Raw genomic sequence first — 144,179 nt, forward strand, 5'->3', positions numbered from 1 at the left:
GCTCTGTCATGAACGCTATGCTGATTATATGAACTTTATGTTGCTGCTGTGGGTTTATGATGCCTGAATAAACTGCATGGATTGTTATTGTTTTATGGAAAACCCGTGCCGGATGTGATTTATTGGCTGCCAAGGGAGTATCCCCTACCCGAATGACAGTGCTACCTTACACCCTTAAGAACCGGCCCGGTAACAAGTATGCCCACGGCCCTAGCGGGCGCTCCATTTTGTTGTCACGACCAGGGTTTCGGATCCAGGTACTGTGCACCAGAAATTTTGTTGAATTGTGAAATCGCGGGAAGAGAGGGGCGTGTTGTTGTGGGCGGATCCTGGAAGAAGGATGCGAAGTGAAGGACGGGCCGCACTCTGTGGTGAGCGGAAGCAAGAGGCCCCAACTGGGAAAATCTGGAGGAGCTCCATTGATCTTGTCTGCGGAGCAGCCGCTTGCAACGGTAACAACACGCAGGGCCTGGCTGAGGTTCACTGGGGGGAAAATGTCCAATCCGGGTGGGAACCCAGCGGCGGCCGCAGCCACAAGTCCCATGATGCAGCCAGATCCAGCGGTGGCCGCAGCCTCCATGATGCAGCTAGATCCAGCGGCGGCCGCAAATCCCATGATGCAGCCAGGATTAGCCAGATCCAGCGGCTGCTGCAGCTACAGCCTCCATAATGCCGCTATCGATGCCGTATATACAGGGAGAGGCCTGTTTACTGCAGTAATCAGGGGAGTCACACACCCTGAGTGATTTCAAGGAGACGTCTCTTTGACACTTTTCATTCTCTACTCAACTCAAGAGTACAGTCCCCAACCACTGAGCTCCGAGCTGACGATCTGGCCAATTACTTCAAAGAAAAAATTGACCAGATCTGACAGGAAATTATCTCCAAATCCCCTCATACCATGCACTGTCCTCCCTCCCCCACTGCATCTAGCTCATTCTCTGATTTTGAACCAGTCACAGAAGAAGAAGTAAGCAGGCTCCTTGCATCTTCTCGCCCAACCACTTGCACCAGTGACCCATTTCCGTCACATCTGCTCCAGTCCCTTTCCCCTGCTGTCACCCCTCACTTAACTAAAATATTTAACCTCTCTGTCTCTTCTGGTATTTTTCCCTCCTCATTTAAGCATGCCATCATACATCCACTACTTAAAAAACCATCCCTCGACCAAAACTGTGCCGCTAACTATAGACCTGTCTCTAATCTTCCCTTCATCTCTAAACTCCTGGAACGCCTGGTCCACTCCCGTCTGATCCGCTATCTCTCTGATAACTCTCTTCTCGACCCTCTCCAATCTGGTTTCCGCTCTTTACACTCTACTGAAACTGCCCTCACTAAAGTCTCTAATGATCTACTAACAGTTAAATCAAATGGTCATTACTCCATGCTAATTCTCTTGGATCTCTCTGCAGCTTTCGACACTGTGGATCACCAGCTCCTCCTCACTATGCTCCGTTCCATTGGCCTCAAGGACACCGTTCTCTCATGGTTCTCCTCCTATCTCTCCGACCTCTCCTTTACTGTATCTTTTGCAGGTTCCTCCTCCTCTCACCTTCCCCTTACTGTTGGGGTTCCTCAAGGATCGGTTCTAGGCCCCCTCCTCTTCTCCTTGTACACTGCCCCTATTGGTCAAACAACCAGTAGATTTGGTTTCCAGTACCATCTCTATGCTGATGACACCCAATTATACGCTTCTTCTCCTGACATCACGCCAGCCTTTCTAGAAAACACCGGCGATTGTCTAAACGCTGTGTCTAATATCATGTCCTCACTATATCTGAAACTGAACCTGTCAAAGACTGAACTCCTGGTGTTTCCTCCCTCTTCTAATGTACCTATACCCGACATTGCCATTTCTGTGTGTGGTTCCACTATTACTCCCCAGCAACAGGCCCGCTGTCTTGGGGTCATACTTGATTCCGAGCTTTCCTTTGCCCCCCACATTCGATCACTGGCTCGCTCCCGTCATCTGCACCTCAAAAACATTTCTAGAATCCGACCTTTTCTTACTTTTGACACTGCAAAAACTCTTACTGTTTCTCTTATTCACTCTCGTCTCGACTATTGTAACAATCTTCTAATCGGTCTCCCTCTTACCAAACTCTCCCCTCTCCAATCTGTCTTGAATGCTGCAGCCAGGATCATATTCCTCACCAATCGTTACACCGATGCCTCTACCTTGTGCCAGTCATTACACTGGCTACCCATCCACTCCAGAATCCAGTACAAACTTATTGCCCTCACCCACAAAGCCCTCCATAGCTCAGCACCACCTTACATCTCCTCCCTTTTTTCAGTATACCACCCTACCCGCACCCTCCGTTCTGCTGATGACCTGAGGTTAGCATCCTCAATAGTCAGAACCTCCCACTCCCGTCTCCAAGACTTTACACGTGCTGTGCCAATTCTTTGGAATGCACTTCCCAGGTCAATACAATTAGTCCCCAATCCCCACAATTTTAAGCGTGCCCTGAAAACTCATTTATTCAGACTGGCCTATCGCCTCAATACATTAACCTAATCTATCCCTGCGTGGCACAGCCAAAAGTTTTACCATAACCAGGTTCCTTGCATCATGTTCCCACATGCTTTATGCATCCATCAGCCCTCTGTGTCTGTACTGTTACACACTTAACATTATGGCTGATCCAAACAATCAGGGCAACTGTTACCACCCACCTTTCGTGTCTCCCTTTTTCCCTCATAAACTGTAAGCTTGCGAGCAGGGCCCTCATTCCTCTTGGTATTTTGTTATAATCTACTGTATGTGATTATTGTTATGCTGTAATGTCTATTGTCTGTACAAATCCCCTCTGAAATGTAAAGTGCTGCGGAATATGTCGGCGCTAGAGAAATAAAATTTATTATTATTATTATTATTAAGGAGAGACTATGTAGTTTGTTTAAAGTGTACCCCCTGTCTGAGAGTCAAAAAGTCAGTATCCTCATTGGCCAGTTAACCGGTGCAACCCAGAGTGAAGTAAACTCATGGCCAGACACTGATAAAAGAACTGTCAAACAAATCTTGGCAAGGCTGAAGGACACCTTTGACACCTGCGCTGCAGCAAAGATAAAAATGAGATTCTTTGGGTGCAAACAAAGTGTACAGGACAGTATACGGGACTATGCTCTTAACCATCAGGAAGCGCTACGGCCTGTAAAGCAGGTTGACCCTGACAGCGTGCAAGATGAAGATAGGTTGCTAACGGAGCAGTTTATAGAAAGACTCCTGTCTAGCAATCAAAGGACACAACTGCGCATAATGGCCCTACAAAATCCTGAACTGTACTTGCACACTTTAAGGATAGGGCCATCCGGGTGCAGTATGAACCAAACCTTAGCGGCACAGTGTCTCCTAGGCGATCAGCCATTATATATCAACAGGGGGCAGCATCCTTTCCCTGGACCCCCATTGAGGCCGACACGCCAACCCAAGATAATGACTCTTCTGCAGACCTACGTTTCCAGGTCCAGGAGCTGACCAAAAGTGTGGCTGCACTAACTAAAACCGTGCAGTCCATGCAAGAGGCCCCAAAGAAGAAGATTCAGCTGGTCTCCAGTCTGGATGACATCCTGTGGCGACGGCAGAGGAGAATCAACACCGACCAGAGGGAGAGACAGCGATCGTTACGACGAGGACGGACAGCCCATCTGTCACTGCAACAAGGCGGGGCACATCGCAAGATTCTGTAATTTAAACGAGTAACCCCTGGGGCAGAGGGCCAACCCCCAGGAGTAAGACGTCCAGGCCCACAAAACTGACGAGTCAAGTACGTGGGAGGACAGCCGGTCCTGCTCGTCGTGATTGATGGCTTCCTGATGAATGCTTTACTGGACACCGGCTCCCAGGTGACAGTGATGCCATATGTCCTCTTTAAGCGGTACTGGGCTGATTCAGACATTACTCGCAGCCCAGATGAACACCTTGCCATCTTTGCCAGCAATGGTTAGCCCTTGCCTCAGGTGGGGTATAAAGAGGTGACCATTAAGATTGGCCGGGTAGAATTGCAGTTCCAAGGTTTGATTATAGTTGATATTGACAAACGAGAACGCCATCCTATGATTACTTTAGGCACCAATGTAATAGAAAATTGTCTTGTAGAAATTATTGTTTTGTTGCAACAGATAGCCAAGACCGCCAGTTCCAGTCAGCACCGAGTCCTGCAAAAGGAGATTAGAGAACTGATACAGAGATAACAGATACAGCTGTCTGGTGGAGAAGTCGGCAGTGTCAGAGTGAGTGATCCATTCCCCATTGCAGTACCCCCAAGGAGTGAAATGTAAATTTGGTGTCAGGCAGCAGTTTTGGACGCGCCGCTCAATGTGTGAGAGGAAGTGAGAGGAAGGAAGGAAGCTGCCGTCGCGCGGAGAGGTGAGTGTGGCTGCTGTGGTGTGTGTGTGTGTGTGTGTGTGGCTGCTGGTGTGTGTGTGGCCGCTGTGGTATGTGTGTGGCCGCTGTGGTGTGTGTGTAGCCGCTGGTGTGTGTGGCTGCTGTGTTTGTGGCCGCTGGTGTGTGTGTGTGGCCGCTGGTGTGCGTGTATGTGTGTGTGGCCGCTGGTGTGTGTGATCGCTGGTGTGTGTGTGGCCGCTGGTGTGTGTGGGTGCTGGTGTATGTGTGTGTGTGTAGCCGCTGGTGTGTGTGTGTGTTGAGTGTGGCCGCTTGTGTGTGTTTGTGGCCGCTGGTGTGTGTGGCAGCTGACGTGTGTGTGGCCACTGGTGTGTGTGGCTGCTGGTGTGTGTGTGTGGCCGCTGGTGTGTGTGGCCGCTGGTGTGTGTGTGGCCGCTGGTGTGTATGTGGCCGCTGGTGTGTATGTGGCCGCTGGTGTGTATGTGGCCGCTGGTGTGTATGTGGCCGCTGGTGTGTGTGGCCGCTGGTGTGTGTGGCCGCTGGTGTGTGTGTGTGGCCGCTGGTGTGTGTGTGTGGCCGCTGGTGTGTGTGTGTGGCCGCTGGTGTGTATGTGGCCGCTGGTGTGTATGTGGCCGCTGGTGTGTGTGTGGCCGCTGGTGTGTGTGTGGCCGCTGGTGTGTGTGTGGCCGCTGGTGTGTTTTGTGTGTGGCCGCTGGTGGGGGTATGTGTGGCCGCTGGTGGGGGTATGTGTGGCCGCTGGTGTGTGTGTGTGGCCGCTGGTGTGTGTGTTGAGTGTGGCCGCTGGTGTGTGTGTGTTGAGTGTGGCCGCTGGTGTGTGTGATGGGGAGAGGGCCAATGATGGGAATTATGGGGAGAGGGGAATGATGGGAGTGATGGGGAGAGGAGAATGATGGGAGTGATGGGGAGAGGGCTAATGATGGGAGTGATGGGGAGAGGGACAATGATGGGAGTGATGGGGAGAGGGCAATGATGGGGGTGATGGGGAGAGGGGAATGATGGGAGTGATGGGGAGTGATGGGGAGAGGGGAATGATGGGGAGAGGGGAATGATGGGAGTGATGGGGAGAGGGCTATTGATGGGAGCGATGAGGAGAGGGGAATGATGGGAGTGATGGGGAGAGGGCAATGATGGGAGTGATGGGGAGAGGGCAAATGATGGGAGTGTGTCACGTGCCCCGTTCTGAGTGACATGGCCAGCAGGCCGGTAACTGATACAACAGAACGCGGCACGTGTAATTGTCCTATGTGACGCGGCCTGCAGGACGGTAACTAATACAATAAGACAAAGGGAATAGGGCAAACCTGGGTAACAGTAACAATGGTGGCCCTGCGATAGGGAAACGGGGAAGTGAAGACCTCCTGCACTCCCCTGAGTCAGTGTCTCTACACTCCTAACGTTCCCTAGGCCGGTTCCGCACCGGGCGACGATCAGGAACCTCAAAACCCTGACTCGCCCTACACCTAAACCCTCACTAGGGAATTGGTCGGTGCGGAAACTAATCCCACCACTGCACTAAACACACATAAGAAAAAGTGACAAAACAGGGGAACACCACTTAGCTTTGCTCTGTTGCTTACGCTCCCAGCAACAGAGCCCACCACCTGCGTGTATCTTTTCCTCCACCGTGTCCGACTGTGTGCGCTGTCCAGAAACTGACCTTCTCAGCATCATTCTGCAGCCTTGGAGCAAACAGAGTCCACACCTGCGTGCAGCTGTCCAGAAACAGAGTCCCGCAAATGAGTCCAGCTTTTCTGCCAAAAAGTCCAGCATGCTTGAGTCCCGCTCTCAGCAACCAAGTCCAGCATTTTGAGTGCAGCTCTACACCGCAACTGCCACTGCACCAATCCATGCACGAACTCCTTGCTGACACCATAGCTGCGACTCCACCACGCCATGCCAGCACTCCTTGCAGACACCATAGCTGACACTCCAGGAATCTCACTGAGCTGCCCGTGACTCTCCTTTAGCTCCCTCCTTCACCCAGGCTTGCTTGCAAATGAATACTTTATCATTAACACACCTGATACTCTCTTATAGAGCTATCACACCTGTTACCTAATTACGTGCACAAACTAAGGTAACCAAAGTGCAATGACCCTAATGGCCACCGGGGGGAAAGCTACAACTGAAATCACCACAGTGCAATGACCTTAATGGCCACCGGGGGTAAAATCACCCTTGGCACACAGCCAAAGGGAAAAAAAGGTTACTTTGTGCATTTACTCTGTCAGATCCTACCTGGATCATGACAGAGTGATGGGGAGTGGGCTAATGATGGGAGTGATGGGGAGGGGGCTAATGATGGGAGAGATGAGGGGAATGATGGGAGTGATGGGGAGAGGGGAATGATGGGAGTGATGGGGTGATGGAGAAGGCAATGATGGGAGTGATGGGGAGAGGGGAATGATGGGGGTGATGGAGAAGGCAGTGATGGGGAGAGGGCCAATGATGGGGTGATAGGGAGGAGGAAATGATGGAGGTGGTGGAACGGGCAATTTCTACATGAAGGGGATCATGATGGGGCATATTTCTACATGAACGGGATCATGATGGGGTATATTTCTGCATGAAGGATATCATGATGGTGCATATTTCTTCATGAAGGGGATCATGATGGGGCATATTTCTACATGAAGGGGATCATGATGGGGCATATTTCTACATGAAGGGGATCATGATGGGGCATATTTCTACATGAAGGGGATCATGATGGGGCATATTTCTACATGAAGGGGATCATGATGGGGCATATTTCTACATGAAGGGGATCATGATGGGGCATATTTCTACATGAAGGGGATCATGATGGGGCATATTTCTACATGAAGGGGATCATGATGGGGCATATTTCTGCATGAATAGGGTCATGATGGGGCATTTCTACATGAAGGGGATCATGATGGGGCATATTTCTGCATGAAGGGGATCATGATGGGGCATATTTCTGCATGAAGGGGATCATGATGGGGCATTTGGGACGTGTTGGCACTTCGTCATAAATAATTGGGTTTTAGGTTGCAGTTTGGGCACTCTGTCTCAGAAAGGTTCGCCATCACTGGCCTAGGACATAAAAACTTTGAAACCGTTCTTCTGTACCTGAATGACATCATCGTTGAAGACCACGTGAAGCACCTGGCCGAGGTGTTCGAAGCCCTGTCCAACTTTGGCTTGAAAGTAAAGCCGTCCAAATGCCACCTTTTGAGACCCAAGGTGCAGTACCTAGGCCATATGGTAAGTGTGGAAGGCGTGGCACCAGACCCTGACAAAGTCACCATTTTCCGGGACTGGCAAAGACCCAGCAACATTCATGAAGTACCGCAGTTTCTTGGACTTTCTTGGGTTGGTGGGCAACTACCGTAGACTCATCAAGGGATTCACCAAGATGGCCGCTTCTCTGCAAGACCTGCTAGTAGGCCAGTCCAAGAAGGCCAAGAACAAGAGTCCTCCATTCGAGTGGAACCACAGGTTAGAAGAATCCTTCACTCGGTTTAAATTGGCTCTCACAGGAGATGAAGTACTGGCCTATCCTGACTATGACCAACCATTTATACTTTACAAGGTCGCCAGCAACGTGGGATTAGGAGCCCTGGTGTCACAAATGCAGATTGGCAGAGAGAGAGTGATTTCCTATGCCAGCAAGAAGCTTCGTCCCACCAAAAGGAACCCCGACAACTACAGTTCCTTTAAGCAGGAGTTCCTCGCCATAGTCTGGGCGGTAAAGGAATGCTTCAAGCACTACCTGGCTTCAGCAAAGTTTACCATCTACATGGACAATAATCAGCTCACCCATCTTGAAACGGCTAAGCTGGGTGCGTTGGAGCAGCAATGGATGGCCCGGCTGTCTAATTACAAGTTTACCATCAAGTACCGAGCGGGGCATAAGAACGTTAATGCTGATGCGCTGTGCAGGATGCCCAATTCACCAGACGGGGGAGAAGATCGAGAAGAACTCGAAGAAATCGATTTACCAGCCTTCCACCGTCCAGTTGCGACCCAACGCTCCCAAGGGGTGAGGAACAAGCGCTACATCATGCAAGAGGCCACGTTAAACCCATTGCCCCACCATGAGTGGGCAGAGACGCAGGATGGCGACCTGGCAGTACTCGGAGAGTTCCCTCTAGATTGGACAAGAGTGAACCAGGTCATAGTTGTGCCCGTCTTGATCTTTCCCCAGCCAGTAGTGCCAGAAGGAGGTACCACTCAAGGCCAGTCTGAAGACCAACGGCCTCAAGCAGCAGATGCCACAGCAGTGGAGGAGCAAGAAAATTTAACTCCTGCCAGCGGCGAACCTGTCATGCCCACGGTTAGCATCAGTAGTCCTAGAAAATCAGGTATACTTGTGCTACGTAGAGTCTCTCGTAGCGAAGCTGAAAAAGAGCGCACTACACCAGTGGTAGCAAGCACAGGTCACCAGCAATACCAGTGCTACGAAAGTCTACCCGTAGTGCCCAAGGTCAAACGCCCATAAGGTACCGCATGTAAGTAAAGTGCGTAAGGAAGATATCTAAATATGTAATGTAATACGTATCCGTTAAGCATATGAGCCTACAAAGACTTACTGTATGAACTTTTAAAAATTTTCGTAATAACCTGTTGAAGGACAAATGAGCCACAGGACTATGTGTGACCAGGAACTTACTTGTATATAGTTAACAACATGGCTCAGGAATGAACAATGGACAATGACGCTTGGACTAATCATCACCAGGACTATTTTTGAGCTTTGGGTTTTTGTAATTTTTATTTTTGAAATTTTGTAAACGATTACTATTGTGCACTTGTTATAATGTTTTGTTTCCTCAGTCCGAGAGTACTGAATTTCACTACGGGGAACGTGGCACCCCAGAAGTTTGGTTGCCACAGTGGCATTGCCTCCCTCACAGGGGGTGATGACATGCCTAGAAGCAAGGAGGGGTTCCCTGACCAGATAACACTCACATCCAACACTTTTCCTGACGCCAGACCAGAAGGGGGAGCTCTAAACCCGGTTTCAGGGGAGCTTCTCTATTAGTTCAGGCCTGGAGGCGGGGTCAGTCAGTCAGTGTCTGGGTCAGAGAGAGATAGAGTCTGAGTGAAGAGAGGATAGAGGAGAAGTGAAAGAGAACCTGGGGAGTGGAGCTGTGACCATGCTCAACCCAGAGTACAGTGCTAGAAGTCGGACGCCGGAGTCCGTGGCTGATGGGTACAACAGTCCCAGCAGCTAAATTCGGAGGGCATGGGATTACAAGTCTCCTGGCCCAGCTAACAGCCGAAGGCACAGCAGCAGACCAGAGCCCGGAGCCACCACAAAGGAGTGACACCTGCAATAGGCTCAAGCTGAATGCCATACGGGCAAGTACTTCAGAACAATAAGGAACAGAGGACTGAGCGTAGCTTTAGGCAGCAAGGACCTCAGAGGACAGCGCAGTAAGAAGGCCTTAAAATCCATGTGGTTTAGTGGATCCTAAGTTGCTTCCAGGCTCCCCGGACCTCCATTACCTTCTGTAACTAGTGCCCCGGCCTGCACTTCAAACCGTGAGTAAAAGTGTGGAAACTGCACCCTGCTGTGTCCTCTGAGTTATTTTTTGCGCCATCCACCCTGCACTACATCCATCATCACGATCTTTAACAATGTAATTGCCCTGGGACTAAGCTATTCCTGTGGAGAGCTGTATCAACTCTGCTGCATCACCATCAGCCCCTGCGGTCTCTTTAAGCAGCGTCGGCCATCCTTGGCCAAGTACCACAGATGGCGTCACAAATCACCTATATATTTAATCGTCCTATCATGTCTGTAACCGAAATCGCGGGTCGCGGGTCCGGCCTCGCGGTTCCAGTAATGCCTTGCACCTTAGACCGGAGATGATGTCACTCATCAGCGGTGTTTTGCGCAATGTATTACTGGGACCGCGAGGCCGGGCGCGTGGAAAGAAGATCGGAGGCTGTCGGAAGGTGAGTATATAACTATTTTTTTTTTAACAGAAACCAGGCATACCAGGAAAGGGGGGTGAGGGGGACCAACCATGCATACTAAGAAAGGGGGGTGAGGGTGACCATACATACCAGCAAAGGGGGGGGTAAGGGGGACCATGCATAAAAGCAATGGGGGGGGAGGGAGGGGGACCATGCATACCAGGAAAGGGGAGTGAGGGTGACCATACATACCAGCAAAGGGGGGTGAGGGGGACCATGCATACCAGCAATGGGGGGGTGAAGGGGACCATGCATACCAGCAATGGGGGGGAGGGGGGCCATGCATACCAGGAAAGGGGGGTGAGGGTGACCATACACACAAGAAAAGGGGTGAGGGGGACCATGCATACCACCAATGGGGGGTGAGGGGGACCATGCATACCAGCAATTGGGGGGAGGGGGACCATGCATACCAGCAATTGGGGGGAGGGGGACCATGCATACCAGCAATGGGGGGAGGGGACCATGCATACCAGTAATGGGGGGAGGGGGACCATGCATACAAGCAATGGGGTGGAGTTGGACCATGCATACCAGGAAAGGGGGGTCAGGGTGACCATACATACCAGCAAAGGGGGGTGAGGGGGACCATGCATACCAGCAATGGTGGGAGGGGGATTATGCATACAAGGAAAGGGGGGTGAGGGTGACCATACATACCAGCAATGGGGGGGAGGAGGACCATGCATACTAGCAATGGGGGGAGGGGGACCATGCATACCAGCAATGGGGGGGAACCATGCATACCAGGAAAGGGGTGAGGGTGACCATACATACCAGCAAAGGGGGGTGAGGGGGACCATGCATACCAGCAATGGGGGTGAGGGGGACCATGCATACCAGCAATAGGGGGGAGGGGGACTATGCATACCAGGAAAGGGGGGTGAGGGTGACCATACATACCAGCAAAGGGGGGTGAGGGGGACCATGCATACCAGCAATGGGGGGAGGGGGACCATGCATACCAGCAATGGGGGGGAGGGGGACCATGCATACCAGAAAAGGGGGGTGAGGGTGACCATGCATATCAGGATAAGGGGGTGAGAGTGACCATGCTTACCAGGAAAGGGAGGTGAGGGGACCATGCATACCAGGAAAGGGAAGTGATGGGACCATGCATACCAGGAAAGGGAAGTGAGGGGGCCATGCATACCAGGAAAGAGGGGTGACGGGACCATGCATACCAGGAAAGGGGGGTGAGAGGACCATGCATTCCAGGATTGGAGAGTGAGGGAACCATGTTTACCAGGATTGGGGGGTGAGGGGTACCATGCATATCTGGATTGGGGGGTGAGAGGACCATGCATATCAGGATTGGGGGTGAGGGGACCATGCATATCAGGATTGGGGCATGAGGGGACCATGCATACCACGAAAGGGGGGTAACGGGACCATGCATACCAGGAAAGGGGGTGAGGGGGACTATGCATACCAGGAAAGAGGGGTGAGAGGACCATGCATACCAGGATTGGAGGGTGAGAGGACCATGCATTCCAGGATTGGGGGGTGAGGGGACCATGCACAGCAGGATTGAGGGGTGAGGGGACCATGCATATCAGGATTGGGGGTGCATTATTGCATTATTAATAAAACTTCATAAATAAGCTACATACATATTCTAGAATACCCGATGCATTAGAATCAGGCCACCATCTAGTCTATTATAAATGTTATTTCCCCTTTAATCATCATTATTCATTGGACGCCCAGGGCCACAGACCAGGTCACTGCTGCTGTGACACGTCCCCTTAAGAACCAGCCGGTGCTGAGTATCCCCACGGCCCTCGAGGGCGCTCCATTAGGTAATCTGTGGTTTGATGAGAAGAGTTATGACTTAATGGAAGAGATGACGTACAGTCTGGTGTGATGGTTTTGGTCACTGAGAAATTATCTGAAAATTGCTCATGTGGAGAAATGCAAATAATCAGAAATAAAGCAATTTTTTTTTTCTATCACAGAGGTCAATTGTAAGAACAGAAACCTGCAACTGCATCTGCCAGACACTCCCTCGTCACCTTAGCAGATCCCTCTTCTTTTATCGCCTTCCTTGTTTTTCCGATTGGCTCAGTCCTTCAGCATCTTTTATTCTATGTGCCCTCATTGTTCCACCATATTCATCTCCCTGACAGGTAAATCTTGCAAAGACGTGACAAATCTGCTTTTTGCAGATTATCAACCCACCCTCAAACCCCAGACTCCAATAACCCCTCATGCCTCTATAACCCCATACTTTCCATTTCTTTCACAAACAACCACTGAGAGCACCCTTAACCACTCGAGAGGAGCTTTCCTCCTCACCGGCAGGATTTGCACGGATATACTGAAATGAAATCACATCCAGTTTAAAAATGCCTGATAAGTCCTACAAGATCCAACAATATACTGTATGTACGACTTTCCCAAACATTAAATTTTAGGTCTGACACTTGTTCTCTTGCCATGAAGGCACCAGTCCAGCGACGAAATGCCTTGGTGTAATAAAAACCTAAATTTTATAGCATCTAGGAGTCTTCATTCCCTCAAGTGCAGCTTGGGCACCATAATATCTACACTAAAGTAAATTTTAGGTCTGACACCCTTCATCCCATGCACTTGCTGCAGGGAAGGACAGGCAGCTAGCGATACTACGCTATTCTTTCTGACGAAAGGATGGAATTTACCACAGGCCTGGTGGACCCTATTAGGAGTTGATGGGGTCCAAAAGGCACAGTTAATTTTCACTACCTATGTTGGAAAAGAAAATGAGAAATGACAAGACAAATGTGTACACAGACTTATACTGCATATTATAGGATCTAAGTATAATGTGTTTTAGCTCTGTGGTTTCTAGGCAGCGTATGAATAAATAGGATGTTGGGTGATTGGGTGACTACCCTTGACTATCCGTGTGTCACTGTGTTGTAGTTCTCTGCATAGTAAGTGTCAGCCGCTGTCCAGGGAAAAACATTAATGGGGCTGTGACCTTTTCATTCTTCAGTGGTCTCCCAGAGATCAGACCCTGGCTATGGTTTATTCTAGGCACCACTTTCTATGCCTGGAAAACCCCTTTAGGGAATTTTAGTCTTTAATCTAGTGCAGCTAATTTAGTTTTAGAAGGTCTCAGGGCATTTGTTGTAACAATGGATACCCATTGATTTGAACTGGCACGCTGTAGGACTTTACAGGTGAGGGGGAGAATTTGGGGACTCTCCGGAGCTCTGAAATGGGGTTAACAGCACTCTGCTTTTTTAGAATTGAAATCCAATGTGCTCCTTTTAATAAAATGTATTTATACATTCGCAAGGAAGCCATTTGGTACATAGCACTGAAGAATTGGAACAATGCAATGTTACAAATATGTAGTAACCTGGAAAATATGCCCATTGTATCACCCAGCTAGCACAATTTAAGAGCACTCTCCTGTCACTATATCGTGCCTCGTTCGCCTTCAGTAAGGGAGGGCGATCAGTGTGGAGCTGGGGGAGGATTAATTCTGAGTGCAGAGCTCAGTGCCCCGCAGGCTGAGTGCAGATGTGTGTCAGGGACAAGCTGGTAGATCCCATTGGGATAATGGAAAGAGACAGACCCTTTAACGTCATTTGTAAACAGCACTTAATACATATGTGGTTATCTCATTACATATATACCTGTATATGGATACTGATATACATATATGTATTGAATAATGCACATACATATGTACACACATCAATATTAACAGGTACATTAAAAGAGACAGGACCCTTTAAATTCAATTATCATTTTAAGAAAGGTATTTTACCCCAAAAGTGATGTGTGATGAGAGTGGAAAATGAGCCAGGTACAGATTACTATATGTATAAAGTATTGGGAAAGGTTCAGCTTTGCAAAACAACCCAGAAGAAGTATGGAAGAGAACTAAACCTTTTTAAACTATATGGCTATTTGGGATCAAATATCAGTAAGAACCCACTAGAAAAAAACTCTGATGTTAAGCGGGGACGCCATGTCGACTTTTTAGGGTGTCAACTTCCTCGGTTAGGTAGGGGAACAGTTCGATAGGGCCTATTAGGGACCTCTATCCTTTTGTATATTACTGTTCCTAATATTATAACTAACCCTAATATAGTTCCCCGTTTTAAAGCGTTTTCATATATACAGTGGCAAACTGGTGGAGGGGAGATACATTTCACTGAGGCTAATAGCTTCAGTGATTTGAAACCCAGAAGTTTGCTCCAGCACACTGTTTGTTGAGAGGGGTTAATCAGCCACTTTAAGGGCTGGGTTTTTTTGGACAACCATAGAGTGGGTGGGAGGATGTTCACCTTATCTGCAGGGTGTAGCCTGGGGTTTAAATAGAGATCCTTCTGAGGCATTCAGCGTTCAATGAGTCTGGAGAGGTTAACTCCAGAGAAGTGTTCGGGTTTGTGCTAAACTGAATTGTGTGTATTGCTAACCCTGAGAGGGCGGATCCCCGCTACCACAAGGACTGTGTTTTGTGTTACCACTTTTGTTGTTTTTCCTGTTTTTGCCAAAAGGGCCGTGTTTATTTTTTACGTCACCATGGTTTATGCTGCATATATAATAAACCAGTGAAGATCTTAAAGAGACAGTGTTCCCATGTCTACCTTTGTGTACAGTTGAGTGAGCCAATCTACCACAATACTAACATATACTTTTAAGTGAATTGCATTAAAAGTTATTTTTAGTTTTTTTATAGAAGTATGGAAGGCATGGGGAATCTCAATGCTCTTGCAAATCTGAATTGATGGGTGCACTCACTAACATCGTTATAGTAGTGCACAGCAATTGTTATTATTATGCCTGCTTATATGTCACTAAGATATTCTGCAGCGCTTTACAGACATCATCATCACTGTCCCCATTGGTGCTCACAATCTAAATTCCCCATCAGTATGCTTTTGAAGTGTGGGAGGAAACCGGAGAACCCGGAGGAAACCCACGCAAACACGGGGAGAACATACAAACTCCTTGCAGATGTTGTCCTTGGTGGGATTTGAACTCAGTACAAAGAATCAGTGCTAACCATTATAATTATAATGGGTTATAATTATCAACAATTCAGCTTTGCTAGAGCATTGAGGTTGTCCATGGCTTCCCATCCTCTACATGGGTCTGTTGTAAAGTGTGACTTCTACCAAGAGACAGTATTACAGAAGGGTTAAGACGTTCTGGTGCCCAGATCCACCATATTACTGATCTCTGATTGTTTTTGTGCTGACAGTGACTTTGTTGTGACTACAGAGCCTGGCAGGAACTTCCAATACCCGTTGACCTCCGATCTGAGCCTTTCAGAGAGAGCACAGTCCTGGCATTGTCTCCTCTTCCTGTGCCTTCTTCTGGGCACATTCTACGAGCTCTTCGCTTGGTGAATTCTAATGCCTTAAAGTGAAGCAGAAGGAGGAGATGAGAGCATCGTACCCCTCTCCTCACTGAATTTTTATGCATGGCAAACTTCCCATGCTAACCCTTTATTCTGTATGCCAAGAATATATAATGTCATGTGTACCAATCCTACCATTCCTCTTGTGAATGGCCAGCCCAACCATTTCTACTCTCTTGGAGCCTCATGGGGCATTTATTAATTGTGCCATCTCTGAGCCCGAGATCTTGGCTTTAGGGACCTGTTTGCTGGCAGAGAAGTGGCTGCATATGTATTAAAAATGAACAGGACACACAGGAACAACACCGCAGTTTTTGTAAAATGTGGGTCTCGCTTGCTGGGTGTTAGCAAATAAGCTGATTCAGATGAGCGATGGGGAGAGTGGAGTAAAATGCTGTCCTGACAACTCTTCCATTGGTTTATCTGCTGGGGAAACAAAAATATTGGTTGTTGTATTTCAAGAATTCCATTCTTCTTTCCCTTAAAATAGAGTAGGGGTGCCTTTTGTGACGTCCGCCTGCGGGTCTGGGCTGCAGCCAGGCAACACCCCGAGAAACACTGATACCCTTTACCCCTATACAGGGATCTGGATTTATAGCAGAGCCCAGGAGGCGCTGTCTGAGTAGGAGCAGTGACCAGAGCAGGACGGTCGTCAGAAAGGTGTTCCAATACAGGACACAAACGTGGAGATATGCGGGTCTAAACCAGTCGGGCAGCAATGGTACAAAAACGGTAGACAGAAGCAGAGTCAGATTCAGGCCGAGAGTCATAAACCAGGAGAGTAGCAGAGGTACAGAATCGTTAGGCAGAAGCAGAGTCAGATTCAGGCCGAAAGTCATAAACCAGGAGAGTCGCAGAGGTACAGAATCGTTAGGCAGAAGGAGAGTCAGAAGTCCAGGCCAAAGTCAGTCAGTCAGAAAGTAATTCACACAGCAACACACAGGGGAACCAAGAATATATCCGGCGGCTTGCAAGACCAGTCCCAAGGTATTTCAGGGATCAGGTCACCCCTCATAGGTTCCTGGACTGATGATGTCATCAGTACAGCCCCCAGGACCAGGCCAGATGGAGATGCAGTAACCTCTTGATGACTGACAGAGGGGTGGAGCCTGCGTCCACCAGATGCCTGCGCAGGTGCCCTTACTCTGTCAGCACCATAACTCCCGGGCGAGCCATGGCGCCTCCTAGTGACCGCGACAGGAGCAGCAGACCCAGAATTTAACGGCGACGTGACAGACCGGCGCCTCCTAGAGGCTAAAGCCGGGACAGTAGGCTCTGAGCCTGACGTGACAGAACCACGGCCCCTTCCAGTGGCCGAGGCAGGAACAGCCGTCCCTGAGTCTGACGATAAAGTGGCGGTCCGGCGCCTCCTAGTGGCCGCGACCGGAACAGCAGGCCCTAAGTCTGGCGGAAACGTGACAGTACCCCCCCCTCCAAGAGGGGCCTCTGGACCCTCAAAACCCGGTTTATCAGGGTGAAGGAGGTGAAACCTTCTAATCAACCCCTTGGCATGAATGTCACTAGCGGGGACCCAGGACCTCTCCTCTGGGCCATAGCCTTTCCAATGAACTAAATATTGCACAGACTTTCTCACTAAACGGGAATCAAGGATGCCCTGGACTTCGTACTCCAAGGCACCCTTGACCAAAACTGGAGGAGGAGGGGACTGGACGGGATGAATTGGGGAGCGGTACACCTTGAGAAGGGATTTGTGGAAAACATTAGGAATTTTAAAAGACTGAGGGAGCCTTAAACGAAAGGCTACCGGGTTAATTACTTCTAATATCTCGTAGGGACCAATAAACCTGGGCCCCAGTTTGGCAGATGGCACCTTAAGCTTAATGTTTCTGGTAGACAGCCAAACTTTGTCCCCAACTCCTAGGTGCGGCCCTGTGGACCTCCGTTTATTTGCGGCCGAAGCCTGCCTGACCTGGGACCCTTTCAAGTTTGTGTTCACCTCCGACCAGACTGTCCTTAAGTGACGTATGGAATTCTCTACTCCCGGAAGCTCCGACATCTTGGCCGAAAATGAACCAAAACGTGGGTGCAAACCATGATTGCAGAAGAACGGGGTGGTTTTGATAGATTCCTGATACTGGTTATTTAGAGCGAACTCAGCTAATGGGAGATGTTCCGCCCAATCAGACTGATGTTCCGAGACATAGCAGCGAAGATATTGCTCTAGAGCCTGGTTGGTACGCTCCGTTTGACCATTGGTCTCAGGGTGGTAAGCGGAGGAGAAGGATAATTCAATACCAATACGTTTGCAGAATGCTCTCCAGAATTTGGAAACAAACTGGGTACCTCGGTCGGACACGATATTCTCTGGAGCGCCATGCAGCCTTATTACATGAACAATAAACAACTTACTCAGAGTTTCTGAATTAGGTAATCCAGAGAGGGGAACGAAATGACATTGCTTACTGAACCTGTCCACCACCACCCAGATGCATGTCTTCCCCTCTGAGGGTGGTAGGTCAGTAATGAAGTCCATGGACTCTCTGGAGCGGGCAAGGACTGGAGCCAGCCGGCAGGCCGATTGTGAGGGGACTTGGCGCGAGCACAGATTTCACAAGCTAATACATAATCCTTGCAGTCCTTAACTACCGTTGGCCACCAAAAACTCCTAGTCACAAGTCTGGCGGTATTATTGACCCCAGGATGACCTGCCAGGACGGAGTCGTGCGACTCCTTCAGAACTTGTAGGCGAAACGGTGCTGGAACAAACAATTTCTGGGGGGGCGTCGAGTCAGGGGCTGGTTCTGGGGACCTACGGATCTCCTCCAGAAGGTCCAGAGACACAGCCGACACAACAATACCATTGGCCAGTATTGGAACTGGCTCCGAGTCCTCAGCCTGTGAGGGGCAGAAACTTCGAGAGAGAGCATCAGCCCTCACATTTTTGGTACCAGGACGAAAGGTTATTAAGAAATCAAACCTAGAGAAGAACAAGGCCCACCTCGCTTGTCTAGGATTTAATCTTTTAGCTGACTCCAGGTAAGTCAGATTCTTGTGATCTGTAATCACAGTGATCTTATGTTTGGCGCCTTCGAGGAAGTGGCGCCATTCCTCGAAGGCCCATTTGATCGCCAATAACTCCCGATTACCTATATCGTAATTCTTCTCAGTGGCAGAGAATTTGCGGGAGAAAAAGGCACATGGGCGAAGCTGAGTGAGTGATGCAGTGCCTTGCGACAGCACTGCTCCAACTCCGACCTCAGAGGCGTCCACCTCTACAATAAACGGGCGGTCCAGATCAGGCTGAACCAAAACTGGGTTGGCTACAAAGCACTCTTTTAACGTAGCAAAAGCCTGAATTGCCTCAGGGTTCCAATTGGTCACGTCTGCCCCTTTTCGGGTCAAATCCGTGAGTGGTTTAGCAATTTCGGAGAAACCCCTGATGAATTTTCGGTAATAATTTGCAAACCCTAAAAATCGCTGCAGCGCCTTTAGCGACTTGGGTTGCACCCAAGTTTTAATAGGTTGGATCTTGGCAGGATCCATACGGAAGCCTGTGCTTGAAACCACATATCCTAAAAATTGTACCTCCTCCGCAAAAAAAACACATTTCTCCAGTTTAGCAAACAGGGAGTGTTCTCGCAGTCTCTGCAGTACAGAGCGAACGTGCTGAGCATGTGTCACAGGGTCAGCAGAATAAATCAAAATGTCATCTAAATACACGACGACATACACCCCACAAATGTCCCTGAAAATGTCATTTACAAAGTGCTGGAACACGGCAGGTGCGTTACTGAGTCCGAAGGGCATTACCAGGTACTCAAAGTGGCCAAGAGGGGTATTAAAGGCTGTTTTCCACTCATCCCCGTCTCTTATGCGGACTAGATTGTATGCCCCCCGGAGGTCCAGTTTAGTAAACCAACGGGCTCCCATTAGCTGATTAAAAAGATCAGGGATGAGTGGAAGCGGGTACTGGTTCTTTATAGTGATTGCATTCAATTCCCGGTAATCAATGCAGGGTCTGAGACCACCATCTTTCTTTTCTACAAAGAAGAAACCAGCTCCAACTGGTGAAATAGATGGTCTAATAAACCCCTTTTTTAAGCTATCTGCTATGTACTCGTTCATAGCCTGACGCTCTGGACCTGAGAGATTAAATATTCTCCCTTTAGGGAGACGGGCATCTGGAATCAGATCTATAGGGCAATCATACTTTCTGTGAGGGGGTAGCTTTTCAGATTTTGCAATAGAAAAGACATCCTCAAAATCTCTGAAGGCAAACGGTATGTGGAGGGGTTTAACTTTAACTTGGTTTACTGTTAGCGACATGCAGTTTTCCTGACAGTGTGAACTCCAGCGTATAACATCGCCTAGGTGCCAGTCGATGACTGGATTATGCTGGCGTAGCCATGGCATCCCCAAAATGACTGCAGCAGACAAATTATCCATCACAAAAAATGACATAACCTCGGTATGCAATGCTCCCACCGACATAGTGATTTTGTCAGTAACAAATTTAACCCCCTCCTGGACAATAGATGTGCCATTAATAGCCGTAGTTTTTATAGGGGCATTAAGTCTTAATAGGGGTACACCGAGACTTTTAGCAACCAAAGAATCCATAAAATTCCCTTCAGATCCACAATCCACATATGCGTTCACACACTGAGATTTCTGACCAAAAGAAAGGGCAATAGGCAATAAAACTTTAGCCGCATCTGCGGGCAATACCTGTGCCCCTGGGCAACCATAGCCAGAGTTGCCCAGAGGCCGATGTCTCAGTAGTATGGATCTCTGACGCTCAGCTCTCTCTCTGAAGGCTCCAGACTGCAGCATACTGGTGCAGGAAGATGAAAGTGCTCCTTCAGGCTGTGCACTGAACCAGGTGTTTAGGCCAGAAATCAGCTCAGTCAGAAGAAGGGAGAGAAAAAAAAAGTTCAGGGAGACTGCTTTTGTATATGCTGGATATATACACAAGAAGCAGTTTTTTTTTATATGGCCGGATATAATGTGACGTCCGCCTGCGGGTCTGGGCTGCAGCCAGGCAACACCCCGAGAAACACTGATACCCTTTACCCCTATACAGGGATCTGGATTTATAGCAGAGCCCAGGAGGCGCTGTCTGAGTAGGAGCAGTGACCAGAGCAGGACGGTCGTCAGAAAGGTGTTCCAATACAGGACACAAACGTGGAGATATGCGGGTCTAAACCAGTCGGGCAGCAATGGTACAAAAACGGTAGACAGAAGCAGAGTCAGATTCAGGCCGAGAGTCATAAACCAGGAGAGTAGCAGAGGTACAGAATCGTTAGGCAGAAGCAGAGTCAGATTCAGGCCGAAAGTCATAAACCAGGAGAGTAGCAGAGGTACAGAATCGTTAGGCAGAAGCAGAGTCAGATTCAGGCCGAAAGTCATAAACCAGGAGAGTCGCAGAGGTACAGAATCGTTAGGCAGAAGGAGAGTCAGAAGTCCAGGCCAAAGTCAGTCAGTCAGAAAGTAATTCACACAGCAACACACAGGGGAACCAAGAATATATCCGGCGGCTTGCAAGACCAGTCCCAAGGTATTTCAGGGATCAGGTCACCCCTCATAGGTTCCTGGACTGATGATGTCATCAGTACAGCCCCCAGGACCAGGCCAGATGGAGATGCAGTAACCTCTTGATGACTGACAGAGGGGTGGAGCCTGCGTCCACCAGATGCCTGCGCAGGTGCCCTTACTCTGTCAGCACCATAACTCCCGGGCGAGCCATGGCGCCTCCTAGTGACCGCGACAGGAGCAGCAGACCCAGAATTTAACGGCGACGTGACAGACCGGCGCCTCCTAGAGGCTAAAGCCGGGACAGTAGGCTCTGAGCCTGACGTGACAGAACCACGGCCCCTTCCACTGGCCGAGGCAGGAACAGCCGTCCCTGAGTCTGACGATAAAGTGGCGGTCCGGCGCCTCCTAGTGGCCGCGACCGGAACAGCAGGCCCTAAGTCTGGCGGAAACGTGACACCTTTATTCACCTTGGATGGTTGGCATGATTGTCCAGTATTAAGAAACTGTATATGACCCCCTGAAGAGTCAAGACCTGTGATGAGACAAACCCTTTAATAAATACATGTATATTATTGACCTGCAGTATAGACCACCTCTTGTAATTTGCAAGTATGCGGGGAATACAATATGGAAAAAAAGGAATTCTCCTAAGTGGTATTGGAAATTGTCGGTGTCACGACTCTGTTGTTGGGTGACCTGGGATCAGGGGCTCCTTTCCTGTATCTAACGCTAGGGGGAGCCCAAGCTCGCCCTGTTCCCAGGGTCACTTTTGAAGGTGAAGATGCTGAGGCCACATACCTTGCCTTATCTTCTGAGTACACTGTCTGTCTTCCACCCAGGGAAGAGGGGAGTAGCACTGCATTGTAGTACACCAACAGACGAACAAGGTAACACGAACAGGGAACATGGAAAATACCAGGCATAAAAATAAACACTCACATATAACAGAGGAATGCAGTGGTGAGTAGAGGATGGGGTAAAACCAAAGTAGGAGAAGAAAGAGAATTATCACACTTACTAAACCAAGCAACAGTCACAGATAAATCCACCAAATGCCTACTCTTATAACCACCAACTAAAATCCTCCCAACCATGCAGCATAAGCTAGCTCTGCCGATGTGTGTCAGTCAAGACAAAGATTCTATAGGGGATAGGAGTGGTGACCCTGTGACAGTCGTCTCATGCATGATGACTAATCCAGTAGTGAAAACCTCAGCACCAAAAAATAAAGATGTAGGCGAACTCAGATATTGTTCATAGTTTGGAGCAAACTTGTGGTTTTTATCAAGGACATCTGTATGGGAAGTGACTGGGTATATGGATGTTGTGTAAAGCCATCAATATCTGTTTATTCACTGGTGCCAAATCAAAATAAATCACGTTTGCAGCAAGTTAATCTATATCTTTCTTCTTTGGTGCTGAGGTTTTCGCTATAGTGTCAGAGGCTAATTTTCCTTTCCTCAAGCATGATTACTGCAATAGGCAGTGCTGTCAGCTTTACCCTATTTGCGACCACTAATCCAGTCATGGCTGTAATCAAAACATGTCTGTTCTCATGATTTGTGATGAGTAGAGCGTTCCAGAACCTTGTCCAGATTCATAGCTAGGTTTTCACGTGGGACAAAAAAAAAGAATACTGCTATAGACTTATACCTAAATACCTTGCCCACTAAGACACCTGCCCCATGTATCTCCCCTGACAGTCAGACCATAAGCGCACATCCGACTGACAAGTCAGTTTTGGGATGTCTGCACTTGTGAGCGGGGAGATTGGCAGCTGCCTTAGGATTTAAAGCGCAGAAAGCTCCTCTGCACTGCAGCTCTAGTACAGGACAGATGTCTCTAACAAGGAATTTTACCATAATTGCTACATTATCTATACTTAGTTCCACTTCAGTACAAATTCTTTAGCACTACTGTATTATCAGCCAGTAATAGATGCTTTCTTCACATGCAGCTGCTCCATGGGATAATTAGTCGTAGATGGAAATTATTTGTCCGGTTATATCTACGGACAGTTGGGTCATCTTAGGACACCCACAGGGCATTATTTGTGCCAGGGCGGTTTATGGGGACTGTGGGAATGCTACTTACTTGGCTGCGTGGTATGATAACACAGGAACTGTTTCCATTTAAATGTCCAGGCTGGTTTATTGGTGTTTCATAAACCAGTCACAAGCAAAGGAAAATAAACAGCCTTTCAGTGCAGGCAAAACAAAGTAAACATTTCCAACAAAGTCACTTTAGAGACAGACCAGGACGTACTGGTTGGATAACATCCAGCATACGGGCTCAGTCTGGAGACATCACACAGAAGGTCTTCTTACCTCCACACACAGACTACAGTATGTGTCAAACATACAGCTTCCCTTTTATTTTGTGAAGTACACCCAGGGGTGGAGATATGGTGAGCAGCCTATCAGCCGTAACTCTTCAGCTGCTCACAATTAAAGGGAACCTGTCACCCCCCCAGGGCATTTTTCAGTTAAAGAGCCACCTTTAGGCTGTGTGCCCACGTAGCGATTTTTAAGCGTTTTTGCCGCGATTTTCGGCGCGAAAACGCAGCGAAAACGTTTAAAAATCGTGCACAAAACGCCCCCATGCATTCCTATGGCATTCCGCACATGCTGTGCTAATGCTGCGCTTTTTCCCGCGGCGGAATCGCATCGCGGAAAAAAATCGCAGCATGCTCATTCTTTTGTGCGGAATCGCAAAGAATTGCCGCGATTCCGCACCCATAGGAATGCATGAGAATCGCTTACTTCACGCATGTGGCTATGCCCACCATGCGGGAAGTTAAGCGTCTCATGTGCGGTTGGTACCCACGGTGTGGAGAGGAGACTGTCCTCCAGGCCCTGGGTACCATACCCCTGTAAAAAAAAGAATAAAAAATAAAAAATCGGGGTATATTTACCTTCCGGCGTCTGGCGCTGCATTCCCGGCCTAAGCGTTCCCAGTAATGCCTTGCGGCACGGTCCAGTGATGACGTAGTCTCGCGTGACTCTAGCGGTCTTGCGAGATCGCTATAGCAACGCGAGACTACGTCATCACAGGTCTCGCAAGGCATTACTGGGAATGCTGTGGCCTGGGAATGCAGCGCTGGACGCCGGAAGGTAAATATACCCCGATTACACGAAAATCGCGGTAAAATCGCGGTGAAATCGCGAGGAAAAAACGCGCGATTTCTGGGAAGGAGTCCGGTTTTTAGTGAGCGTTTTAAAACGCTACGTGGGCACATAGCCTTAGCAGCACTAAGGCTGCATTCTGTGAAGGTGGCTCTTTCTTTTCTGTTCCCTAGTAACGCTGAAATATCGACTTTTATAAATAGCTCCTCATACCTGTAATGTGTCCCATAGGTATGGTGTGTCCCCCTGTATTAGCCGCCTACCATCCGTCCATCATGCCTGTCCTGCATCCTGGCGCCGCCCACCATCCGTTCATCATGATGCACATGTGCGCCGCCGCCTCTTCCTGTTTTGAATGCGGGCGTCTGCGCTGTGACAAGAGTTCTCGGGCATGCGCAGCGCGCGCTGCCCGAGAACCGACATTAGGCTATTGCGCCTGCGTTTTGTGGAGGCCCAAGATCCCGCCCCGCAGTGTGTTATGATGTATTCACACTGCGGGAGTGGGGCCTCCGCAACACGCAGGCGCAATAGCCTGATGTTAGTTCTCGGGCAGGGTGCACTGCGCATGCCCGAGAACTCTTGTCACAGCGCAGACGCCAGCATTGAAAACAGAAGGATGCACGTTACTAGGGGTCAGAAAAAGAAGAGCCACCTTCACAGAATGCAGCCTTACTGCTGCTGAAGGTGGCTCTTTAACTGAAAAACGCCCTAAGGGGGTGACAGGTTCCCTTTAAAGCTGGACCTAAGACGGCCAATTGATTCCTCATAGTAAACAGAGGACATGGACATAAGTGATACATATTTCCCACCCACTAAGGTTCCGCCATCCACTTTAGGCCTCTTTCACACTTCAGTTTTTTGCATCAGTTCAAATCCGCCAAAAAGTCAGAGAACCGAATCCGTTCTCAACTGATGTGAACGGATGGCACAGGATCCGTTTTCAGACGGATCCTGAAAATGAGGAAATTTAAAGTAAACGCTGGCCGGGAAAAGGAGAGAGAGAGAGAGAGAGGAGAGAGAGAGAGGAGAGAGGAGAGAGAGGAGAGAGAGGAGAGAGAGGAGAGAGGAGAGAGGAGAGAGAGAGAGTATTTTGTCTGGCACCCAGAAAGAATTTCGGGTTAAATGAGTGTCTGGAGGATCCGCCAGAGAAAAAAAACGTTACAAGCTCCATTTTGAAATCTTTGAGGATGGTGACGGACAGCAACTTTTGGCGGATCCTCAAAAAAAACGGATGCAACGGACAGCAATCCGTCACATTCCGCCATTAAAGCAAGTCAAAAAAATTGAGGATCCGTTTTTTTCAAAACCTGGCGGATTGTGACTGATTGCAAAAAACTGAAGTGTGAAAGAGGCCTAACGCGACTAATACAGATAAAACGTCTTACTGGTTTACGGTCGGTACAGCGTTTTCTCTGGTAATTTGGTCAGTTACGAGTGTGTCTCTTGACCAAATTTCCCAGAATTGCATTTTGCAGTAGAGAATGCAGCAAGTCTAACGTACACAAGATGGTTGGGGGTAAAGGAGACCCAAAAGTAGAGTCGAGCGAAAAGATTCTCAATGCTCAGGTCAAGTAGCAAAATTGGTTGTCTGAGACAACCAGACATGAGCCCTACAAACTTCCTACTACCAGTGGCATCCTCGGTGCAGCTTTTGACTACTAGGCCACCAAAATGTCATGCATGTGTTGCTCCGCAACATAATGATGTATCTGGGCCTATTAATTACAAGAAGTGCTGGGGATGCCACAGGAATTTGGAAATTTGCAGTGGTCTGGTACAGCGACCACGGACTACCAACGTTGCTACTGTACCAGAGTCCTGTGAATCATTTTGCTCAACTCTACCCATGATTATTTGGCATGGGATCCCTATTAGAGGGTCCATCGATTGCCACCTGATGTAGACTGCAGTAAAGTGTTCACATCACACCTTTACTCATTACCTAATACAGTGGGGAAAAAAAGTATTTAGTCAGTCAGCAATAGTGCAAGTTCCACCACTTAAAAAGATGAGAGGCGTCTGTAATTTACATCATAGGTAGACCTCAACTATGGGAGACAAACTGAGAAAAAAAAATCCAGAAAATCACATCGTCTGTTTTTTTTTCATTTTATTTGCATATTATGGTGGAAAATAAGTATTTGGTCAGAAACAAGCAATCAAGATTTCTGGCTCTCACAGACCTGTAGCTTCTTCTTTAAGAGTCTCCTCTTTCCTCAACTCATTACCTGTAGTAATGGCACCTGTTTAAACTTGTTATCAGTATAAAAAGACACCTGTGCACACCCTCAAACAGGCTGACTCCAAACTCCACTATGGTGAAGACCAAAGAGCTGTCAAAGGACACCAGAAACAAAATTGTAGCCCTGCACCAGGCTGGGAAGACTGAATCTGCAATAGCCAACCAGCTTGGAGTGAAGAAATCAACTGTGGGAGCAATAATTAGAAAATGGAAGACATACAAGACCACTGATAATCTCCCTCGATCTGGTGCTCCACGCAAAATCCCACCCCGTGGGGTCAGAATGATCACAAGAACGGTGAGCAAAAATCCCAGAACCACGCGGGGGGACCTAGTGAATGAACTGCAGAGAGCTGGGACCAATGTAACAAGGCCTACCATAAGTAACACACTACGCCACCATGGACTCAGATCCTGCAGTGCCAGACGTGTCCCACTGCTTAAGCCTGTACATGTCCGGGCCCGTCTGAAGTTTGCTAGAGAGCATTTGGATGATCCAGAGGAGTTTTGGGAGAATGTCCTATGGTCTGATGAAACCAAACTGGAACTGTTTGGCAGAAACACAACTTGTCGTGTTTGGAGGAAAAAGAATACTGAGTTGCATCCATCAAACACCATACCTACTGTAAAGCATGGTGGTGGAAACATCATGCTTTGGGGCTGTTTCTCTGCAAAGGGGCCAGGACGACTGATCCGGGTATATGAAAGAATGAATGGGGCCATGTATCGTGAGATTTTGAGTGCAAACCTCCTTCCATCAGCAAGGGCATTGAAGATGAAACGTGGCTGGGTCTTTCAACATGACAATGATCCAAAGCACACCGCCAGGGCAACGAAGGAGTGGCTTCGTAAGAAGCATTTCAAGGTCCTGGAGTGGCCTAGCCAGTCTCCAGATCTCAACCCTATAGAAAACCTTTGGAGGGAGTTGAAAGTCCGTGTTGCCAAGCGAAAAGCCAAAAACATCACTGCTCTAGAGGAGATCTGCATGGAGGAATGGGCCAACATACCAACAACAGTGTGTGGCAACCTTGTGAAGACTTACAGAAAACGTTTGACCTCTGTCATTGCCAACAAAGGATATATCACAAAGTATTGAGATGAAATTTTGTTTCTGACCAAATACTTATTTTCCACCATAATATGCAAATAAAATGAAAAAAAAACAGACAATGTGATTTTCTGGATTTTTTTTTCTCAGTTTGTCTCCCATAGTTGAGGTCTACCTATGATGTAAATTACAGACGCCTCTCATCTTTTTAAGTGGTGGAACTTGCACTATTGCTGACTGACTAAATACTTTTTTTCCCCACTGTATTTGGCCAACACCACTAATTTAATGGGGAAAGACTGACCATCTAATGTGTATGGGGATTCCAGACAGATGATGTTGGGGCAGAGAAAGAACAGGCTAATTTAATTTGTTTGGAAATAAGTCACCACCAGATACGTCTGGTAGCAGTTTACCCCTGGCTCCTATCAAAAACACATGCATACTTCACTGAGGGGGAGTCGGGAGAGATAGAGATGGTCTATATCTAATTAGAATCTAGCTACCGTACCACTTTTTTTTTTTAACAGGCTGGTAAATTAAAGATGAGATCTTACCAGACGCCAAGAAGAACAGTTTTTTTTCCCTGCAGTGATATCTATACTGTAGACATTTCACTTTGGGGAATATTTATGTAAAGTGTCTAAGATTGTACGGTCTCATATTTTATAGATATATTAATGATTCTGGTGCATGCATTCATAAATGTTGTCCAAATGATAGAACTGGTGTAGTTTGGATCAAAATATTTTTTGATAAGATTTGTGCCATTGAATTATTGAAACACACATCTACACTACATACAGTATACTGTATGCATAAATGTATTATAACAGGACCAAGGAAAAGGTGTATAATAGTGTTTAAATTTTCCATAGTTCCCTGTCTTTTACGGGAGAGTCATACAGCAGTATAACTCGTATGAAGATCGCAATGCAATGCTCGGACTGGCCGATGGCTCTCCCCACCAGGGCGTGACAGCTGCATAGAAATACATGCTGTCGTGCTCCTGTCGGGAGAGCTGATGGCCAGTCCGAGCATTGCATTGCAATCCTCATCCGTGTGACTCTACCTGTACAGTGTAGAAGCACAAGCCAGGGAGCTTGGTAGCAGGGAACAGACGCATTTCCCTGCTCCATTTAACCACTATTGGTGGGCACACACTTTTTCTCCCCTGCAGTGGTGAAGCTTGGCTGTCATTACCCCTTTCCCACACACTTTACTAATGATTTTTCACAGCTACAAAAAAATTTGGATTTCCTGAGAAATAATCCGTTCTGTAATCCATGTCAATAAGACTGCAGTTATTTATTGGCAGTTCAAAGAGTCGTAGGGAAAAAGTGTCTCCGTGTGGGAGAGCAAGATAATTTTTGGGTTCCTAGAGGATTGTGGTTCTGGGGTATCAGGGAGGGGAGTACAGACTAAAGTAAATAGGCCAGCCCTGGAATCTGCACAAAATTTCTGCAGAATATCTCCACATTGTAGAAGACCAACTTGGATTGTCATCTTCTTGATCTGAGCACATTTTCAGCTTCTTGGAGTAGGCTTAAGCTGCCCTAGGGGCATTGGACTCCTTAATACAGAGCTTCTTTCTTGAGCTAACACTTAAAGGCTGGCATTGTGTATCGTGTCCTCACAGCCCTGTCGCTGCTTTGTGCCAGTCGAGTGAGGACCTGTAGATAAGTGTAGAATGCTGAATTTGCTCGTGAGCAGGACATCTATTTAACTGAAATACTTTGCTACGGCAGTGGAGTACCCTTATCTACTCTTTTAAAAGCCTATGCAGCTGCTGAATATTTATATATGCAAAAAAAAAATTATCTGCTATTAGCAGATAATGGACACCTGTGTGCTAGAAAAAAAAAGACAAACTTTATCCACAACCTAATCATGGCCGGCTCCAGGTTTTCCTGGGCCCTGGGCAAAAGAGTCTCAGTGGGTCCCTTTAACATGTACCACAATTAATGATGCAAAGATACAGCAGATAATTATAGGTATAGTACAATGCCAAAGATTTCACTTCTTACATTACATGAGTGATATCTATGGTAAATTCTACAATAGCGCAGAAATCGGTGAATCCTCGCAGCACATGTTGCGCCCCCAGGAGTATGGTCGCCACAGTGGCATTACCTTTCTCCTAGGGAGTGTGATGTCATGCTTGGAAGCAATGAAGGGTCTCACTATCAGTTAAATACAACACACAGCACAGTTCCCACTCCAGGCCAGCAGAGGGAGCTCTGAACCAAAACTGGGGAGGAGCTGCTCTCTGGGGGCCAGGAAGGGGAAATTAATTAATTCGTGTGAGGAGGGAAACGTGTGTGGTCGTGAGGAGACGAGCTGGAGGATTGAGCAGAGTTCAGGCTCACTTCTAGATGTAGCGCATGGTCTGGAGTCCGGTCTCCAAGGTTGTACGGATACTGATGTTCCTGCAGCAGAAACCGGAGGAATAGGAAGCTGTAAATGCTCTGTTCCCACATAAGACTCAGAGGCACAACAGCAACGTGTGAGCCAGAAGAAGGAGGCTACAGTTGTCTGCCATACGAGGGAGTTCTAAAAGAAAACAAGCAAGTGGAACTTCAGTGTAACACAGTACTGCAAGTACCTCAGAAAGCGCTAGAAAAGAGACTACACAACCAATCTGCATAGAGAGATTCCTAAGTTGCTTCCAAGCTGCCAGCCTCTGTTCAATCTGTAATCTGGACCCTGGACTGCACTTACAAAGCACAGTAAAGGAAGCGGAAACTGCACCCTGTTGTGTCATTGCATTCTTCCTGCAAGCCCTCCAGCACTGCTACATCTCTGTGCCAGACACTATACCCTCTTCCTCAACACCCATTCTCACTGCCCTGGAACTACAGCTCTACCTGTGAAGAGCTATTACATCTTGCTGCCTTATACCATCTGTCCCAGAGGATCTGCCTGCAGCGTTGGCTTAACCCCTTCATTGCCGAGCACCACAGGTGGCGTCACGTATCATCCACTTATAAACTTTAATCAGCCACGCTTAACCCCTTTTACATGGACGCCCAGGGCCACGGACCGGGTCACCGCTACTGTGACACTTCCCTCTGAGATACCGGCCCGGTACCGAGTACCCCAATGCCCTGGCGGGCGACCCATTTTGGTGTCACGAACAGGATTTACGGAGCCCGGTGTCCCTGGGTCCTGTGTGCCAGAGACTGTGTTGTGTGCCATAGACTATCTGCGCAATTGCCGCCATTACCCCGCCGCTTGGCGGGCGGGAAGCCAAAGGGGCAGGCCGTCGGGGGCGGAGCCAGCCGAAAAGCACGAAAAAGTGAAGTGCTGCGCGGGAGGAGGCCAGCGTGCGGGAAGTGAGAAGCCGAGGCCTGCAGTCCCGGCGTCCCCCCGATCATCCAGCCTGCAAAGCGGCAACCGGTAAGCCAGCGCAACCGAGGGCCTGGCCAACATTAACTAGAGGGGGAGGAGAATGTCTGAGGCAAGAGCAGATGCAGCGGTGGACGCCACCGCACCCCCCACAGCGCCGCAAGATGCAGGGTCCAGCGCAGCTGCGGCTCCAATGGCACCGCAGAATCCAGCAGCCAGCGCTGCCTCTAGAGCACCGCAAGAATCAGCGCCCACCGCAGCAGTCCCCATAATGCTGCTGTCCATGCCCTATATACCGGGAGCGGTCTGGTTACCGCAGTACTCAGGGGAGTCACATACCCTGAGTGAATTCAAAGAGAGACTGTGCAGTTTGTTTGAGGTGTATCCTCTGTCTGAAAACCAAAAAGTGAACATCCTTATTGGGCAGCTAACTGGTGCAGCGTAAAGAGAAGTAAAAGCCTGGCAGGACACTGAAAAAGAGACTGTTAAAAAGATTCTGACTAAGCTAAGAAGCACCTTTGACACCCGCACTGCAGCTGAAATAAAGATGAGATTCTTTGGGTTTAAGCAGAGAGCGCAGGACAGTATACGGGACTATGCTCTTAACCTGCAGGAGGCGCTGCGAGACATAAAGCAGATTGACCCAGACAGTGTGAAAGATGGAGACAGACTGTTAAAGGAGCAATTTACTGAGGGACTCCTATCCAGTACCCATAGAGCACAGCTGCGCATCATAGCCCTACAAAACCCTGACTTAGACTTTGTAGACTTCAAAGACAGGGCTATTCGGGTGCTGCATGAACCAAATGTCAGCCGTCCAGCGCCCCCTAGGCGCCCAGTGATCACATACCACCAAGAAGCAGCATCTTTCCCTCCCAGCCCTGTGGAGGCTGACGCACAGACTCTGGATAATGATCCATCTACAGAATTGCGTCTTCAGGTCCAAGAGCTGACCAAAAATATGGCTGCACTTGCTAAAACTGTGCAGTCCATGCAGGTGTCCTTAAAGGAGAAGATCCAGCTGGCCTCCAGTCCAGAGGATGTCCCATGGCTACGGAAGAGGGAGAGACAACGATTGCTATGACCAGGACGGACGTCCCATCTGTCGTCACTGCCACAAGGCAGGCCACATCACAAGATTCTGTTATTTAAACGAACAACCCCTGGGGCAGAGGGCCAACCCCCAGGAGTAGGACCACAAGGCCCAAAGAACTGGCGAGCCAAGTATGTTGGAGGGCGACCGGTCCTCCCAGTGGTGATTGACGGCATCCCCATGAACGCTTTGCTGGACACTGGCTCTCAGGTGACAACTATGCCATATATCCTTTACAAGCGGTATTGGGCTGACTCTGAACTTACCCGTGGCCCAAGTGATGAACTGACAGTAGTTGCCAGCAATGGTCAGTCTTTGCCGCAAGTAGGATGTAAAGAGATTACCATTTAAGTGGGGCGAGTAGAGTTAAAATCTCAAGGTCTGATAGTTGTAGACATTGATCGACGAGAATGTAACCCAATGATGACCTTGATTGAAAATTGAAAATTGTCTTGCCGAGGTTATTGTTTTGTTGCAACAGGTGGCTGAGACTGCTGGTTCCAGTGAACAACGAGTCCTGCAGAAGGAGATCAAAGCCCTGATGCAAAGACAGCAGGTAGAACTGTCTGGCGGAGAAATTGGCAGCGTCAGAGTGAGTGATTCTTTCCCCATTGCGATACCCCCCAGATGTGAAATGTTAATTTGGTGTCGGGCAGCCATAGACCTCAGAGGAAAAGATTACCAAGCTTTGGTAGAGCCAGTGTACTCTGATAGCCGGCCCACTGTCCTGACAGCCAGAGGGGTAGTTGATGTCCGCAAAGGGAGAGTACCTGTACGCCTCTTGAATTGTGGGGAAGAGGAGGCCACAATACCTCGATATGCCACAGTAACTAAGCTGCTTACTGTCAGTAACAATGCAATACGGGCAGCAGAGCCCTTGGTCTCATCCGACCAGGTGGAGGACAATGGCTCTGTAAAGCAGCTGGAGGAGTGGTGTCAGCAGCTGCAGGTAGGAACTGACTCCACCCCTTCATATCAAAAGAGTGGGGTTTACCGAGTGACTCAGGAGTATGAGCGGGTATTCAGTAAACACCCACTAGACTTTGGGAAGGCAAAAGGGGTTCAACACCATATCCCCACTGGAGATCATTCACCCATTAAAGAAAGGTACCGGCCTATACCCCCAACGCAATATCAATGTGCCAAAAGTATGTTGCGGGAAATGAAGGAGGCTGGGGTGATAAGAGACAGTTGTAGCCCCTGGGCAGCTCCAATAGTCTTTGTGAAAAAGAAAGATGGTACCATGAGAATGTGTGTTGATTACCGAAAAATTAACAGCATTACACATAAAGATGCCTACCCATTACCCAGAATTGAGTCATTAGCTGCACTTAAAACTGCTAACTATTTTTCCACCTTAGATCTCACTAGTGGGTATTGGCAGGTTCCCGTGGCAGAGGCAGACAAGGAGAAAACAGCGTTTACTACACCAATTGGTCTCTGCGAGATCAACTACATGCCGTTCGAGCTCTGCACCGCCTCAGGGACATTTCAACAGCTAATGGAGTGCTGTCTTGGACACAAGAACTTCGAGACAGTTCTGTTGTACCTTGATGATAACATTGTTTTCTCCAAGACTTATGAAGACGATCTGGAGCACCTGGCTGAGGTGTTCGAAGCCCTGTCCAACTTTGGCCTGAAAGTGAAGCCATCCAAATGCCATCTCCTGAAGCCCAACGTACAGTACCTCGGTCATGTAGTGAGTGCAGAAGGTGTGGCACCAGATCCAGACAAAGTCACTGTCATCCGGGACTGGCAGAAGCCCAGCAACCTCCATGAAGTACGTCAATTGCTCGGGTTGGTAGGCTACTACCGAAGGTTCATCAAAGGCTTCACTGAGATAGCCACACCTATGCAAAATCTTCTGGTGGGCCAGCCCAAGAATGCCAGGAAGAAGAGTTCTACATTGGAATGGAATGAGGAACTGGAGAGGTCCTTCACTCGACTGAAGATGGCTCTCACAGGAGATGAAGTTCTGGCCTACCCAGATTATGACCAAACATTTGTTTTGTATACTGATGTCAGCAACGTGGGACTGGGAGCAGTACATCACAGGTACAGAATGGCAAAGAAAGAGTGATCTCCTACGTCAGCAGGAAGCTTCGTCCCACTGAAAGGAACCCTGACAACTACAGTTCCTTCAAACTGGAGTTCCTCGCCACAGTCTGGGCTGTGACTGAACGATTCAAGCATTACCCAGCTTCAGCCAAGTTTACCATCTTCATGGACAACAACCCGCTGACTCACTTGGAAACTGCAAAACTAGGTGCACTGGAGCAGCGATGGATGGCCCGGCTGTCTAACTATGAATTCACCATCAAGTACCGAGCGGGGCACAAGAATGCTATTGCTGATGCGCTGTCCAGAATGCCCAATCTGCCAGATGCAGGAGAAGACCCTGAGGCACTCAAAGAAATAGAGTTACCTGCCTTCCATCGGCCAATTGCGGCTCAACGTGCCCTAGGAGTGAGAAACAGACGGTCTATCGTGAAAGAGGCCACCCTAAATCCATTGCCTCATCATGACTGGGCAGAAACGCAGGATAGCGACCCCGCAGTCCGCCTGATAAAGGAGCTACTGTCACAAGCTGACTCACGCCCAAGTCCAGATGCTCCTGAAGAAACCCAGCAGTTGTGGAAGGAAAGAGGCCGGCTGTTCATCTATGAGGGAAAGCTGTGTCGGAGGAGTATCAATGCCCGCACTCATGAGTTGGTCTGGCAAGTGGTAGTCCCAAAGAGGGAGGCATCAATGGTCTTGGAAGCATACCACAATGGAGCTGGACACTTCGGATGGAATAAGTTGGAGGCCTTGCTCCGGGAGAGATTCTACTGGGCTGGTATGAGGAAGGCCATTGAAAATTGGTCCCAGGAGTGTGGACAATGTAACCTGCGCAGGAAGGACCGTAAGAGCCAGTGAGCCCCTTTGCAGCCAATAATAACCAAACAGCCACTTGAGTTGGTCGCCCTGGACCATGTGAAGCTGGTTCCAAGCTACGTTTATGCTCTTACCATCGTTGACCACTACTCGAGACTCCTGGTAGTCGTGCCTGTCAAGGATCAAACAGCCAGGACAGCAGCCAGAGCATTACAACAGCACTTTTGTCGACAACACGGATATCCCGAGTGCTTACAGATCAAGGTCCAGCCTTTGAGGCAGAAGTGTTCCAGGAATTCTGTAATTTGTACGGTTGCAAGAAGATCAGGACAACACCGTACCATCCACAGACCAATGGCATGTGTGAAAAGATGAATCAGGTGGTGATCGATCTACTGAAGACCTTGCCTTTGGAAGAGAGGAATCTGTGGCCAGAGAAGTTTCCAGATCTGGTCGACCTCTACAATCACATTCCTGTGAATTCCACCAACTGCACTCCAGCCTACCAAATGAGAGCGAGGCCTGGCAAGATGCCTTTTGATTTGGATATGGGAGTCCTTACACCTGAGGTAACATCACCAGATGCTGACTGGGATACAGAGCGGCAGCAGCAATATCGAAGAGTACAAGAGTGCGTAGAAAAGAGTCTAGCTTAGGCGAGACAAAAACAGGAAAATAACTACAATCAACATGCACCTGCTGTTCCCTTGTCACCAGGAGTACAAGTCCTAAAGAGGAAAAGAAGGATGCATAAATTGGATGACCGATGGGAAGCTGAACCCTACACCGCCCTACCATCAAACTTTGACAACACCAAAGTGTGCCTTATCAGTAAGGATGGAGGAGAAACCTCATCAGCAGTATCGAGGGATCATCTGAAACTGTGCCCTGACCAACTAAAGGACAGAATGGAAGAGCAAAACAACCTTCAGCCCATAGAGGAAGAAGAAGAAAAGGTCAACACTGTACTCGGAGAATTCCCTGCAAATTGGACTAGAGCGAATCAAGCCATAGTGGTGCCAGTTTTGACCTTTCCCCAACTGGTAGTGCAAGAAGAAGTTACTCAAGACCACCCTGAAAATCAGCAAGTATAGGCATCGGATGCCACACCAGCAGTGGAACAAGAGAATTCTCACCCTGCCAGTGGTGAATCTGTCATGCCCACAGTGAGTAGAAGTGGTCCTAGGAAATCTAGTGTCCCTGTGCTACGCAGAACCACCAATAGTGTAGCCAGTACAAGACACACTACACCAGTAGTTAACACAAGGCATCCAGTAAGGTACCCAACAACACCAGTGCTACGTAGGTCTGTCTGTAGTACCCAATGTATACCACCTAAGGTTTCGCATATTAATAAGTAATGTGAATGGTAAAATGTAAATATGCAACTTTTCAAGCTTATGTGCCTACAGAGACTCTGTAAGAACTTTTGAACAGTCTGTTTGTGTTTTTGATGGACAATTGGGCCACAGGACTATGTGTGGTCAAAACTCTACTTGTACATAGCTACCAACTGCTCAGGAAATGGACCATGACATTGATGCATGGACTAATCATCATCAGGACTATTTTGAGCTTTGGTTTTTGTAATTTTTCATTTTTTGAAATCTTGTAACAGTTACAATTGTTCAATTGTTTATATGTTTTTGCATGTTTTCTTCAGTCTGGGAGTACTGAATTGCACTAGGGGGAAATGTGGCGCCCCCAGGAGTATGGTCGCCACAGTGGCATTACCTTCCTCCTAGGGAGTGTGATGTCATGCTTGGAAGCAATGAAGGGTCTCGCTATCAGTTAAATACAACACACAGCACAGTTCCCACTCCAGGCCAGCAGAGGGAGCTCTGAACCAAAACTGGGGAGGAGCTGCTCTCTGGGGGCCAGGAAGAGGAAATTAGTTAATTCGTGTGATGAGGGAAATGTGTGTGGATGTAAGGAGACGAGCTGGAGGATTCAGCAGAGTTCAGGCTCACTTCTAGATGTAGCGCATGGTCTGGAGTCCGGTCTCCAAGGTTGTACAGATACTGATGCTCCTGCAGCAGAAATCGGAGGAATAGGAAGTGTTAGGGTCGACGGAACACACCAGATATAAATAATAGGAGGTGCATTCGCCGCCCGGGGTCCACCGTGCGGTAGGTGACAAGACCGCTGCTGAGTAATAGCGGATGCACCAAAAGGTGAAGTACTGCGCTCGGGTTAACGTCACCCGAACGCTAAGAGTGGCTCTGTTCCCACACAGAGTCGCTTAAACAACAGAGACGTATGAGGACGCTGGCCCTGTTCACTTCACAGGATACCCAGCGAGTGGCGTTGCAACCGCAGACGCCAAGGAGGCTGCTACCGCAGCGCGGCAATAACTATGGCCGCTGAACTACGGCGCCGGAATGACCGAGCACCGTCGGACGCTAGTGTGCAGTGCAGGAGGCACAGTGGCGTGTAGCTTGCCACAATCTGGAGCTGACTACCCAACAATCTGTCACCATTCGTATTAACCGAGGGAAGGGGTTTCAAATAAGTCAGTCACCAGTCCATGCATCCATCACCATACACAAACAGCATAATATGCTACACTAGCGCATGGCCGAGCCGCCATGCGGGCTTTTTATAGCCATGCGCTTCCGGGACCTTCCAGTGCCCTGGAAGGAACCAATCAGATCCGACACAGGACCTGAACATGTGACCCCTGCTCTCCAGTGAGAGGTCACCTTGCGGGCATGCCCAGTAGCACGGCATGAGGACTTAGCCTCTAGAGTGGTTCCCTGCAAAGCAGGTTGCACCACCATTGCTGCACCAGAGGTGGCAGCAACATCCAGGCTGTCAGAACGAGACTGAGCAGCAGACCTGGCTCGCCGTGATTGCTGAGCAACACCCGGAGCGGTCGGAGGAAAATGGGAGACCGCTGGATGTCTGGCTCTGGATTCCTGTTGTGCAGAGTCAGGAACCCGACGCCTAACAGGAAGCTGTAAATGCTCTGTTCCCTCATAAGACTCGGAGGCACAACAGCAACGTGTGAGCCAGAAGAAGGAGGCTACAGCTGTCTGCCATACGAGGGAGTTCTAAAAGAGAACAAGCAAGTGGAACTTCAGTGTAACACAGTACTGCAAGTACCTCAGAAAGCGCTAGAAAGGAGACTACACAACCCATAATGGAAACTGCACCCTGTTGTGTCATTGCATTCTTCCTGCAAGCCCTCCAGCACTGCTACATCTCTGTGCCAGACACTATACCCTCTTCCTCAACACCCATTCTCACTGCCCTGGGACTACAGCTCTACCTGTGGGGAGCTATTACATCTTGTTGCCTTATACCATCTGTCCCAGAGGATCTGCCTGCAGCGTCGGCTTAACCCCTTCATTGCCGAGCACCACAGGTGGCGTCACGTATCATCCACTTATAAACTTTAATCAGCCATGCTTAACCCTTTTACATGGACGCCCAGGGCCATGGACCGGGTCACCACTACTGTGACACTTCCCTCTGAGATACCGGCCCGGTACCGAGTGCCTGACTGCCCTGGCGGGCGATCCACACACAGTGCGTGCCCTGGGGGAAATCAAGAGCCTGCAATTAAAGTGACTGCAGACTTTTAATTTTAAACCAGACAATATAGTCATCCATATATTATTATGGGCACCACATAGTCCTCCATATAGTATAATGAGCCCCATGTATTGCTTTATACATAATAATGGACCCCACATAATACTCCTTGCAGAATAATGAGCCCCATATATTGCTCCATACAGAATCATGGACCCCATGTAATACTCCATATCAAATGGGCCCCATATAATACTCTGTATAAAATGGGCCCCTTATAATGCTCTATACAGAATGGGCTCCATAGAGAATTGGCTCCATACATAAAAAATAAATAATCAAGAAAATACTCACCTCTCCTCTTTCCCCTCTGCAGCTACGGTCTCCTCAGCTCTGGTGTCTTCAGCCTATTCTAGTTCTCTGCACCATCGCGTCCTCTGCCCTAAAATGTCAGAGTCAGAAGATGCGGAAGAGACCAGACCTGCGGCCAGCGGGGAACAAGGAGAGTTGAGTATTTCAAACAGTTTAAAGTATGGGCCCCAAAGCGTAACGGTGTCCTCAACGGTGAGTGGGTCCCCCCGCTTGCTCAGGCCCCCGACACTTGCCTGGGTGCGCAGGGTGGTGACGATGGCCTTGTATCCAATCCTTTTCTTCACTTCACACTCTCACAGTACACCATAACATTCTGTCTTCTTGCAGCCGCCACTAGTGGGAGCTCACTGCACAAAGTATATTAAGCATACATTAAATTCAATGGGAAGTCTGTCTGCAGTAAAGGCCCCTATACACAACGTAGTAGAAGTCCAAATTATTGCACAGCTGACAGCTGTCTCTCCTGATTCCTCCATACACAGAAACACTCAGCTTGGGTAAGCACTCCTGTGTTCACTATTGGAGATATGCTGACAGCTTCTTTGGTAGAAGCTTATCCCACAGCCAACGAAAAAGATCGGGCATTGAGATTCCAACATGCTGGATCTTTCCCAACCCTGACATCTGTCATTGGAAAGTAGGGAGTCCACCATACACATAAAACTGTTGGGTTATCCCAATGAAATTGATTGGTTTACCATTATCTAATGCATATGAGGGCCTTAAGTCGCACCTATCTTTTGCGAAAAAATTTTTTTTTAAATGAATAGAGTTAAACACCTTGTAAAAATCCTTGAACGTCCCTGTTTCTGCCAACTCATTTCCAATTTTTTGTTAAGTCACTGCATTGCAAAGATATTCACATTTTTTTTGCTTTTGGAGCACCATATGAGAAATCTCTGATCTGCAGTCCAACTTCTTTACAGTCTTTTATGGTGGAGTTTGCATTATCCTTTCCCTCCCACATGCCTCCAATCACAACCCAGCAGCTTATCTAGCAGTTTATCAATCTCAGATGCTGCTGAGCTGGGACTGGCAGTGTCCTGTAGGGAGGGGTGAAAAAGCATACCCCCAGAGAAGACCCTGAAAAAACGCCCAGTGATACTGGGATCACACATGCAAGAAACTTGCTCGAGTCTCGCATGTTAATACCTGGCACGTATCGGAGCGTGCGGCCGCATAGAAATACATACAGCCGCACGGTCCGCTCCTGAGTACTGGCGGCAGTGCCGTGTATTAGCATGCGAGACTCGCATGTGTGATCCCGGCCTAAAGCATAGTTTCTCATACAGCATTCCAAAAGCAATTAAGTGATGTATCATAAAAAGGAAATAAATGGAACAATCAGGGAAGTGCAGAGATTTTTACAAGATATTTCAATAAAGAAAGGTCCTCTTTAAGTAATCTCCTAAATTCCCCTTGTAGTGGCGGATGCATATACCCAGAATTATACGGCAGTGAGAAATTGGGTTTTGAAACTGTTTCAAAAACCCTTAAAAAGATGTGTGTATCCAAAAATAATAAAACATGAACAGAATAATAAAAATAAACAAAAAAAAAATCTAAAAAATATTAGACAAAACATTATTTCAAGTCATAAAAATAAAAACTGACTAGGAAGCAATGAAAGAGTTAACAGATGTGGTTAGGGCACAGCAGGAGAAAATTATCCAGAAACTTCAAAGCAATATGCTAGAAAAGAAGAAGTCAATCCTCTTAATATAAAAAAAAGCGTCTGGGCCCTTCTCCTCCCAGAGATAAGGAAATTCTGTGGACAATCCAGTGACAGAAGGTACAAGGTCATGTAAGGATGAACAGATCGGCAATCCCTGAAACGCTTCATCACACTACAAGAGACCCCGATACCTCCAGTCCAGTCCTGCTTCATATAAGAGAAAGTGGGGGTTTGCATCAAATTTTAACTAATATTGGTAAAGTGAAATTTAGGACCTTTATCAAATATCATAATGTCAAGAATAACATCCGGGGGGGTCGTGCAGATCACAGCGTTGTCATCAGTTTGTCAAGGAACACAAAGCTGTCTCCAATAGTCAGGAAAATTATGCAATTGACTGACGAGTGATGGAAGAGGCAGCAGCTGCTTTCACTACTAGGTCAGTTATCTGGGAACTCACAGTGAGTTTATAGTGTATACACCTCAGATTCCAGGGCATGGAATATATATACCCTGGTGCGGTCACTGCAGACTGTACAGTAACAAAAGGGAACCACTAGCTGCCACCACCAATTGTTTATACAGGCTGATTGGACACCCATTACAGGTAGTGTATGGCTTCACGGGTGCGGTTTACAGAGCAAAAGGAACAGAGTTATTAAATTTTATATATTTAATACGGAAAGATAGGCACTGTTCATAAATAATATCAAAAGATGTGTCAAAATGCGAACAAAACAATACAGTATATACAATTACATAAGATAAAAAGGAATAATGAAAGAATATTATTAAACCTGATGTTGCAGGAATGGCTCTTATCATTATGGAGAGAAGCGCTCTGATTAGGAAAGTGGAACACTCTCACAGCGAAGTTATGTCTTTCAGAATGACAACTCTCATTTTTATTAGATCAAGGTTACACCCACATACCTCCCCTTGATGAGCTCATGTGGGGATTGGCTGTGGGGTGTGCTGGGTCTTTTACAATTTTATGAGATACCCATTTTATAGGATATCTTTGCCTCTGAGGTCCCAGGCGGTAGATATTGTCACTTATCATGATTTTACCTGTCTATGGAGATGAAGCATGGCATAGATAGCATCATCCTTAGGCTGATATTAAATTAGAGGGGTTCTGCCTCTGAATAAATGAATCCCAGCTGTGGTGTATAGCTGTGGATATCCTGTTGCAATTACCTGGTCACAGGAGGTGGCCCCTACTTCAGTGGAGGATGACATATCAGCTCTATCTTACTTCCCTAGTTATAATTAGTTTCTCTCTTCCCCAGCTATAATTAATCCCATATGTTCAATGAAAGGGTGATATGTCCCTTCCCCGGAAATGTCTTATCTTATAGATTTAATTTTCCTCTATGTCACATAGGATTAGAATCAATTCTTCCTTCCCACACCTCTCTAATGATATTATAGAAATATAGAAATTAGAGTTTCCTGTATTAATCAGATTTATTGACATTATTTGTTGAACAAGCATGGCTGCTTTAGCATTTCCATTTTTTGTGATCTGGGGCTGGGTGAGGGCTTATTTTTTGCGTGCCAAGCTGGCATTTTTATTGATATGGTTTTGGTGTAGATATGATCATTTGATTGCCCGTTATTGCATTTTTATGTAATGTTGCGTTCACAAAAAAAAGTTACGCTATTTACCGATCGGATTAATTCTTTTTATATCTTGATAGATTGGGCGATTCTAAATGTAGCAATAACAAATATGTTTTTTTTTAAATTGTTTATTTTGAATGGGGCGAATGGGGTGATTTAAACATTTATTTTTTAATTTCTTTCTAAAATGTTTTTTTTTTACTAGCTTCAGTAGTCTTCATGGGAGACTAGATGCTGCGATCATCTGATCGCTTGTGCTCCCTAGAGTAGGGCTTCAGCTCTGCAGTGTGTAGCTAAGGTGTAAGTCGGACTCATAGCCCCATTTGCTTCACTCTTGTGCACTCAATCATACTAAACAGAGACACTAGTAATAATCACAAAAAATAATCGGATTTGTTAAAAAGAGCATTTTACACACTTCAAAGTGTTAAAGTAACTGGAAATGGCTAAAACTTTTAAGGGTTTTCTGGGCCTATAATATAGATGACCTAGTCTTAGTGTAGGCCATGACCTGAGAGAGGTATGCTTGAAAGAGTTAGGGTCAAAGCCTGGTCATGGCTGATGGGCACACAGAAATTGGGCTGGTGGGCACACAGAAATTGGCCAATTTGTGCACTAAGTACTTCAAGTATAGTCTAGATGGCAGTCACGCAGTTTACAATTCATATATTCAATATGGCTTCTGCACTCTTTTGCAACTATTCTTAGGATAGCTATACATTGCATCTGTATATATGCTTATCAAAAATAGGCCTATATGGTCATATTAACTCCTTTATGACTGGTCGCCTCCCCGTTTGCTACGGGCTCCAGCGATGAGTCTTATTCTGTCCCCGGGGCCTGTGGCTGCAAATATGGCTCTGTGAGATGCTGGATCTCTTCACCTTACTTACAATTGGCCACAGTCACAGATACCTCAACTCAGTTGCCGACACACATGTTATGAAGAATCCAGAAGAGACTTTGATTTCTTTAAGAATTTGTTAGGAATCTGGGTTCTATAATGCCTATGCGGGAATCCAGATCCACACATTTGTCTCCAGAGGCTAAGTCCTTTGTCCCAGCTTCTGAGCATGGTCACGGGACTAGCTCTCATTGGAGTTCAAGAGTCAGCTGCTCAGGTCCTGCTCCTGATTTGATTGGTTATGCTCAGGGCTCTGGAGATTTCCGACAGGTCCTGTACGCTATAAAAAGTGCGCATGGCCGCTATGCCATGCGCTAGTATTTTCATACTGCTGCTGTATGTATGGTGATGGATGCTTGGACTGGTGACTGACTTAGTATGAAACCCCTTTCCTCTGATATTACGATTGCGTGAGTGATTGGGCAGCCGCCAGTAGCAGCGATAGCATCAGCGCGCTCCAGCTATACTTTTCCAGCAGCTAGCATCCTGCATCGCGCCAGCGAGTTTGCGGTGTCTCCTCTGTGGCTCCGTGCGGTTGCAGTCTGTCAGACGTTCGCAGTTGCGACGTTCCGCATCTTTTGTTACGATAGGTCTAGACGGAGTAGTCCTGCGGTTTAAGGCTACGCCTGTGACCTTAAATACCGAATCTGTGTTGCTGTCAGTCTGTGACATAGAACAGACAGCGTTATTGTATACTCGGTGCGTGCAGCTCTGTGTGTGAACAGAGCTTGCCTCAGTGCATATTGGGTGCAGTTATACCCAGTGCACACTACCGCCGTAGTGCTCTGCCTCTGTTAGCAGCGGTCTTTCCATCTGCCGCACGGTGGACCCCGGGCGGCGAACACGTTTATTTATATTTTTTTTAAGCGTGTTCCACCGCCGTAACAGAATTCTTATTGAATGCATACAAACAGCAGCAGGTAAAAAAGACTTTCTTCAGACAGGCTGAAAACACATGTGCTTCTAATGAAGCCAAGATGGGGAATGAGACACAGGGGGAAGAAGAAGGAAGTGACATCACACCCAGAAGAGAGAGACAGGGAGACAGAAGGGACAAACTTGATGGAAAGGGAGGATTTCAGCTATGCAAAACACAGGAAACATAGCAACAGTAAACAATATGAGAGACTGCAGTACAGCATGTAAAATGCACAGGACAGTCTGTAAAATGTCTCATTCATGGGACATAACACTCCCCGTCTGAAATCTATAGATTTCATAATTTTTATGATGTCCTCTGGATTGTCACTGTAGACCTGAAAAACAAGGGGAAATACAAGCATGCAAGTAATAACAACAACATCAAATACGGATCAGGAAGTACATAGCCATAAAACAGATAGCCTTTATTAAAGTACAAAACTATAAAAAATACATAAAAGGAGATATATGCCCAATATACTACACAAAGTACGTATGCTCATATACATGTATACAAATAAGTGTGAGACATTAAGACGGCACTTACAGAAAAGAAATCAAACAGTGTCCATATTGTACAACAAAGAAATCAAACAGTGTCCATATTGTACAAACACAGTATCGGGTGCAGTAATTACAAATATGTATGTGCCTGGTATACATACTCTGCAAAAACAGCCCTAAGTATATTATCTGCACAGGAATCACAGAAACATCTAATGAAAGAGATGTACGTAACCTCAGCAAAATCACATAAGCAAGTGCCAAGTAATATACATGTGGCATGTAGTGGCCATAAAAAATAACTAACAGATGGGATCCTGCACAGGGCTGCTAAAAAGTATAGCATTCAGTGGTGACCAATATAAGGAGGACAGAGTGCATTCCCTATAATGCTAATGTAGCATATCATATTAAGCACCATAGTGCGGTCACAACCTGAACCATCCCAGTCATTTCCACCGCTTATAACAATGAAAAATAAGACAGCAGAGTATAACAAGAAGAAAGCATACAACCTTGTGAAGTATGGCTCCCCGACGCGCTTTTCGCGTCATAAACATGACTTTCATGTGATGTCCTCCTTTGGTAAAAGTAGCACAAGCTCAGTGACTGGACGGAAGAAAATAGAGATGAACCGCCTTTCGTAACCTTGACTTCTACCTTACGGATCTTCCCGTCATCGCTTGGTGTAACCTTGGTAATAAGACCCATTGGCCAGTCGTTGCGATGAGCTTCTTTATCTTTAAAGAGGATGAGGTCTCCCTCTTGGAGATTAGGTTTTGCAGTCTGCCATTTGTGACGGCTTTGAAGCAATTGCAAGTATTTGGTTTTCCAGCGATGCCAAAAGACATTGGACAGGTGTTGTACCAGTTTCCACTGACGTTTGTAAATGTCCCCGGCTACAAACTTCCCTGGAGGAATTGCGGTAGCTCCAACCTTCTGAGTAAGAAGTGTAGCAGGGGTAAGGATCATTGGTGCATCAGGGTCTGATGTTACTGCTACTGCTTTGCTGTCTGTGTAGAAGGTAAATGAATCAATATCAATGTCCATTTCGTCCTTTATAGCTTCAGCTAACTCCACTGCCAGAATGGCGGCACAAAGTTCGAGTCTTGGAACAGAGGGAGCAGGTTTCGGGGTTAGTTTTGCCTTACCAAGGATGAATCCACAATGCACCTTGTTACCTTCTTCAAGAGTCTTCAGGTAGGCTACGGCAGCTATAGTCTCTGTAGAAGCGTCAGAGAAAATGTGGACTTCTGATAGTGGCTGAAAGGGTGACTAGGGAATAACAACGTGGGACTTGGAAATGCTCTAAGACCTTCAGAGACTTCTTACACGAATCCCACCATTGTTGTTTCTGGGACGGTAGCGGAGTGTCCCAATCAGGGCTGTGGAGTCGGTAAGCCACAGTTGCGACTCCGACTCCTGGATTTTATCAGGCTCCGACTCCGGCTCCGACTCCTTCATAAATGGCCAATTCATAACAACAAATTTACTGTTATAAAATATTAAACATCGTGCTTATTCAGTTTCTCACCATCATATAAGTAATCAGACCACTTAGAGCAAAAACTACATTTATTAGAATACAATTAGAATATAGCAAATAACTTTTATAAACTTTTCTAAACTGTAAGTAAATATGCAATAAACACTTTTATGCAGTTAATAAGAAGAAATCTATAAATTTGTCCTCAGAAAAAGTATTGCCTCTGTCAGATCCTCCTTCATGGATGCCCTCAAATCTGATCTAATTATTTTGAGAGCAGAGAACAACCTCTCTACACTAACTTGTGTTGGTGGCAAAGCAGTAACCACTCGGGCAACATCTCTGACAATGTCAGGATACAGAGGAATCGCTTGTTGCACTGTTATTTTTGATGAACGGTCAAATTTCTCAATTTCTTTTAGTGCACATGAAAAATTCTGCTGAAATGTACTGGCTGTGTTCCTTGATGGGGATGACTCTTCTTCTATGCGGGAACGCTTTGCACGGTCCTTGTGATCCAAATATTTTTCGAAATTAAATTCTTCATCAGTTGATGATGAGGGTGAAGATGTGGCTGGACGACCAAATTCTTCATGTTCCTCCTGACTGTTCTGCAACCCTTTCATCCTTACTGCTATTTCAAACAGAGCTTCTTTTCCTTTACTTAGCTGTTGATCATCTAGAAGAATCCGATGCATTGGGTCTACATAAACAGCTGCCAAAAGAATGTTATTTTGTAATAGTAGCTCCTCTCTCCGTTTCATTGATGTAGCAATGCCACTTGCAATTAACCCTCCTCTTTGGGACAGGCGAAACATCAGTTTCTTCCACTCCTTTAAGAAAATACCTGGAGTTAAGTCCTCTGCTTGTAATTTTTTAGTCACTGTAAATGGGTGCTCTAGCAATTTTTCCAGCTCAGTCACCTGATTTCACTGACTTTCATTTAGCGTCAGTTGAGGGTTAGCCATGTCTACAAGAAAGGTTTTCAGTTCAACCAAGCGCTGAATCATTAAGTAAGTACTGCCCCATCGTGTGGCTTGATCAATAATTGCCCCTTTTCCAGCATGTCTCTTCAAAATTGAGTCAACTTTAGGGGTTCTGGCAACAGTAGCCAATTTTCTCACCTTGCCAATCAGTGCAGCAGCATGTCCTTCTTGCAGACTGTCTCTTATAGCCAGCTGTAGCGTATGCACAACACAGCGCATGTGATGAATGAAACAACATATTGACACAGTTTCAACAAGATCATCTAAACTATCATGTTGCTGTTCATCTGAAGCAACTTCAGTTTGCTCCTCAGTTACAATACTGTGTTCCTCTATTTCAAACATTTCTGTGTCTGTGGACCCAGAATGTTCTTCTAGCTGCTGGTCACCATCATTACTCTCATTCATTAGCTTAATAGTACTTATCATATTTGAAGCATTGTCAGTTATGACAGAAAGAACTTGCTCTTTTTTAAGTTCATAGTCTTGCAGAACCTTTTCCACCAAGACCTGGAGAAACTCACTGGTGTGATGAGCTTTGGTGTCTTTTACTGCCAATGTCTTGGTAACTATTTCATTTTTGTCACAAACAAATCGGACATTGATGGCAAAATAGTTCACTCTGTGACGTGTGCAGGCATCCATTTTAAGAAACAGAAAGCGTCCCTTGAGAGTTTTTTTAAGTTCTTCCTTTTGTTTAAAAGCTTCTTCGATTAATAATTTTCTAATACTCTCTCTCTCCAGAGAAACACCAAGCTTGCGGGCCATTTCCCCATTCAGACACATAAAAGCTGGTTGTGAAAATAATGAAATAGGCACACTATCCTTTACAACAAGCTCTATGATCTGTTTTTTAAATGTATCTACTGTCATTGTCACGGTAACTTTGTCACTGACAAAATATCTTGCAACTGATGGCTGCAAAGTTCTCTGCTCCTTTGTTTGGCTGGAAGAGCTGGGCACTGGTTCATTGGTTTGGATGCAGTCTTTCTCATCCACTGCTTTCAGTACTTCTGGATGAAAGCGCTGTAAATGCCTCTTTAGATTAGAAGCTCTGGTAGGAGCATTTTTATCTTTGCCTGAATATGCACTCATCTTGGCTTCACAGCATTTGTTTTCATCTGGATCATTTGTCATACACTGACAGACATAATGTTTTCTATCTTGAGTGATGGTGAAATGTTCAAATACAGCTGATTTAATGTGATGCTTCTTTGACATTCTCAGGTTTTTAATTCTGCTTTCACAATCCAAATGACAATTGTTTTTCCTAAAAACAATTGTACAAAATTATTGCCAGGTCGTACAACTGATATAGTGGTCAGTAATACTGTTATTATTCCTCATGTACTCACAGTTAACTGATGCAAAGTTTGTTGAAAGGATAATACTTCTTACAGTCTTCCTCTTCTGAGTAGCAGGCAGCTGTGAGATGCTTGGAAGACGCACACCTAGTATGATCTAGTCTAGAGGAGGAGCTTTACTACTAAGAATTTGCAACACATTTTCACTTTCAGTTTCATACATTGTAAGTAGGGGGGTTGGGGCAGCATGAGGTTAACCAAGTATAAGATTAGATAAGGGCAGTGGAGAACAGTGACACACAAGAAGTAAGAAATGTCTCTATCTCCAGCAGAACTGCTTATCACTGTTGTTCATAGTTTGATAGAACATATATATTTGAGTAACATTTATAAAATTCATATGAAAGTTCAATTATGAAATATTAATACATTTTTTTTAAAGCTGGAGTCGGAGTCGGTACATTTCTACCGACTCTGACTCCAACCAAAACTAACTCCGACTCTGACTCCACGACTCCACAGCCCTGGTCCCAATCCGTACTCTCGGTGATCAACTGTCTCAACAGTATCTTGCCTTGAATGGTGATGGGTGCGATAAACCCGAGAGGATCATAGATGCTGTTCACAGCAGATAGGACTCCTCGTTTAGTGAAAGGTTTATCGCAAGCTGACACCTGGAAAGTGAACGTGTCCTGCTTAATATCCCAGAGCAGACCGAGGCTGCGTTGCGTGGGAGGAACGTCAGAACCCAGAACAAGATCCCTTACACCAGCAGCGTGATCCTCAGATGGAAATGCTTTCATTACCTTTTCACTGTTGGAGATGATTTTGTGGAGTCTAAGGTTCACTGTTGACAGCATTTCCTGAGTCCTAGAGAGCAGATTGATAGTCTCTTCACTTGTGGGAAGAGACTTAAGCCCATCATCTACGTAGAAGTTTCTTTCCACAAATAGACGAGCATCAGACCCATACTCTCTCTCATCTTCCCGTGCTGTCCGTCTTAGTCCATAGATGGCCACTGCAGGCGAGGGGCTGTTCCCGAAGACGTGCACCTTCATCCTGTAGTCTATGACCTTGTTGCAGACGTCGTTGTCTTTGTGCCATAGGAATCCGATGTAGTTTCTGCTGTCTTCTCTCACGTTAAAGCAATGAAACATTTGTTGAATATCGGCCATTACTGCGACAGATTCTTGTCTGAAGCGAATCAGCAGTCCTATAAGGCTGTTGTCTAGATTAGGCCCAGTGAGGAGCAGGCTATTTAGGGAGATGCCTTCATACTGAGCACTGGAGTCAAACACCACTCTAATTTGGTCGGGTTTGCGAGAATGGTAGACACCAAAGGATGGAAGATACCAGCATTCTTCACCTTCATTTAGCGGGGGTGCGGGTTCCGCGTAACATATCAAAGATATTCTGCCTGAAGTCGACAAAATGTTTCTCCATCTCCGGCCTTCTCTTTAAGGTGCATTTTAGGGATGAAAACCTTGCCGTTGCTTGCTGCAGATTATCATATACTATGAGGCGCCTGTCTGTATCCTGTTCATTTAGACACTGTTCACATGTTCAGGTTTTAAATACATTAGATAGGGACTGCTTCGTGAAGGGTTACTGTGACGTGGTGAAGCGGCTTGGTATACATTTTTTGCAAAAAACATATCGACTAAATACCCTGTATTTGTTATACAGCACTTGCTGATTACTGTCATGCTTTTTACTGCAGAGTATTTTTGCAAATTTGTCATTTTGTGTTTACTTGTTGTGTTTCAGCCATTGGGTGGTGTGAGCATTGTCTGACCGACTTGTTCACACTTGTGCATGTCACATATGTTTTTAATCCGTTTTTTTCCTTGCTCAGCATGGTTTGGGAGACCCCACCCCTCTCCTGTGTGACATGCACATAAATGAGCTGTCTTACACCACAAGCCCATATACTAGGAGGCGCCTGTCTGTATCCTGTTCATTTAGACACTGTTCACATGTTCAGGTTTTAAATACATTAGATAGGGACTGCTTCGTGAAAGGTTACTGTGACGTGGTGAAGCGGCTTGGTATACATTTTTTGCAAAAAACGTATCGACTAAATACCCTGTATTTGTTATACAGCACTTGCTGATTACTGTCATGTTTTTTACTGCAGAGTTTTTTTGCAAATTTGTCATTTTGTGTTCTCTTGTTGTGTTTCAGATTATCAGGTAGCCTTGTTCTTGGAGAATGAAAAGGTAAAGGTGCTACCCAGCTATTTGAATCGTCTTGGGCGAATTCCTTTTCCATAATCTTTATAAATTCTTTGTCCTCCCTTGCAGGTGCTAGCTGGTTGTCTTCTCTTGTAGAGATGAACACTGTTGACCCGAGGTCATCATTACGGGATAGGAATATATTCGTGTCGTCAGAGGTTTCTTTCTTCCACTTGTTGTCACTTATCATCTCTTTCACCCAGTAATGATGTGGGCATGGTTGAAAGTAAGTGATGGGACCATTCGGTAGGACGTGAGTCTTAAATGAGGAAATCCTTGTGGGTCTCTTCATCTTTTCTATACAGACATTGCCTATGATAACCCAGCCTAGGTCAAGGCATTGAGCAAATGGAGCGTCGTGTGGCCTGTTGATTTGCTGACGTACCTTGTGAAATCGCAGAATGTCTCTGCCAAGCAGGATCAGGATGTTTGTGCTGTTGTCGAGAGCTGGTATCTTGACTGGCAAAGTCTTTATATGAGGATGATGGAGTGCAGCCTCTGAATTTGGAACTTCCTCTCTGTTGGACGGTATCTAGTTGCATTCGACCAGAGTTGGTAACAGTATCTCCACATTATTCTCAAGAGAAGACACCATGAGTCCATTGGCTCTTCTCCCAGAGACCTCCGTAGCACCGCTGCAGGTACCTAGGGTGTAGGGATGAGAGTTTCCCTTTAAGTCAAAGAGTTCTGACCTTTCAAGTGATCGGTTGCTCTGATCGTCCAGGATAACATACACCCTTGCGGTGTTCTTTGGTCAACCCTTGGGATACACATTCACCAGGCATATCTTCGCACACGACTTGTCCCAGAGGCCTTCTCCGCAGACTTCTGTGCATGAAGAAGATTTTGAGATAGAACTCACTGTTTAAACATCATCCTCCCCGCCTGGAGTAAGCTGTGCAATGTTAGATTGGGATGGATGGAGCGCTTGCACATGCTCCTCGCTGTCACACGCCAAACACTTAATAGAGGTTTTGCAGTCCTTAGCAAAGTGTTCAGTAGAAGCGCAGCACCTATAACATATCCCAAAGTTCTTCAGAAGCTCTTTGCGTTCCTGGAGTGGTTTCTATCTGAAGCCAATGCCCTTCTTTAAGGGGTGAGGTTTCTTGTGAATGGGACACATACGATTAGGATTCTCAATCTTCTCGCCTTTGTTACTCTTATCTTGTGATACTGTAGGTGTGGGAAGAACATCTGTCTTCTTGACGGACATTGGAGCTCGGCGGTTCCTGTAGTTAAGACGTGGACTGTCGTGATTAGGAGATGAAACAGGGTCGCTGTGTTCTCCATAGGAAAAATTTGGATCGGTCTTACACTCTGCAATATTTACAATGAACTCGCAGAAGTAGGAAAATGGAGGGAAGGAGACTTGGTTTTCCCTTTTGTATTTTGATCCAAGCATGGCCCACTTATTTTGGATATTGGGCGGCAGCTTGGAAACTATTGGGTTTACCCCGTGAGCAGTGTCCAGGTAGCTGAGGCCAGACAGGTACGGGTCTGCTTTGGCCAGCTGAAGCTCTAACAGGAGGTCACTGAGCTCTTGGAACCTTGTACTGTCCTTATTAGATACCTTTGGAAAATCCTCTAGTCGCTTGAACAGGGCCTTTTCTATGGCCTCAGGACTGCCATAGCTTCTTTCCAGCCTCTTCCATGCAGTGGTGAGACCCGCAATGGGATTACTGGTGTGGACGGATTTAAGTCTCTTGACCCGATCCGTGGATTGTGGGCACTGTGCACTGTTTCGGCTGCCTCTATTTTCATCTCAGTATCCTTTTGAGAGAAGGCAGCTTGTATTTTAGTGGCCTCGGCTTCTGCACGTGCTTTTACGAGCTGTTCGCTGAGGGTTGAAGATTTTGAGGAGCGTGACTTAGATGATCGCTTTGCCTGTCCGGCTGAGCCAGAAATACAAGATGACATCTCGGCTATTAGCGCGAATATTGACTCTGTCTTTGCTTTTATGTCGCGCACCATGCTTTCTCTCTCAGAGTTAAGTTGTTGGAAAGCTTGCAGCTCTTTGCAGGGAACTGACAGATTAAGTCTCTTTAACACTGATATATACTGATCTGCTATTTTTGCATAAAGTTGATAATCTGAACACAGTTGTGCAAGGGTTCCCTCTGGTGGTCATTGGAGAGAAGCAGGCTGAGACAGGCTGTCTATATGACTCAGCAGTTTTTGCCATAGCTCTGCTGCAGCACGGAGAAGATCATGTTTACTGGATTGTAGATTCTCCCTTACTTTCCATGTGGGCTTTGTGGGACGTCAAGCCTTCTCACTAAATGATAGATCAAGTTCTATGCGCTCTTCCTCTGACAATCGGTCTGGCAGAGACCGTGTAGTCATTCCTTCAGCCATCCTGATTCACAGGGAGAAGGGGAGCTGCATAGTCTCTTATATGCTGAGGGCGGGTGCTCTGCAGGAAGTTCTGTAGCTTTATAGAAGCTGTGGGCTTTACAGATGAATCTGGTAAGTCTTTTTTACTATTCTGTCCCCGGGGCCTGTGGCTGGAAATATGTCTCTGTGAGATGCTGGATTTCTTCACCTTACTTACAATTGGCCACGGTCACAGATAGCTCAACTCAGCTGCCGGCACACATGTTATGAAGAATCCAGAAGAGACTTTGATTTCTTTAAGAAATCTTGTTGATTGCATACAAACAGCAGCAGGAAAATAAGACTTTCTTCAGACAGGCTGAAAACACGTGTGTAAGGACTGGGACTGCATATCTGTTTTGTCTACTCTTGCCCTTACTTCTGATGAATTCTGCCCTTAACCAAAATGGAGTTGCTGGCTTTACGGGGGCCATCTTGTTTCCTGTCTGAGACTCCTTGTTTCCTGTTTGCTGTATACATAAGGGAACTCTGCACACTATGCATTGCTTGTGTATCTTGATGCCAAGCTGGAAGGACTAGCAACCTGCTTGCCTCTTCTACTCTTTGGGACACCCCGCTTGTCTCCGGATCTACGTACCACGGAAGGACTCTGCTGCTATACCTGCTCTGCACCCACCTCTGCTACGGTCTGCCCTCCATTAGGAGCCTCCCCGGGCTCTGGGCCCTGGATCCCGCATTGCGGGACTGGTAATCGCACCGTCGGTCTGTACTACTACTTGTGCATACTACTGAGACTGTCTTATTGCCTGCTTTGCATCTGTCAGCTGAAGTGCATATTTCTTCAATAGATATATACAGAGGAATGGAAACATGTGACCCAGAGAAGCAGGAGGATCGGGAGGCAGTCAGCGCCCATACTGCTAAGGAACCAGTACCAGGCTCTTACGCAGGAGAACGATGAAGAAATACATCAGGATAAGACTTTGCCCACAAACAGCAACCTTGTACGTCTTCAGAGTCCTCCTGGATGGAGAAAGAAAAATGTTGTGAAGAAGAAACGGAGAGTGGTGGTCATGGGGGATTCCCTGTTGAGAGGAACAGAGGCCGCTATCTGCAGACCGGATATAACTTCAAGAGAAATGTGCTGTCTTCCAGGTGCAAAAATTAAAGATGTGTCTGACAGGATATCAGGACTCCTCAGACCTACAGATGACTACCCATTCCTGCTAATACATGTGGGGCAAATGATACAGCAAGAAACGACCTGGAAACCATCTGCAGTGACTTTGAAAACTTAGGTAAGAAAGTGAAAGAACTGGGAGTGCAGGTGGTCTTCTCTTCCATCCTCCCAGTGGATGGCCATGGAACAAGGAGGTGGAATAAGATTCTGCAGGTGAACAACTGGCTACATCGATGGTGCCGTCAGCAACTATTTGGATTTATGGATCACGGAGTGAATTACCTTTACAATGGACTACTTGCTAGAGATGGGGTGCACCTTACGAAGACTGGAAAACATGTATTTGGAAGTCACCTTGCTACACTCATCAGGAGAGCTTTAAACTAGAACATCTTGGGAAGGGAAGCAAAAGGCCAGAAAAAGCCATACACCTGACAAATGCTATTGAGGACTCTGCTATTAGAAGTGGGAGGAAAGAACAAAGACAAAAAAATCTAAATAATAAAAATATTAGAGAAAGAGAAACCAGTCACAAACTAAAATGTTTCTATACTAATGCACAAAGCATGGGCAACAAACAAGGAGAATTGGAACTACTAACACAGGAAAAGAAATATGATGTCATTGGAATCACTGAAACTTGGTGGGACAATACACATGATTGGAATACAAGACTAGAAAGATACAACTTATCTGCAAGAAACAGACTTGATAAATGAGGAGGAGGTGTCGCATTGTATGTCAGAAACACGTATATCTGCACAGAGATTGAAGCTTCAGAGACTGGGAGTTCTGTGGAAACTGTTTGGGTAAGAATACAAGGACAGAGCAATGGAAAGGACACCATTGTAGGCATTTACTACAGACCGCCTGTGCAAGCTGAAGATATGGATGAACTCTTTATGCATCAAATGGCCTAGTTCTCCAAAAAATATGACATAGTTGTCATGGGAGATTTCAACTATCCAGACATTTGTTGGGAATCTCTCTCAGGCAAAACTAACAGGTCAAGGAAATTCTTATCCTCTCTTGCTGACAACTTTATCTTCCAAAAGGTAGGGGAGAAAACAAGGGGAACTGCTTCCTTGGATCTAATCCTTATAAACAGGGAGGAAATGGTTGAGGAGGTAAAAGTGGCTGGGACCCTAGGAGGTAGCGACCATGCTATTTTAGAATTTTGGATAACTAGAGGAGGAAGACCTGTGAAAACTCAGACGTCATGGTTAGATTTCAGAAAGGCAGATTTTAAGGGACTCAGAAAGAGAATTGGAGGGATCCAATGGCTGGATATCCTTAAGGACAAAAATGTCCAGAAAGGATGGGAAATCTTGAAAAATGAAATTCTCAAAGCACAATTGTTAACAATTCCGAAAAGAGGGAAGAATAGGAAGCATTTAAGGAAACCAGGATGGATGAACACAAAACTTAAGCACATGCTAAAAAGGAAGAAAGAAATGTTTATGAAATGGAAAGATGAGGCATATCTAAAGAAGAATATAATGCTGTCTGCAGAACCTGCAGGGCACGAATCAGATTATCTAAAGCTGACAATGAATTGAGGCTTGCAAGAGATGTCAAAAGCAATAATAAAGGATTTTGGGGATATGTCAAAAGTAAAAGAAAAGTCAAAGATGCTATAGGATTTTTACAGGATGAAAATGATGAAATGGTAAGACAGGATGTTGAGAAGGCTGAACTTTTAAATTCCTATTTTGCATCTGTTTTCTCTCAGAAAGGAAATGTAACATCAGCTGTTCTTCACTATCCTATTAAGGGAATAGAAGAATCCAGGATATCTATAGACAGATAGTGAGGAAACACTTAGCTAAGGCCTGTTTCACACATCAGCTTTTTTGGTCAGTCAAAATCCGCTAAAATGGCGGAAAACGGATCCGTTCCTGTACTGACCACAACGTCTGGCACCGGACCGTTATTTTAACGGATCCGTCAAAGGAAGAATTTAAAAGGAACCGCTGCCTGGGGAAGGAGAGACAAAGAGAGAGAATTTTTCAGCCGCCAGAACAGAGTTTAGGGTTAAATTTCCAGCTGAGTGAAGTCTTTCGGGCATGCGCAGTGAAAAATGTGTATCCGGCCGCCCGAAAAAACGTTGCATGGTCCGTTCGGGCATGTCGACGGACGTCAAAATTTTGGCGGATCCGCAAAAAAATGGATCCAACGGATGGCCATCCGTCAAGATCCGCCGGTAATGCAACTCAATGGGAAAAAAACGGATCCGCCAAGAAAAATGGCGGATCCGTTTTTTCTGCAAAACGGCGGATTTTGACTGATGGACACAAACGGATGTGTGAAACAGGCCTAACCTAAATGAATTCAAGTTTCCAGGTCCAGATGAATTACACCCCAGAGTACTGAAGGAGATAGCAGAAGAAATTTTTGAACCCTTCTCCATAATCTTTGAAAATTCTTGGAGAACAGGAGAAGTCCCAGAAGACTGGAGAAGAGCAAATGTTGTTCCTATCTTCAAAAAGGGGAAGAAGGTGGACCCAGGCAACTATAGGCCGGTGAGTCTGACTTCTATACCAGGAAAGATCTTTGAACAAATTATTAAGCAACATGTATGTCAGTACCTGGATAAGAATGAAGTGATTAAACAGAATCAGCATGGGTTTGTAACTAATAAGTCATGTCAGACTAACTTAATTTCCTTCTATGACAGAATCACTGATTGGGTGGATCAGGGAAATGCTGTAGATATAGTATATCTTGACTTCAGCAAAGCATTTGACAAAGTATCTCACACAATCCTTATTGAAAAAATGACTAAGTATGGAATGGACATGGCAACTGTTAGGTGGATTCATAAGTGGCTTAGTGATCGGACCCAAAGAGTGGTCGTAAATGGCTGCACATCCAGTTGGAAGAATGTCTCAAGTGGGGTACCACAGGGCTCTGTCCTGGGCCCTGTATTGTTCAACATCTTTGTCAACGATTTAGATGAAGGACTTGAGGGCAAACTGATTAAATTTGCTGATGACACAAAGCTAGGAGGGATAGCTAATACTAGTGAAGAGAGAGAGAGAGGATTCAAAAAGATATAAATAAATTGGAGCAGTGGGCAGCAACTAACAGAATGGTTTTTAACAGGGAAAAATGCAAAGTACTACGTCTGAGCAATAAAAATGAAAAAAGCATATACAGAATGGGAGGAATAGGGCTAAGCAACAGCTCATGTGAAAAAGACTTGGGTATACTAATAGATCACAGACTGAATATGAGTCAACAGTGTGATACAGCAGCAAAAAAGGCAAATGCAATTCAAGGATGTATTAACAGAAGCATACAGTCTAGATCACGTGAAGTCATTATTGCCCGCTACTCCTCTTTGGTCAGACCTCATCTGGAATACTGTGTCCAGTTCTGGGTGCCACATTTTAAAAAAGGCATCAATAAATTGGAGCAAGTTCATAAAAGAGCGACCAGAATGGTGACCGGTCTGCAAACCCTGTCTTATGAGGAAAGGTTGCAGGATTTGGGAATGTTTAGCTTGCAAAAGATAAGACTGAGAGGAGACTTAATAGCTGTCTACAAATATCTCAACGGCTGTCACATTGTAGAAGGATTATCTTTATTCTCATTTTCACAAGGAAAGACTAGAAGCAATGGGATGAAACTGAATGGGAGGAGACACAGATTAGATATTAGAAAAAACGTTTTGACAGAGTGATCAACGAGTGGAACAGGCTGCCATGAGAAGTGGCGAGTTCTCCTTCAATAGAAGTCTTCAAACTGAGGCTGGACAGACATCTGTGTGGGATGATTTAGCGAATCCTGTTTGAGCAGGGGGTTGGACTAGATGGCTCAGGAGGTCCCTTCCAACTCTACCATTCTATGATTCTATGAACTGTGATATACCGTGTTTTGTCTTCATTTCTGACCCACGTCATCGGGCTTGATAGAACTCTAGTATAAACTTATAACAATGTGCTTCTAATGAAGTCAAGATGGAGAATGAGACACAGGGGGAAGAAGAAGGAAGTGACATCACACCCAGAAGAGGGAGAGGAGACAGAAGGGACAAACTTGATGGAAAGGGAGGATTTCAGCTATGCAAAACACAGGTGACAGGAAACATAGCAACAGTAAACAATATGAGAGACTGCAATACAGCATGTAAAATGTACAGGACAGTCTGTAAAATGTCTCATTCATGGGACATAACAAGTCTGCAGCTTTTCTGGTACATGTCATTCTATGTTCACAGAGTTTTACAAGAAGAATTTTTTTTTTAAATGCTTCAAGTGTACTTTGAAAAGTCTTTTTCTTCATTTCAATGTATAATCCATGTTACAGTTCATACAAAGGTTTTTTTAATATTTTTTTCTACAATGTTTCCAAGAACGTCCCATGTTATGATATGCCGCTCCTTTGGACAAAATCATGTTGACTTTCCTTTGAAGTCAAAAGTCTGAAAAGAAAGCTTAAAAAACCCTAAAAAATGCTTCAGGTAGATAAAAAGGCTAAAAAAGCCACATAAATTTAAAAAAGCGCTTCCTGAACTGGGTTCAGAAAACGAGTCGGATTTTTCCGCCTCCAAAAACATTGGGTGGACCAAGTCTAACCCGCCTTCCACTTGCCATGTGCCATTTATAATTCTTGCCCACTGGTCCCCCAGGACTCAGGTGAGGCTGGTACGTTTACACCCATTATAGCTTTGCCCAGGGCCACTTTGACTTTTTGGGTGGGTCAATGCCACTTTTGCTCTACCAATTTTCCATAGCATCCCTCCTGCTGTGACCTTTGCTGACTACGTGTACTCCCTGTATTTGGGTTTATATCTATGATCAGCAGCACTGAATCCTGCATCATGTAATTAATCACATTCACTGACGACACACATTTCTCCCAGGACATTCTTTTTCACGCTTTTTTTAAAATTCTATAAATATTCAATGAACTTGTCGTCATGAAGAACAGATTTACATAAATTATCATAAGCTGCGATCCAAAAGAACAACAGTGCCCCTAATGGCCGAGGAATGAAACAACGGCCTGTCATTCCTTCAGTACAGGATCCAGTGTAACATGATCATCAGAGGTTCTGCTACCTCTATGTCTCCAGCTAGGGGGGACTACAACTCCCAGTATGCTCTGATTGACCTTTTATCGGGGCATATAGCAAATATAAACCGATGCCTAGGACAGCAGTGACTTAAAAAAATGCAAATGATGAATCAGGCGCACAGACGGGTTTCAAAATTTTTAACACGAAAAGCCCAACAAAAATATTGCAAAAATTCAAGGCATCCATAAAATCACTCGGGATGGGGGGGTCATTGTGTGCTGGAATACATCGCCATCTAGAGGCAGTTATTGGGTACTGCAACATGTCAAGCAATTTTAATTTTTTTTTTGTGTAAAACAAATTTACGCAAGGCAAATTAATATTTGATGAATTCTGCCACATGACAACCCAGTTTTGCTATCAGAACACCCACATAAGTGATGAACAGTTTAAAGTTTGCTACATCTCAGTGTTCATAGGCCCCTATTCATCATTTGCTTTTTTTTTTTTTTTTAAGTAACTTTTCTTGGTTTTTGTCTAAACATTTTCACGTTATTTGCCCCAAATTCTTCAAAATGGAGAACGTGGGTCATGAATTTTGTGCAAAGTCAAAAAACTTGGCCGGATTCATCATTGAATTTGCACCTTTGCCTAGTTTTCTTTGACACATTTTTTTTTATTAGCACCTTATTCTTTTGATTTACGCCTTTAACGTCTATTTTATACGTGTGTGCTCGTGTTTTTATTTTTTACAGGTGAGAGAACATTTTCACTACCAACAACGCCCACACACCCTGGAGCCAAGAACCCAAACATGTATTTTGTATTACCTTCGGTGAAAGCCTCAACATGGATGATGCACTGACAGTATAGGACACGCCTTCCCTGCAGTAACGCCTGGTAACGGCAGCCATTGTTGTGGAGACTTTCCTCAGGCTGTCTCCAGTAAGATGGCGCCGGCCTCTATGTGACGGCTCTATGGTCACGGAGGCTTCTCTTCCTGCTTTTCCTGTCGGAACACGCCCCATCCCAGGGTACCACGCTCCCGGAAATGACGTCACACCCGAAGGCGCCCATACTGTCTAGCGTTTACCCTATGGTCACGCTGCGCAGGCAGCTGCCGACACGCAGAGCGCGGTGCATTGTGGGAGACGGTCGGCTGTCGCTTCTCTGCTTGAAAAATGGCGGCCTCCTCGTCGTCAGGAAGCGGCACCGGGCCCTCAGGAGCCGGTAACCCCGGCGGAGCCTCCGGGCTAACTGCGTCCATCACGGGCACTATGAACAAGAAGAAGAAGCCGTTCCTGGGCATGGCGGCCCCGCTGGGCTATGTGCCCGGTCTGGGCAGAGGGTAAGAGCAGGACTGGTTCTGGGGCAGGTGATGTTCTGCTGTTATCGGTATTCGGTAGCTATAGGCGGGGACACCAGCACAAAGGCCGTATAACGTGTCTAGTATGTGGCTGTCTAGAGAGGGGCGCGTGTGTGGTGAGCGGCTGCGACGCTCAGCCATGAAAATGGAGAGGGGTGAATTTACTAAGAGTTGCTTGTGTCATTGGGTCCTGCGTCCCTTGCCGACGGTGGCGGGGGGGAGGGCCTGCGTCCCTTGCCGACGGTGGCCTGCGTCCGGCGGCGGGGGGGGTGGCCTGCGTCCGACGGCGGCGGGGGGGAGGGCCTGCGTCCGACGGCGGCGGGGGGGAGGGCCTGCGTCCGGCGGCGGCGGGGGGGAGGGCCTGCGTCCGGCGGCGGCGGGGGGGAGGGCCTGCGTCCGGCGGCGGCGGGGGGGAGGGCCTGCGTCCGGCGGCGGCGGGGGGGAGGGCCTGCGTCCGGCGGCGGCGGGGGGGAGGGCCTGCGTCCGGCGGCGGGGGGGGTGGGCCTGCGTCCCTTGCCGGCGGGGGGGTGGGCCTGCGTCCCTTGCCGGCGGGGGGGTGGGCCTGCGTCCCTTGCCGACGGTGGCGGGGGGGGGAGGGCCTGCGTCCCTTGCCGACGGTGGCGGGGAGGGACTGTGGAGGTTAGCTCTTGTAAGTCGCTGCCCCTTTAATTATTTTGTGGATTTAGTTCTTTCCTCGTCGTTTTTTAGTGCTACCGGTTTCACCACCCGTTCTGATATTGGTCCGGCTCGTGATGCCAATGACCCAGTAGATGACCGCCATGCACCACCAGGGAAGAGGACAGTGGGCGACCAAATGAAGAAAAACCAAGCGGACGATGACGACGAAGATCTGAACGACACAAATTATGATGAGGTGATTATAAAATGTCACAGTCAATCCAGCCTGCCCTTCTATAGGGTCATTGTCATTTCATAGAAATTCTGACGAGTGAGATTTTTAAAACTGTCTCCTATTTTGTCTCGATCTCCAGTTTAATGGTTATGCTGGAAGCTTGTTCTCCAGTGGTCCCTATGAGAAGGATGACGAAGAAGCTGATGCTATTTATGCTGCCCTGGACAAGAGGATGGATGAGAGGAGGAAGGAAAGAAGGTGAAATAACAATATTACAAGAAGATGATGGTGACAGTGATTGTATGAGCACTCTGGGCCCCACAACTCTGCAAATTCTGAATAATTATATAGTGTTGAATTGTGACCTTTCGGTAATATGAGGATGGCTGGAGTCCAGCAGAACACGGCTCACTTGTTCAGAACGTCTCTCCTTTCAGGATCTAAAAAGGAAGTATTAGGACCCCCTATATTGTACCTAGAGGTCCTGCTATTAATGACTGCTCCTTTTTTTCTTTTTTTTCTTTTTATTAAGAGAGCAGAGGGAGAAAGAGGAAATCGAGAAGTACCGTATGGAGAGACCTAAAATCCAGCAGCAGTTCTCTGATTTAAAGGTAAGCAAGCCTGGAGACAACCTTGTAGTTTTGTTTGGCTCTGTCCCTTACGAGCTCAGCTGTGTATGAAAATTTCTCCTGCATTTTATTATGTGACAGGTAGAAGCTATTTTGTAACCACCATTGTCAGTCATATTATAAGCCATGTTTTTTCTGTCATCTATAGTTCCTTCTCTTAGATGTAAATAGATTATTCCATAAATCAGAATGGGTGTCTCATTTGTGTATGGAGCGGTAGAGTGCACAGACTTTTCGTTGTTCCTCTGTTTTTGGACTGATGAAGATTGCACTCAGATATGTCTCAGTCCCATACACAGTGAATGGAGCAGTAATCACACATTTGCACTAGCACTCCATTCACACTGGCTTTTTGGGGCCTTGGAGTTGTCTTTTCTGTGCTCACAATTTTCCATGCTTACATTATTTTATTTCCAGAGAAAACTGGCTGAAGTGACGGAAGAGGAGTGGCTGAGCATCCCAGAGGTTGGCGATGCCCGCAACAAGCGCCAAAGAAATCCTCGCCATGAGAAGCTGACCCCTGTCCCTGACAGCTTCTTCGCCAAACATTTACAAACTGGAGAGAATCATACATCTGTTGATCCTCGGCAGACAGTAAGTGCTTTGTGTTTGTGCGATAACTACAGAAACCTTGAACTTATGTAGAGCACAGTTTGTATGTATTTTTTTTTCTTACTTTAGCAATTTGGAGGATTGAATACCCCATTCCCTGGAGGGCTAAACACCCCGTACCCAGGAGGAATGACCCCTGGTCTAATGACACCTGGATCTGGGGATCTAGACATGAGAAAGATTGGTCAGGCCAGAAACACTCTGATGGACATGAGGCTGAGCCAGGTGAGGGGGCAAGGGGGTTTACAAGGGGAATTACCGTAAACATCATTATGGCCCCTGTGTAAATGTCATTCGGATTTGTAAGTATCAACTCGCAAATGACTTTGTACATCTTAATTATTATGCCTATAGGTTTCAGACTCTGTCAGTGGTCAGACGGTGGTGGATCCTAAAGGTTATCTGACTGACCTGAACTCTATGATTCCAACACATGGGGGAGATATCAAGTAAGTGTGGTAATTCTGGTATAACATACTTTATTTCATTGGTTGTTGGACATTTTCGATTAATTGCCTGTTTTCCTTTATTCCCCCTACTCACCAGTGATATTAAGAAAGCACGTCTTCTACTGAAGTCTGTGCGGGAGACCAATCCGCATCATCCACCAGCTTGGATTGCTTCTGCTCGTCTGGAAGAAGTTACAGGCAAACTGCAAGTAGCCAGAAACCTTATCATGAAAGGCACAGAGATGTGTCCCAAGGTGAGCAATATTCTTGTGTGGTAAAGGGTTTATCCAGGACAGTTTTTGTTTGTTATATATATAAAAAAATTTTTTTTACTTTAGACCTAAGCACTAAATGGCAGGTATGTTACCAACTGCCTGTTAAGCCCAGTGCCGTCTGCTGGCACAAAGTGGTCACAGACCGCTCCTGCCTATAATTCGGCTCCTGCTAATGTTACGTTTACAGAGCAGCAGCTTTTCTTCTGCTCTTCTTTGTTGATGGGGTGTGATTTCCGACACCGTGCTTATTATTAGCCCGCTCCCCACTCTCTAACTACGGGGAGCCTGCTGTCAATCAGCATGACGTCGGCAGTCACTCCCTGTCGACAGAGCAACCTTGAAAGAGCTGCTCTTTTGACATTGAGCAGCTAAATCATTGTCAGGAGTAGTAAATAACCGCTCTACCTGTTGCCAGGTAGAGCATGCAGGTAGTTAGAAACTACCTGCCTATTAGTTTTTAGGCCCATAGTAAAAAAACAAAAAAATAACTATCCCAGATAACCCCTTTAATGAGGGAACATGTAGTTGTCCATATAATAAAGCCTGTTTATTTCATGTTCCTAGCTTGTCTTGGTGGGCGGGAGACACACTATTCTGACTTATGGACAGAGCTACCTCCTCAAATTGATGGCCTTATGCCTATATAGGTTGTATGGAGAGCAACTCTAAATTATATTATGGTAAATACAACATAAATTATAGTAGTTTTAAAAGGTATTCCTAGTGATATGCTATCACTAAAATCTGATTTATAGAGTCCCTGCCAATTTTGAGAATGAAGTGTATATAGATTGGTGGGCGAGCAGCTTACCTAGGTTTCTCTGCAGCCCTCCTGACCACTAGCAACCAGACCCATTCACTTTTAAATAAGGTTGTGCTAAATTTTCAGACCCAATGGGAATTGGGGAGCTGCCGTGCAAGAGAAAATCACTAAAGGAGTGGCAGCCTTAGTATAGTTCTGTGGCCCAATTATTTTTATGATCGGTAGTAGTAGAGGTCGAATGCCTATGTTATAAAGTGATGGCATATCCTAGATTTACAAGATGGTAATAATATATTAATGTAATGTTTGTTTCCTGTAGAGTGAAGACGTGTGGCTGGAGGCTGCTCGACTGCAGCCGGGAGACACCGCAAAAGCCGTGGTGGCTCAGGCCATCTGTCACCTCCCACAGTCTGTACGGATCTACATCAGAGCTGCAGAGCTGGAAACTGATCTCAGAGCCAAAAAACGTGTTTTGCGGAAGGGTGAGTACTAGAGGTTTATAGTCCTCTGACGTAGTCTGCTGGATTGTCACACATAATAATGTCCTTGTTGTTGATCTGCACAGCTCTAGAACATGTCCCAAATTCTGTGCGTCTGTGGAAAGCTGCTGTGGAGCTGGAAGAACCAGAGGATGCTCGTATTATGTTGAGCCGTGCTGTGGAATGCTGCCCGACCAGTGTGGAGGTGAGACTGCTGTATGCCGGAAACTAAGACAGATGTAAGAGTCTAATGCTCTGGCATTTTTTTTTTTTTTTAATTCTTTTGGCATACTACCTTCTACTAATGTTTATGTCCTGGTAGTACCTTGTCTGGATCTCAACCCTCTATTATACCTATAAAGCTAAAATGCCAAAAGTCAGAATCTTGGTAAATTCTACTGTCTTACATATGCGTGTTGCCTGTTTATCCCCCAGCTGTGGTTGGCCCTCGCCAGGCTTGAGACCTATGAGAATGCCCGCAAGGTCTTGAACAAAGCCCGTGAGAATATTCCCACCGACAGACATATTTGGATAACAGCTGCCAAACTGGAAGAAGCCAATGGGAACACTCAGATGGTGGAGAAGATCGTAGACAGAGCTATCACCTCTCTGAGAGCTAATGGAGTAGAAATCAATAGGGAACAGTGGATACAGGTCAGCTGTGAATGTGGGCAGGGGAGGGCTCTTAGTATGAGATTTTCAATGACCTTTTTAGTGTAAGGCGACTAAATAACCAGTCTCTCTTCCGTTTCACTAACGTAGCTTACTGTTCTACTATAGGATGCTGAGGAGTGTGACAAAGCTGGCAGTGTGGTGACGTGCCAGGCGGTAGTAAGAGCAGTCATCGGTATTGGCATAGAAGAGGAGGACCGGAAGCACACGTGGATGGAAGATGCAGATAGTGTTAGTCTTTTATATTGACAAAATGTGGCCATTATCTCAATGTTCATTGCACCTAATGACATATATATAATCTTGTATTGCAGTGTGTTTCTCATGGCGCCCTGGAGTGTGCACGAGCCATCTATGCCCATGCCCTCCAGGTTTTTCCCAGCAAGAAAAGTGTGTGGCTCCGAGCTGCTTATTTTGAAAAGAACCATGGTACAAGGTACAGTGCAATGTCCCAAAATGTTCTTCGAACATGTTCTCTGTGTATATGGCCAGATGTTTTTTGCAACTATGACAGGCATAAGTAGCCTGCAAAATTGTAAAAAATTCTGAGGGTTAAAGTAGGCTACAGTTCACAATCCGTGCAAAAAAAAAAGAATAGTATGCCCTGTATAATAATGTGTAGGGCTTCAAGCCTAGTTTTGCTGTCATATTAAGAACTTACAAAATGATGCCTGTTTTCCCTTAGGGAGTCCTTGGAGACCCTTCTGCAGAGAGCAGTTGCCCACTGTCCTAAGGCTGAAGTTTTATGGTTGATGGGCGCAAAGTCCAAGTGGCTAGCAGGGGATGTGCCAGCTGCTAGGAGTATTCTTGCGCTTGCTTTCCAGGTTAGTATTATGACTGCATATTCATCCACTAGATTCTTGTTGTATGACTGGAGATTCTCTTGGAGGAAAATCCATCAATTATATTTTATTCTTCTCAGGCGAACCCCAATAGTGAAGAGATCTGGTTGGCAGCTGTCAAGTTGGAGTCAGAAAACAATGAGTATGAGAGGGCTAGAAGACTGCTGGCTAAGGCTAGGAGCAGTGCAGCCACTGCTAGGGTAAGCACCGCTCTGCAGGCATTGTCTGAGGATTGGATGGAAATGTATTTCTTTGTTTCGCGGGTGAAAAAATTGCGGCAGTTTGCTTTTTTTTTTTTTTTTTTTTTATTCGTTTGCAGTTTGCTTTTTTAATTTTAATATGTTGCACTTTATGCTTATCCTGCTTTTCACTTTGCTTAGTTTCGTGGGTAGGTTTATTCTATCTGATGCAACAGATTTTCATTAAAGAGGTTGTCCACTACTTTTACATTGATGACCTGAGCAGTAGGTCATCAATGTCTGATCGGCTAGAGTTGGTCATCAATGTCTGATCGGCTAGAGTCTGACACCCACCCAGCACCCCCCGCCGATCAGCTGTTATTGGTGTTGGCTGCTGCTGACAGGAAGTACTTACTTGCGGAGCTGGCCGTCTACTTGTAGTGGCTCCCACAGGGTACTATATATCCGCCTCCTAAGACTAGGCCGTCAGTGTAAAAGTAGTGGACAAGCTCTTTAATTTTCTGCATAAAATCTAGCACAATTCATGTGGCTTAATGTTTTTTTGTCAAGTTATATTACTATATGCCTACAGGTGTTCATGAAATCTGTGAAGCTGGAGTGGGTGTTGGGGAACATTGAAGCTGCTCTGGAACTGTGTGAGGAGGCGCTGAGCCACTATGAAGATTTCCCCAAACTCTGGATGATGAAGGGCCAAATTGAAGAGCAACGGCAGCAGATAGAGAATTCCAGAGAGGCGTACAATTTAGGGGTAAGGGCATATGGATAATTATGTATTTGTAAGGCAACATGCACAATACATTTATGGCTTTAAGATCAGGATCTATATGCCCAACAGTGGCCACTGTCAGGATGAGTCCACCCATGGTGTAAAGAAATAGATGTGTGTGTGTATGTATGTGCATGTGTATATATATATATATATATATATATATATATATATATATATAATGAAAAAAGGAAAAAGCAGCACAAAAATTGAACAGACAATGCGGGTGCAAGCCTTCCAGGCATATACCAAGCCTCAAAAATAGTCCTCAAGATGAAAGCAGCACACCAAAAGAAATCCAGTCAAAGTGCTATTTATTAGCCCACAACTCCCAGGACCGAAACATCGCTCTATGGGTAACTAGCCAGATGGGCTAATAAATAGCACTTTGACTGGATTTCTTTTGGTGTGCTGCTTTCAGCTTGAGGACTATATATATATATATATATATATATATATATATATATATATATATATATATATATCTATCACTATCTCGTATATCACCTGGTATTTTTTTCAGTGACCCTCTGTATAGGAAATATGCTATTAAACAAATTATATTCAGGTGCATACTGCCCAGACGGTCATTAAACTGTCATGGACTGCCATCTTATGAAGGGGGGTCTATGACAGCATTAAAGTATATGTGTGGAAAAGCTGCCAATGTACACCTTAGGCTTAGAATCAGTGTTTCAGGCTAAGTTCCCATGTTGATTTAGGCGTTTTTTCTTTATTGCCTCATTGGGGGACACAGGTTACCATGGGTGTATGCTGCTAGGAGGCGGACACTATGCAAAACGAGAAAATTAGCTCCTCCCCGGCAGTATACACCCACCGACAGGCACCAAGTACCTCAGTTTGTGCTTTGTGTCTGTAGGAGGCGGACCGGGATCTCTCCAGATCCGCAGTTAACTATCTTTTTTTTCCTTACAGGTTTTAGTTGTGTTATTAATCTTTTCCATTTGTTTTCCAGATACAGCGTCGGGAAACGGGGTAATTTCTCACCCTGCCTTCCCATATCAGGCGGCTGAGCGATCAATGTGGTATCGCCCACATCGCACCTCTCAGTACCGCAGGCAGGACCCTTTCCCTATCACCATTCGGGTGCTACGGGCTGATGTCAGGTGGCTGGTCCTAGCCAATTCCCCTCCTCATCCCTCTCCCGGGAGAGGGCTGAGAGGAAGACGGTGGTCACCGGCGGTGGCCTTCTCCCTTCTAGCAAGGGGTTGACGCCGTCTTCTGCACTGCTCGGACGCAGTGCGGGTATAGAGGATCTTCCTTCCCAGCGACCTTTCCCCTATTCGTGGGGCTCCTGTAGTCATCCTCTTCGTGTTCAAGAATTGGGCGTCAGGTAAGTGGTCTGACTGCCCCCACCGGCCCGGCGCTCTCCTTCACATAGTAGCCATCGGCGCCGCTGTTAACCCCTCAATGCCCGCACTCCCTTTAAAAAAAAAAATAATAAAAATTTGCGCCCTTTCTTTTCCCAGGCGCGTGCCTCGCCAGGTTCTTTATTCACCGGCCGCAGCCGGGAGCTCAGCAAGGGTCTCCCGCAGCTACTGCCAGTATCTACTGTTATCAGCGGCGTCACGGGCATCAGGGGCAGAAAGCCAGTCTCCGGGCGCGGTTTGGCATTTTCGTTTGCGGGCGGGCAGCGTCATCGGCTCACGCCCCCCGCTCTGCGCGCGCTTTTCGCGCTTCTTTCTAGCCTATCAGAGCTGCTTTCACTTTGCCGCTAAGCTCCGCCCTCGTGCGTGTCACGACCGCAAAGCTCCGCCCACTTGCGTGTCACGCCCGCTAAGCTCCGCCCACTTGTGCGGCGCACCCGCTAAGCTCCGCCCACTTGTGCAGCGCACCCGCTAAGCTCCGCCCACTTGTGCAGCACACCCGCTAAGCTCCGCCCACTTGTGCAGCGCACCCGCTAAGCTCCGCCCACTTGTGCAGCACACCCGCTAAGCTCCGCCCACTTGTGCAGCGCCCCCCGCTAAGCTCCGCCCACTTGTGCAGCGCCCCCCCCCTAAGCTCCGCCCACGCGCAAGGCATGTCCGCTAAGCTCCTCCCACCGCTCAGGTCCTTCTGCTGGAATCTAGCATTCCTCTTTGCAAGGAGCTCTGCTGGGGGACACTTCTACTCTGCTCTGCTGTGCATAAGGCTACGGTAGGCTCTGCTTTTCCTGGGGCTCTAATTAGCTCCCCTCGGCAGTACTCACTAACTTCCCTGCAGTACTTTCACCAGATACGTTCTGCTATACTGCCGCAGACTCCACATATGCCCGACCCTGCAAGGGCTCCCTATTCTAGGCCCACCGCTACTCACTACGCCTGCGCGCGCTGTAAAAAGAAGTGGGCATCTGGTCAGTCGTCACCTTTCTGCCGCTCCTGCAGTCCTTCTATGTCTGCCCCTCAGGAGCACACCGAACCCCTTGATGAGAGCTCCCCCCCGCCCCCAGAGTGGGCTGTTGAAATGTCTCAGTCGGTCGCGGACCTGACTAAAGTGTCTGAGTCCGTGGTCCAGGTCTTAGAATGATTACCTCAGCTATCTACAGCCACCTGTGCTCCGACCGCCTCTCACGGTGAGTCGTCCGCACCTGACCGCGACCTTCAGAGGGACAGACCGGGTTGGAGTTCCAGGAAGCGGGGCGCTGTCTGGCTCTTCTTCGAGCTCACAAGGCCCCTCCGCATCATCCAGGCTGCTCTCCTCGCCTCCGTCCCCTTCTTCAGAGGACGACATTGGGTCATACGTAGACTCCCACTCGGGGTCTGACTCAGATTCAGACCACATGTCCAAAACACAGGACATGGTAGATAGTCTCATATCGGCGATTACCCAAACGCTCAAAATAAAGGAGGACAAGACGCCCCCACAAGAATGCTCTGTCCCCTTCAAACGAGCAAAACCTCCCTCCCGAACCTTTCCTTATCACAAGGAGTTCGAGACTACGTTAACCAAACACTGGGAGCATCCTGAAAAGCAGTTCCCTCGACGCAGGCACCTAGACGTGCTATATCCCTTTAATGCGGACCTTCTCACGAAATGGGCCAAAGCTCCCGAGGTGGACCCACCAGTCTCCCATCTTTCCTCAAAAACGGTTCTATCCCTTCCGGACAGCGCATCACTTAAGGATTCAACGGACAGGCAGATCGAATCGCTGGCCAAATCGATTTTTGAAGCAACTGGCGCCTCTCTCTGTCCCAGTTTTGCCTCCGCATGGGTAGCGAAAGCCATTTCAGCCTCGGCAAAAATTCTTCGCAAGGGCATTTTAGCGTCGGCTCCTCAGGACGAGCTAGCGGAGTTGGCTGACCAAATTAATCATGCTGGTAAATACCTCTTGACCGCCTCTTTGGATGCAGCCGGGTGTTCAGCAATAGCTAGCAGCAACATAGTTGCCATACGCCGTATCCTTTGGTTGAAGATATGGAGTGCGGACTCCACCTCGAAGAAGTCACTCAGTAACTTAGCCTTTCAGGGTTCTAGGCTCTTTGGCGCCTGGCTGGATCAGATAATTTCTGATGCCACCGGAGGTAAAAGTACCTCCCTTTCTCAGTCTCGGCCTAGATGTTTTTTCAGCAGAAAAGCTCCTCGTCAGTTTAGGTCCTTTCGCCCCTTTCCTTCCTCGGAAAATTCCTCCCAGCAGGACCGGCCCTCTACCTCCGGGGAACTGAGAAAACCATCGTATAAACCCGCACCCCGCTGGAGACCAAAGAGCCGACCCTCCAAGCCCTCAGGATCCCGCTCCGGTAGATTTTCCTCCAAGTGACGGGTCACCCCCACCTGGAAGTTCTTTCACGGTGGGAGGCAGGCTTTCTACTTTCAAAGACGCGTGGCTGTCTGTTGTCAACGACGCATGGGTCAGGGAAATCATCACATCCGGCTACAAAATCGAATTTTCTTCCCTCCCAAAGAGACGCTTCTTTCTGTCTCATCCTCCCAAACAACCGTTCCTCACCCCAGGACTCCTCCAGGCCGTCTCTTCCCTCCTATCCACCGGAGTAATTGTTCCCGTTCCTCCAAACGAACGGTTTTCTGGGTTCTACTTAAATCTCTTCGTAGTCCCGAAAAAAGACAGCTCGCTTCGTCCATTCGTGGACCTCATACTACTCAATTGCCACGTGAGGATCCTCCACTTCAAGATGGGGTCCCTTCGCTCTGTAATCGCCTCAATGGAGCCCGGAGAGTTTCTCTGCTCTGTAGACATACAAGATGCCTACCTCCACATCCCTGTTTGTTTGCAACATCAGAGGTTTCTTCACTTTGCGATTCAGGAGGATCACTACCAATTCACGGCCCTCCCCTTTGGCCTAGCCTCGGCTCCTCGGGTCTTCACAAAGGTCATGGCAGCCGTCATGGCCATCCTTCGCTCCAGGGGGATCCTCATAATCCCTTACCTGGACGATCTGTTGATCAAGGGCTCGTCCCGCCGAGACTGCCTTCAGAGTCTTCTGATTACCCTGGATACTCTCACATGTCTCGGTTGGATAATCAACAGCGAGAAGTCCAACCTGCTCCCAACTCAGCGACTGACATTCCCGGGCATGGAGTTCGACACGAACCTGGCCCAGGTGTTCCTTCCGAGGGACAAATTTTCAGCTCTCTGCAAAGGAATCCGATCCCTGAAGCGGACAGTCCCAGTTCCCCTTCGGTTCTGCATGAGGGTCCTGGGGAAGATGATAGCCTCCATGGAGGCCGTCCCCTTTGCCCAATTCCACACTCGTCCCCTTCAGCTGTCCTTCCTTTCAGTCTGGGACAAGACTTCAGTCTCCCTGGACCGCCCCATACTCCTGCCTCCCAGAGTGAGGCAGTCCCTAACATGGTGGACAATGCCTTCGTCAGTCCTGCAAGGGAGGTCCTTTCTTCCTCTTCAGTGGCAAGTCATCACCACCGATGCCAGTCTTCTTGGGTGGGGAGCGGTTTTCCAGCGGAAGACCGCCCAAGGGCGTTGGAGCGCCTAAGAGTCTCTGCTCCCCATCAACCTGCTGGAAATCAGAGCGATCTTCCTTGCTCTCCTCAGCTGGCAGCCTCTTCTCGCGGACAAACCAGTCCGAATTCGATCAGACAACGCCACGGCTGTGGCGTACATAAACCACCAGGGCGGTACTCACAGCAAACAAGTAATGGCAGAAGTAGCAAAGATTCTACATTGAGCAGAGCGTTACGTTCCGGCAATCTCCGCCGTTCACATTCCAAGGGTGGAAAATTGGGCAGCCGACTTCCTAAGTTGCCAGGGCCTAGCTTCAGGCGAATGGTCTCTCCACCCCACGGTCTTCAATCAGATATGCCAGCATTGGGGCACTCCAGACGTCGACCTCATGGCGTCTTGGATGAACCACAAAGTTCCCCGCTTCGTAGCCAGGTCCAGGGACCTTCTGGCCGTCGGTTGCGACGCCTTGGTAATCCCGTGGTCTCAGTTCCGACTCCCTTACTTGTTTCCTCCACTGGCCTTGATTCCAAGAGTGGTCAAGAAAATAAAATCAGAAGGCATCCCAGTAATTCTGGTAGCCCCAGACTGGCCAAGACGTCCTTGGTATGCGGAGCTGGTGAACATGCTTTCGGACGTTCCCTGGAGACTTCCAGACCGTCCGGATCTTCTCTCACAAGGCCCCCTTTACCACCAGAGTTCTCAGTCTCTGAGTTTAACGGCATGGCTGTTGAGGCCGCGGTTCTAAGACAGTCAGGTTTTTCCAGCCAGGTCATTCAGACCATGATTAGAGCTATAAAATCAGCCTCCTCCCGCATTTACCATAGGTACTGGAAGGCCTTTTTCCGTTGGTGCAACGACAACAATGATTTTCCAATGTCGTTCTCTATTCCATCCATACTTGGTTTCCTTCAATCCGGCCTAGATGCAGGCCTGTCCCTCAGTACTCTCAAAGGCCAGGTTTCTGCTCTGGCAATTCTTTTCCAGAAGGATCTGGCCCCCTTGCCTTAAGTCAAGACCTTTATCCAGGGAGTTGCCCACGTTGTCCCTCCTCACCATTCTCCGATAGATCCGTGGGATCTTAATCTCGTTCTTGGCGCTCTCCAAAGTGCGCCTTTCGAGCCTATCCAGGACATTCCTCTTTCCCTTCTCTCATGGAAGGTGACTTTTCCGATTGCCATTACATCCATTAGGAGAGTTTCTGAGCTAGCGGCTTTATCCTGTCGTTTTCCGTACCTAATCCTTCATCAGGATAAGATCGTTCTCAGGCCCGTTCCCTCCTTCCTTCCCAAGGTGGTATCTTCCTTCCACATCAATGAGGACATCGTCCTCCCCTCCTTTTGTCCTTCGCCTGTTCATCCGCTGGAAAAGTCGCTCCACAAGCTGGATGTGGTGAGAGCCATGCGTGTCTATCTGGCCAGGGCCGCTTCTTTTTGTTATTCCGATTCCCTGCTTGTCATCCCTGAAGGTTGCCGGAAAGGATTCCCGGCATCCAAGTCCACTATCTCTCGCTGGGTTCGTTCTTCTATCCTGGAAGCTTACTGCGTTAAGGAAAACCGGCCCCCTCCGGGAGTGAGAGCCCACTTCACACCCGGGCTGTAGGTGCTTCTTGGGCTGTCCGACACCAGGCTTCGGCTTTACAACTTTGCAGGGCCGCAACCTGGCCGTCCTTGCACACCTTTGCGAGGTTCTACAAGGTTCATACCTAGGCCTCGTCTGATTCAGGCTTAGATAGGTCGGCCGGTGTGCTACCGCCGCCTGCAGAACCTTCCTAAGTCCTGTCTTCACGTTCCCCCTAATCTCTCTTCCCACCCTTTTGACTGCTTTGGGACGTCCCATGGTAACCTGTGTCCCCCCCAATGAGGCGATAAAGAAAGAGGGCTTTTTGGTTCTTACCGTAAAATCTTTCTTGAAGCCTTCATTGGGGGACACATCACCCTCCCTGTTTAAGTCGTACTGTGTTGGGCCTACGAGTCCCTTGTTGTGTTGGTACATATTTTCAGAGTTATTGTTGCTTCTCCTACTGCTTTTTTCACCAACTGAGGTACTTGGTGCCTGTCAGTGGGTGTATACTGCCGGGGAGGAGCTAATTTTCTTGTTTTGCATAGTGTCGGCCTCCTAGCAGCAACATAAACCCATGTTAACCTGTGTCCCCCAATGAAGGCTTCAAGAAAGATTTTACGGTAAGAACCAAAAATCCCTCTTTTTCTGTTTCTCCTCATATTCAAAGCACATCTGTTTGCTAGCTGATGGAAACAGAAGCCGAATAGTTATATTAATTATTTGGTTTGTCTTGTGCCTGTTTGGTGTCATTTTTTTTTACAGTGTACGAAAAAGTTCTGCATGCTTTCTCCTCAATCTAAAAACGGATACTTAACTGAAACCAGACAGACCCCATAAAAATGAATGGGGTCCTCTGATTTCTATTTGCATCAGTTAGGAAATCGGTCAGCATTGGGCCATAATTCCATTATGTATTTGAGAAATGTATCTGACAAAAGGAACTACCTAATGTACATGAAAACAGTGCTCAAGCTTGACTGTCTTTTCTTGATTTATTGTTCTGTAATGTTTTATATTAATTATAATAGGCAATAGGCATTTTCATGTTATAGCTAGCATATATTTTATATAATTTTTTATATTGCAGCTGAAGAAATGCCCCCATTCAGTCCCTCTTTGGCTGCTGCTCTCTAGACTGGAGGAAAATGTGGGGCAGCTGACCAGGGCAAGAGCCATCCTTGAGAAATCTCGTTTGAAAAATCCGAGGATTCCAGAGTTATGGTCAGTTTTCCTTCTTTGTCATTGCTGAGATTTTTAACTCGCTAAAGGGTTTTGTATTTTATCTGCAGTAGCGCACACCTCCCCTTACTCCTGGCTTTCTTTGCTTAAAGGGAATCTGTCACCCTTTTTTGAGATATCATATAATGATATCATTCAATTGTGTGTCACATAAGGATTCTCTTAGTACTTTTGCTTCCCCCTGACCCCGCACCTTTCATGCAGAAATACCTTTTTTTTTTATATCGGTTCAGATGTAAGTAAACTGCCACGGTCCGGTCCAATGGGCGGGGCTTATTTAACTGCTCCCCCCCCCCTCCCTGTCTTGCTCTACATAAGAAGAAATGCGTAGAGCAAGACAGGGAGGGGGGGAGCAGTTGAATAAGCCCCGCCCAGTGGACCGAACAGCGGCAGTTTACATACATCTGAACCGATATAAAAAAGGTATTTCTGCATGAAAGGTGCGGGGTCAGGGGGAAGCAAAAGTACTAAGAGAATCCTTATGTGATGCACAATTGAATGATATCATTATGATATCTCAAAAAAGGGGTGACAGATTCCCTTTAAGGGGAATTTGCACTCTAGAAAATTAACTATTCTTTGTAGTGGCATTATAACACCCCCTGGCTTGAACTGTAAGCTTTTCAATGCTGAGTAGCATTGGAGAAGTGCCAGGACACTAAAGCAGGCCAGATCATGTATCCTATGTGATGTATACAGCAGTCTGTGTCTTCTATGTGAAGTTTACAGCACTATGTCTCCTATGGGATGTATATTGCAAAGTTTCACTGTCTCTTATTTGATATACACAGCAGTCTGCGTATCGTATTTGAATTATATACTGCAGAGTGTCAGTGTATCCTATATGATGCATAGACAACAGTTTCAATGTCCCCCTATGTCATGTGGAAACAGAAGAGTCTCGGTGTATCCTAGCTGATGTATGTACTGCAGTCTTGGTGTATCTTATGTGATGCAGCTTCATCTGTCTCGCATATTATCTCTGCTTACTTATATAAAGTGGTATTTACACTAAAATTAAGTATCAGAAGGGGCTCCCTATTTTCTAATTGTTGGTTGTGTATGTGTAATATATATATATATATATATATATATATATATATATATATATATATATATATATATATTTGGGTGAGTGGGGCAGCTGTAGCCTCAGTTAATGTTGATCTATGCTGTGTGTGTAATTTTACTTATGGTCGTTTTTGTTTTATTTACTTATGGTCCTTTTTGTGTTGTTGTTTTTTTTTTTTTTTTTTTTTTTATATAGTTTTGCTTCCCACAATGCCATAAAGCAGAGAAAATTACACTGCGCAACAAATTTCTGGGAAGTTCTTGTCCCCTGAGAGAATTTTATTGCATCTTATAGATTTTGATATGCTGAACACGAATATGTGCTCCAAAAGTCTGTATCACGTAAGGTTTTTAACAAACAGCTTATAGTCTTCATTATGACATCCGAGACACTACATACATGTGTATCGATGTCAGTAGCAAAAGCAATTGTTCAAAAGTGTTTTGCAGATGACTTTCGTTTATAATCCGTGTCAGATGCTTCTCGAATAAGATTCCAGCAATAGTCAGCCAGCATTGACGTACTCCACTTTCCCTGGTACCTTTTCTCTATCAGCGCAATGTCTTGGTGAAATCTTTCACCGTGTTCATCACTAACGGCACCAAGACTGGCTGGAGAAAAGTCCAAATGAGAATGTAGAAAATGCATTTTTAGTGACCTATTGCATTTCATCAAATTATATGCTGTAAGCATGTTGTCCACGAGTTGTTCAAAGTTCGGTGCCCTGCTGTTGCCAAGGAAGTTGAAGGTCACATCTTTAAAGGCTCTCCATGTCACTTGTTCAGCACCTTGCAAAAGACCATCAAAGCTACTGTCATTGATTATATCTCTGATTTGTGGGCCAATAAAAATACCTTCTTTAATCTTTGCATCACTTATTCTTGGAGATTTCTGTTGCAAGTAAGAAAAGGCTTCCGATTCTTTGTTCAGTGGTTCGACAAAATTCTTCATAAGCCCAAGTTTAATATGAAAAGGAGATAGAAATATCTTTGCTGGATCAACGAGAGGATTATGTTTAACATTCTTCTGTACAGCAACCAGGTTTTCGCGGAGTGGCCAGTCCTTTCTGAAATAGTTCATTTCTCGTGCACGACTGTCCCACTCAAATAAAACAATACTTGGTATATCCAAGCTGCAGTCCAAGAAAAAGTGCAACAACTTTTAGATCACATATGTTCCAGTCATAATTTCTATTAATGTGGGTCAACAGTAACTCCATATTCTCATACGTTTCTTTCATGTGTATGGCATGTCCAATAGTTATAGAAGGATAGATATTTCCGTTGTGTACAGTCATGGCCAAAAGTTTAGAGAATGACACAAATATTAATTTTTACAAAGTCTACTGCTTCATTTTTTCTAATGGCAATTTGCATATACTCCAGAATGTTATAAAGAGTGATCAGCTTAACAGCAATTACTTGCAAAGTCAATATTTGCCTAGAAAATGAACTTTATCCCCCAAAACACATTTCAACATCATTGCAGCCCTGCCTTAAAAGGACCAGCTAACATCGTTTCAGTGATTGCTCCATTAACACAGGTGTGGGTGTTGATGAGGACAGGGCTGGAGATCAATCTGTCATGATTAAGTAAGAATGACACCACTGGACACTTTAAAAGGAGGCTGGTGCTTGGCATCATTGTTTCTCTTCTGTTAACCATGGTTATCTCTAAAGAAACACGTGTAGTCATCATTGCACTGCACAAAAATGGCCTAACAGGGAAGAGTATCGCAGCTAGAAAGATTGTACCTCAGTCAACAATCTATCGCATCATCAAGAACTTCAAGGAGAGAGGTTCCCTTGTTGCCAAAAAGGCTCCAGGGCGCCCAAGAAAGACCAGCAAGCGCCAGGACCGTCTCTTAAAAGTGTTTCAGCTGCGGGATCGGGCTACCAGCAGTGCAGAGCTTGCTCAGGAATGGCAGCAGGCAGGTGAGAGTGCATCTGCATGCACTGTGAGGCGGAGACTCTTGGAGCAAGGCCTGGTCTCCAGGAGGGCAGCAAAGAAGCCACTTCTCTCCAGGAAAAACATCATGGACAGACTGATATTCTGCAAGAGGTACAGGGAGTGGACTGCTGAGGACTGGGGTAAAGTCATTTTCTCTGATGAATCCCCTTTTCGATTGTTTGGGACATCTGGAAAATGGCTTATTCGGAGAAGACCAGGTGAGCGCTACCACCAGTCTTGTCTCATGCCAACTGTCAAGCATCCTGAAACCATTCATGTGTGGGGTTGCTTCTCAGCCAAGGGAATGGGCTCTCTGTCTTGCCTAAAAACACAGCCATGAATAAAGAATGGTACCAGAATGTCCTCCAAGAGCAACTTCTCCCAACTGTCCAAGAGCAGTTTGGCGATCAACAATGCCTTTTTCAACATGATGGAGCAACTTGCCATAAAGCAAAGGTGATAACTAAATGGCTCAGGGAACAAAACATAGAGATTTTGGGACCATGGCCTGGAAACTCCCCAGATCTTAATCCCATTGAGAACTTGTGGTCAATCATCAAGAGACTGGTGGACAAACAAAAACCTTCAAATTCAGACAAAATAAAAGCATTGATTTTGCAAGAATGGACTGCTATCAGTCAGGATTTGATCCAGAAGTTGAATGAGAGCATGCCAGGGAGAATTGCTGAGGTCCTGAAGAAGGGTCAACACTGCAAATATTGACTTGCTGCATTAACTCAATCTAACTGTCAATATAACCTTTTGCTACTCATAATATGATTGCAATTTCTGTATGTGATAAAAACATCTGACAAACACACATAAAAATCAGAGGGCAGCAGATCATGTGAAAATATAATATTTGTGTCATTCTCAAAACTTTTGGCCATGACTGTAGTAAAACAGCCTTCAGACTTAAAACTGACGAGTCAATGAACAGTCGCCATTACTTCGGGTAAAAAAAAAAGAGAGAATGATCGACCAGCTGGATATGGATAAAAAACTTCATCCTTTATTTCATATAGTTAAAATGAGTCCAGGCAGGTTAAGAACAAGAAGACATTCTGGCGCGTTTCTGGCCGAAGGCCTTAGTCATATGACTAGGGGCTTCTATGACTAAGGGCTTCGGACAGAAACACGTCAGAATGTCGTCTTGTTCTGAACCTGTCTGGATTCATTTTAACGATCTGAAATAAAGAAGTTCTTTTACCTATATCCAGCTGGTCGATCCTTCTTCTTTTTTTTTTTTTTTTTTTTTTTTGCTCTTATCCGGTGGTCAGCTGCAGCATTGGAGGCTACCTACTATTCACACGGAGAGGCTTATTTCTCTGTTGTTTTTTGATTCCTTCGGGTTATGTTTGCATCCAAGAGCACCAAACAGCCCCAAGATGTCGTTGCAAAAGGTTAAACTGTTAACATGGTTGAAAAATTGATTAAGGTTTTCTTGACGACTGTGTTACTAGTAATAAGAGATTCCGTTTTTGTAGCCTTGATCCACAATAATTCTGCCTGCCTCTTTGACAATTTCAAATCTCTGACCAAGTCACTCAGATCAACTTGACTGAACAGATGTGGATTAGATGTTGAAGGCTCAAAGTCTGGGTCTGCAGCAGTTTCATTTTCAACTGGCATTGTTAGTTCATCTTCGTCATCCTCCATTGTCCATACTTTGGGCGGCTTTGGAACACGAAGACTTTCATCGTGTGGCACTGGTCTTATGGCTGAAGGAAGATTAGGATATTCTATTGATTTCTTGTTCTTTGCTGAAAATCCTGTTAGATTGCTATTTCTGCCTTACAAATGTGTTACATGATCTCTGCTCTCTCCATACCATTGGGGCAGCGAACTGCATTGAAGGTCATGATCCATTCAGCCATGCTCTAAGTATGTCAGTATTGTTTTTTGATTTCTCCCCTGCCCAGGAGATATGGTATGCTCCGTACACAGTCAGCCAAATGATTCACTGCGCCTGCGTGGAATTCGCATGTTATTTGAGTGGAAAATTCAGAAAATACTGTTTCAGAAAAAGTTCATATGAGTTTTTAGAATTATAACAGAATATTATAATCAGGGCTGTGGAGTCGGTAAGCCAAACCTCCGACTCCTCAATTTCCCTTTCTCCGACTCCGACTCCAACATATATTGCTTATATTTAAGTGAAAAATTTATTGTAGTACAATGATACAATAATCAAGGCATTTAGAACATAATATATATTTATTGGAATACAACTTTAGAACACAAAAAACTGTAATAAATTGTAAATATGTAATACACTATAATATCGATTACATATATATAATATATCACTATGTAATAAAGTATGTAAGTGGCAAAAAACAGTTTTCAACAAAAACATACTAAATAACATTTGTGCAGTCTATGAATTTGTTCTTAGAAATAGAATTGCCTCCATCAGATCCTCCTTCATAGATGACCTAAAATCTGACCTAATAATTTTAAGGCCAGAGAACATCCTCTCTACACTTACTTGGGTTGGAGGCAAAGCCTTAACCACATGGGCAACATCTCTAACAATTTCCAAGTATAAAGGAATTGCCTCATGCACAGTCAGTTTTGATGAACGGTTGAATTTTTCATTGAGAGCAAGTGAAACATTTTGCTGAAATATGGTCAATCTGCTTGCTATAGGAGACGGAGTGAAATCTTTTTCCTTGCAGCAACGCTTTGCCTGCTCCATATCATCCAAATACTTGTCAAAGTCAAACTCCTTGTCTGATGAGGATGAAGATATGGCAGCAGTAGCACTGTCAGGACCCAAGTCCTCTTGCGCCTGGCAGTCCTCCTGTAGGCCACTCATCCTAACTGCTACCTCAGTCAGAGCTTCTTTTCCTTTAGTAAGCTGTTGATCATCAAGCAATATACGATGACTTGGGTCCACATAAACAGCTGCCAGAAAAATTTTCTTTTCCAATAGCTGTCTCTCTCCGTTTCATTGAAGCAGAAATGCCATCTGTGATTAAACCTCCTCTTTGGGACAGGCAAAATAGCAAGTTCTTCCACTCCCTTATGAAAATGCCAGGAGTTAAATCCTTGGCTTGTAATTTTTTAGTCACGTTAAATAGGTGATTAAGCAATTCCTTTAATTCAGCCACCTGTGTCCATTGACCTTCATTAAGGGTTACCTGAGGGTTCACCATATCTATAAGAAACTGTTTTAGCCAGGATCAAAACTAGGGGGGGCAGAACCTCATACTGTTCCGAAGAATCTCATACTGCACACCTCAGCTGCTGCAGAACCTTATACTGCACACCCCTACACTTGAAAATAAAGCCTGCAACTTAAGAGGTGATGAATGCAGTCTATTTATTCCAACTATCAATTGATGTTGATGTGTTGCTGAAGACGAGCAATGCCTGTCCTGGGCGTCCTTTTGGGCAGCTATAAGTTGTACCTGACTGGCGCTAAAAAAAAAAAAAAAAATAGTCTGTGTGCTACCGGGCTTTCATTCTATTTGGTACAGATAAGATATGGATAAATGGATAGAGCAGATTTCTAATGTGCTTTTGCTATTGAAAACATTATCTATGAGCTCAAAAACCTTTCAGGTGATGCGGTTTTTTAAAAAGCTGATCTGCTTTTGCAGCTGAAAAACGTATCCTCAAAAACGCTGTGTGTGAATGTGGCCTTAGATCAGGAATAGAACAGCCATTTATAGGACATTTCATAACTTTACCAAATTCCTATGAAAAAATATTCAGCACATTGTGCATTGAACTACTGTACCCAATCTATTATATATTTTAGGAGTCTGAGTCGGTCCATTTTATACCGACTCCACCAAAATGAGCTCCGACTCCACAGCCCTGATTATAATGTTTCATATCATTTCTCAAAAACCTTACGTGATAGGAAAAATCTGAAGTCATTTCTGAAATCGGCATGAAAAAATCTATCAGGAACACTCAAAATTATCCGAGGGACAAAACCTTGGTAATTCAGTGTTATCTATGTGGTGACCAGGATTGCTACTGTCCCTGTTTAGTTCTTGTGCTGGATATGACAATTGCATGTACGACCTGCATGTAAGGGTGGGATTATCTGTGAATAATTCTGTTACTGGGATACTGTGCCGCTGTTTGCTGATTTTATATGTTTACGTCTATACGCTACTGTCCAGGCTTCTGTTTGACATTCCCCCTATTTTCTGCAGGTTGGAGTCAGTGCGGCTAGAGTTCAGAGCTGGTTTAAAGAATATTGCAAATAATTTAATGGCAAAGGCTTTGCAGGAATGTCCCAATTCAGGTGAGAGTCGTGATATTGGGAAATGTAAACTTTTTGGAAGGCAGAATAAAACCTTTCCCTCTCCTCTGTTCGTCTTCTCTTTGCTCTCTACAGTTGATACAGCTTATCTATTTACGTAAAAGGAATCTCTCAGCAGGATTTCATACCCCAAAATATTTATATGTGCATGAAACTTTAACAAGAAGCCTCTTCCTTCTTGACTGCGCAGTGTGACTTCAGTCAAAAGAGCCATTGATCATGCAGGAGTTTGGGGCCTCAGTGTGGGGAATGGAACTGGAGTGTCAGAGGCCTCAGAACTACCTTAGTTCTTCAGCCTCATTTGCTGAAATGGTCATTTCTCAGTAATGGAGGCACGGACCCCATGTAAAGGTGTTGCTGGATTGTCTTTGAAAGAGCTACACACACGTATAAAAAGTTTGGGGGTTCAAATCCTGCCGACATGTTCTCTTTAGTGAAATTGTTCCCATAGGATACTCCAATCAGTGGTATTGTAATAAGTTTTTCGTTATCGCTTCATTGGGGGACACTGGTAACCATGAGTGTATGCTGCTGTTACTACTAGGAGGCTGACACTATGCAAAAAAAGGAACATTGGCTCCTCCTCAGTAGTATTCATCCACCGACAGGCACCAAGTACCCCAGTTTAAGCTTAGTCTCTGTAGGAGGCGGACCTGGATCTAACCCCAGATCTGCAGTTCTTGCTTTTTCTGGTCTTGTTGTGTTTTATTAATCTTTTCCCTTTTTGTTTTTCAGATTCTTCAGGGTAACAGGGTGCAGATTTTTTCATCCTGTTTTCCCACGTTATGCGACCCCGAGAGCAGTGTGGTGTCGCCCACTCTAGGACCCGCAGGCAGGACCTAATCCTCTGTCACCCTTAGGGGTGTTTCAGTGTGATTCCCGGTGGCCGGTCCCATGCCTTTTCCCCTTCTCACCCCTCTCCTCGGAGATGGCTGAGAGGAAGACTGTGGTGGCCTCCCCCATTCTGGTAAGGGATTGATGCCGTCTTCTGCACCGTCCGGAGACGGTGCGGGAAGGAGGATCTTCATTCCCAGGACCCTCTCCCTCCCGAGGGCTCCTGATGCGATCCTCCTCTCGGAAGAGGAGCCGGACACACATAGCAGTATATACATCCCCAATTCCCCTGCAGCAACGCTCGCTCCATTGCTAGTTCTTAGGCCCTTGCAGCCCTTACCCCCTCCTCATAGGACTTACTCTTTTATTTTCGCGCCCCTTTTTTTCTCTAGCGCGCGGTCCCCGACATTTTGCAGCCTTCTTCTTGACCTTCGTCCATTTTTCGTCAGGGGCACGCCTCCCCACCCGGCATGTCTCCTATCAGCCCTCTCTTATCGGCCAGACATGCCCCTCTTGGCGCGTTTAGTCCCGGCTCACGTGCCCCAGCCATCTTCAGTACCGGACACGCCCCCTCCAGTGTGCCGTCCTATTATCGCACCGCTTTTTCCATCGCCAGGCACGCACCCTATCTGCACGTCCGTCCCGGCGCTGGCGATTGGGCTATGTTCGGGTTGGACATGCCCCCTCTGGCGTGTTAGCCTATCAGGTCGCAGCTTTCATTTTCTTTTTTCACGCTCTTTCCTGCCCGATGGGAGGTGGCGTTGGGTCAGATAATCTCTGCTATGTCCAGGCCACACCTCCCATTGCAGCTCTGGCTGGGGCACACTGCTCCGCAGCATACTGCTGTGCCTGTGTCTCCCTGCTCCCCTCGTCCTGTCACTGATGGTTGGCGTGTCATCCATTACGAGGGGCACCATACTTTGTTTTCGCTGGCCGGCACATTAGCCAGAGATGGCGCAGCTAAATCTGGGCCCTTCTGCTAATTTAGCCCCCGGCTTTGGGCCTTTTTTACCGGTGTCCGTGTAGTCTCGCCCTCTTGCCAGCCCCGGCCAATCTGTGCACGCCTTGCACATAACCAGGCCAATCTGTGCACACCTCGGGCTTAGCAACGCCCCCCTCCGATGACCGCATTTGTTTTGCCTAAGGCGCGAGTGTGCCTCTCTAGCCCTCCCCCTGTCACCCGAGACATGCCCCCAGTATCGGGGATCACTGCCTGCAAGTTTGTGATCATACCACTATCGGTAGATTTGTACTCTGTCTGTCAATCTACCTCAGGACACTCAGTGCACAGCAAGCGGCGTGTCTCTGCCAGTAACAGCGGACCGAGATGCGTGCATCTACTCCAGAACACAAAGGACACAGCAGGCATTCATCTCTATCCTGCACTGGATCTGGGAGACACTGCTGACTGAGCAGCGACAGCGCCATCTCTTATCAGGTAGGACCAGTCCAGACTGGTTGATTCCTACCTCATAGGGGCTCAGCTATCTCCGGCAGTAGTCTAGTCTCTCCTTTTTGCCACAATTTCAGGCGTTCCTGACCTGATAATCCACGATGCCTGCGCCATCTGTGTAGAATAAGTGGCCTTTTGACCAGTCTGCGTTTATACCCGTACTGAAGTTCCTCCACTGTGTCTGCCCCACAGCAGTCCCCTAACGCCAGGGACGAGAGCACTCCCCTCTCTCCAGAGTGGGATGTTGCCATGTCTCAGTCGGTCTCCAACCTGACAGAAGTTTCGTAGTCCATGGTCCAGGTCCTGGAGTGACTTTTTCATCCGTTTACTGCCACCAGTGCTCCGAACACCTGTTACGGTGATTCGCACGCACCTGACTGTGACATTCACAAGGACAAATCGGGTACAGAGCAAAGCAAGCGAGCCCAGGTCCCTCAACATCCGCCGTGATGATGGCACTCCCCTCCTCCGGAGCAGGTTTTTGCCATGTCTTAGGCGGTTTTCCAACCAGACAGAAGTTCCTAAGTCCGGGATGAAAGCTCTCTCCTCCCTCTGGACTGGACTGTTGCCATGTCTGTCAGTCTCCGACCTGACAGAGGTTTCATAGTCCCTGATCCAGGTCCGAGTGCAACTTCCACATTTGTCTACTGCCACCAGGACTCCGATCTCTGTTTTTTTTGGTAATGCGCACGCACCTGCCTGCGACGTTCACAGGCATAAATCAGGTACAGATCAAGGAAGTGAGCCGTGGTCCCTGTGAATCATCTTGGATGCACTCTTCACCTCAGGCCCCCTCGGAGGAGGAGGGTTTTGGGTCATATGTGGGTTCCCAGTCTGAGTCTGGGTCTGTTGCGGCCCAGACGTCAATATGCAGGACATGCTCAATAACCTTTTCCGGGCAATTACCAAATATTTGACTTAACGGAGAACAAGGAGAGTCTCCGTTGCCTCCGGCGAGTTAAATCTTCTCCCCGGGATTTTCTTAATCAAAGAGACTATGTCTAATCACTGCGAACACCCTAAAAAGCGCTTTTACAGGAAGGAAGCTGCTTCACATTCTCTGTCCCTTTAGCCCAAACATCCTTGATATTTGAGCAGAATCCCCTTTGGCAGATCCACCGGTTTTCTTCGTCTGTCTTCCCGGATAGTCTTCATCTCCTAAGGAGTTTTCGGATAGACATAGGAGTCCTTGGTTAGGTCAGTCTTTAATGCATCAGGAGCCTTTTTCTGCTCCATTTTTAGCCCCCACCTGGGTGGCTAAGTCCATGTCTGTCTGGCCAAGTATACTTCGCCCAGTCTTCAGGGTCCCGGACCGACAGGTTCTCCTCGGCCTCATGGGTCACCCCCACCCTGGAATTTCCTCTCTTCCAAGAAGTATGGCTCGCCCACGTCCGGGCCAGCGATCTGGTCGCACTCCGTTACAAACGAGACCTTTTCCCTTCATGACCGCACACATGAGAGAAGGATCCGTCAGGACAGGAACATACTGAAAAATAAGGGGCGGCACCTCTCCCCAGCTTCAGTTGGGTTCCTGACCTGGAAGAGAATCCCAGACTGACAGCGGCGGTGCCTGTCATGGATGAAAAGGACCCAGGCCCGTCCCGGCACGGGAAGAACAGGTTACCTCATCTGTAGCGCCGTCCTTCGGGTGTCTGGCAGCGCAGTACTTGGGGCTCCGGGTTCGTGCAGGCGCGGCTGGCAGCTCCGTACTCCGAGACGCTCCACCGCGCCCCCCTCCCCTCGCGCATGCCCCCGGACGATCTCCCTCAGAACGCCTAGCGTGGGAAGGTCGGGGGTGTCTTCCGGCCGCTGACGTCGAAGGCGCAGAGCATCCTGGGGGCGTGCCGGCTGACGTCAGCAGGCGCGCAGAGCATCCTGGGGAGGTGCCGGCTGATGTCAGCAGGGCGACTGTAATATGGCGCCTGGTGTGACGGCGGTCGCATGGAACTGAAAGCGCTTGGCTGGAGGTTGCAGGGGGGAGGGGGAAGACGCTCACCAGGACCGGCGCTATTTAAACAAGGAGGGCGGTCAGCACGGCCGGGTAACCATGGGGTCAGAGCAGGAACGGTCGCCGTCTCCACCGTCTCTGCCTCCGTCTCAACCCTCGGCTCACAAGCATGGCAGCCGATCAAGTGGCAAAAGCAGCAGTCGCCCCAGGACGGGGGACTCCTCGATGTCCAGAGAGCAGAGGTCACGTGCTCCTCCACAGCCTCCGAGTCCGGTACCCTTGATTGTGGGTGGTGAGTGATCTTCGTGAATGTTAGTAAGCTGTTTAATAGGGTCCTTCTTTTGTGTGTTAAATTCCTTAGGAAAAACCTAAAAAATGCAGGCAGTAAGAAGAACAATAGAGATTGTGCCATATGTAGAAGCCCCCTAGCAAGAGATTGGCAGAAGGACCTTTGCGCCAGCTGCATCCAGCGAACCATGGCAGAGGAAGCACCTAGCTTTGCAACCAACCTTAGATCGGTCATCAGGTCAGAGGTGGAAGGCTCGCTTAAAGCATTGTTAAAAAAAAGGGAAAAAGAGTAAGAAAGATTCCCCCTAGCTCTTTCTCAGACACTTCCTCAGCCTTATCTCAGGCCGAACACCCATCCTCCTCAGATAGTGACACGGGTGGCAAACCGTGCTTTCCAATAGAAGATACGGATGCTCTCCTCAAGGCCATCAGAATAACAATGGGCCTACAGGAGGAGAAAGCTAAGTCCCTGGAGGATGTCCTGTTCGGGGGACTACAGGCAAGTAAGAAACTGACCTTTCCAGTCAATTTTTTTCTGCATTCCTTCTTTTCCCACCCTTGGGGACTGCTTTAGGACGTCCCATGGTTACCTGTGTCCCCCAATGAAGCGATAAAGAAGGATTTTTGATACTCGCCGTAAAATCTCTTGGAGCCTTCATTGGGGTACACAGCATCCTCCCTATTTGTACTGTTTTTGGGTCTACGTGCCTTTGCCGTTAGGCCGGTACATATGTTGAGTTGTCGGTTGCTTCTCCTACTGCTTTAACACTTAACTGAGGTACTTGGTGCCTGTCGGTGGGTGTATACTACTGAGGAGGAGCCATCTTTCCTTTTTTTGCATAGTGTCAGCCAGCATCCTAGTGACAGCAGCATACACCCATGTTTACCTGTGTCCCCCAATGAAGGCTCCAAGAAAGAGATTTTACGGTGAGTACCAAAAATCCTTCTTTTATGGAATAAACTTACCACCATCTGTTACTTTTTATTAATTGAGTTGCAGCCTGTAATATAATCCAGAGCAGTACTCACAAATGCACAGGGTTTAGAACTCGGATCTCTGCAAGTCTATTGGTTGTTTCCAATAACAGTCAGTAGGCTTTTAAATACACCCATACCCACTAAAAGTGTAGCTGAGCTCCAGTGATGCGTGTGAACAATTAGCATATGTACACAGTGACTCCACCGGCAGAATAGTGAGTGCAACTCTGGAGTATAATACAGGATATAACTCAGGATCAGTACAGAATAAGTAATGTATGTACACAGTGACTCCACCAGCAGAATAGTGAGTACAGCTCTCGGGTGTAATACAGGATGTACAGTTGTGGCCAAAAGTATTGACACCCCTGCAATTCTGTCAGATAATACTCAGTTTCTTCCTGAAAATGATTGCAAACACAAATTCTTTGGTATTATTATCGTCATTTAATTTGTCTTAAATGAAAAAACACAAAGAATTGTCCTAAAGCCAAATTGGATATAATTCCACACCAAACATAAAAAAGAGGGTGGACAAAATTATTGGCACTGTTCGAAAAATCATGTGATTCTTCTCTAATTTGTGTAATTAACAGCACCTGTAACTTACCTGTGGCACCTAACAGGTGTTGGCAATAACTAAATCACACTTGCAGCCAGTTGACATGGATTAAAGTTGACTCAACCTCTGTCCTGTGTCCTTGTGTGTACCACATTGAGCATGGAGAAAAGAAAGAAGACCAAAGAACTGTCTGAGGACTTGAGAAACCAAATTGTGAGGAAGCATGAGCAATCTCAAGGCTACAAGTCCATCTCCAAAGACCTGAATGTTCCTGTGTCTACCGTGCGCAGTGTCATCAAGAAGTTTAAAGGGAAGGTGCCATCCAAAAATGTTTTTTTCAGCAATTGAAGAAATGTGAAGAAATAATGTTTACATTTTCTTTAAAAATATTATCATTTGTTTTTAATTTTGTAAAATATGAAAAATTTTAAAAAGTTTGGCATTTCCACTTGTTAACACTAGGGGGAGCAGCTACTGAAATTTGGCACAAAACCTAGTATACAACTAGCTCACATTTCTGACCTGCGGTAGTTATGAGCGGAATCTGCTGACATGGGTGTGATGTTACTCCTCTCCTCCCCTTCTGGGTGTTTGCTAAGGGAAAAAAGAGGATGATATCTAGGAACACAGTGAGCAGCCATTTTGATGGGGCCTGCAAAGTTACTGACTGTCTTTGCACGTAAAGTCTGGATCAGATCAGGCCATCAATCAGCAGAAATGTTTCCTGGATTTCTGTGGAGCAGACAAGCAGACGGTCCATCCATGTGTATAAAACACAGCGCTCTATGTACAATCCCTGGCACCGAACAGGGTGCCCCCCCATAGACCAGCACACTGCTCTCCTGAAATACTCTGTGCTGCTGTCACTCTGCTCCTTCCACCATATATCAGGCCCCTGTCGCCTCGCTTTCACACATCGCCAGGACAGGATCTGAGGTGAGGAATGGGGTTTTCGGTCACCGAGGATGGCAGGCAGCAAGGATTCTGGGAGCAGAGTGACAGCAGCACAGAGTATTTCAGGAGAGCAGTGTGCTGGTCTATGGGGGGCACAGAGGGATATATATGGTGGAGGAGCAGGGTGACAGCAGCACAGAGTGTTTCAGGAGAGCAGTGTGCTGGTCTATGGGGGGCACAGAGGGAGATATATGGTGGAGGAGCAGGGTGACAGCAGCACAGAGTATTTCAGGAGAGCAGTGTGCTGGTCTGTGGGGGGCACAGAGGGAGATATATGGCGGAGGAGCAGGATGACAGCAGCACAGTATTTCAGGAGAGCAGTGTGCTGGTCTATGGGGAGCACAGAGGGAAATAAATGGTGGAGGAGCAGGGTGACAGCAGCACAATATTTCTGGAAAGCAGTATCACACGGGATAGGATTAGCTACACGGCTCAGCAGTCTGTATCACACGGGATAGGATTAGCTACACGGCTCAGCAGTCTGTATCACACGGGTTAGGATTAGATACACGGCCCAGCAGTCAGTATCACACAGGATAGGATTAGATACACGGCTCAGCAGTCAGTATCACACAGGGGAGGATTAGATACACGGCTCAGCAGGCAGTATCACACAAGACAGTGTTACAGATATGCCCACACTGGTGAAACTTCCAGCCCCCCCCCCCCCACCAATTATACACTAGACTATGGGCTGTATATGTCACTGTCCTCAGACAGCCATAAAAGCTGTCATAAAAGGGAAGGTGTCAGATTACCGGAGATCACTGGGGCTGTGAGTGGGGAGGCGGAGACAGAGCAGGAGAACAGTGGAGCTGGAGCAGGAAGCACAGTGCAGAAAGTGGAGCTCAGCAGATAGCACTGGGCTACAGTAAAATGGCGCCCAGCCACACCTACAGCAGTGAATGGTGCAGCCCACAGGGGCGTGCCCAGTTCACTGCTAATGAGGCTGCAATGTTAGAGATGGGGTCGGGAACCGACTACTGTCTTCTATGTCCAGGGACGGCCATACTTGTAGACTGTATGAGTCCTCCACAGATCTGCAAATCAAGATGGCAGCGCCCAGTGGCTACATTAAAACATTACAAACAAACCATAAATCCTAGTTAGTACAACATTTGCTGAAACAACATGTTTTGTTACTTACTCTTTTTTTTTTTTTGCAAATTATATAAAATTGCGGCACCTTCCCTTTAAAGCCCATGGCACTGTGGCTAACCTCCCTAGATGTGGACGGAAAAGAAAAATTGACAAGAGATTTCAACGCTAGATTGTGCGGATGTTGGATAAAGAACATCGACTAACATCCAAACAAGTTCAAGCTGCCCTGCAGTCCAAGGGTACAACAGTGTCAACCCGTACTATCCGTCGGCGTCTGAATGAAAAGGGACTGTATGGTAGGAGACCCAGGAAGACCCCACTTCTTACCCCGAGACATAAAAAGCCAGGCTGGAGTTTGCTAAAACTTACCTGAAAAAGCCTAAAAGGTTTTGGAAGAATGTTCTCTGGTCAGATGAGACAAAAGTAGAGCTTTTTGGGCAAAGGCATCAACATAGAGTTTACAGGAGAAAAAAAGAGGCATTCAAAGAAGAACACGGTCCCTACAGTCAAACATGGCGGAGGTTCCCTGATGTTTTGGGGTTGCTTTGCTGCCTCTGGCACTGGAATGCTTGACCGCGTGCATGGCATTATGAAGTCAGAAGACTACCAACAAATTTTGCAGCATAATGTAGGGCCCAGTGTGAGAAAGCTGGGTCTCCCTCAGAGGTCATGGGTCTTCCAGCAGGACAATGACCCAAAACACACTTCAAAAAGCACTGGAAAATGGTTTGAGAGAAAGCACTGGAGACTTCTAAGGTGGCCAGCAATGAGTCCAGACCTGAATCCCATAGAACACCTGTGGAGAGATCTAAAAATGGCAGGTTGGAGAAGGCACCCTTCAAATATCAGGGACCTGGAGCAGTTTGCCAAAGAAGAATGGTCTAAAATTCCAGCAGAGTATTGTAAGAAACTCATTGATGGTTACCGGAAGCGGTTGGTCGCAGTTATTTTGGCTAAAGGTTGTGCAACCAAGTATTAGGCTGAGGGTGCCAATACTTTTGTGTGGCCCATTTTTGGAGTTTTGTGTGAAATGATCAATGTTTTGCTTTTTGCTCCATTCTCTTTTGTGTTTTTTTTAATTTAATACAAATTAAATGAAGATAATACCAAAGAATTTGTGTTTGCAATCATTTTCAGGAAGAAACTGAGTATTATCTGACAGAATTGCAGGGGTGTCAATACTTTTGGCCACAACTGTAACTCAGGATCATTACAGGATCATTAATGTATGTAGAATCATAGAATCGTAGAGTTGGAAGGGACCTCCTGGGCCATCTGGTCCAACCCCCTGCTCAAAAGCAGGATTTGCTAAATCATCCCAGTCAGATGTCTGTCCAGCCTCTGTTTGAAGACTTCCATTGAAGGAGAACTCACCACTTCTCGTGGCAGCCTGTTCCACTCATTGATCACTCTAACTGTCAAAAAGTTTTTTCTAATGTCTAATCTGTGTCTCCTCCCATTCAGTTTCATCCCATTGCTTCTAGTCTTTCCTTGTGCAAATGAGAATGAAGTTGATCCTTCTACAATGTGACAGCCCTTTAGATATTTGTAGACAGCTATTAAGTCTCCTCTCAGTCTTCTCTTTTGCAAACTAAACATTCCCAAGTCCTGCAACCTTTCCTCATAAGACAGGGTTTGCAGACCGGTCACCATTCTGGTCGCTCTTTTCTGAACTTGCTCCAGTTTGTTGATGTCTTTTTTAAAATGTGGTGCCCAAAACTGGACACAATATTCCAGATGAGGTCTGACCAAAGAGGAGTAGAGGGAAATAATGACTTCACGTGATCTAGACTGTATGCTTCTGTTAATACAGCCTAGAATTGCATTTGCCTTTTTTGCTGCTGCATCACACTGTTGACTCATATTCAGTCTGTGATCTATTAGTATACCCAAGTCTTTTTCACATGTGCTGTCACTTAGCCCTATTTCTCCCATTTTATATTTGCTTTTTTCATTTTTATTGCCCAGATGTAGTACTTTGCATTTCTCCCTGTTAAAAACCATTCTGTTAGTTGCTGCCCACTTCTCCAGTTTATTTAAATCTTTTTGAATCCTCTCTCTCTCTTTAGTATTAGCTATCCCTCCTAGCTTTGTGTCATCAGCAAATTTAATCAGTTTACCCTCAATTCCTTCATCTAAATCATTGATAAAGATGTTGAACAATACAGGGCCCAGGACAGAGCCCTGTGATACCCCACTTGAGACATTCTTCCAACTGGATGTGCAGCCATTTACGACCACTCTTTGGGTCCGATCACTAAGCCAGTTATGAATCCACCTAACAGTTGCCTTGTCCATTCCATACTTAGTCATTTTTTCAATAAGGATTGTATGAGAGACTTTGTCAAATGCTTTGCTGAAGTCAAGATATACTATATCTACAGCATTTCCTTGATCCACCCAATCAGTGATACCGTCATAGAAGGAAATTAAGTTAGTCTGACATGACTTATTAGTTACAAACCCATGCTGACTCTGTTTAATCACTTCATTCTTATCCAGGTATTGACATACATGTTGTTTAATAATTTGTTCAAAGATCTTTCCTGGTATAGAAGTCACTCACCGGCCTATAGTTGCCTGGGTCCACCTTCTTCCCCTTTTTGAAGATAGGAACAACATTTGCTCTTCTCCAGTCTTCTGGCACTTCTCATGTTCTCCAAGAATTTTCAAAGATTATGGAGAGGGGTTCAAAAATTTCTTCTGCTATCTCCTTCAGTACTCTGGGGTGTAATTCATCTGGACCTGGAGACTTGAATTCATTTAGGTTAGCTAAGTGTTTCCTCACTATCTTTCTGTTTATAGATATCCTGGATTCTTCTATTCCCTTAATAGGACAGTGAATAACAGTTGATGTTACATTTCCTTTCTGAGAGAAAACAGATGCAAAATAGGAATTTAAAAGTTCAGCCTTCTCAACATCCTGTCTTACCATTTCATCATTTTCATCCTGTAAAAATCCTATAGCATCTTTGACTTTTCTTTTACTTTTGACATATCCCCAAAATCCTTTATTATTGCTTTTGACATCTCTTGCAAGCCTCAATTCATTTTCAGCTTTAGCTAATCTGATTTGTGCCCTGCAGGTTCTGCAGACAGCATTATATTCTTCTTTAGATATGCCTCCCTCTTTCCATTTTATAAACATTTTTTTCTTCCTTTTTAGCATGTGCTTAAGTTCTGTGTTCATCCATCCTGGTTTCCTTAAATGCTTCCTATTCTTCCCTCTTTTCGGAATTGTTAACAACTGCGCTTTGAGAATTTCATTTTTCAAGATTTCCCATCCTTCCTGGACATTTTTGTCTTTAAGGATATCCAGCTATTGGATCCCTCCAATTCTCTTTCTGAATCCCTTAATTGAAACACAATGTACACAGTGACTCCACTAGCAGAATACCGAGTGCAGCTCTGGAGTATAATACAGGATGTAACTCAGGATCAGTACAGGATAAGTAACGTATGTACACAGTGACTCCACCAGCAGAATAGTGAGTGCAGCTCTGGCGTATAATACAGAATGTAACTCAGGATCAGTACAGGATAAGTAATGTAATGTATGTACACAGTGACTTCACTAGCAGAATACTGAGTGCAGCTCTGGAGTCTAATACAGGATGTAACTCAGGATCATTACAGGATAAGTAACGTATGTACACAGTGACTCCACCAGCAGAATAGTGAGTACAGCTCTGGATTATAATACAGGATGTAACTCTGGATCATTACAGGATAAGTAATGTAATGTATGTACACAATGACTCCACCAGCAGAATAGTGAGTGCAGCTCTGGAGTATAATACAGGATCTAACTCAGGATCATTACAGGATAAGTAATGTATGTACACAGTGACTCCACCAGCAGAATAGTGAGTGCAGCTCTGGATTATAATACAGGATGTAACTCAGGATCATTACAGGATAAGTAATGTATGTACACAGTGACTCCCCCAGCAGAATAGTGAGTGCAGCTCTGGAGTATAATAGTGCATGAAACTCAAGATCTGTACTGTATTTATAAATCTAACCTAGAATAAAAAAAACCATAAACCCTTTAGTAAGTACATAATAACACATGTAATAAACATAGGCTACTCGTTAACATATTTTGATAGTGAAAAACAAACACTGACAAGGTGTACCCAATAAGGATGGTCCCTAACTCCAGTAACTGTTTTTAGAAGCGGCTCAGCTTTGTGTTGACTTTGATTCATATGAGCAATGTCTTGTGCTCATTCAGTACAAACCCTTTGTGGTGCACGGGACTCATCCACAGAACCTGTCCTGTAAATCTTTAGAATATCCCTATAGTTTAGCCCTCGGTTCTCTTTTGCCTCAAGATCCAAGTAATGTTTGTTTTAGAATGTTTTTTTTTTTTTTCCTGAAATGAAAAGTTCTCTGTCCTTTCTCAGGTATCCTGTGGGCAGAAGCAATATTCTTAGAGGCCAGGCCTCAACGGAAAACTAAGAGTGTGGATGCCCTTAAGAAATGCGAGCATGACCCGCATGTACTGCTGGCCGTTGCCAAGTAAGTGCCACGTAACTGATAAATGCACAATCTTTTAGGGGTCACACACGCAGCAGCAGTGGTTTTTCAGGACCCTTCCTCTCCATGTATCTACAGTTCTTGCTGGCACTTCTGAAAACTGCTCGTGCTGCTTTGTTACCATTCATCTCTTTATGATTTTGTTACTTTCAGACTCTTCTGGAGTGAACGGAAAATTTCGAAGGCTCGGGACTGGTTCCACCGCACTGTGAAGATTGATTCTGATCTGGGTGATGCCTGGGCAACTTTCTACAAATTTGAGCTGCAGCATGGTACTGAGGTGGGTGTTTTATTTAGCTTTCTGGTTTCCTAAAAGATTCTCCTTGTGGGCAGCCTTTTCTTGTATGGTTGCTCTCAGATATGATGCCTCTAATGGGCTGCCATGGTTATGATCATTTTCAGTGTTGAGCAAAATTTAAACATTTTGGCAATTGTCTCCTTCATGCTTGTAAACGTCCTTCTCCAATTTGCCATAAAATACTCTGCTTACGTAAAGCTCTTTTAGGCTATGTTCACATGCAACACATTTACAGCAGGACATTCTACATATATGATCTATTCTGAATACGATTGTTTAGATAACAAGTGCATGGATTTAAGCAAGCCTCATTCAGATTAATATGACAAATCTGCCATGTGTGTATATGCCCATGTTCATATAAATGGCTGTCAGAGTTCAGTTTTTTGGCAATTCCTCTGGAAACTCTGATGTAGAGCTCTGTATAAATATCAACCCAGCCCTCGTCTTACACTACTTTCTTGGGTGTCAAACAGATGACCTGTTAATGGCTTCAGGGGATAGCATTGCCCCTCCTTCTGAGCTGTATACCATTTTTCTTTGTATGCTCGGGGGCCATAATGATATTGCAGATTGCAGGCTGCATGCGATGCACCTCTTCATTTTGGTTCGGAACCCATTGGTACCTAAAAGCATTTTTCATTCTCAGTTTGGTAGAACTTCATTTATCTTGGCAAAAATATCAGCGCAAAAGTGTTATGGATCCACGAGAAGGGAAGTTGTATAAAGGTACTGTAGGTGGGCCAAATAATTCCAGCCAAGAGTCTGTGCCTCTGCTGTGCCAGCGCAGCCTTGGCCAAAAGATCTTAGTTATGTAACACTTAAAAGGGGCTGCTTATTTATCTTTATAAAAGTCTGCAGTCACTTGATATGACTACAGACTTCTGAATCCTTTCAGCATGCGCACCATAGGCATACATGCTTTCACGTGCCAACTAGACATGCCTGGCATTCAATGCTAGTAAATTGACTGAGGCCGTCACTATGTGTGACATGTAGCGAGATCGCTCTTGCGTCACAAAATCGGTGATGCATTAGCGATCTCGCTATGTGGGATGGGGCCTTTAGTCATAGAGCCTGTGCACATGTTGCAGATTTGTCACTTTTTTTTTCCTGTTCAGATTTGTCACAAAACCTGAAGGGTTTCCTGATGCCAGAAAAGTGAATGAGATTCATTGAAGTCTCATGCACATGTTACTTATTTGTGACTTGCGGGTTTAATGAGTGGGCAAAATCTACACCAAAACCGCTATTTTATGTAGTGTTTTGCAGAAATAGCGCAGAAATTTCTGCATCGAATACTTAACGTGTGCCCATACCCTAAGGCTATGTGCACACCGTGCGGATTCTGCTGCGGATCCGCAGTGTTTCAGGCTCTGCGGGTCCGCAGCAGATTTAGGTGCGTTGTACAGTACCATTGTTTTCAATGGTAAACTGGAAAACGCTGTGCACATGCTGCGGACTTTTCCGCGGGTTAAAATCCGCAGCATGTCAATTCTTTGTGCGGTTACCGCTGCGGTTTCACACCTTCTCCATTGTAGAGGTGTGAAACCGCAGGGCTAATCCGCAGGTCTTTTGACCTGAGAATTTACCTGTGGATTTTTCCAAATCCACATGGAAAAATCCGCAGGCCCAAAATCTACGTGTGCACATAGCCTAACAGGGATACTGTAGATACCCTCTTGACTTCCTACCTAACGCTTTTTTTTTTTTTTCAAAGGATTCTCTTGTTCCCACTTTTCATATGTATAGTTTTGTGGTGTTTTTAATGAGTCTAATAAAATTTGCACACTTTTAAAGGGGTAGATTTTCTGTTTTTGGATACCCTTGTTTTTTCCTAATTTCTTCGTGAATTTTTGTTTAGAAGTATGCAAATCACATGCTTGCGGTCCCGTGATAGTCCGCTCTCACCGGCAACACCAAAGAATCCTGACAGTGCGGGTTGCACACTGTAAGGATTCAGAGATCTGCAACAATATAGAGTGTCTAGAGAAAACAAAAAGCAAAAACACAAATATCCTGAACTAAAAAGTAAAAAATGTATACTGCAAATAATGCATAAAGGTAATAATAATAATAAGGGTATTTAGTAAACATAATTTTGATCAAAATAATGTACAAGCCATCCCGCCACGTCACGGCAACCCTTGTGGGACAGTCCCTACTCTAGTATTTAAAACCTTCTCACTTGCCAAGTGGCGTGAATGTGAACAAGGGTCGAGCGGCTGAACCACTAGTAACAGTGTAGGCCAGACTGGATGGCTTTCCCAGCTCAGAAAGAGGGCGGTCACACCCATATATGCACTGAATGCACAATGAAATGAATAAAAAACAAATCTGAACTGAGAATAGTAAGTTAATGTGTATGCACAATGTAAGCGCATATCAACACATGACCATTAACCAGAGAAAACAAAAAGCAAAAACACAAATATCCTGAACTAAAAAGTAAAAAATGTATACTGCAAATAATGCATAAAGGTAATAATAATAAGGGTATTTAGTAAACATAATTTTGATCAAAATAATGTACAAGCCATCCCGCCACGTCACGGCAACCCTTGTGGGACAGTCCCTACTCTAGTATTTAAAACCTTCTCACTTGCCAAGTGGCGTGAATGTGAACAAGGGTCGAGCGGCTGAACCACTAGTAACAGTGTAGGCCAGACTGGATGGCTTTCCCAGCTCAGAAAGAGGGCGGTCACACCCATATATGCACTGAATGCACAATGAAATGAATAAAAAACAAATCTGAACTGAGATTTTTATTTTTTTATTTTTTTTTAACAATATAGAGTGTCTGCAGCTTTTTATCAGAAGACTTGACTTCTTTTAATGCATAAAACAGAGCTTGTGTCCAGGGGGGGCAGTATAGAGGCACAAATGCTTGCTTTACTGCCGTCCTTTCATTCTGTGTATACATCTCCTGTGCAGACCTATGTGGCGGCATACTAGGTGCAATCTAATGTATTCTGCTCTACATGCTCATGCACACACATTGTGACCAGCTTTACTGTAGGACGGAGCTGCAGGGTTCACTATAATTGTGAATGGGGGTGACAGCAGACCTGTCGCCCCATTGTTTGTGTTGAAGCCGACAGGGGCCCTTTAAGCATTGCTATATAGAGAATGGATTAGATCGCTGTTCTTTCACATGTTATCATTTTCCCACCGTGCTGGCAGACACGTGCTGGACCCTGTGCTCTGTTTTTCAACAAAGATGTGAACCCAGTTTGGCAATAGAAAAACAAGCACAGCGAGAACTTTCTAACCCGGCACAGGAACATCGGGTTCTCAAACAGACCAAAAGAAATTGTGGTTATATTCCAGAAACTTATAGATATTTTTTTTTCCCCTCGTCATGTTAGGAGCAACAGGAGGATATCAGAAAACGATGCGGAAACGCTGAGCCGCGGCACGGAGAGCAGTGGTGCGGCGAATCCAAGGACATCAAGAACTGGCAGTTGAAATTAGGAGAAATTCTCACTTTAGTGGCTTCAAAAATAAAGAACACGTTCTAAGCTGCTGTCATATGCTGTACATAACTCTGCCTTCTTACCGCTAGTACATTATTATTTTATATCGTGTTTTTTCGCCATCAGTTGTTTCAAGGCAATGTGAGTAATTCTTCTATGAATAAGTCAGATTTCACTAAGACCAGTCAATGGGTTTTGGATTTTCTATGAAAATTCAGATTACGGGGGGGGGATCTCTTATGTGCACAGAAGTGGAAACTGAACGTGGTCAACCTTGAAGTGTAGCAGCAATTTGTTTTCGCTCGCTTGTGTCCTCACTGTTATACTACTTATGGCCACTTGGGGGCGGCAGTAATCACTCCACTTTTCTGTAGATTGACTTATTTTAGGCTGGTTTACAGGGGTCATGTGATGCAAAGTTGCTGCGATGTTTCAACCCGCTTTGTGCTAGCCATTTTGATGTTGAAAATGTTAAAGTATTGTATATTTTATCGCATCAGGACCCTCCTCTCTCACTGGGTGATTGTCAATACAGATGTTTTTATGTAACTTGCCATGTGTCTGTCTGTCTTATATTGTGACGACGTTTCCAGAGACTTTTTCATAAATCTTCCTTCCAGGTAAGAACACGTATTAAAGCACAACTCCACCTAAAATGGATCTGCCTGTATAGACGGTAAGGACTGTTTGGTGAATCAGTTATGGTTAATACATCTGCCAGTGGCTTTTTTTTTTTTTTTTTCAACAAATATATGCCATAAGTTTATAAGGAGGGTGTTTCCCCGCCGCTTGGTCCCAGTTTAGAAATATGACCTTTCCTGTATCCAAAGTGGCTATTTTGTAAATGCAGCGTACAAACATTAGTACACTCTCCACCCCACGGGACACAATTATTAACCCCTTTCTGACTGCTGAAGGGATAGTACGTCAGCAGTCAGACTCCCCTGCTTTTAGGTGGGCTCCGGCGGTGAGCCCACCTCAAAGCCGCAACATGTCAGCTGTTATGAACAGCTGACATGTGCCCGCAATAGGCGCGAGCGGAATCGCCGTCTGCCCGCGCCTATTAACTAGTTAAATCCCACTGTCAAGCCCCCCCCCAATCACGTGATCGGGGGTCGGTGACGCGTTACCTGGATAACCAGAGGTCCCATAGAGACCTCTATGGTTGTTGCAGGCAAATCGCTTTGCGCGCCGCCTGGTAGCCGGCGTTCAAAGCACTGCAGTAAATCTGCTACATATGGGCGATCTGCTCATCGCCCATATGGATCGGGTTGTGCATGCTTCAAGCCTCCTATGGAAGCTATTGAAGCATGCCAAAAAAAAAAAGTTTAAAAATAAAAAAAAATTCAATGTTCAAATCACCCCCTTTCGCCCCAATCAAAGTAAAACTATATAAAAAAAAGACCCCACATACACATTAGGTGTCGCCGCGTTCAGAATCGCCCGATCGATCAATAAAAAAAAGCATTAACCTGATTGCTAAATGGCGTAGCAAGAAAAAAATTAAAAATGCCAGAATTATGGTTTTTTGGTTGTCGTGACATTGCATTTTGATGCAATAACGGGCAATCAAAAGAACGTATCTGCACATAAGTGGCATTAAAAACGTCAGCTCGGCAGGCAAAAAATAGGCCCTCACCCGTCCCCAGATCACGGAAAATGAAGACGCTACGGGTCTCGGAAAATTGCGCTTTTTTTTTTTTTTTTTTTTTTTAAAGCAAACTTTGGAATTTTTTTTTTTCACCACTTACATAAAAGAGAACCTAGACATATTTGGTGTCTATGAACTCGTAATGACCTGGAGAATCATAATGACAGGTCAGTTTTAGCATTTATTGAACCTAGCAAAAAACAAGTATGGGATTGCACTTTTTTTTGCAATTTCACCGCACTTGGATTTTTTTTTTCCCGTTTTCGAGTACACTACATGCTAAAACCAATGATGTCGTTCAAAAGTACAACTCGTCCCGCAAAACATAAGCCCTCACATGGCCATATTGACTGAAAAATAAAAAAGTTATGGCTCTGGGAAGGAGGGGAGCGGAAAACGAAAAATCGATAAAAGCTTTGGTCATGAAGGGGTTAATACAACCTCCACCCCACGGCACACAAACATTAATACACCCTCCACCCCACGGCACATTGGACTTTAAGGTATGTTCACACATGGCATTTGTGCTGTGTATCTGGTGCATAATATAGGCACTGCTTTAAAATACCAGCATAATGAGATTTCGGATGTCTTTTGCACCATGGTGCGACTTTTTTCTGCGTGTTTCTTAGCCCTACCAAGACAACTTGTCAATTCTACAGTCTTTGCAGGGCAAGCGAACGTAAGTAAAAAAAAAAAAAAATTCAGCATGTGACTACCCTATATTCTGACAATGTGATATCTCTGCTCTACCACCAGGTGGAGCAGTTTCCCCTCAGCTGGTGTCTGTCATGCTAGCTATGTGCCAGGCATGCAGCGCTGCTTGAGCGTCTCACATGCTGTAATTGTGGCTTTACTTGTGAGCCTGGGGACAGCTGTATGTTACTGATCAGGGGAACACAGGGGGGGGACACACAGGCGCTGGAATGTCTATAAATTTAAATTCTGTCTCCATGTCACCCCCTTTCATTTCATTCCTGTCACAGCAGCTCTTCTATATATGGAGTATTGGAACTGGATTGTCAGCCTTGCGTAACTGCTTGTCTGGGTCATGCAAAGTGTTAACCCCTTCAGTCCAGACAGTGACACGAACACCCAATGCTAGATACGTCTGCGGCCAGACACCATTTTTGTGTTTTTTATTTGTTTTTTACATGCGCAGGTGAAATAAAAGCGTAAATGTAATAGATTGACCTGCAGTCCTAGGTAAAAGGTGGTAAACCTAGCCAGTGCTACAAATATTGCAGAGCAGAGATTGTAATTTAAGACAGAGAAATTACCATTATCCTGTGTCTCCACAATGCCTGCTTTGTTGTACAGAGGTCCCCACATTTATAGGGGCACTCTTCTGGTTCCACTACCACCTTTGCACCCAAGGTTTGTGCACCGCACCCCAATTCTGAAGTATGTAACCGTGCAGCAAAACTGACGGAGCATGGTTGAATTTGTCATTTAAAGGGAATAAGCTGATCATCAGGTTCTTGGTAATGGAACTGGTTTTACTGGTGAGAGGTGCAGACGCCTGTCTACAAATCATTGCAGGAGAAGGGTAGTGACGCATGGTGCTTTTAAACCACCTTTTGCATTTGCTCTGGTTCACATTCTTGTCTCTGATGTCTTTGTCATAATTCTTTGGGTTTATTTAAGGGGCTATTCAGATGCAATAATCCTTTTACATTAGTTTAAACTGCAGTCCCATGCAAAAGTTCAGATGGAGAGGGCAATGCCACTTTAGAAACTTGGCTCTGCTCGATCTTCTTGCATTCACATCTGTTTGATTATTTCCACTGTAGGAACAGGAAAAACAAAGACAGTGGTGGATCTGTCACATGATGGACATGGAACCCTATTGTTTTCATAGCGTCTGTCATTTTACCAGTAACATTAGTGGAGTAATGGTATTTCTCAGTCTTTCTGGTGGAATCTGATCAGAGGTGAGTTATCGTACTTTGTATTTTCCACTCGCAACGTTGCTGATGGCAACAGAAGGGAAACCTTCAACCAAATTGCAAACGATAACGCCCGCCTACAACACTAAAGCTGATCTGCCCCATCCAGCATCCTCTTGGTTGGCACCATCATCTTGTGTAAGGATCTCGTCCCCCGGTCTCTGGGACACACGTGCTTTCCCTCCCTCTCTTATGGGATTTTTTATGGGAGATAAACCTATTGGTTGTCAGTGAGCAAATGTGGAAGATATGATGCAGGAGGGGAGGAAGGAGGAAATGTAGAGAGAGGGAGAGGAGGTGGTGAGGTCATAAACCTGCCTGAAATTTGAGAAAAACAAGCGGAAAAATAAGGGTCTATATATAGTCGGTGGGGGTCAGAGTGGGAGATGAAATGGGACGGCAGTCTGGGACAATGGGTGGAGAGCTCGTGATATGGATGAGTGGTTGGTGCAACCAGTGTAGGATTAAGATCAGATCTTATGAATGTTTGATACGAGCTGTTGTCATTCAGCTTTCCAACAATCCTGATTACACACTTTGCACACTGTTACTGTATACAGCTTTGTCGCTCAGAGCCGTGCCAAAGCTGGAGGAGTGAGGAAGGTCTAGTAATCTTGATACATAGACCCTTAGACTCTTGTCCCTTTGATTTGAAAGGCAGAGCTCCTCCAAATATACATGCCCCTGTACACATTAGCTTAACATTGGCCGAACCTGACAATCATCTATCTGACTTTGGATGATTTCAGGCATGTTGATTTTTTGAGTCTTTTGCTCCAGTGGGACAAAAGACACCACAAAAGCTGTCTTTTGTATTTAAAACACATGGAGGAGGAAGGGGATGGGAGAGACCTGAACTGTATTTAAGGTGTGTGGGCACCTTAAAGGGATTGAAAAGTTAACTAAGCAGGAGAGTTGACAACTTTCTCATCGATGGCGGTCCAACCTTTGGGACCTGCAACGATTGGCAGAAAGGGGAATTGCTTTTTAATACCCGTTACAGAATGGAGTGTAAGGTCTGATTCTCGGCTGTCACTCCGTACATTCTTTATGGGACTGTCGGAAGAAGCTGAGTGCATCCCCACGAGGAAGGTCTGATGCTCGGCTGTCACTCCATTCATTCTCTACGGGACTGCCGGAAGAAGCTGTGTGGCCTCTCGTGGAATGAATGGAGCGGTGGGCTAATAGGGATAAAAATACCCCATTCTGTCCAAGATGTCAGCTCCTACTGATCAGTAAGTTATCTACCCTCTGGATACATGATAAAGATGAAAACAAGTTACAGTAAATTACTGAATCACCACCTTGGGTGACCATTCTCCGTATTTAGCCACTGCTGAATGATAACCGAGATGCCTGAAATTATTCACATGATTTATCATCTCTGTAAGGCTAATCTGGCTTCATATATAGCAATAATTGGATGTAAGATAGCGAGCAGGGCCCTCACTCCATATGCAACTACTGTCCTCCCGTGTATTGAATTTGTCTGCATGTTACAGCTTAATTGTAGAGCACTGCGGAATATGTTGGCACTACATACATATTATTGTTTACATTGGCCATTTATGATGCTAGGTGACTAGTGGGAGCTGTAAGGTGGTCATACTACGGTAGTCACGGAGGCCATGTTAGTCATTCGTTTTCCATAAACCATTATAAGAAACTCCCTTCACGATGCAATGCCGCACCATTCCTGCCACGTGTATGTACTATCCCTGTGTGAGCTCAGCTGACGTGACCGTGCGCTGATTTGACACTTGGCCACTTTCTCTGTCATCTGTTTGTGTTAAAGCAATAGCACCGTTATCTCTGGCATCATAAAGCTGCAGGATTGAAGTAGATATGTTTAGATTACCAGCTTGCCACAGGTTAATCTGTAACCACAGAGGAGCATGGAAAATAACCAGAGGGGTCTACATCGTGAAAGTGGCCTTGGCGCCATTACTCTGCCCACCCAGCTCTCCACAGACCCAGAATGGCATATATTCTGACAATACCATGACCCCAACTCTCGGTAGTGAGGTGATGAACCATTCAGAGACCGTGGAAAGCTAGGGGGCTCCCCCTATTGTTCACGTGAGTGCGGATTGGGACTAACTTTTCCAGGCGGGTCATCCAGATATACACAAGGCATTGTGTTAGATCAAATACATGGAAATTTATAATATCTCTTCCAAAAGTGACTGTGCGGAAAGTGGGAATGTTTCTGTGGTGACTATAATGGACTTATGTCTGGAGGAGATGAAAGACGAGAAGAGTTATCATAGGGTCAGTGCTAAAATATAACCATCACATATATTATTACAACAGATTACAATACAGTCACATAATAACAGATATAACATTACAGTAGTCACATCATATAACAGTTTACACTACTGTCACTTTGTATAATAGATGCTTACAAGAAGTACCGTATATATCAGAATATATGTGCATATTTTCCTTTTATTATAGAAAATATTGCAGACCCCTAAAATAAGGAGAAGCTTCTTAGATTTCCATGATGCAGGGATGTGTCCCACAAAGCCAGTCACTGAGTCTCTTATTCTGGAGGTACAACATGGGGCTACATATCCATCACTGGTATGGGAATACTGACTATTATGGGGTCGCTACAGAATCGGATGCCTTTATTCTATAAGGGCACTGTACAAAGCCATGGTTTGGGGGTGTACATGGGCTGCCTTTCTACATAGACTGTGATCATTCTTTATGGGGGACTCAGTAGGGATGACTATCTGTTATGAGTCTTATGGAGGCATTGTGGCAATCTGTTACACTTGTTGCAAATCTAATGGGAACACTGGCTGTCACTATTGTGGGGGCTCTCTCCTGAATGGTATGAGTATGGGGGTACTGTGGCCATTCCCATTACTTATGGATGGTAAGCAACATGCTTTGTGTGGGAAAATATGGTTTGACAACTGTGTGTGCATTCTAAAATATAAAAGATAGATTATGTAATGTATTATATGGTTTCTTAAGATATTAAAAGGACTCTGTCGGCATAGAATGACGGTTCAAACCAAGCACAGGTGCTCAGTGCATCATGGCGGGACCAATCATTGAAATACATCTTGTTTTCCTTCTATCTCTACCTCCCTCTTTTTTGATTGACAGCTCTGGCTTCATATAGCAAGAGAAGGGTGTAGATATATGGAAAACATGCAGATGTCAAGGTGTATGTAAATGTTTGGCACTGGAATGATGCACCTGTGCTTGGTTTGAACAGTCCTTCTGTAAAGACAGTCCCTTTACCCCTATACTATGCATGAAAAGGTAAAAATGGAACACTTTGGAATACAGCCAGTCCCCGACTTACTTTTGCAAGTGAGACATTTGTAAGATGTTAAAAAACAAAACAATACTGACCTAATTGCTCACTTCTCCGGCTGCACGCTGTCTGGATGTCTTCTGTCATTGCACACCACATGTCTGGCTTCTTCACTATAGGGCCGGACTTCCAGCCACATCCAGAACTTGGAGGTCCCTGTGTGTTGTAAGGTTGTCCAGACATGCGCTGCGATTTTGACGTACATCTCCATGGCCAGAAGTCCTGGCCTATAGTGAAGAGATTGGAAAGATGAGGACTGGACAGGGCAGCAATGAGGGTTTTTTTTTTTTCCTGACAGTCCTTTTTCAACTTGCATACAAATTTGGCTTCGAACAAACCTACAGAACCTACCTAGTTCATAACCCGACGACTGCCTGTATGTTGTCCTAATATTGTGAACAATGAATAACATATTTCGTACACATAAAGCTGCACTACCACTAGTAGTATATATGCATGGAAATCATCAAAAAACAGGATAACGACTTGCTGTGTACCAGAAGCATGGTGACTGACTGTTTCTAGGAAAAAACAGGAGACTTTTCTGCAAGTTTTAGAATAAAGGAAAGTGAGACAGCAGAATTGGGTAATAAGACACATTACAGAGGTGCTGGAATGTACTTCTGCTTCCTATATACCAAAATGATACACATAGTCAAGAACCAGCTAAAGACCCTCCATTGATAAAGGGGTTGTCCAGGCGTAACACTAAGTCTGCAGTCACCTTGTGACTACTTACTTATGAATCCTCAAAGCTTGCACAGTGCACTCTGTGAGGATTCTCCGATGCCAGCAGCAAGACCTGGTATTCATTTGACGGGCAAGTATGCAATATGCATACTCCCAGCCACCTTCGTACTAGACATGAAGGCCTCGCTCAATTCACTAGTATTAATGAAGCAGCATATGTCTCGTCGGAATGTGGCTGGGAGTATGCATATCATATGACTGCCTGGCAATCCTGACGGCGAGCACTATGCGCTGTGAGGTTTCACAAGTCTGCAGTCACACAGTGACTGCAGACTTTTGTGCCAAACCTGGACAATCCCTTTAAACTTAAATTCTTGCTACATGCTACTTTAAAGTCACACTATTTCTCCCACACACACACAAAAAAGTAATACCACAAGCTGAGATCTATGATGCTATATGCTGGGACCTTACAGCATTAATACAGAGGGAATATCTCATCAGAGGTCAGTTTGTGATGGTCCATGAAATCAACACCATAAATCTGAGCTGGACCAGGAAGCTGATATTCAGGATGCTCTAAAGATTCTATAAAAGCTGCAATAATGAGTAATGATGAGTTTAAAGTGCTTGCTACTGGAGTTTGATTCAGGTGCTCGAATATTCACCGAGTATTGCTGGGTTTCGAGCTACATGCTTGAGTCACCGCCCCGCATGTTTCGCGGCTGTTAGACAAAAATCACATGCGGAGATTGCTTGCCATACATGGGCTATCCTGCATGTTTTGTGGCTGTTTAACAGCCGAGCAACATGCGGGGCGCGGGACACTGTAAGTACCCGAGCATCCGAAGCAATCTCGAATAGCGAACACTTTCGCTCATCACTAATAATGAGAGATTATTCGGGTTGATATTTATTAACTATAAAAGGGGTGACTTATTCCAGGGTCCAGTAGGATCAACATCGGTATTATACATGCTTAAGTGGTATCAACATGTGCTTCTGGAGTTCATCCATTGAAATACACTTGTTTCCTGTGTCCTCAGGGATTTGGAAATACAATTGGTCATCAAAAAAGTCATCCTTAGAGGGGTGAACAAAACAAGGCAATTTCATCAATAATCCGGTTATATAACCTCCAAATAGTGATACCCCAAATGTTACCCCAAGGGCTGCAGCCTGCTGCAGAGCCTGACTTTGTGGGGTCCAGGTCTCCCCTCTTCTGAAAACCCCCAAAATAGGATGTTGTTCCTCCTGACAACGGCGTAACAGGTTCTCATTTAGACTTAACGCATAATTATCAACAGGTCCCAGCAATATTACCACGATACTTCCGACAGTGCCTATAATACCAGGCAGGCCATGTAGATTATGGATTCCACATTGGTCTTGAACCTTCATCTTCTTGGCCAAGAAAGGAGTTAAGTATTGAAAGCCAAGGGTGCAGGCTATGGATGCCAAGCACCCAATGCTAAATGCCCCTCCAGGGCTAATTATGTCTGCCGAAATCCCAACAGCTACTCCTCCAGCCAGAGAGGCATTTTGAAGATGTGCCAGGCTTATCCTGCCGCGTTTGTCCATCAGGCTGGACATGGCAAAGGTAGTAATTGTGCCAGAACTTAATGCCAGGAAAGTATTCACAATGGCCCTATGTTGAGCTTCTTTAGTCTTAGCCAAAACAGAATTGAAGCTTGGCCAGAAGATCCACAGAAAGATAGTCCCTAGGAGGGACAATAGATCAGAGTTTGAGGTTGTGGTCTCTTTGACGTGTCGTCTTCGTAAAGATCTTTGGTACAGAATTTGGGATGCTCCCAAGCCAAAATAACATGAGAAGATATGAATGGCCACTGTGCCTCCTACATCGATAATTTGGAAATATTCATTGACCAGCCAGTCATTGACCACGAAGAGCGGGATTTCCATGGCTGTAAGCAGAAGCATCTGGACAGGACTGGTCCTTCCCAAAACAGCACCAGCTGATATAAGAGCCGTGACAGCCGCAAACTCTGCCTCAAGAACATTTTTTAGCCTTAGGAGGATCACCCCATTTTTGAAATGGTAGAAGAAGCCTTGAACAACCATGGACCACTGAATAGCAAAATTGGCAATCAAAAAGTTGAAGGCAATCCCACCAAAGCCATAAAGTTTTAGAAATGACAGCATGAGACCTAGCCCAGCGAACAACATTACATGGACATCCTTAAAGAGAGGGAAGATTGCGTCCAGGTCATCATCTCCTGCTGTTGTAGTCGCATTTGAAGTATTGAAATGCCTGGAAGGGTCTTCGAAGCTGAAAAACAGGATGAAGATGACTATGAAGACTCCTTGGACAAGAATCAGGAGGACTGGGAGCTGGCATCGTAGACTTGGCAAGAAGGCAATGGACATTCTGCATACGACAGATCTTGACGTGCTCTCACATCAGCAACTTGTTGTAGATTTAATTCTTGTGTATAACAACAGCCCAAAGGTTTTTCTCGCTCACTGGCTGCTTGTGCCATCCAATAGCAGAGCTGTAATTTTGAGTGCGGTGACCTTTGTGCAGAAGTAATATACATTGCTTAAATATTACCTTTTATTAGCATGTTACAGGCTGTGTTTACATCCAAACCTTGGCATTGAATGCACTGCTGAGCAGCGGAGCTCCGGGCTGTAGCCAGGCATTGCTTCACCGTGAACACACTTGAGAGCCAAGTAATCAGATTAGGATTGGATCCATCTCTGGCTCACAGAACTGTGTATTAGATACTTTATCAGAGCTTTTAAAGGGGTTTTACCGAATTAGAAAACCACTGCTACTTTCTTCTTGAACAAAACAGATCACACCTGTATATGGGTTACATTTGGTATCACAACTGAAATGGAGCTGAGCTGCAATTCTAGTCTCTTCCTGAGAAAAGGTGTGGCGCTGTGTTTGAAAGAAAGCAGCCATGATTTTGTAATCCTGCTTAAGTCATTTAAATTGAGATTAAAGTTTGAAAAAGTTTTTGATATGTCATAGCAACGTGTCAAAAGTTTCAATCGATTTTGATCCGTGTTCTGAGACCCCTATAGATTACTAAAACGAGCTGAATGTTGAGGCTGTGTTCAACTGATCTTCAGAAAAAAAAAGTGAAAAATGAGTGGTATACATGTTCCTAGACTTTCCATGGATCCACACACCAATCTTCCCATTGATGTAGGATCTGTGATCATGATGTTCTCAGGACCTGGATCTTCACCAATCAAAACCTGCGTCATAAAAGTTTAGTTACCCTTTAAAAGAACGCTTCAGGTCACAAAATGAACCAGGAGTCATCACTTGAGGTTTGAATGTGTCTGCTGGTTACAATGCGGTTTCTGCATTGTGGTAACTCATGGTCTGCATTCAATAGGAAGCCGAGAATATTGAGGTATGAATTGATGTGTAGACATAGAAATGATAGAATAGAATAGAAATGAGCTCCTAAATTTCTATACCATATTTTTCATTTCAGATCATCTAATATATAAAGCTCAAAGTGTGTGTGTGTGTGTGTGTGTGTGTGTGTGTGTGTGTGTGTGTGTGTGTGTGTGTGTATGTCCGGGATAGGCATCCACACCGTCGCAGCTACAGCCACAAAATTTGGCACAGTCACACGTCTGGACCCCGAGAGCGTCCTAAGCTATGTTGTGAGGCGAAATTTTAACCCTGTGCGTTCCAATTCACCAAACAATTTTACCCCCATCTACATAATGGGGGAAAAAGTGTGTGCGCATCAAGCCCCGCCCCTCATTATGATGTCATAATGCCCCTATTTGCATACTGGGGAAACAGTGTGTGCGTATCAAGTCCCGCCTCATTATGATGTCTCAATGGTTGCCATGGCGACGCTGATGTCATCATAGGTTGCAAGCCCTGTCGCCGCTCATTATGATGTCATAATGGTTGACTATGGGATGGAGGATGTGTGATGGGTATATGGACACTGGACTATGGGATGGTGGATATGTATGACGGGTATATGGGCACGGGACTATGGGATGGAGGATGTGTGATGGGTATATGGGCACTGGACTATGGGATGGAGGATAGGTATGTTGGGTATATGGGCATGGGCCTATGGGATGGAGGATGTGTGATGGGTATATGGGCATGGGCCTATGGGATGGAGAATATGTATGATGGGTATATGGGCACGGGCCTGTGGGATGGAGGATATGTATGACGGGTATATGGGCACAGGACTATGGGATGGTGGATATGTATATGGGCACGGGACTATGGGATGGAGGATGTGTGATGGGTATTTGGGCACTCGACTATGGGATGGAGGATATGTATGATGGGTATATGGGCACGGGCCTATGGGATGAAGAATATGTATGATGGGTATATGGGCATGGGACTATGGGATGGAGGATGTGTGATGGGTATACGGGCACTCGACTGGGATGGAGGATATGTATGATGGGTATATGGGTACGGGCCTATGGGATGGAGGATATGTATATGGGCACGGGACTATGGGATGGAGGATAATTATAATTTGCTATAACTAACCACAGTTAGTTACTATGCCCGGGCAGCGCCGGGCTCTTAAGCTAGTTTTCTATATGATAGTAAGGCGTTAGAGGAGCATTCTGTGAGCGCTGGAGTTCTTCTATAAATTCAATGTTGATAGGGGCGAAAAAAAAACAGGTTTGTTATTTTTTACCATTTGCATTGTCTGTTCTTTGCGGAATGCAGAATTTCCTGTTTGGCTGCTTCTCGTAATGGGTGCCGCCGCCTCTTCTCTTCCAATGTTTGGGCCTCGGGCCACATAACTAAATCTTGTGAACTTCCATACATAGACTAAATGAATGATGCCATATTGTTTCCATAGGGCCACCTACCTGGTTTATTATTACACCTGCCAAAAGAGGGAGCAGTATCTCAAAAATGGAGCCGATACCCTGTTTCATGGTATGGCTCCTGCCCTAAATTATCTGTTTTTTTTTTTTTTTTGTTTTTTTTTTTCATTGTTTAGTAAGGCATGCTGGGTCCAGAATGTTTTCAGTTAAATGTGTATATATAACATTGCCATGAAAATACAGAATTCAACGTATTTTTTTTTTTAAATTAAAGATTCTCTCAATATGTAACAAAATTTTAAATTTTTGAACCTCTTAATGAGAATTCCATCCAGTCACGAGCATATAGGGTCTTGAAGCATAGGTGCAGTCAGTGGCGTAACTTGAAGATCATGAGCACCATTGCAAAAGCTACCAGAGTTCCCCTAAATATTACCATCCTTCATAGCATTGGATTTTAACCCCTTCACAACATCCACTGTATATGTACACGGCGCATATTAGAAGCGGGTGTATGGAGTGGGCTCATGCAGTGAGTCTGCCCCATACCAGGCAGGTGATGACTGTGTATAATAAATTACTAGCTGAAAAGCCCAGCGTTGCCTGGGCATTGTAACAACTGTGGTTAGTTATAACAAATTATGATTATATTGCACATAGAAACATTTCACATCATATATTCAAAACTACAAATTTGCAACACAAATTAACTAAATAACCAAGTATTGATAGTGTTTTTTATTTTCAACTCATTCAAGAGTCTTTTGATAAACAACGTGTCTCTGTCTGTGTATCTAACCCTATCCTGTGTGGTAATGTCTGCTGAGCTGTGTACATAAACCTCTCCTGTGTGATACTTTCTCCTGAGCTGTGTATTATTATTATTTATTGTTATAGCGCCATTTATTCCATGGCGCTTTACATGTGAGGAGCGGTATACATAAAAACAAGTACAATAATCTTAATACAAGTCATAACTGGTACAGGAGGAGAGAGGACCCTGCCCGCGAGGGCTCACAATCTTCAAGGGATGGGTGATAATACAGTAGGCGAGGGTAGAGCTGGTCGTGCAGCGGTTTGGTCGATCGGTGGTTACTGCAGGTTATAGGCTTGTCGGAAGAGGTGGGTCTTCAGGCTCTTTTTGAAGGTTTCGATGGTAGGTGAGAGTCTGATATGTTGTGGTAGAGAGTTCCAGAGTAGGGGTGATGCGCGAGAGAAATCTTGTATGCGATTGTGGGAAGAGGAGATAAGACGGGAGTAGAGAAGGAGATCTTGTGAGGATCGGAGGTTGCGTGCGGGAAAGTACCGGGAGACGAGGTCACAGATGTATGGAGGAGACAAATTGTGGATGGCTTTGTATGTCATGGTTAGGGTTTTGTAATGGAGTCTCTGGGCAATTGGGAGCCAGTGAAGGGATTGACAGAGGGGAGAAGCTGGGGAATAGCGGGGGGACAGGTGGATTAGTCGGGCAGCAGAGTTTAGAATAGATTGGAGGGGTGCGAGAGTGTTTGAGGGGAGGCCACAGAGCATGAGGTTCGTAGAGGGGGTCACGTGAGATGCGGAAAAGATGATGAATTCTGTTTTGTCCATGTTGAGTTTCAGAAATCTAGCGGAGAAGAAGGATGAAATAGTGGACAGACATTGAGGGATTCTGGTTAGTAGGGAGGTGATATCTGGTCCAGAGATGTAGATCTGTGTGTCATCAGCATAAAGATGATACTGAAAGCCATGAGATTCTATGAGCTGTCCCAGGCCAAAGGTGTAAATAGAGAACAGCAGGGGCCCAAGGACTGAACCTTGTGGGACTCCGACAGATGGGGGGCGAGGTGAGGAGGTGGTGTGTGAGTGGGAGACGCTGAATGTCCGGTCTGTTAGGTATGATGAGATCCAGGAGAGGGCCAAGTCTGTGATGCCGAGGGATGAGAGGGTCTGTAATAATAGGGAATGGTCCACTGTGTCAAAGGCAGCCGACAGGTCCAGGAGGAGGAGGACAGAGTAGTGTCGCTTGCTCTTGGCAGTTAAGAGGTCATTGGTGACCTTAGTAAGGGCAGTTTCAGTGGAGTGGTGTGACCGGAAGCCAGATTGTAAGCGGTCGAAGAGGGAGCAAGAAGAGAGATGGGAGGACAGTTCAAGGTAGACGTGTTGTTCCAGTAGCTTGGAGGCGTATGGGAGAAGTGATATAGGGCGATAGCTAGATACAGAGGATGGGTCAAGAGAGGGCTTTTTGAGGATAGGTGTGATGGAGGCATGTTTAAAGCTTGAGGGGAAAACACCAGTTGTTAGTGATAGGTTGAAGAGATGGGTTAGGGTTGGGATGAAGACTGTGGTGAGGTTTGGGATGAAGTGGGATGGGATCGGGTCGAGTGCACAGGTGGTGAGATGTGATCTTGAGAGTAGAGTGGAGAGTCGATCTTCTGTAATGGTGGAGAAGTTGGTTTTGAAGGTGGAGGGCTGGGAAGTCGGGAGGAAGGGCTCTGGGGGTTGTTGACCAAAACTGTCCCTGATGTTATCAATTTTCTGCTTGAAAAATGAGGCAAAGTCTTCAGCTGAGATGAGTGGGGAGGGAGGAGGTGCTGGGGGGCGGAGGAGAGAATTGAAGGTGTTGAATAACTGTTTAGGGTTGTGAGACAGGGAGGATATGAGAGATGAGAAGTAGGTTTGTTTAGCTGTGGCGAGTGTGGTCTTGAAAGTAGTGAGGGACTGTTTGAATGCGATGAAGTGCTCGTTGGAGTGGGATCTTTTCCATCTGCGCTCAGCAGCCCTGGAAGCTCGCCTCAGCTCTTTGGTCAGGCTGGTGTGCCAGGGCTGTCTGTTGATTTTGCGAGTTTTGGTATGTGTAAGTGGGCAGCGGATTCCAAAGCTACAGCTATTGTGGTGTTATATAGAGCGGCAGCGTCATCCGCATTGTGTAAGGAACTTATATCTGTAAGAGGGAGGAGGGATTCGGAGAATGAGTGTAGGTCAAGGTGTTTAAGATTCCTGCGAGGGTGTGAAAGTTTGTGGGGTGGGGATTGTAGACATGGAGTGAAGAGGGAAGAGAATGTGAGCAGGTTGTGGTCAGAGAGAGGAAGAGGTGAGTTAGAGAGGTTAGATAGGGAGCAAAGGCAGGTGAAGATGAGGTCCAGTGTGTGGCCATCTTTGTGGGTGGCTGTAGAAGACCATTGAGTGAGGCCGAAGGAGGAAGTGAGAGAAGTTTAGTGGCAGCTGAGAGGGAAGTGTCAATGGGGATGTTGAAGTCGCCCATGATGATAGTAGGGATGTCCGCGGAAAGGAAATGAAGTAACCAGGTGGTGAAGTGGTCAAAGAAGGTGGTGGCTGGCCCTGGGGGGTGGTAGATGACAGCCAGTTGGAGGTTGGAGGGGGAGTAGATGCGCACAGAGTGCACCTCAAAGGAAGGGAGGGTAACAGAGGGTGGCAGTGGGATTGGGGTGAAGGAGCAGGTATCTGACAGGAGAAAACCAACTCCTCCGCCATGTTTGCTGCTGGGGCGGGGGGTGTGAGAAAGGTGGAAGCCGCCATACGAAAGTGCAGCAGGAGAGGCTGTGTCAGAAGGGGTGAGCCAGGTTTCGGTGATGGCGAGGAAGGAAAGTTTGGTAGTAACAAAAAGATCATGGATGTAGGAAAGCTTGTTGCAGACAGAGCGAGCGTTCCACAGAGCTCCTGTTAGTGGGACTGGGGAAGCGGGGGCTGGGTGAATGGGTATAAGGTTGGAGAGGTTACGGAAGGTTGTGATAGAGCGTGGATGGGAGGTAGAAATGACTGTGGGAATGTGGTGAGGAGGACCAGGATTTGGAGAGATATCACCAGCAGTGAGAAGGAGCAGAGAAAGTGTTAGCAGGTGGGAGCATGAGAGGGCATGAGGGGGCTGTCTGTGTTTGGAGACAGAGGATTGTATGTTAAGGAACAGTTTTGAGGCGGAGGTGAGGTGGATGGGGAGGATTGAAGAAGAGATGAACAGTTCCTTACTAGGAGTAGGGATTAGGGGAATTAGCAGAAAGTGAAGGATTATTGGGGTGAAAGTGAAAACAAACAGAAACATTGTTTACAGTGACTGTGTCCAGTTACCTTCAGTTCCCTTCTGGTTCAATTCTGGTTTTAATTCTTAAATTAATCTTCACGCTTCTAGAACACATCTAACATATCTAATACTATTCTGTGTGATACTGTGTGCTGAGCTGTGTATCTAATCCTATCCTGTGTGATATTGACTACTGTGTATCTAATCCTATCCTGTGTGATACTAACTGCTGAGCTGTGTATCTAATCCTATCCTGTGTGATACTGACTGCTGAGCTGCGTATGTAATCCTCTCTTGTGTGATACTGACTGCTGAGCTGTGTATCTAATCCTATCCTGTGTGATACTGACTGCTGAGCCATGTGTCTAATCTTCTGTGTGATACTGACTGCTGAGCTGTGTATCTAATCCTATCCTGCGTGATACTGGGCTCCCCCTGCAGTCTGTGTCAGAGGGTGGTCTGTGTTGGCACGGTAATAAATTGTGTTATTTCCAGCTTTACAGAAGGACGATAACACCATAGAAATGATAAGAATAATAGGCAAAATTGTTTGATGAATTGGAATGCGCAGGGTTAAAATTTCGCCTCACAACATAGCCTATGACGCTCTCGGGGTCCAGACATGTGACTGTGCAAAATTTTGTGGCTGTAGCTGCGACGGTGCAGATGCCAATCCCGGACATACATACACACACATTTAGCTTTATAAAAGATACACACATGTGGTATTGCCGCTTTCAGAAAAGTCAGATCTACCAAAATATATAAACAACCCACTCGTTAAACACCGTAATCATAAGAAATTCAAGAACTCCAAAATTACTTTTTTTGGTCAGCGCAATTCCATTAAATAATGCTGCAACAGGCAGTCAAAAAGTCACATCTATCCCAAAATGGTACTAATAAAAACGTCTCAACCTGCAAAAAATAAGCCATCATTGCACAAAAAATAAAAATGTTACGGGTCTCGGAAAATGGCGACACCCCCCCAAAAACTATTTTTTTTGCAAACGTCTGATTCTTTTTTTTCACCATTAAAATTATTAACCCTTCCCGACGTGCCGTACATATACTGCTCTGCTTCGCACTGAGCACCGCGATGACCGGGTGCGGATGTCAGCTCTGTGTGCTAGCACCGATCGTGGACATTTAATCCCTCTGATGTCGCTGTCAATAGTGACAGCAATATTGAGGAGATTGCACAGGGATGGGGCTCCCTGTGCTCTTTCATCAACGCGATGCGATCACGTTGTTCTGAAGGTCTTCATGGTGACCCCCGGATGCAAGATAGCCACGGGGTCCTTCAGGGAAGATGGCCTGTGAGCGCCTGCTCAGAGCAGGTGCTGACATGCCTCCTTCCCTACTTGTCAGGCGCTGATCTGATGCTCTGCAGTGCCGAAACATTGCAGATTATCAGATCAGCGATCTGTTACTCAGTGATGTCCCAACCTAACCTGGGACAATGTAAAAAAAAAAAAATTAAGTGTAAAAATATTTTTTGAAAAATCCCCAAATAAAGAACCAGAAAAAAAATATTCCAATAAATGTATCTATGTAAAAAAAAAAAAAGTACACATATTTAGCATTGCCTTGTCCGGAACGACCCGCTCTATAAAACTGCCCCACTAGTTAACCCCTTCAGTGAACACCTAAAAAAAAAAAAAATAAAATGAGGCAAAAAGCAATGCTTTATCATTGAGTAAAAAGTGCAATAAAACAAGATCAAAAGACGAATGCACGTAAATAAAAATGTTACAGCTGAAAATGTCATCTTGTCCCACAAAAAAACAAGCTGCCATACAGCTCCATCAGCAGAAAAACAAGTTATAGCTCTCAGAATGAAGCTATGCCAAAATAATTTTTTCAATAAGTTTGTGTAAAAGATTCAAAATATAAAAAAACAATATAAATTAAGTATTACTGTAATCATACTAACACGAAGAATAAAGCTGTCATATCAATTTTATCTCACTCGGAGTGGTATTTAAAAAAAAAAAAAAAAAATCCTTGAATTGCTGTTCATTCAGAAAAATCAGAATAGAAAGCGATCCTATGCCCCGATCCTATGGGAAGCCCACAAATCAGTTATTAGAGGAGAACTGATTTCAATCTCCTCCTATTACTATCAGGTCAAGGAAATTCTTATCCTCTCTTGCTGACAACTTTATCTTCCAAAAGGTAGGGGAGAAAACAAGGGGATCTGCTACCCTGGATCTAATCCTCATAAACAGGGAGGAAATGGTTGAGGAGGTAAAAGTGGCTGGGACCCTAGGAGGTAGCGACCATGCTATTTTAGAATTTTGGATAACTAGAGGAGGAAGACCTGTGAAGACTCAGATGTCAAGGTTAGATTTCAGAAAGGCAGATTTTAAGGGACTTAAAGAGAATTGGAGGGATCCAATGGCTGGATATCCTTAAGGGCAAAAATGTCCAGGAAGGATGGGAAATCTTGAAAAATGAAATTCTCAAAGCACAATTGTTAACAATTCCGAAAAGAGGGAAGAATAGGAAGCATTTAAGGAAACCAGGATGGATGAACACAGAACTTAAGCACATGCTAAAAAGGAAGAAAGAAATGTTTATAAAATGGAAAGAGGGAGGCATATCTAAAGAATATAATGCTGTCTCCAGAACCTGCAGGGCATAAATCAGATTATCTAAAGCTGACAATGAATTGCGGCTTGCAAGAGACATCAAAAGCAATGATAAAGGATTTTGGGGATATGTCAAAAGTAAAAGAAAAGTGAAAGATGCTATAGGATTTTTACAAGATGAAAATGATGAAATGGTAAGACTGGATGTTGAGGAGGCCGAACTTTTAAATTCCTATTTTGCATCTGTTTTCTCTCAGAAAGGAAATGTAACATCAACTGTTCTTCACTGTCCTATTAAGGGAATAGAAGAATCCAGGATATCTATAGACAGAAAGATAGTGAGGAAACACTTAGGTAAACTAAATGAGTTCAAGTCTCCAGGTCCAGATGAATTACACCCCAGAGTACTGAAGGAGATAGCAGAAGAAATTTTTGAACCCCTCTCCATAATCTTTGAAAATCCTTGGAGAACAGGAGAAGTCCCAGAAGACTGGCGAAGAACAAATGTTCCTATCTTCAAAAAGGGGAAGAAGGTGGACCCAGGCAACTATAGGCCGGTGAGTCTAACTTCTATACCAAGAAAGATCTTTGAACAAATTATTAAGCAACATGTATGTAAGTACCTCGATAAGAATGAAGTGATTAAACAGAATCAGCATGGGTTTGTAACTAATAAGGCTGGTTTCACATTAGCGCTTTTTAAGCGCACGCACGGCCGGGGGTAGCTCCGCCCCCGAGCCGGCTCTCTGCCCGGCGTGCCCGCCCCTTGCTTGTAGCGCCGCCTCCTAGCGGACAGCGGCGCCTGCGATCGGCGCACCCTATCTTTAGCATAGGGTGCGCAGGCCGTGCGCTAGTTGCGCTTCGACCTGCGCTGCGCACTTTTGACGGTGCGCCGTGCGCGCCAAAATCCGAAAAGTTCGATTTTGGCGCGCACGGCGCACCGTCAAAAGTGCGCAGGGCAGGTCAAAGCGCAACTAGCGCACGGCCTGCGCACGATCTGCGCACCCTATGCTAAAGATAGGGTGCGCCGATCGCAGGCGCCGCTGTCCGCTAGGAGGCGGCGCTACAAGCAAGGGGCGGGCACGCCGGGCAGAGAGCCGGCTCGGGGGCGGAGCTACCCCCGGCCGTGCGTGCGCTTAAAAAGCGCTAATGTGAAACCAGCCTAAGTCATGTCAGACTAACTTAATTTCCTTCTATGACAGAATCACTGATTGGGTGGATCAGGGAAATGCTGTAGATATACTATATCTTGACTTCAGCAAAGCATTTGACAAAGTATCTCACACAATCCTTAGTCATTTTTTCAATAAGTATGGAATGGACAAGGCAACTGTTAGGTGGATTCATAACTGGCTTAGTGATCGGACCCAAAGAGTGGTCGTAAATGGCTGCACATCCAGTTGCAAGAATGTCTCAAGTGGGGTACCACAGGGCTCTGTCCTGGGCCCTGTATTGTTCAACATCTTTATCAACGATTTAGATGAAGGAATTGAGGGTAAACTGAATAAATTTGCTGATGACACAAAGCAAAGCTAGGAGGGATAGCTAATACTAGAGAAGAGAGAGGATTCAAAAAGATATAAATACATTGGAGCAATGGGCAGCAACTAACAGAATGGTTTTTAACAGGGAAAAATGCAAAGTACTACATCTGGGCAATAAAAATGAAAAAAGCATATACAGAATAGGAGGAATAGGGCTAAGCAACAGCTCATGTGAAAAAGACTTGGGTATACTAATAGATCACAGACTGAATATGAGTCAACAGTGTGATGCAGCAGCAAAAAAGGCAAATGCAATTCTAGGATGTATTAACAGAAGCATACAGTCTAGATCACGTGAAGTCATTATTGCCCTCTACTCCTCTTTGGTCAGACCTCATCTGGAATACTGTGTCCAGTTTTGGGTGCCACATTTTAAAAAAAAATCATCAAACTGGAGCAAGCTCAGAAAAGAGCGACCAGAATGGTGACCGGTCTGCAAACCCTGTCTTATGAGGAAAGGTTGCAGGATTTGGGAATGTTTAGCTTGCAACAGAGAAGACTGAGAGGAGACTTAATAGCTGTCTACAAATATCTCAAGGGCTGTCACATTGTAGAAGGATCATCTTTATTCTCATTTTCACAAGGAAAGAATAGAAGCAATGGGATGAAACTGGGAGGAGACACAGATTAGATATTAGAAAAAACTTTTTGACAGTGATCAATGAGGGGAACAGACTGCCACGAGAGATGGTGACTGCTCCTTCAATAGAAATCTTCAAACAGAGGCTGGACAGACATCTGTCTGGGATGATTTAGCAAATCCTGCTTTGAGCAGGGGGTTGGACTAGATGACCCAGGAGGTCCCTTCCAACTCTACGATTCTATCTACATAAACAGAAACCACAAAAGATAAACACGCTATATGCTGAAATAGCCAATCTCGAGGCCCATCATAAAAAACAAATCTCAAACTCTAGCCCAATTATCTCAGAAAAAACAACTATAAGACTCCTTAATTTACAGTCTGAAAAATGGTACTCCTCTTGGCGGACTAAAATGTTTGAACACGGGGACAAGGCTTCTAAACTCATGCTCTCAAAGATACGACAACGTCAGGCTCACACATACATCCACTTGATTAAAAATCCAAAAGGTATTCGCACCTTTGATTTTGACCAGATAAAATCAGAATTTTTAAACTATTATAAACAATTTTATAATTTACGCCCACTCGAATCCACCCAGGAAACGGACCAGGAGGAGACAATCGTGTCCTTTTTGGCCCGTCTAGGACTGCCAAAACTCTCAGATTCACAGCAGCAGCGGTTGGTCCAACCTTTCCAGTTGGGTGAGCTTCGGTCTACCCTTGTCGAGCTTACCTGTCGGGCAAGGCGCCGGGCCTGGATGGCCTTCCCACCATTTACTATAAATCTTTCCCCTTGATCCTCCTCCCTCGCCTGTTAAACATGTGCAATTCTATACTGGGGGATAGCTCCTTCCCTACTCGGGAAGCCAGAATATTATTAATACACAAGGACGGTAGGGACCCTGAATTATGCAGCAGCTACCGACCGATTTCCTTGTTAAAACGTTGACCTAAAGATGTTCGCTAGTATGATTGCACAAAGAATTGCTAAATTCTTGCCAGAATTAATCTCTGTAAACCAAATGGGTTTTGTGGGGGGGAGAGAGGGAAGGGATAATACATACAAAATACTCCATCTTATGCACTTTGCAAAGCAAAAAAATTTCCCCCTGGTGCTCCTTGGGACCGACGCAGAAAAGATGTTTGACAGGGTGGATTGGACTTATGTGAGGGAGACTGACCTGCTTTGGCTTCCCCTTACAATTAGTCTCGGCCATTCTGAAAATGTATAGAGACCCTTCTGCGCGTATTAGAGTCAATGGCTCCCTAACAGACGCATTCGCCATCCAAAACGGTACAAGACAAGGATGCCCTCTCCGATCCTTTTCATCCTAGCGATGGAGCCGCTACTGTGTGCAATACAGCAAAGTATAGAGATTGAGGGCATCAAAATAGGTAAAAGCCACCCTAAGTCTGTTGCCTTTGCCGACGACTTGTTGGTCTTGATGACGAATCTCCTTCGAGGGTTTCCTACCTTGCTGGGAATTCTTGAGGAATATGGCAACCTTACAAACTTTAAGGTAAATGCGTCAAAATCGGAAGCGCTAGACCTAAACGTGCCTGCCCACACACTAGATAAGTTGAAGGAGCGTTATCCGTTTGCCTGACCTAGCAAATGTATTACCTAGGTATAAAATTAGCCAGATCTGATAAAGAACTTTTCCAACTCAACTATTACCCCTTATTAGACAGGGTGCAGACCACTATTAAGTCGTGGAGAAACCCTTGTCTGTCATGGACGGGAAGGAAGAACCTCCTAAAAAGCCTGATCCTCCCCAAATTTACATATCTATTCTCAAATCTACCCATCCATGTCCCAAACTCTTTCCTCTCTAGAGTGAATTCTTTGTTTTTTAAATACATCTGGAAAGACGAGAGACCCCGTATAAACTCTTGCACATTATCATTACCAAAACGTAGGGGGGGAATGGGAGCCCCCAACATAAAAAAACTATCACCATGCAGCGGTTCTATCTAGATCAGTGGACCTGATAAGGAATTCTAGTGACAAACAGTGAGTCAACATAGAAAACACTCTCCTATTCCTCTTAGGTCCCTCCTATTGACGTACACCAAGGGATGGAATCCTTTCCCCCCCAACAATCCCCTCTCTCTGACTTTACTCAAGGTCTGGCCGAACCTCCACACCTTCTTGATACCCTCCTCGTCCCCATTACCGAAACGCTGACGTCTTGTTACAACCCCTGGTTGCATTAAGGGAGGGAGGGGACCTAGATCGGAGACTGGGGCAAACAAAAGCAGGAAGGAAAACATTGAGACTATATAAAGAGATTCAAACATTAGAACGGGATCATAAGTCGACTCTTGACCCCAATACCTTAACCCTGCTTACTCGGAAGAGACAATCTCTTAGAGATTTACTTAACAAAGAATCGATAAAAATCTACACCAGATGGAAACACAGGGTTTTTGCACATGGGGACAAAATGACGAAATTTATGACATCCATGATCAAAAAACGTAAAGCTAAATCTCTTATCTATTCGGTTAAAGGTATGGATGGAATCAAAATTACAAACCCAGACGGAATAGCTTCCGCCTTCAAGGAGTACTACTCAGCCTTGTATGACTTAAGACCGGGAGAGAGTGTAGAACAACTTGAAAAAAGAGGAATTGATATAAAAGAATTCTTACAAAATTGAAACCTCCCAACTTTATCTGAAACTCAGCAACAGGAGCTATCCGCCCCTTTTACAATCAGGGAACTCCAGTCCACCCTGTCGAGTTGCCCTATGCGCAAGAGCCCAGGTCCAGATGGCCTTCCGACATCCTATTATAGGGCTTTCCGGGAGATACTGGGTCCGCACTTATTAAAGTTGTGTAATGACATATTGAGGGGCGAAGTTTTTGCGAGACAAACATTAGAAGCACATATCTCATTAATACACAAAGAGGGCAGGGATCCCGGACTGTGTAGTAATTATAGGCCGATTTCACTGTTGAACAATGATTTAAAAATATTCGCAAAGATGATGGCCACAAGGGTTAGCTTGATCCTAGACACACTTATCTCTCCTGAACAAGTGGGTTTTGGGAAGGGAAGGGAGGGGAGAGAGAACTCCCTAAGAGCACTGTACCTGATGCAACATGCGCATAATCATCACAAACCTCTAGTTTTGATGGGTACAGACGCAGAGAAGGCATTTGATAGGGTGGACTGGACATTTATGCGTGAGACCCTGGTGAGGTTTGGCTTTCCCCCCATGGTTATCGAAGCCATCTTTCAAATGTACAAGTCTCCATCCGCAAAAGTAAGGGTAAATGGGGATTTCTCACCTCCCTTTGAGATAAAAAATGGCACATGTCAGGGCTGCCCCCTGTTGTTTGTCCTAACCATTGAAACATTAATTCAGAGTATTAGACAGCACCCGGCAGTAGAGGGCATTAGGATAGCGGACTCCTCACATGTAGTGGCGGGGTTCGCAGATGACCTTCTCTTGCTCCTATCGGAGCCGAAGAGAGAAATCCCGGCGGTACTGGAGAAGTTTGAGGCTTTTGGAGAGCTTTCGAACTTCAAGATCAACTTAGAGAAATCTGAGGCAATGGGAATAAACAGAAGTCCTAAAACGATCCAAAATCTAAAAGCAGCTTTTCCAATTAAATGGAACTCTAAATATATTAAATATTTAGGTATTAAATTAAGCCCACATTGGAACTCCCTTATCTCACTCAATTTCGTGCCCCTTCTTGATAATACTCTGGAAACCATCAAGTCGTGGAGAGCTCCCTATGTCTCCTGGATGGGGAGAAAAAACCTCATCAAAAGATTTCTTTTACCCAAGTATAGTTACATCTCCAGAATGTTACCAATTACAGTTCCAGACTTGTTCTTCCAGAGAGTTCGGTCTCTTTTAGGAACGTACATATGGGGGAGTTTAAAACCCAGAATAAGTTATAACACACTTTCCCTGCCTAAAGACAAAGGGGGTATGGGAACACCAGATCCACAAAAATACCATACAGCGGCAACTTTATCACTACTAACTGGGTGAGGGACAGCAACCAAAAGCTCTGGACAGGAATTGCGAATGAGTCATTATCAGTACCAATCACTACTATACTACATTCGTCTACGGTCTTTTAAAAAAAGTTTTCTCCCAAAATGCAATAACAAAGAACTTTATTAAGTCCTGGTCTAAATTCTCATCTTCATTGATGCTGCTCCCATCGCCTCTGATAAGAGTAAGAGACCTACCTGGCCTTTATTTAGACAGCTCTTATATTAAAGACACAGACTCATTACATGTAAGATAAGCGAAAGTCTGGATGATTTTATGGAAGATGGAGCAATCCTCCCTTTACAAGATTTACAAGCGAAATTCCTGCACTACCATATTAACTTTCCTCATTATAATAGACTCAAAAATTCGTTCAGGTCATATTTACAATCTGGATTCCCATTTAGAGAGTTGACTGCTTTCGAAAAGTTGATGACCCAAACAAATAAACCAAAGGGTGTGCTGGGAAAGCTTTATCAAATGCTCTTGACCCACTCTACCTTAGCTAAAAGAGCATTCATATTAAAATGGGAAAGAGACCTAGAGGTTGAGTTGCAAGAATGGGAGGTTGACAAGATATATAAAAATTCGCATGGACCTTCTGGCTGTGTAAAGGTCCAAGAAAATTCTTATAAAGTCCTTACTAGGTAGTATGCCACCCCTGACACAAAAAAGAAATGGAAACCTGAGGCATCCTCTGATTGTTGGAGATGCCTTGGAGAGATTGGATCGTATATGCACATTTGGTGGCAATGTGATAAAATTCAGCCATTTTGGAGACAATTGCTTATAATTTCGACAAAACTTTGTCAACTCCCAAACCCCCCATCCTTGAAATTGATCTTTTTGAATTGGTCTGGTGAATTGACACAATTTAAACACAAAAAACTTCTTTTGTACTTATTAGAAGCAGCTAAAATGCTAATTCCTCTATATTGGCTATCACAGAACCATCCTTCTCTGGCAGAATGGCTGCATAAAGTCAATCAAAAATACCATATTGAAGAAATAATAGCTAGCATGACCTTTGGGACAAGTAAGTTCAACTTGATCTGGGCGCCATGGATACGCTTTAGAGAAACAGATGAGTACTTCTACTAGACACTCAGTAAAATATCTTCAATTTATCTTAAAGGGAATCTGTCACCCCTTTTTTTTGTCTTGCTCTACGCATTTCTTCTTGTGTAGAGCAAGACAGGGAGGGGGAGAGTAGGTGAATAAGCCCCGCCCAGCGGACCGGACCGTGGCAGTTTACATACATCTGAACCGATATAAAAAAGGTATTTATGCATGAAAGGTGCGGGGTCAGGGGGAAGCAAAAGTACTAAGAGAATCCTTATGTGAAACACAATTGAATGATATCATTATATGATATCTCAAAAAAGGGGTGACAGATTCCCTTTAAGGTCCAATTAACAGAGTAGTATTGGTTGATCTTTCGAGTGAATAATGTAAATTCGCAGATGACTGGACATTATTCCCCACTGTTGCCCCCCACCCTACCCTACCCCCAAACTCTTTTCCTCTCTAGAATCTGCACTTTCCCTTACTTCTATCCTGTCTGTTTAGTTAAAAGTTCATATTTTACTGCGACGGCTATAGACATATTTATTCGAAATTTATGTCAATGATCTTGTAATAGACTTATTCACAGAAGTTTCTGAAGCATTGCAACTACTTATTACAATTTACTATTGATAGAACAAGTAGTAATTAGAAAATTGCTGATAATTGTTCAACGAGATCGTACATATTCGCTATGAATCTGATGGATATGAACCTTGCTTGTCGCATGTAATGTAATTTCTTCTTGTTTAAAATCAATAAAAAGAAGTTTAAAACAAAACGGAGACTGGGACAAATCTCCATTGACCAGATAATGATTGGTGGGGCACTCCTCCCGCTTTCTGAACTGAGTGATCTCTTGGCCCCCTCGAGCTTTAATTTTCTCCGGTATAATTCCCTGAGAGAGCTATTGAAACGTATCCAATATTGCCCAGACACTTCCCGCAAGCTTACACCATATGAAGTTCTTTGCTCCAGGTCATCAAGACCAACCAAGGTCCTTTCTACAATTTACCAGACACTTTTATCTAAAGATCTACCCCCGAAGAGAGCATACATTGCTCACTGGGAAAAAGACCTAGGATATAAATTCACACAACCACAAATAGACTACATCTATATGCAGTCACACTGCCCAACGAGTTGAGTGAAAACCCAAGAAAATGCTTTTAAAATAGTTGCACGATGGTACACCACACCGGCACAAACTTGTGCTTGGCGGACAGGGGCTCAGACCAAGTGTTGGCGCTGTGAGGAGGAAAAGGGAGATTACTTGCATATCTGGTGGTCGTGCCTGGCCCACCAACCCTTTTGGGCAACAACAGAGAAACCTGCTAGAGACATTACAGGGACCCCAGTGTCGCTGTCACCCGAATCAGCATTGCTAAATCTTCCCATAGGCTCCAAACAAAAGAGGACCTCCACCTTAGTTCACAATATTATTGCTGCAGCCAAACGTTTAATCCCTACACACTGGGGCACAACCCAGACCCCCACCTTTCAACAACTGCTGACAAAAATCGATCAACTATAACGTATGGCTGAAATTGTTGCCTCTGTGAACCATACACAGTTATCTTTCAAAGAAAATTGGCGCTCTTGGATTAATTACAGATCCTCCCTTAAGCCTCTACAGATATGAATACTTGACCAACACGAAGCTCAGTCTGTGATGTCTCCGGATTCCCCCCTCCTCTATCTTCTCCTTGCCTTCCTTCCATTACTCTCCTCTTCTGTCTCTTTCCTTCTCTCTATTCCCTCTCCTCTTTACAGTCCACTCCCCTCTCATCTCTACTCCTAGTTCTGTTCTTTCATAAATGAAAATATTATGTTTTTGCTAAATGTACTACACCATTATATACCTTGTTATCTTAAATTGGAAATTTCTATTTGGTGTTGTCAACTCTTGCATAATCAATAAAAAGATCATTGAAAAGAAAAGAAAAAATGTCATGTGTCTGCAAATGATACCAATAAAAACATCAACTCGTCCCTCAAAAAAACATACCATCACATGACTTGGCCGAAATATGGAAAAATTATAGCCCTCAAAATATGGGGATGCAAAAATTATTTTTACAATAAAAAGTGTCTTTTAGTATGTGACAGCTGGCCAACATAAAAACCTGATCTGGTATCGCTGTATTCACACCGACCTGAAGAATAAAGTCACCTAATCACTTATACCGTACGAAGAGCGGCGTAAAAAATTAAATAAAACCAATTCTTCTGCTGTTGATTTTTTTCATTCTGCCTCCCAATGATCGCAGTAAGGCTCGGCACACATTTATCCTGCGCTCTAAGCTGAGTGCTTACATCGGGGTTTCCATGTAAATCTCTGAAATATGTGATTCAGTTGGAACCTCTGGCTGAAGATTCCCTATAATGAGGCAGATGGAGGCACTGTGGACGCCGTTTGACCTGTGATCCGGCGGTGTCCATCTTTTTAGACATGCATTAAAGTGCGGTCAACCACAGTTTTGTGCACTTCTCAAAAGAAAGACAACTCTGAACAGAGGCCAGACGGAGTCCAGAATAACTCTGCTGCCTCATTATAGTGAGTGGATCCCTCGGGGTTTCATCTGAATCACGTCACTCTGAGATTTAGATGGCAACCCCAAAGTAAGTACTCAGCATAGAGTGCCGGATAAATGTGATCCTAAATGTTATGTAAAATGTTCCTAATAAGGGTATGTGCACACGCTGCGGATTCTGCTGCGGATCCACAGTGGATTTTCTGCTGTGTTGTACAGTACCTTTATACCCTATGGAAAAAAAAACGCTGTGCAGACGCTGCGGAATTTTCAGCGCGGATTTGCTGCGGTTTCAAAACCGCAGAAAGAATTGACATGTCAATTCTTTCTGCGGATTCCGCTGCGGTTTGCCATCTCCTCCATTGGGGAGATGAAAAACCGCAGGCCAATCCGCAGGTAAAACCGTAGGTCTTTTGGCCTGTGGATTTTACAAAATCCGCAGAGCATTCCGCAGCGTGTGCACATACCCTTAACCCCTTTCTGACATCAGACGTACTATCCCGTCCATGGGACCCGGGCCCCTATGCCCATGGACGGGATAGTATGTCTAGCGCGATCAGTGGCCAGGTGTCAGCTGATTATCAGCTGACACCCGGCACAATGTCACGGGCCGCCCCCGACACGTTAACCCCTTGCACACCTCGATCAAACATGATCGCGGTGTACCGGGGGTTAAAGGGAAGCATCGGCAGGGAGCGGGCTCCCTCCGTGCTTCCCTGAGCCCCATACAGCAGCGCAATGTGCAGCGCTCCTGCGGGGGGCTCCATCCCTGCAGGTCCCCGAATCCAAGATGGCGATGGGGACCTTCGGGGGCCTGCAGGGAGCTGGTTTCCTCAGTGCCTGCAAAGCGCAGGGACGAGGAAGCCAAGTGCAGTGCCTGTGACAGATCGCTGATCTGTCACATGACAGTTATGTCCCCCCCCCGGGACAATGTAATAAAGTAAAAAAAAAAAAAAAAAGTGTAAAAATAATTTTAAAAAATCGCTAAATAAATAATAAAAAAAAAAAATATTCCCTAATAAATTCATTTTTTGGAAATAAAAAAAAACAACAATAAAAGTACACATATTTGGTGTCGCCGCGTCCGTAATGACCTGCCCTATAAAACTGTCCCTTTAGCGAACCCCTTAAAAAATAAAAAAAGAAGCAAAAAATAATGATTTATCATACCGTAAAAAGTGCAATAACGCACGATCAAAAAGACGCATATAAATATCCATGGTACCGCTGAAAACGTCATCTCGTCCCGCAAAAAACGAGCTGCCATACAGCATCATCAGCAAAAAAATAAAAAAGTTATAGCTCGCAGAATAAAGCGATGCAAAAATAATTATTTTTTATATAAAATTGTTTGCATTGCATAAAAGCGCCAAAACATAAAAAAAGACCTAAATGAGGCATCGCTGTAACCGTACCAACCCGAAGAATAAAACCGTCTTATCAATTTCACCACACGCGGAACGGTGTAAACGCACCCCCCAAAAGAAATTCATGAAACGCTGGTTTTTGTTCATTCTGCGTCCCAAAAATCGGAATAAAAAGCGATCAAAAGATGTCACGTGCCCTAAAATGATACCAATAAAAACATCAACTCGTCCCGCAAAAAATAAAGACCTCACCTGACTCGGTGGGTCAAAATATGAAAAATTATAGCTCTCAATATGTGGTGATGCAAAAACTATTTTTACAATAAAAAGCATCTTTTAGCGTGTGACAGCTGCCAAACATAAAAACCGCCATAAATAGTAAATCAAACCCCCCGTTATCACCCCCTTAGTTAGGGAAAAATAAGAAAATTAAAAGAAAATATATTTATTTCCATTTTCCCTTTAGGGCTAGAGTTAGGGCTGAGATTAGGGTTAGGGGTGTGTTGGGATTAGGGTTGGAGTTATAATTGGGGGGTTTCCACTGTTTGGGCACATCAGGTGCTCTCCAAATGCAACATGGCGTCTGATCTCAATTCCAGCCAATTCTGCGTTGAAAAAGTCAAATGGTGCTCCTTCCCTTCCAAGCTCTGCCATGTGCCCAAACAGTGTTTTACCCCCACATATAGGGTATCAGCATACTCAGGACAAATTGCAAAACAACTTTTGGGGTCCAATTTCTCCTGTTACCCGTAGGAAAATAAAAAATTGGGGGCAAAAATATCATTTTTGTGGAAAAAAATGATTTTTTTATTTTCACGCCTGGGCGTTATAAACTTCTGTGAAGCACTTAGGGGTTCAAAGTGCTCACCACACATCTGGATAAGTTCCTTGGGGGGTCTAGTTTCCAAAATGGGGTCACTTGTGGGGAGTTTCAATAGTTTAGGTACCTCAGGGGTTCTCCAAACGCACATGACACCCGCAAGCCATTCCATCAAAGTCTGCATTCCAAAACGTCACTACTTCCCTTCCGAGCCCCGACGTGTGCCCATACAGTAGTTTTCTCCCACATATGAGATATCAACGTACTCAGGACAAATTGGACAACAACTTTTGGGGTCTAATTTCTCCTGGTACCCTTGGGAAAATAAAAAAATTGGTGACTAAAAGATCATGTTTGTGGAAAAAATACGATTTTTTTATTTTCACGCCTGGGCGTTATAAACTTCTGTGAAGCAGTGGGGGGGGTTCAAAGTGCTCACCACACATCTAGATAAGTTCCTTTGGTGGTCTAGTTTCCAAAATGGTGTCATTTGTGGGGGGTTTCCACTGTTTAGGCACATCAGGGGTTTTCCACTCGTGACGGTGTCTGATCTCAATTCCAGCCAAAAAAGTCAAATGGCTCTGCTTCCCTTCTGAGCTCTGCCATGCGCCCAATTAGTTGTTTACACCCACATATGGGGTATCAGCGTACTCAGAACAAATTGCACAATAACTTTTAGGGTCCTGTTACCCTTGGGAAAATAAAAATTGGGGGTGAAAAAAACTTTTTTTGGAAAAAATGATTTTTTAATTGTACCGCTGTACGTTATAAACTTCTGTGAAGCCCTTGTGGGTTCAAAGTTCTCACCACATAACTAGATAAGTTCCTTGTGGGGTCTAGTTTCCAAAATGGGGTCACTTGTGGGGGGTTTCCACTGTTTAGCTCCATCAGGCGCTCCCCAAACGTGACATGGCGTCCAATCTGAATTCCAGCCAATTTTGCATTGAAAAAGTCAAACGGCGCTCCTTCCCTTCTGAGCTCTGCCATGCGCCGAAACAGTGGTTCCCCCCCCCCCCACACACACACACATATCAGGTATCAGCGTACTCAGGACAAATTGCACAATAACCTTTGCGGTCGAATTTCTCCTGTTACCCTTGGTAAAATAAAAAAAATTGAATCTGAAGTATTTTTTTTGTGAAAAAAAGTTAAATGTTCATTTTTTTTTTAAATATTCAAAAAATTCCTGTGACGCACCTGAAGGGTTAATAACCTTCTTGAATGTGGTTTTGAGCACCTTGAGGGGTGCAGTTTTTACAATGGTGTCACTTTTGGGTATTTTCTATCATATAGACCCCTCAAAGTGGCTTCAAGTGTGATGTGGTCCGTAAAAATGAAATGGTGTTGCAAAAATGAGAAATCGCTGGTCAAATTTTAACCCTTATAACTTCCTAACAAAAAAAAATTTTGGTTCCAAAATTGTGCTGATGTGGGAAATGTTACTTATTAAGTTTTTTGTGTGCCGCATGTCTGTGATTTAAGGGCATAAAAATGCAAAGTTGGAAAATTGCAAAATTTTCAAAATTTTCGCCAAATTTCCATTTTTTTCACAAATAAACAAGTTATTTGAATGAAATTTTACCACTAACATGACGTACAATATGTCACGAGAAAACATTGTCAGAATCACCGGGATCCATGGAAACGTTTCAGAGTTATTACCTCATAAAGGGACAGTGGTCAGAATTGTAAAAATTGGCTCTGTCATGAATGTGCAAACCACCCTTGGGGATGAAGGGGTTAAAGCTTCAACTCAATCCACAATAAAAGCAAGTTCCAACTCAGTTCCGTCAACTGTTAACGGAATATATCGGGGGCTTCCACATTACTGATAGTACAAAGGCTCTGGAAAAACTAATTGGTTCCTCGCCCCTCAAAAGAAATTTGGCAAATTCTGTGCTCCCAAATCCAAATGTCCCCCCTCCTCCTTTCTGAGCCCCAGTGTGCCTAAACCACATAGCGCCCACATGTTTGGCATTTCTGTAGTGATGAGAACCCGCCTAATTTACAGGTACATGTCTCCAGAAGTATGAGCTGGGCATAATGTACTGGTCACTACAACAGCAGTTTCAATTTTCACTCAGCAACATCCACTGCTGCCTGTTTCTGAATAAAACACCCATGAAGTCATATTCATCAATACATCTTTAGATAATAAATTCCCAAAGGGTATAATTTCTAAAATGGGGTCACTTGAGGGGAAGTCTGCTTTTTTTTAGTACTTAGGGGCTCTGTATATGCAGTTCACAAACTATTCTAGGAAAATCTGTTCTCCAGTATGCAAATAGCGCTCCTTCCCTCCCGAATCTCTCTGCATGGCAAAGTAGTACTCAGGGGTGAACCTAGCCGCTGCCGCCTGCCGCCTGAGCCGCACAACAGATTTATATCTATCATGTAAAAATTTGTACAATAGTGGACATTTTAATTTAGAGAAATAGAGAAAAGATGTCTGAACACAAGGATGTCAGCACCATCACCGCACATAAAAGAACCACACAGAAGAAACCAGAAGAGGGATCATTAATGGCAATGGCAGGCCTGGCACAGCATACAGTACACCACATATCCCTACATACAGTATTATGGGCACCGCATAGTCCTCCATACAGAATTATGGGCATCACATTCCTCCATACAGAATTATGGGGCACCACGTAGTCCTCCGTACAGAAATATGGACACTGCATAGTCCTCCATACAGTATTATGGGCACTGTGTAGTCCTCCATACAGAATTATGGGCACCACATAGTCCTCCATATAGTACTGTATTATGGGCACTGCATAGTCCTCCATACAGTATTATAGGCACCACATAGTCCTCCATACAGTATTATGGGCACCACATAGTCCTCCATACAGAATTATGGGCACCACATAGTCCTCCATACAGAATTATGGGCACCACATAGTCCTCCATACAGAATTATGGGCACCACGTAGTCCTCCATACAGCATTATGGGCACCATATATCCCTCCATGCAGAATTATTGGCACCACATATCCCTCCATGCAGAATTATGGGCACCACGTAGTCCTCTATACAGTATTATGAGCACATAATCCTCCATACAGTATTATGGGCACCACATAGTCCTCCAAACTGCATTATTGGCACCACGTAGTCCTCCATACAGTATTATTGGCACCACGCAGTTCTCCACTCGTTAACCCCCCCACTCATTAACACCCCCCCTGCTCCCACAGAGGAGCACACTTACCACTACCACCACCCGCGTTTGCTCTGGGTGCCGGGGAGTGACGTCAGCAGCGTGATCACATGACATGATCACGCTGCTGAGGTCGCTCTGACCCGGCGGTTAAAGCTTCAATTGTACAGGATGGGGAGCGGCAGAACGCAGCCGCCGGGGCCCGGGGAAGATACTGCGGACCGCTGCATAGGCGGGCCAACTGCGCCCCCCTGCTGCCTGCGCCCGGGGCAACTAGCCCGGCTGCTCCCCCCTGGATACGCCTAACGTGCTATACAAAAGAGGTTGTATACAGCCTCGCCCTCATATACAGCGAGTCGCTGTGTATGAGGGCTAGGCTGTATACAGCCTCTTTTGTATAGCACGTTATCTGACTGCAGGGGGCGGCGCCGTGCTGCCGCCTCCTCTCTTCAGAGACAGAGTGCCGCTTGAGCTCATTTATCAACTTGTCTCATGGATGATGCGGCCCTGGTAGTACTGTACTGCCACGTATGGTGTATTTCTACATTCAGCAGAAATTGTGGGACAAATTCTGGTGCCATTTTTACCTATTTCCCAGTATGAAAATGTAAAATTTGGGGCTAACACACAATTTTGGTGGTAAAAATGTAATTATTTTTTCTTTACTGCCCAAAGGTATAAAATTATGTGACATAACTGTGGTGTCAATATGATTACTGCACCCCTAGATAAATTCTTTGAGAGATTTAGCTTGCAAAATGGGGTCACTTTTGGGGTGGGGTCCGCTGTATGGTGCTATTTCTTCACTTACCCTTCTGAAAATAAAAAAAAAATTGGGTCTAAAGGAAAATATTTATGAAAAAAGTTAGTTTATTTTTTTCTTCCACATTCCATTAATTCCTGTGAAGCACCTGAAGGGTTAATAAACTTCTTGAATGTGGTTTTGATAACCTTGAGGGTTGCAGTTTTTGAATGGTGTCACTTTTTGGGTATTTTCTGTGATATAGGCCCCCACAAAGTACCTTCAAATGTGCTGTGGTCCCCCCAAAAAATGGGTTTGTAAATTTTGATATAAAAATATGAAATTGCTGGTCAACTTTTAACCCTTGTAACTTCCTAACAACAAAAGCATTGTTTCCAAAATTGTATTAATGTAAAGTAGACATATGAGAAATGTTATTTATTAACTATATTGTGTAACATGACTCTCTGATTTAAGGGCATAAAAATTAAAAGTTTGAAAATTGCAAAATTTTCTAAATTTTTGCCAAATTATCGATTTTTTTTTTTTCACAAACAAGTCATATCAAACAAATTTTACCACTATCATGTAGTACAATATGTCACAAAAAAAGAATCAGTGGGATCCATAGAAGCGTTCCAGAGTTATTACCACATAGTGACAGGGATCAGAATTGAAAAAAATGGCTTGGTCAGGAAGGTGAAAACAGGCTTTGAGGTGAAAGGGTTAAAAAAAAACTGGACATGTTTGATATCATCGGAATCGTATTGATGAGGAGAATCATATTGCAAGGTTATTTTAACCATAAAATGTATGCTGTAAAAAAACAATGAAACATTTTTTCACAATTTCACTGCATTTTTAGTACACTATGTGGTAAAATGAATGGTTTCATTCAAAAGCACAACTTGTCCTGCAAAAAACAAACCCTTATATGTCTTTGTGGCCTGAAGAGTTATGGCTCTGGGGAAAAGGGGAGGAAAAAACGGTAACGCAAAAACCAGAAATAGGCTGCGGCGTGAAGGGGTTAATATAGGCCAAATGAACTTTGAGGCCTTTTAAACTCCAGGGCCCAGGTATGACTGCAGCCCCTGCACCCATTGTAGTTACACTCCTGTGTTCAGCCACAGAATGGCATAGATCTCAATTAAAGATAGCTTGAGGGACATGTATAGCAGCATGTTCACAGAAATAGTGTCGCTACTGAAGTCCCTAAGTGTTCTCACACACTACGATACAACTTCCAGGGCCCCCACACACTATGGCACCCCTTCAGTGAACTCAGTGAATATGATTAAAGAAGTTGTCCACTACTTGGACAGTCTCTTTTCATACCCCTCGCTTGTCCACGATAACATAATAAAGCTCCGTGCCAGTTCCCGCGATGTCGGCACTCGATCTCCCCGGGGCTCTTGCGTGGCGTTGAGACTCTTTACGTCAGCGCCCAGTCAGTCCTGGTGTCAGATTCCCCGCCTTTTGACAAATTGGACATGAAGAGGAAGCCAAGGATCATCTGCTGTTCGGACTTCCTCTTCATGTTCGATTTGTCCGAAAACGGGACAATGACGCCAGTGCTGATTGGGTGCCTGCATCATGTGTCACAACACCGCATAAGATTCATGGGGAGAGCGACTACCGACACAGCGGGAATGGCATCACAATGGAAGGTAACTATAGACTGTATTATGTTATCGGGGGCAAATATTTTGATGAAAAAGGAGTTGTCCTAGTAGTAGAGAATCCCTTTAATACACCTCTCTTTTTGCTACTTCTCTTACTAACATTCATTTACAAATCTGTACATAATTTGTCTCCTCCATATGTCTCCGAACTAATCTCCCAATATCGCCCCACACATACTCTCCAGTCTTCCCAAGACCGCCTTCTCTTCTCAGCACTTGTATGTTTCTTACCCAATCAACTTCAAGACTTCTCCCGAGCAACTCCCATCCTCTGGAATTTTGTGCCCCAACATATTCGATTTCGCCACACTCATAACCTTCAGATGGAATGTGAAATCCCATCTCTTCAAGAAATTTTACAGCCTGCAATGACCCTGCTGTCCCCTCACCCCCACCAGAGCTGCCACAACTCCCAACCTACTGTCTCCTTCCCCATTGTCCTGTAGACTTTAAGCCCGCGAGGGCAGAGTCCTCTTCCTCTCTGGTCCAGTTTGCCATTGTTAGTTTGTTCATTGTATTTTATATTTGCATCCTGTATGTAACCACTTCTCATGTACAGCACCATGGAATCAATGATGCTCTAAAAATATATAATAGTAATAATAATCCCCCCACATGCACAGTGTGATGCCCTCCACATTGGCGCCAACACAATATGAGGTACTCACAGTGCCCCAAACACAATATTATGCCTCCACAGTCCCAACATACACACACATTATGGGGCCCCACAGTGCCTACCAACACCAGTGCTCACTGAGGAAAAAAACAAAACTCTCACCAATGCACTCACATCTGAGCTGTGCGTGAAATGAAGCTCTGTGGAGCAGGCCCAATGTAGTGATGGCGGTGCACCTGCTGCACTGATCGCTCCATGCTTCAACTGTATTTACATCCACAAAAGGGCCCCTGTGCAAAAGCAATATATGGGTCCTTTGCAGTCCAAGTTTATTATAATGCACATTTCTACCTGCTTTGGAGATGGTAGAGGACCCCTCTAATTCTTGGGACACAGTATGGCTGCGCAGGTTACAGCAATGGTATGTCCACCATTGTCTGCATCCTGAGGACATCGTTGAAACCAAAATACCGTGGCAAGGGGCAGTGCCACTCGGCCTTTTTTTTGCCATTAGCCGAAGGATTCCATAGTATAAGCGTGGTCTGCCTCTATTAGCGTACCACTACTGTATCCAGTCAAATTTAACCCCTTAGTGACAGCCAATTTGGTACTTAATGACCAAGCCAATTTTTACAATACTGACCAGTGTCAATGTGGAAGGAAAAAATGAACATTTTATTATTTTCACAAAAAATTTACTTTGGAACCAAACTTTATTTTTATTTTCACAAGGGTATCAGGAGAAAATGGGGGGGGGGGGGAGCCACTGTTTGGGCACATGGCAGGGCTCAGTGGAAACCCCCCAATTCTAACTCCAACCCTAACTCCAACGCACCCCTAATCCCAACCCTAACCCCAACATCACAACCCTAGCTCTAACCCTAACCCAACCCTAACCCTGGTTCTAACCCTAGCCCCAACCCTTACCCTGGCTCTAACCCTAGCTATTACCTTAGCCCTAACCCTAAACCTTATGGAAAAATGGAAAAAAAAAATACTTTTTTTTATTTTATTATTTTTACCTAACTAAAGGGGGATTTGATTTACTATTTTTTTTTTATTTTGATCACTGTGATAGGTCACTGTGACACCGGAAGTACTGGGGGGCTCAGGGGGGAACCCAATTTCTCTCTCCTCTCATGTGCTAGATCATATCAGAGGAGAGAGAAAGAAATAGGAAATCAGACTTTTTTTTCTTGGCGGTCGCCGTTATTCTGTGAATAACTGTGATCGCAACACCTGGGGTCTGTACAAACCGACCCGAATCATGTTCTCTGAGATCTCAGCTACCCCTGGTAGCTGAGACTCCAGAGGTTTTCCTACGCTGGAGGGCGCTATAACCTTATTCCTCAGTGTTGTTAAAAAGCGGCGCTCAGGAATAAGTACCCTTAACTGCCGCCGTTAAAAGGCATATCAGTGGTCATTAAGGTGTTATTTTTATCCATATTCCTAGAATATCTTGGCTGAAAACTAAATAGTTGCTTTAATCTGGTCTAAAAAGTAAAGATCCCAAATTTTTGTTCACACGTTTACACAAATTTTCATCCTTCTTTTCTTCTGATGTTATAACCAAGATCATAACAAGTCAGATATAGGTCATTGGGTCAGAAGCTAGAGTGACCTCATTGTAAGATCAGGTGCCCCCGGGAGCAGTGCAGGATGTGGGGGAAGGGATTTTACCCTTATTCCCTCTCTATTGTGCATTTCATCAACAGGAAGGTAAAAGATATCCAGCTCTAGGCACCTGTTAGGCCAACAGGCTGCACCTGGAGAGGAGGACGGGTGTTGCTCTTTTTATCCTTCAGGAACGAGTTCTTGGAGGCAACATGCCAGATGAAGCACAAATAAATGACGTCAAGTACAATACATAAGACCGAAGATAGAGGAGATCGCAAGATCTAAGACTGTAAAATTCAATTTATGGATCATGTCACATAATAATGAGCTGGAAAACTGGGATGATCCGTCAGAACAAAAAATTGGCTGCTTACATGGATCCTCCTCATAAATTGCCTATTTGAAAACTTGGTAAATGCACCGATAGTGATTTTCATTTGCAGAGGTTATCTTCATGAGACAACCCCCATTATTAATGGTGATATCATATGTGCAGTACTATTTTTCTTTTGCCTGTAGGGCAGATGGATGGGGTTACTATTTGAGCACTGCGTGTCAGTGCTATTTGTGTGCTGTATTATTTGTGGCGGTATTACTTATGCAGTGAGTATTTTTACATGACTAATGCAGCATGTGGGTAAATTTTGTGTGCAATGTGTGGCAGTATTATTTAGGCACTACTTGGTAGTAGTAGCTTTTCTTTTTCCGAAAATTCAATACCCTGTCACCTACCCCCAACCCAGTTAACCTAATGTTACTTTTTTTTTCATGTTGCGTTTGGCGCAGCGTCAAAATGACGAATGCGCAGGCATCCGAATACATTCGCATGGCCTGCATACCCAATGTTAAAGATAGGTATGCAGGACCCAGGCAGACGTAGGCGGAGCTGAATGGAAGAGGTGTGGCAGTGGGCATGGCTTAACAGAGGAAGAAGGGAGGAAGTACGCAGCCCTGCCGAACGCTAGTGTGAAACTAGCCTAGCATAAAAAAAAAAATGTTTTATCACAGACATTGTTCACTTGACTACAGCTTTTGTGCTAAAGGGAAAGGTTGAAGAAGTAGCAGAGCCAAAATGTGTGGTCGTTGAGGGTCCTGGTATTCAGACCCACAGTAATCAGAACGTGATAGTATAGCCTAGTGATTAAAACATGGAGGTTTAAATTATCCAAAAAATAGCAGGAGGTCTAGGGCACCGGATAATGGAGAAGTGATGAGACAGCTGCAGAGCTGTGATATTTCTTAGCCACTACAGGAGGACACAGAAGCTACAGTACAAACCAGGGTTAGACCTAGACCTACATATGTGCTGGATGACTGCCTGCCTCATTGGTTCACCTCAAATAATAAAGCTGGAGAGACAGAAAGCAAAAATGGTGTCTTATCTGATAAATGAAAAAAAATATTGTAGGTACGCTCACCTGATAGGCTTGTGACAGTCACAGCTCCGATAAAAGCATGTAAAGGCTGCTGCTGGACCACTAATAAAATGCCATACCGAAAAAGAGGAATATGTTGGTTCAGAGTCCACGTTGCCCAAGGTTCAAAGCTGTAGTGCAGGGCTGGCACCAGGTTTTCTTGGGCCCCAGGCAAAAGTCTCAGTGGGCCCCTTTAACACATACCAGGATTCCTGATGCACAGATAAATATAGGTATAGTACAATTCTAAAGATTGCACTTCTTACATTACATGAGTGATATCAATTGCTCAGAGACCGGACGGTATAATCCTCTATATAGTAGTATGGGCACCACATAGTGCTTCATACAGTATAATGAGTTCCATATATTGCTCCATACAGTATTATGGACACCACATAGTGCTCCATGCAGAATAATGAGCCCTATATTATGCTCCATACAGAATAATGAGCCCCATATATTGCTCCATACAGCATAATGAGACCCATATAATGCTCCATACAGTATATGATGGGCACCATATGATGTTCCAGGATATATACTGGGCACCATATGATGTTCCAGTATATGATGGGCCCCATATTTTATGCCAAACAGAATGGGCCCCATATACTACTCCATATTTAATTGGCCCCATAAGATGCTCCATATGTAATTGGCCACAAAAGATGCTCCATATATAATGGGCCACATATACTGCTCCATATATAATTGGCCCCATAAGATGCAAAATGCTCCATATTTAATTGACCCCATAAGATGCTTCATATGTAATTATCCCCATAAAATGCTCCATAGATAATTGGCCCCATAAGATGCTCCATATAAAATTGGCCCCATAAGATGCTCCAAACATTAAAAAAATGAAATACTCACCTCTCCTCGCTGGCTGCTGCTCTGCTCTGGACTCCTCAGCCCCTGAGGAAGCCAGCTCTTGGCGACACTCGTTGGGCAACCCAAGTTCTTGCTGTCTCCCTCTTCCTTGCACCTTGATCATCTTTATCCCTCCTATTTATAGGTCTAATCCGTATGCACTTGCCATTTTGCAACACAGGTAGTGTGCACATTCTTTGGCCTTACCTTTCTCTTGGCAGGGTTTCTTGGCCTTACTTATTATCTGGCCCATCACGTGGGGGACCTATTTTTATGTGTCTTATTGTAGGGACATTTCTTGTGCATCCATTTGTACAGTATTTGTGTATTGGAAGTAAGCAGGTTGGATGGCAGCTGCATCTGCACATGCATTTTTTTCTATAAAGGGATTATAATCGATGCACCAACCTGGTAATTAATCAGGTCACTGGGCTATCATCTTAAATATTGGTGCTGTAGGTTACAGGGAGAGGCAAGCTTTAGCCCTATTACGGGCTTTTTGAATTGTTTGTCGTTTTAATGTTTTGTTGCAGCGCTGTGTTCAATAAAATAGTGTGATTTAATTATTCTTCAGTGTGATCCCTATGACTTTACTTGTCCTCTTTTTTTCTTCCAGTTGTTCATGCATATTTTCCTCGACATGTTATTGGTGATCACGTGTTATTGATGGTGCCCTTCTTTGTTTGTTTGGACTCAGCGTTGCTGTCTTCCATATCTCTGCGCTGTGAGTGTTCAGGCAGAGGGCCATGAGCAAGCAGGCAGGGGGTCCACTCGTGGGCACTGGAATAGGCATTGGGCCCCCATAATGCGCCGGTGTCCCCGACAGCGAGTGAGACCTCATGCCTGCTCAGAGCCTCTGCACTTGCCCGGGTGTGCCAGGTGCTGATGCCGACCCTGGTGTAGTGACACACAAGTTTAAAGCATGAATGTGGTTTATTGTGTCAACGTGTTTCATGGTTTCCAAACCTCTTCTTCACAACTAAACCAAGCAATCACTGTGATTTGGTCACACCCACATCAAAGGTCATGTCAAAGTAGACTGTGCAAGACATATTATGCCATGAAAACTAAAGTAATGGACATATCCACAGGATAGGTGAAACCTTGCTGATTAGTGGGCATCCGACTGCTGGTGCCTGCACCGATCAGAAGAATGGGGAATTTATTTTCTCGTTACAATGAAGTGTCAGTGCGCATGCTTGACATGTTCTCCATCCATTCTTTAAAAGGCTGCCGAGCTCTTCACTTGGCTTTTTCCGGCAGCCCTATGGAGAATTAACAGAATGGCGGTCTGGCATCCGATTTGCCACGCCATTTTGTAACGAGGATACAAGTTCCCCAGCTGATTGGAGGAGGTTGGACACCCACTGATTATCCAGTTATTACCTATCCACTTGTTTTAGCCACACAACCCTTTTATGAAGAATTATTCGGGAAATTGACATTTCCCTGCAGATTGCTAGTTTCTTAAAAAATATAAAATCCCTTGATTATATCTTATTTTTGTAAAGTTGAGTAACTGCATATGTGATCATCATTACAGTTCTGACAGGCGTTTCCATCCAGTATCCAGCTTTTCCAAACCTCTGAATGGCATATTGGTGATCGCATCTTTTGGGGGAATATGGTGAAATGTGGGCAGTAGGCAATGTGTGATCTGTGATGGCAGCCAGATTGGTCAACTCGTCACTTGCCGTTCCCAGATAAAACTGAATGAATAAGCTGAATTCTTACCACATTTTCAGGGGGTAGTTTTGATTACGGGTGCTTTGGCCCAGCTCTCCATAGCTCATTTAAAGTAACATGACGCAATCTGAATTTTTAGTTTTTTAGGTCCACTCATTAGTCCTATATTTCTTTAAACCTACATCCCCACCCCCTCGACCCACATCCATTTCACTGACCAAGGGCTGCTGGGACGCTCTCCAGCTGTGTGTTTTTGTGGAAGACTGAGCGACTTCTGCGGACCAGAGATAAGCAAAGGGAATTTCCTGTACGCTTCCGCTTCTCTGGACCTCTTACTCCCATCTCCAACTTCCCGACTCATAGCAGGGCTGAGAGCTTCCTGTTTGCACAGATTCCCGTACATTAAAACATGGAGCCTAGGGCATTGTGTTGTCCAGGCCGATGTGACTCAAATTAACCCTTTTGGAGGGCAACTCTTCAGGATAGACCCTTTTTGGCCTTTTTTTAGCGACTTGGTTGAAATGCCGAAAGTGTGACAAGTCCCTCATAATATCATGAATTAATTTTCACTTGGCATCACTGAATCATTTCCCATCTTATCCTGCGAGTTACGAGACGCTTTCACACATGACCATATAACCCCGTTTTCATGAATCACTATGTCTACAGTACAAGATTGGGCAGCAATAATTCTCTCAATGCAACCTAACGGCCATGCAGTCATTATTTACAGGACAGTTGCCCTGAAAATAATAATACAAAATCCTATGAGATTTTCTTTTGTTTATAGCTCATTGTCTTGGAAACCGGCTACTACTGCTAGACAGCAGAACATGTAAACTAGACAGCAGCAGTGGTCGGTCTTCTAGGCTACAAGCTGTAAACAAAAGAAACGTGTTAATGGCAGATTCTCCAATTGATTCTTGATTGGCTCATAGCAATGCAGACTCCTTACAGTGTTTTACTGCCTGTTTTTTTTGAGTCACAGTTCTGGTGAGCAGCAGAGTATTAATATAACTATATAGCTCAGGACACATTCTGTTGTAACACATTCTGCTGTCCGTGATTTATTTTGAGTCTATTTGTCTATCATTGTATTTGCACACAGAGATAACAGGACATTTCATTTGAACAAGCACACAGCTCCAGACAGTGAGAACCATGATTAGGAGTCCTGCTCTGGGAGAAGCCAATGTTGTGGGCTAGTGATTTTGCAAGATTTATAACAGCAGCTTGTCAGGAGGTAAGAGGGGGAGGAAGGGAGGTGAGCAGCTAGCTGCTGTATGAAAATCAATTTTACATATATGATAAGATTTTTTAGCTTATTTACCTAATAATGTGGTTATAAAAAAGGGTTCATGATATGCTGTATTTTTTAGATGTATGAAATTCTTATTGTGAAACCAATTTATCATGTCATCAGTGACCCCTATAAAAGGTCATGACCAGTATCCTGTCATTATGTCCCAAAGGAATATGGAAGATTGGCTCCGAAACGCGTAGTCTGAATAATAGGATTTCATACTTACCATTGGATTCTCATCTTCCTGGCATCGCACACCAAGTCCATATTTTTTTCGTCTTCAATGAGATATGAAAGAAAAAAGTAAAGAAAATATACCGGAAAATTTAAAGTGGGAAAGAGAAACAGAAAGAAAGAGAAGAAAGTAAGTTTTTTAAAAATGGGGATTGGCAGAAGGTTTAAAAGGAAGAGAAAAGGGTAATGGGAGAGGGGGAGGGATGGATGATAAAAAGGAGCAATGTCCGTAATAAGGAGACACAATATGCGAAACCAGGTTTGTCTATGTCGAATCCTATTGGGAAGACAAGAAGTTATTCAGTGTGGCTTAGGTGGCTTAGTTAAGCCAAGGTGATAAAAAGGGTCTATCCTTGAATGATGACCAAGAAAACCAAACTATTGTATACTGTTCCCAGCTGGCCCAATGCTCCGCCATAAGTGGGATTACAGAAAGAGCTGAAGTGAGAATGAAAAGTAATAATTATTTTTAGTTGAGGAAATGGAGCCTAGTAGGACCAAAAGAATGTAACCTGAGGAGTTGTAACCAGCTGTGCACCGCACCAGTCCCCTGATGATAAATACCAAAAACCGCCTACCAAAAAGGTTATAAAAGTTGCCAAGATCACCAGATATAAGTCATCATACCAACTCCTGCATCACTTGTTCAACAAGCATTGGATGTCAATGGATAAATCCTATTCAGAATCTCAGGGTATCCGAATCCGTACACATCAGTATCTTAGGCTTTGTGCCCACGTTGTGTTTTGTTAAGCGTTTCCGCAGCGTTTGTGCCGGCTCAAACGCTGCAGAAATGCTTAAGAAGCTTCAAATTAATTTGCATGCGTTTTTGGCTTTTTGTGCCAATTCTTGCGTTTTTAACCGCTCAGGAATCGCTTAGCGGCTAAAAACGCAGCATGCTCATTAATTTCTGCTTTGCTGAGCATTTTTAGATTTCCCCAATGTTCCCAGAAAACGCATGTCAAAAAACGCACGTCTTTTTTGCAAAAAACGCGCAAGAAACGCGCGGAAAAAAGACGCGCGTTTTCTGGGAAGGGGATCAGTTTCCTGAGCGTTTAAAAACGCTAACGTGGGCACATAGCCTTAAAGTCCCTTTCTTCAGCTCAAGTTATTGACATCTTGTGGGTCAAGGTAAAGACTTTAAACTAATCTGACTCTGAAACCTTGATCTACAACTCACATTGCCAAACATCCATGAACTGAGGTGTGCTATACAATGAGACATCTGTAATAATATAAAATTGATAGAATAGATGAGAAGCTGCAGGTTATAAGCAGCAAGAGGGACTCAAAGGTAGTAGGTATAGGAGAAGGTAAAAAGCCAATATTCCCAGAAGGAAGGTTTGCAGTTTCATATACTCAAGCCATGGCATGGGACCTTCTCCGTACAGGCTCCTAGAAGAGCGGAAAAAAGAAGTAAGTCTGGAAGAATCAGTCATCACCTGCCATATTTATTTGGTCTTTTGAGCTCTATCCCAGGAAGGAAT

The 144,179-nt window shown here is 45.2% G+C and overlaps 1 protein-coding gene and 1 pseudogene across 1 annotated transcript; one reads left to right on the plus strand and one right to left on the minus strand.

The window, feature by feature from the left end:
• The first annotated feature begins 60,018 nt into the window (after positions 1-60,018).
• Positions 60,019-98,908, plus strand: PRPF6 (pre-mRNA processing factor 6). Its single transcript, XM_073580851.1, has 21 exons — positions 60,019-60,343; positions 61,070-61,235; positions 61,354-61,472; positions 61,747-61,825; positions 62,261-62,437; positions 62,525-62,680; positions 62,810-62,904; positions 63,002-63,158; positions 64,262-64,424; positions 64,508-64,626; positions 64,857-65,075; positions 65,202-65,324; positions 65,408-65,529; positions 65,779-65,917; positions 66,016-66,135; positions 66,707-66,883; positions 74,467-74,600; positions 81,816-81,907; positions 94,453-94,567; positions 94,739-94,865; positions 98,252-98,908. Exons 1-21 carry the CDS (start codon positions 60,177-60,179, stop codon positions 98,402-98,404), a joined length of 2,919 nt encoding a protein of 972 aa, XP_073436952.1. The 5' UTR covers positions 60,019-60,176; the 3' UTR covers positions 98,405-98,908.
• A 5,330-nt stretch (positions 98,909-104,238) lies between these two features.
• LOC141094853 (ammonium transporter Rh type A pseudogene) lies at positions 104,239-108,428 on the minus strand (annotated as a pseudogene).
• Between the last annotated feature and the right edge of the window lie 35,751 nt (positions 108,429-144,179).

The sequence above is a fragment of the Dendrobates tinctorius genome, unplaced genomic scaffold (genome assembly GCF_039654945.1).
Source record: "Dendrobates tinctorius isolate UK_male_01 unplaced genomic scaffold, ASM3965494v1 ptg000065l, whole genome shotgun sequence".
NCBI lineage: Eukaryota > Metazoa > Chordata > Amphibia > Anura > Dendrobatidae > Dendrobates > Dendrobates tinctorius.

Excerpts from the sequence above, each read along its gene's own strand:
- PRPF6 (XM_073580851.1), top strand. The coding sequence starts at position 60,177 with ATGGCGGCCTCCTCGTCGTCAGGAAGCGGCACCGGGCCCTCAGGAGCC. Across the intron at positions 65,530-65,778 it reads GAAAAGAACCATGGTACAAG|GGAGTCCTTGGAGACCCTTC; the intron begins GTACAGTGCAAT and ends GTTTTCCCTTAG. Across the intron at positions 65,918-66,015 it reads TTCTTGCGCTTGCTTTCCAG|GCGAACCCCAATAGTGAAGA; the intron begins GTTAGTATTATG and ends TATTCTTCTCAG.